This window comes from Salmo salar, chromosome 13, assembly GCF_965601325.2.
Source record: "Salmo salar chromosome 13, fSalSal1, whole genome shotgun sequence".
NCBI classification, from domain to species: domain Eukaryota; kingdom Metazoa; phylum Chordata; class Actinopteri; order Salmoniformes; family Salmonidae; genus Salmo; species Salmo salar.
In genome coordinates this window covers 50,626,620-50,770,798 of record NC_138303.1, presented here as the reverse complement: position 1 = coordinate 50,770,798, position 144,179 = coordinate 50,626,620, and the positions used below count along the sequence as shown (strand labels likewise).

The 144,179-nt window shown below is 43.0% G+C and overlaps 3 protein-coding genes and 1 long non-coding RNA gene across 10 annotated transcripts in view; 3 read left to right on the top strand and 1 right to left on the bottom strand.

The window, feature by feature from the left end:
• The window catches only part of plch2a (phospholipase C, eta 2a), a 178,856-nt gene extending 177,120 nt beyond the window's left edge, over positions 1 to 1,736 (top strand). For all 4 annotated transcript variants that reach the window (XM_045693350.2, XM_045693351.2, XM_045693352.2 and 1 more), the window contains one exon: positions 1 to 1,736. This exon is cut by the window's left edge and continues 1,315 nt beyond it. In XM_045693350.2, coding sequence (XP_045549306.1) covers positions 1 to 442 — 442 coding nt within the window. In that variant the 3' untranslated portion in view covers positions 443 to 1,736.
• A 4,888-nt stretch (positions 1,737 to 6,624) lies between these two features.
• si:ch211-251b21.1 (PBP2_iGluR_non_NMDA_like domain-containing protein) lies at positions 6,625 to 15,251 on the top strand. The gene is made up of 10 exons (XM_014136515.3): positions 6,625 to 6,896; positions 7,902 to 7,982; positions 9,421 to 9,452; positions 9,985 to 10,164; positions 10,443 to 10,669; positions 11,058 to 11,155; positions 12,734 to 12,951; positions 13,188 to 13,407; positions 13,692 to 13,939; positions 14,341 to 15,251. The coding sequence occupies exons 2-10, from the start codon at positions 7,919 to 7,921 to the stop codon at positions 14,437 to 14,439; spliced, it is 1,386 nt and encodes a 461-aa protein (XP_013991990.2). The 5' UTR covers positions 6,625 to 6,896; positions 7,902 to 7,918; the 3' UTR covers positions 14,440 to 15,251.
• A 21,316-nt stretch (positions 15,252 to 36,567) lies between these two features.
• On the top strand, positions 36,568 to 138,472 carry LOC106567360 (MORN repeat-containing protein 1). Of its 4 annotated transcripts, XM_014136510.3 has the most exons (15): positions 36,646 to 37,013; positions 37,153 to 37,224; positions 37,667 to 37,765; positions 39,138 to 39,248; positions 39,737 to 39,827; positions 40,119 to 40,206; positions 44,924 to 45,020; positions 62,319 to 62,429; positions 62,643 to 62,769; positions 63,515 to 63,726; positions 73,720 to 73,791; positions 92,703 to 92,845; positions 93,114 to 93,190; positions 127,767 to 127,837; positions 132,542 to 138,472. In XM_014136510.3, exons 1-15 carry the CDS (start codon positions 36,941 to 36,943, stop codon positions 132,682 to 132,684), a joined length of 1,587 nt encoding a protein of 528 aa, XP_013991985.2. In that variant the 5' UTR covers positions 36,646 to 36,940; the 3' UTR covers positions 132,685 to 138,472. The 4 variants fall into 4 exon arrangements, with proteins under 4 accessions (XP_013991989.2, XP_013991987.2, XP_013991985.2 ...); XM_014136514.3 differs by lacking the exon at positions 127,767 to 127,837 and having other exon boundaries at positions 36,568 to 37,013; positions 132,542 to 132,676; XM_014136512.3 differs by lacking the exon at positions 62,319 to 62,429 and having other exon boundaries at positions 36,570 to 37,013.
• Positions 97,905 to 118,093, bottom strand: LOC123726224 (uncharacterized). Its single transcript, XR_006758585.2, has 3 exons — positions 117,790 to 118,093; positions 106,772 to 106,896; positions 97,905 to 98,361 (listed from the first exon to the last, which is right to left on the bottom strand). It is a non-coding gene; the product is annotated as an uncharacterized LOC123726224 (long non-coding RNA).
• Positions 138,473 to 144,179: the final 5,707 nt, after the last annotated feature.

The window sequence follows — 144,179 nt, the reverse complement described above, 5'->3', positions numbered from 1 at the left end:
CCTTACAGAGCAGCTGCGGAGGCTGACGGATGTGGAGCCCCTGACGGCACGTGACTTCGCCACCCAGGCACAGCAGGAGTCCCCGGAGGAGGCTCTGGAGGAACCACCACTACGGAGAATGTCCTCTCGGAGTCAGAGCAGGGTGCGCTACATCGCCAACAGGGCCAAGGAGGCCCAGGAAAGGAAAAGGCTGCAAGGTCTCAACCAGCCCCACCTAGCTGCCGGCGCCGCTAGCATTAGCATTTTCGGAGGCGGTAGCCCTATTGAAGAGCGGGGTAACCCGGAAGGGGCGTGCTGCGTAGCCCAGAGCCCCTGCACTAGCTTGGACCTGTTAAGCCAGCTCAGCCCCCCGGGGCCGCCCCCCAACAGACAGTCCCAGACACAGTCCCAGACCTCCCCGAACTCTGACAACAATGAGGTCTTTTTCATGCTCAAGCTTTGAGAATCAGATTTGTTTTGGACCGGACCGTGAGAGACACTGAAGCAAAACTAATTTAGAATTCCATCCAGCTTTCTAGGAAGGGGAAATTGTCATTTATAAAGAAAGGGAATTCTGTATATCTTGACAGGATGCATTTTTAAATGTGTTTAATCAAGCACTGAATAATGCTACTTCTTCCAGAAACTTACAGATACAGTCACAAGCACAGTTTTACTCTGGTCAATGTTTTATTTTCACTGCTCAGTAACTCACCTATAAACTTTGAACAACTATACGCCAAGCTGGTCACAAAGGATGTGCAAGTAATTTTTCCAACAAAGTGACCACACATACACACAAATAATAGAAACAGCGGTGAGCTGTCTTTTGAAAGCATCCTTTACCAATACAGTCATTTGTTTGCACCAAATTAGGAATAGTTTTTATATGCTTGACTGTTCAGTGACTTCCACGTTTTGAGTATTCATTGTGAGTTGAGCTGATCCCAAAGTAGCAATAGACAACCATTAGTGGAGTTTTTTTTAATTCTTTTTTAATTTTTATTTAAACTTTATTTATCTAGGCATGTCAGTTAAGAACAAATTCTTATTTACAATGACGGCCTACAAGAGTCTGATTAGAAAACCTTTTTTAAACTTCAAATTGAATGATATATACTGTACTTTTAAACCTTAAGATTGAATAATAAACTGTTAACTCATTATATATCACCAGTAGCCCAGCCATGTGCAAGCAATATTTTAAAAACAGCTATTAGTGTATTATATTGCAGATAATGTAGGGATTTTCTTAAAGGTTGTTGTTTAGCCAAAGGCCCATGCAGAATCTTTACTAAAAAACAACAAAATAAGTAAAATGACAATAACAACAATATCCAAAACATGTCTTTTTAACCCAACTTTTTTTTAATTCTGTGCGTACAGTGAAGTGTGATTTGAGTGAGCTGCCCATGATTTGGCAAGTTTTTTTTTACCATGTTACCCATTTTTTATTTGACTGCATGTCTTTTAAGCACAGTATCATATGTCTCTTATTTTATTATACAAAAAAAAGTTAAATGGGACCTGATATTTTGACTTTTCTTTCTGTGTTCAGGCTGTTGAATGATGTGATTGGTCACACTCATTGTAGATACTCGACCAGATAGGAGTGACCCTGTTTCCACGCACGTTTGTACTGTACCGTTTGTACTGCCATGCCAGTTCCCTGCAACCTTTTAGGAACCATCATTTTTGAAGTAAAAACCAGATGTCATTATGAACTGAATAAATATCTCTACTGTATATTACACAAGCATATTTCTTTTTTTTCTTTTTTCAGTCGCATTGGACTCTTGTTCAGACATTGGACTCTTGTCTCAATGTTCGGACCAAAGATTTATCTTGGAACAAAATGGGCAGCCAGATGAAATTATCTTTACAGAAGTTGACATGTAAAAGCACTCGGTCTTGGCACGGCAGCTCCCCTAGCTGCCCTAATTATGGACTGCCTGGCTGGGCTGTATTGACCAACCATCACCTCTCCCAACCTCATTGGCGTAGTTCACAAGACTCCCTGATGGGGAGAAATGTTGCAGAACAATGTCTCTGGCCACAATACATGCCCAGCCAAGAAAAGAAAACAGAAGAACATCCTTTCCATTACATTTGCCACCCAAGATTTTGGAAGATAAAATGTTGTGGTCACACTTTTAGTGAACTACACATTTTAAGGCTTAAAGCCCTCATAAACACCTCATAAGGCCTAGATATAGTGGCTTCAAAAGTCTTCCAGGAACTTGCCATACTTGGCAAAGCACCAGATGTAAGGGTATTTTATATAACCCTTTATGTATGACATCGCTAATAACAAATTTTGGCAAGCAGTTGTGTAGTGCTTATGAACGCTTTATGACTGCTCTATAAAGCCTGCATCATTTTGGTTCATGTGACAAAAATGGGTAATGATGATTAAAACCGGTAAGACCGTTAAAGCCTTGTTTATATTTTCACTGTACTGACCTATCAATCAATGGACAACAGTCTGCCAACAGTGTTTTTGAGTCTGGGGTTGCCAAGATGATGGCCACCTCTGGTGAAGCTGTTGGCTATAGCCAGGCCTCTTATTCTGTACTGGGAGAGGGTTCTGAAGCGCGACATGCTCCTTTTAGCGCCACAGACTGTGCCCTGCTGTCACACATACAAAAGACAGCTTCATTAGGATTCCAAGAGCATTTCGACTCCCCTCTTCAAACCCTATTTATCCAGTCGATTGGCCATGGCTCAGCCCTCCAACCAAAACCTGGAGCTCTATTGAGCCACTACTGAACTGAGGGAATGATGTTGTCACAGGAGCTTGAATGATTTCTTACCCCATCAAACTCCAGCCCTACATGACTCCAAGCTCACAATTTCTCTGGAAGAAATTGAGATTTATGGAATTAAGTAAATAACGTTTTTAAGACTGAACTCTGTATGAATTAACATTATGTTGCAGAGTTCTAGGCATTCCTCCAAAGTATACAACATTGAAAAGATGAGTTAATTGCCATGTGTTAGTCTCTTTAGTTAATTTGAACAGGGGGTGTCTTTTGCTTGAGTAACCAAATAAATATTTCTCTGATTATTGAATAGTGGAGTCAAGTCCCTCTTCGATGGTATCATGGGGATTAACTTAAAGTAACACTGCAGCCAATACAAAAATAAACAGGTTGAACCTTCATGTGGCTCAATGAACTTCTAGGACAAAATCAACTAATTATTAATATCATAGTCCCCTGTTTTTAATTATTTTTTTCTGCCTCGTGCACTAACTCTGGCCACTTCCTCAAAAGGATTGTTCTATAAACAGTTCTCTCTCTAGCACTGTTCTTTTGCCAATAAGCTCCTTTAGAGTTAGCTTCAACAATAGGACACTTGTTTTCAGTGACCACATTATTTTCCCTCAGGTTCCAACTCTCCTCCTGATGATTCCCAAAGGATTCGTCAGGGTCAAAATTTGGCTCCTCATTTCATGACTCATCCCCCTGGCTCCCAGGAACTGTATCTGTTCCGTTGGTTAGCCACAAACTTCTTTTTACATTTTATTTCTATTTTTTTGAGAGGGAAGGGGGATGATTAGTTGGGGGCTCTCTTATGTAACCTGACAAAACAAGCCTTGCCATCTTGATGTGCATCACTGTAAGCTGCTAGTGTGTTAGTCATAACGTTACATTCCCTTTCAGTCAGTCAACTTCGGTACAACATACTATGGGGAAATAGAATCATAACCCAAGCTGACCCCAATGGATACTAAATTACGCTGCTCAGAGAGCACCCTGTCGCGAGCTGGAATAGCAAAACAGACAAAAGCTGGTCAGATAAATGCTTAACCCAGGTCCGTTCAATGTACGTGTGCAAAGCTCGCCACGGACACAGGGCATGTAACCTCTGTTGCTCTTCAGAAGCAAAAGGAGGAGGCAAAAAGGGAAATGGCTCAAACGCTGAGGACCTCTAGGACGTAGCCATGACATTCGGGGCAAAGGCCGCATTTGGACGCAACCTCACCTTCGAGTCGCCCGGGGCGAACTGAGAACAGGGTGTACGGATAACGCATAGATGTCCCCAACACGTTTAGTTGAGACCAAAGCCACTAGCAAGGAGGTTTAATAACGGAGGATCTTCAGATCCACAGACTCCAGTGGTTCAAAAGGGGGCCTCATTTTCAATACGCATTTTCTCGCGATGGGTAAAGATCTATGTCGGCCCTGACAAAATTCCTCTCCCCGTCTTTTGATGCACGCCACCACTGACATATTGTCGGTTCTGACCCGCACAAGCCAGCCCAACAAAAACTGGGGGAAGCGCCTGAGCGCCAGATACACCGTTAGGAGCTCTGGGTAATTGATATGGAGTGCGTTCCGCACCAGTGTCCATAACCCACCCAAATCGAGTTGCCTTCGTACAGTGCAATCCATCCTCTGGAGGATCACCTTGTGGGATACAACTTCTGGGAGCCCCCTGACCATAGCAGAGGGTCCCATCCCTGGGCCATGGCCGGTAGGCCAGACAGACATCTGAAGCGACTGGCTTAGGCTGCGAGATGCGTCCAGGTGAGTGGCTAGAACTCAGCGCTGGAAGGGCCGCATCAACAATACGACTTCCATCACAGAGGCCAACCAGTCGTAGGTACTGGCGACAAAGCGCCTTGTAACATCATGGAACGTGGGATACCAGATGGGCATTACACATGGACCAGTGTAACATTACTGCTTCCGTCCCTCTCCTCGCCCCTACCTGGGCTCGAACCAGGGATGCTCTGCACACATCAACTGCCGCCTCCCACGAAGCATCGTTACACATCGCTCCACAAAAGTCGCGGCCCTTGCAGAGCAAGAGAAACAACTACTTCAAGGTCTCAGAGCCAGAGACGTCACCGATTGAAACGCTATAAGCGCGCACCCCGCTAACTAGCTAGCCATTTCACACGGGTTACACAAGCTTCCAACACATGTTGTTCTTCCGTGAGACTGTATAGCCCGGCCCCTTAATAGGCACAGAGGGCTCCGGAAATGGTTGATGTAGTACCCTGTTTGCCATAATAAAACGTGAGGGCACTGTCGTCACAATAATTTGTTTGTGGAGCAGCTCAGACCCGTGCTAAGGCCCCTCACTCCGGGGGTGTGCACGGGGGCAGCTTCCTCATCGGAGGTGAATGCAAGTCCCGCTTTCTCCACTCCCTCCAACTCCGGGAATTGAAAATAGGAAAGGGGTTGCCATAACACCGGGGGAACGCTAGTAAGCTTCATTGACCGGAAGTTATGCATACTAGCCGACATTAGTCAGGAGGCTCTTTAGTCTAAGTTTAGTCTACGTCTTTAGTCTAAAATAACCAAGCGACTTAACGCTATGTATACGAAACAAGAGAGTTACCCAAGCAACTCCACCTTGGGGAGGCAAGAATAGCTAGTAGTAGCTAGCTCGCCTCAGTGAATTAGCTAACCTGACTAGCACGCTATGCAGCGCTTGTTAGCCAGCATGGTCTCAAAAGTCTACATAGGACCGTATCAACGAGGTGGTACCAGACCCTTCATCGACAAGTCTGGGAAGAGAGTCAAGCAGTGCTTGACTGAGACAGACACAGGCGGCGGGGGGGTACCTATTGAACCTGTCGGCCCTCTCTCTTCGAGTAGCATCCCATAACCAACGATAGAGTGCACAGGAGCCGGATTGAGCTTGGGCAGCCACTGCACACACCACACCCAGGCACACAAGGCATTTGATTCGACCAAAGATCCAATCCATCTCCGCTTCCCACAACTCCAATACAGCCGAGGTACGGCCACCCGGGAGAGGAAGTCACTATAGGAAACACCAAGCTACACGATTGTCAAGAGAACCTGCGTGTGGACTAGTATGGGCTCAGTGCCAGCCGTCCCCTAGTCCTGCACACAAACTGATTTGAACGAGGGCACGGCAGAGCATGCACCGAGACATACAAGACAACATTTGGGCATGGGCACGAACCCGAACCCGGCATAGCCTTCGTCATCTAGGTCGCATCTTTTGCCATCTTAATCATTACTAAAGCCAGGCCAAACAATCTGAAGAATAACTAATTGTTTGTGATTAAGAAACTATGAGAACCATACAAACTCCAGCACACAACGTCCAGAGGGGAAACTTTAGTCGGCACAACTTAAGACAGTCTCATGCTCCATTTGTTTGTTTTAGTAGCGTGAATCATTCCTGTTCACACTGAGGTAAAGAGCGGAATAATTGAAGGAATTCATCCGAGCCTCATGCTTATCACCTGAGGAAGGCAGGGATTCCAGCCGTGTGTGATTTCATTGGCCTTGTCAGGCGTGATTTTATATTCTTCAACCGAAGTCGCGAGTGCGACTCCCCATATTATGTTGTAAGGAAGTTGACTAACTGAAAGCGAACACATTGGGAGGGATCATAGACCATTCCTCCATATAGAATCCTTCCAGATCCTTGATATCCTTAGTCTACGCTTATGGACTGCACTCTTCAATTCAAACCACCAAAATCTCCTGCGTTGTATGGGTTTGCTACTGCACCCAACTACCCTTTTTCCATTGGCTACTAGGAACTTATTTTTTGTTCTCCTTTTTTTAGGTGGGGGGGATGAGAGGTTGGGGGCTCTCTTACTTGACAAAAACAAGCATTTTCCATCTTGTTGTGCATCACTCTATAGCTACTATTGTGCACCAAGGGAAGTGAACAAGTGCACACTTCGGGAGAAAGGAGATTAGATTAGAGAGATTATTGGGACGCAACCCACATGCTTTAGAGTCCTCCACATCTACTTACTTCCATGTCCAACCCCTTTATAATTTCGGGTTGCGTGTGGGTGTGATATCTGACCCTCTTGCACTGCACCCAACCATCCCTCCCTCTCCATTAACTACTTTGTTTGCGTCCTTCCACTCCACCAGAGTTGCTTCTTTACTACGTAGGACGGAATATCTAAGGTAAGGAAACTTTTATTGGTTATCTTTCAGACAGTGCTATTCACTTTTACACTGAATTTTGATAGCAGCATCTCATTGATGTTGTTCCTTTTTGTCTCTTCCATTTGTGATCTATTAATGAACGTATGCATGTGCCATGAGGCATTGTTTATTCTAGTTTCTTTGCATTACAACCTCCACATTTGTATTATAACCCCCACATTTGAATTCCAATGGGAAATTCTGGTTTAGGATTTCCAATGTTTTTATAAAGAAAAAAAGTTTAATTTAAACCTTGTGACTAACCGAATAGACTAAGCCACGCGTCGAGCTATAACCCAGTCTGTAGGCATGGTCCGTCAGTCTCAACCCACCATTTGGAAAGCATTGTCCTTGGTTAGCACATAGTGCTAAAAATGCATTTGTTAAAATTTTTTACATAAAATCTCATTGTTATACCCTGAGCCAATATATATATATATATATATATTTATTTTTAAGCGAAAGGTTAATATGCTTTTCTCGTTTTTTTTGTGCAGGGAAGTACTATAAGACTTTACCCTACAGTGCCCTTATTACTGTGTTCTCGTGTAATTAGGTTAACAAGTACTGTATTTTTAGTACACTGTACTTTAACATTAGCCCTAACCCTTACCTGGAGTAACCTTGAGTACAGTTTTAGAAACATGTAATAATGAGTCGTTATAATACATGTTACAGTGTAACAGGAATCATTTCACATTAATAAGAGCACTATAAGGTATAGTATAGCCAGACTTACTGCCCTCAAATGATAGAAAAATACCTCTGCATTTATATTATTATTATTTCTACAATAATTATCAGTTTGTAGTAATTTTGTTGAATTTGACCCATAGCTTACAATGTTGAAGTTCAAGTTTTCACTACACTCATATTGAGGTCAATATAAACTGAAATCCATGAGCATCTAATCATCAAAAATAAATACAAATGTAAGGTCACCTTGGTCATTGAAAATGAGTTGTCACCTCTTATAATTCTCAGGTTCAGAAGGTGACAACATGAAAGCGTTGATTGGATTGGTCGTGTGTGCCGTGGCACTGCTATCTGGGTGTTGCACTGCTGGTAAATATATACATATATATCATAAGGTTTCCAAGGAATGCTGCCACTGGTCCAGGTTCAAATAATTTTTATAATCCTCCTAATGGTACGGTTAGGATTTGGGGTTGGGTAATCTGATCACAGATCTGTGTTTGAGGGCAATTTCTACCTTAATCTCCCAGTATTACTTCCTGTCTGCTACTGTCGAGGGTACTCATTAACCATAACCTTTTATTACACTGACCCCTAGTGGTATAATGTATAAGTGGTCAAGACACCTCTGAAGTATTTTAGGTCATCTATAGGAATTTTGGGAATAAGGGTTGAAAATACATTTAGAAAACATACTGAGCCACTAAGCTGTGGGAGGCAATGGCTCTCTAGCGCTGCCTTAATAAAACCAGCCTGGAGGTCAGCCTTTGAAATTGCTCCAGCATCCCAGCATGCCCTAGCCTATGGGAGGGTACCCCAAAATGGTTAGTGTCTCGACATCTGACACTGCCCATTGACTGAGGCTGGACGGCTGGAGCCCTAACAAAGCCCGGGGCCTCATCATATCTGAGGCCTGACCATTTCTCACGAGCCGTCCGAGAGGATGCCTGCCACAGCCAACAAAAGAGTGTGATAAATCAATTGAGCTTGTAGACAATGGCTCGGGGCAGGCCCGTGAAATGACAGACATCTCAGTAGGCTTGTAGGTCGATGCCAAAGGTCTTTTACAAATTAATGTTGATGTGTGTCAGTATGCCACTGACACCATACGATACCGAGGGAGCACCCCCGACTGGGCCCACCACTGTATGTGGAGCGATTGCACCCCAGCACCTCCGCTTCCCCGCCTCCAACCCTGGCAGAGCTTGTTAGTTCTTGAGACGGACATGCTGAAATGGCATTGGTCACAGTCAGTCTACGGCAAGGAAAACTATTTTCAGTGTCATGCATAAGGGAGGGGGATTGGAAGGGGGGACTGTTAGCTTCTTCTGCTGGAGGGGTTTGATGGAGGGGTTGTTGGTTCCAGAACATGCCTTTAGGGAAGAGCGGGGTGGGTAGGAGCCCACTTTAGTCTCACCACAGGAGGTTCAAAACAGTCCTGTTGTACCCCATTAATGTCCCCCTACATTGCCCCCAAAATGGACTCCTTATCATTGGAGAGAAAAGTGTCTTGTTAGAAAGCTGCAGTACAATACAGCCATTCTTCTCTATCCTGGCTCTTGGGTCTTAACTCCTGAAGTTGGAAGAGAGGACAGAGCAGAACATGGTATGATGATAGGCTTACATTAGAAGCCCTCAAGAAGCAACTTCTACTAGTTTTCAACCAGACAAAGCAAATGAACCAATGCAAGGCCTGGGAGAAGGGATTAACTTTGAATCCTATTAATCCCTCATATTATATTTCATTACACAGACAGACTAAGGAGCAGTGTGCATACATTGACGTGTTTGGTTTTTGTTGTTCCAGGGCCTGCAGCGTTATCCATCACCACTATATTGGTAAGGTATTACACATCATACTAATACATATCGCAATCATATTATCATACTGTAAATTGTTTGTTATGCATACCATCAGACATACAGCAAACATTCATTTTTATATTTCAAATTCATATTTATCATAATGACTCTTCTGATCCAATACATTTATTTGGGCACACCTGTTTGAATGACACTGTGGCTTCTTTTACACATAGTGCCCAATTCTGATGTAATGAAATATCTGATGCTATCAGATTTCCCCCCAAATGTGTAAACAGGAAAAACAACATAAGGTGCCCAATTCTGATATTTTGCCCAATTATTGTTCTTTTGAACAATCAGATTAGATTCCATGGCTGTGCTCACACAGGCCACCCGATTTGGATCTGTCATGACATACACGGACTACCTATTGAGATGTGCCTTTTGTTAAGTCAATCAGAAGTTAAATGTGGTGAAAAGGAGACTGGAGTGCCACTTTAATGTAACTCTGTGATGGAATGCATGTTTTAACTTATGATCCACTTGTCGGATTCTCTCCCACCAGCAAGAGCCATGCACTATGACCCAAGGGTCTGAGCTGGAGGGGTATTGCATTGACCTGCTCGCGGAGATCGCCAAGAAGTTGGGCTTCAAGTACGAAGTGCACCTGGTGAAGGACGGCAAATACGGGCGACAGGACGAGAGCGGAAACTGGCTGGGGATGATCGGGGAGGTGGTCCGAGGGGTGAGTGACCTGAACAGAAAGTAGCAGGTGGTGGTATACGCTATGCTGGGAGATTGGTTAAGTCATTCAGACTTGTGTTCAGTAGGCTGTGCATGGCTATACTCACTCACACTTGTGTGTGTGGGTCCCTATTCCCGTTTGTTTGTCCCTGTTCCTGTGTCTGTGTCCCTAGTCCTGTGTGTGTTCCTGCTCATGTGTGTGTGTCACTGTGTGGTGTATGTGTGTGTTTGTGTGTATTTATGTGTGTGTGTCTGCTCTTGTCTGCTCCTATTTATCAGGAGGCCGACCTGGCGGTCGCCGCTCTGACCCTCACTGCAGCCAGGGAGCTGTCGGTGGAGATGAGTATTCCCTTCTTGCAGACCGGTGTTGGCTTCATCCTGAGCAGGGACCTGGGCTCCGAGGAGAGCCACTTCGTCAGCTTCCTCTTTCCCTTCTCCACAGAGATGTGGGTGGGTGTCCTCGTGGCCTTCCTGGTGACTGGCCTCTGCATTTATCTGGTGGCCAGGTGAGATATCATCATCAACTCGGGCCCCATTCCTAATCTAGCCCCTAGCTATAAACCCTAGTCATTTTGGGCTGAATCCTAACTTCCACTTAAGTCTGTCAGTCATCCATTAAAGTCAACGAGACTAAGTAAAAATACGTAGAAGTTAGAATCTTTGCATACAAAGATGTCAACATACAAATAATGCGTAATGCTATGAAACATATAGGCTACAGTACGTCCAGTATACAACTCTAGCGTGGGAGATAGGGGTGGTTGATAATAGAGTATGTCAATGGAAGTAGAAACTACACTGCTAATTCATTCTTCTAAGAATCTGGTTTGGCCACTGTCCAGAGAATGAAGTTCTGTAAAGAAAGACATCTCAATGCTCACTTTACCCCCTCAGGATAAGCCCCTGTGAGTGGGCTGACCCCGAGACAGACGAACACAGCTTCACCCTCCTGCACAGCTTCTGGTACATCACCGGAGCCCTGACACTGCAAGGTAATGCAGCTATGAACCAAATTGCCCAGATTAAATTATTTATTTTTTTAACATAGCCCTGCATCCCTCTCCTTTACACAATTACACAAAACGGTCCTTAATAAATCGCAATCTGGGTCAGGTGGGCATAATTTGAAAGCTTGTTCTATTGCAACATGACTAGCTAAATGATATAAAATACGAAGACTGACATTATATTATGAAATATTTAAAGGCGTTAACAGGAGATAAAATTAACATATTTTAAATGGATGGGTGTGGATGGACGGGTGAGTGTGTGTGTGTGTGTGTGTGTGTGTGTGTGTGGCCAGTGGATGTGTGTGAATGGGTACATGTATGTGAGTGTGCGTGTGTGTAATACACGCAAAGACGATGAAAACGCAAGGTAGGGATGCCAACAACATGCAAATGACATTTAACAAAAAACAAGTAAATAAATGAAAACAATAACACTTCAGATACATGCCCAAGCCAACACCAAACAAAGGATACCTTGCTTTAGCTTTTTTGTTTGTTGAATTTTTTTATTATTAGTATTATTTTTGTATGACTATTATTTATTAGGGTCAACAATTACTTGTACCATAGTACCAATTATTTTGTTTTATGAAATGCTGATTTCTGGCCTGTTTAGGTTAATTTATTTATTTTCAGTTTGAGGGGGGGGGGGGGGGCAAATGTATATATCTTTTGTTGTGATTCTTTTGCGATCAAAAACCAATATATAACAAGTATTTAAAAAAGAAACTGTATTTTACATGAGTTTTATGATATGGAAATGTGATGTGCACATTTGGACTCGGGTGTTTGGCTTGCTTTATGACTTCAAAGCGGTATTTATTATAATCCTCAACATCTCATCTTTCAAAATACATAGAGTCCTCGTAATGTACAGCATTTCCCTCACTCAGACAACAAACAAATTGCATAAGCTACCCAGTTAGCAGTTAGCTGGAGAGGTGGGGGCAACCACTTGTCGCGCCCGGTGCTCAAGTTCAGAACGGCTGTCAGACAAAACCCATTCAGAGCTTTTTTATATTTTTATTTATTTTTTATAAAAAATATAGATCAACAATTTACGTTGTTACATCATACAAAACCGAACGCAGGTATTAACGAGAAAATACTAAAACATACAAAAAAAAACATTCAGAGCTGTGAAGCGGAGACCCTGAGCTCTGACGTCATGCATAGCATGTTACTGTACAGCCAATGTGTTCTAATTTAGGCGCTTATCAGTGTCCAGATCTGCCATTTCCAACCTGTATACGGGTAGGAGTATAAAGGGCTACACGTATGAGCAATCTATATCCTCTGTTTTTTTTATGTTCTACATTGCTTGTCTTAAGAGAGAACTAGGACGGATAATATGGGAGTTTGCACACTTTATATTGTAGTCCAGAAGAAAGTGATGGAGTGACAGCAAAAATAAGTTTGAGTTTCTAAAATGAAAAGTATTTTTCAGTCTCCCCAACAGAAGTTCCAAATATGTTTTTAAGTGATCCGTCCCATTTCAAATTTCAATCATAGAATACAATTTTACATAATACAATGGATCTCAATGGTTTGCGTTCTCAGGTGCTGGCCCACACCCTAAAGGCCTGTCTGGTCGCATTATCAGCGCCATCTGGTGGGTGTTTGCGGTGGTGCTCCTGGCCTGCTACTTCAGCAACTTCAACACCATGCTACGCTCCGACACCAAACACGTCTCGGTGATGAACTTCGATGAGCTGGCCAGACAGGACGTCATTGACTATGGAACAGTGGAAGGCGGCACCACGTTCAATTTCTTCAAAGTACGTGTCGCTTTAAAAAGAAACCGCACAAATGTATTCCTTAGTAAACGTCAATCGATGTACACAAATGCTAAATTGTCTGTACCTGCACATATTTCTTTACATTTCCTTCCATAGTGCGTTTCGGATAAAAACATACACCTACAACTAGAACCGCTAATGTCTCAACAACTATGGCCTAAAATCATCTGACCAACTTTGCATTTCTAAGATTCCTTTTTCGCTCCCATTTCTAGAACTCCAACAACCCCACCTACCGACGCATCTTCCAGCACATGGAGAGGAAGAAGAGTTGTGTGCCTTCTGTGGAAGAGGGCAATCGACGTGCCCAGGAAGGCAACTACGCCTTCATTGGCGAAGCAGCGTCTCTGGACCTGGCTGTGGCTCGCTACTGCAACCTGATCCGCAGCAGTGAACTCATTGCCATGAGAGGGTACAGCATTGCAGCACCCCTAGGTGAGCCCCGAGCAGCTGGATCCACAGTACACCCCATAGATGGACCTGATATATGGAAAGCTGTGCTATCAATAGGCACCATTGGGAACATTGTCTATGTGTTTTTATGGGTGGTCTGCTGTGGTGATGAATATCTGAAGTATTCAAAATTCAGTTCATTACTTGATATGCACCATAACACATACACACTGACACCCTTCTCTCATAAGACAAAAATTAATTCCCCTTTCTCACTCGCTTTCCCTCCATCTCCCTCCTCCTCCTTCCCTCGCATTCCCTGCCAGGCTCCCCTATGATGAAGAACATAACGGTGGCCATACTGCAGCTGAGTGAGTCTGGGGAATTGGCGTACCTGCAGAGTAAGTGGTGGGCCAACAGCTGTATGCCAGACGGGGGCCAAGCCCCACAGGCCCTCCAGGCCCACCTCCTGAGGGGCCTCTTCATGCTGCTGGCCCTGGGGTGTGGCCTGGGCCTCCTCATTGCCCTCCTGGAGCTTGCCTCCAAGGCCCGCGACCAAGCCAAGGACCAGAAGGTAAGGGAACATGACGAGAGGATATTGAATGGACTTAAAATATATATACAGTTAAAGTCAGAAGTTTACATACACCTTAGCCAAATACATTTAAACTCAGTTTTTCACAATTCCTGACATTTAATCCCAGTAAAAATTCCCTGTTTTAGGTCAATTAGGATCACCACTTTATTTTAAGACTGTGAAATGTCAGAATAATAGTAGAGAGAATGATTTATTTCATATTTTATTTATTTCATCACATTCCCAGTGGGTCAGAAGTTTACATACACTCAATTAGTACTTGGTAGCATTGCATAGCATAATTGACTTCCTAAAATTCCCCTACTACTCACACTTCTTCCTCCTCTCCTCTCCTTCTCTCCTATCCTCTCTTCTGTCTCCCTTTTCTCTCCTCACAGAAATCCTGCTGCTCAGTATTGTCGGCAGAGCTGAGTCAACGTTTCAGATCGGGCAGGGCGAATGCAGGCACAGAGACGTCAGAGAAGAGCAAAGCGTAAAGGATCTGTTTTACTGATTGGCTCCGAAAAGCACCATATAGTTTGATACGCATATAAACCATGTGTAAGGGACCCTGGTCCTGTCCTTGGGAGCAGCAGTATCTTCCATATCCTAGTAGTGTATCACAGCAGTAACTTCTGTTTCATAGTGTACGACACAGTTACCGAGTTCCCCATGTGCACGTACAGTGGCTTGTTAGAATAGATTCCAATTAGAGTATATTCTACTATATATTCCACTCTGAAAATGTATTATTAAGCCACTATAGAAAAAAGCAACAATAACATTTCATGCTCTCAGAGGACATGGGCCTCCCACTGCAGAAATAGACTACTAACAGTTTGTTTTTTATATATATTAAGTTGATACAGGCTTTGCAACTAACCTCCAGATAAGTTCTTTTAGCAACTGTATTTTCAATAGTTTTTTTGTTGATATGTACTGCCAAAATATCTCATGTGCTACTAAATCTGGTGGCTTTTGAGTTGTTTCATTAACCGTTCTATATGTTTCACTTTAACCAAATTAAATCCCTAGACAACCCAAATGCATAGATTTTTGTTAGTTTTGTTAAGTTTCACACCTAAGCTCTCTCAAAAGTGTTTTGGATGGATAGAAATAAATAAATAAATAAAATAGATTTTTGATGGATTTGTAAAATGGTTGCTTTCCAGGAGTGTGGGGAATGAACAGGCACTGTGGGTTAGAGGTACAGTTATTGTGATAACTGATCAGTCAATTTTTTCTTCTATGAATATTGCTATTTGAGTTTTGTTGCATTGTGGGGTCAAATAAAATCTACCAAACTCCACGAATGGGCTCATTCTCCATCCCCCTTGGCATGTTGTCTCGCATAGCCAGATGGAAGTAAGATGTCGTTGCAATGCATACACTGTAAACCCCAATGTGCTGTCATTAGTCAAAACTTTTGAGGAAACCCATTGCACTTAATATATCTGAGTACAGTTACTTAAAGTAATTTTGTAGTCATTACTCAAACCGATAGATTCACTGTGACAATTTGTTTTCTGAGGTCTTGGCTGATTTCTTTTGATTTTCCCATGATGTCAAGCAAAGAGGCACTGAGTTTGAAGGTAGGCCTTGAAATACATCCACAGGTACACCTCCAATTGACTCAAATTATATCAATTAGCCTATCAGAAGCTTCTAAAGCCATGACATAATTCTCTGGAATTTTCCAAGCAGTTTAAAGGCACAATCAACTTAGTGGGTGTAAACTTCTGACCCACTGGAATTGTGATACAGTGAATTATAAGTGAAATAATCTGTCTGTGAAAAATTACTTGTGTCATGCACAAAGTAGATATCCTAACCGACTTGACAAAACTATAGTTTGTTGACAAGAAATTTGTGGAGTGGTTGAACAACAAGTTTTAATGACTCCAACCTAAGTGTATGTAAACTTCCAATTTCAACTGTATATCTACAAAGATTTTTAAAAGTGACCGGGATTACACAAAGTCAGGGATTTATTTCCATTGTGGTTCTTATTTTTTACATACATACATATACAATTACATAGATACAGACACATTACAGAGATGTGTATGAGGGAGTGTTTAAGTACAATTCTTACAAGCTTGTTTAGCTGATAGCTTATTCTTTAGATGTTTGGGGCTGCTGGTGAACCATGAGGTTCAGGCATAATCAAAGTGACACTGGACTAGCGCACTAGCTAGGTTTCCATACAATTGGTGACATATTTTCATGAGAATATTCTAAAATCTTCATTTATAAACCATATGTAATTTCAGAGTTTGTAAGTGTATGAAAACTTCCGACTTCAACTGTATATGCTAGAATCTCCTTTGGCAGCGATTTACAGCTGTGAGTCTTTCTGGGTAAGTCTCTAAGAGCTTTGCACAGATGGATTGTTCAATATTTGCACATTATTATTTAAAGACTTCTTCAAGCTGTCAAGTTGGTTGTTGATAATTACTAGACAAACATTGTCAAGTCTTGCCATAGATTCTCAAGCCAATTTAAGTCAAAACTGTAACTAGGCCACTCAGGAACATTCAATGTCATCTAGGTAAGCCTCTCCAGTGTATATTTGGCCTGTGTTTTAGGTTATTGTCCTGCTGAAATGTGAATTTCAAATCAAACTGTATTTGTCACATGCGAATAGTAGACCTTACCATGAAATGTTAAGTACAAGCCCTTAACCAACAATGCAATTAACCTCTATGGACAGTTCTTGGTCAATATTTGATAATGTGACTAGAATGACATTGTAAACAGCCTACTATCTGGGACATAGACATGTCTTATATGGGCAGAAAGCTTACATTCTTGTTTATCTAATCGCAGTGTCCAATTTACAGTAGCTATTACAGCAACAAAAAATACCATGCTATTATTTGAGGATAGTGCACAACAAAACACTTTTATTACAGCAACTGGTTTGATCCATTCACTTCTGAAGGTAAATAATGTACTTACATTCAGTAATCTTGCTCTAATTTGTCATCCTGAGGATCCCAGAGATAAAATGTAGCATAGTTTTGTTTGATAAAATCCATTTTTAGATTCAAATGTAGAAACTGGGTTCTACAGTTTGACCCCACTGCTGTCTCAGTGATGTTTTGTGTTGGATTTGCCCCAAACATAACACTTTGTATTCAGGACAAAAATGAATTGCTTTGCCACATTTCTTTCTGTATTACTTTAGTGCCTTGTTGCAAACAGGATGCATGTTTTGGAATATTTTTAAATCTGTACAAGCTTCCTTCTTTTCACTCTGTCATTTATTCACTCTGTCATGTATTGTGGAGTAACTGTAATGTTGTTGATCCATCATCATTTTTCTCCTATCACAGCTATTCAACTCTAACTGTTTTAAAGTCACACTTGGCCTCATGGTGAAATCCCTGAGCGGTTTCCTTCCTCTCCAGCAACTGAGTTAGATACAGGCATCTTTGAACTGACTTTTTGATACAAAGTTTTTTTATAATTGAAAAAAAATAATTGTACCCATTGGTGCCCTTCTTTGCGAGGCATTGGAAAACATCCACGTTCTTTGTGGTTCAATCCCTGTTTGACATTCACTGCTTGATTGAGGGACCTACCAGATAATTGTATGTGTGGGGTAAAGAGATGAGTTAGACATTCAAAAATCATGTTAAACACTCTTTTTGCAAACAGAATCCATGCAACTTATGTGACTTGTTAAGCACATTTTTATTCCTAAACTTACTTAGGCTTGCCACAACAAAGGGGTTGAATACTTATTGACTCAAGACATTTGAGCTTTTCAATTTGAATTAATTAGTAAAAATGTCTAATGAACATAATTCCACTTTGACATTATGGGTTATTGTGTGTAGGCAAGTGACACAAACTCTTAATTGAACGCATTTTAAATTCAGGCTGTAACACAACACAATGTGGAGAAAGTCAAGGGGTGTGAATACTTTCTAAAGGGACTAATTTCCTAGTGTGCCTTGCCTTTTTGAGTGAATTGTAGAATTGTACCTACCACCCATGACTATTTTTAGTGACAGAGACATGTTCATTTTCAGTCCTTGTGGGCTTCACCAAGTTGAGTTCCTAGGCAAATTTTGTCATTATAATGAACTCTTTATGACAATATAATGCATATTAGTGATGGGCATTCCGAGTCTTTTCGGTGAGCCGGCTCATTTGGCTCCCAAACAGCTCTTAGTTCAAAATTGACCTAGAACCATTAAAATATTGCAAATCTCCAATGTAGAGCCCAAAAAGTAGGCTACATTTATGTCAGATTGAGAAATGCGCATTCACATTTACTTGCAAAATAAAAGTAAAAATTAAAACGCACTGCAAAAATGAGAGTGGACTAAAATGACGCGCTCTCCCCACTATTTATTGTTTCTGCAGTGAGGATTCTATGCACCCTCTTTAGAAAATAATTGTGTAACTCATCTACAGATAATCGTTGTTTTGAGGTAAAAAAGCAGCAATAGCAGTATGCAAATCAGGGAGCCAAATATATATATTTTTAGGTTAGCTTTACCCTGATACAATGGCCTAAAGCTCATGGTTTACAGGCCACATCAGGCCTGCAAGTAGGGTTGCAAAATCCCGGTAACTTCCCCAAAATCCCCAGATTTAAAAAAAATCTTGGTTGAAGAATTTCCTGGAATCTTCCAACTGGGATTTCTGGGAAATTTGCCAGAATTTTGCAACCCTATCTGCAAGTCACATTATGCTGGCTTGCAAAGTGATGTTTAATTCCTATTGGAATCCAGGCAGAGTTAGGATATCCAACAGTTGTCATTTTTATTCAACCGTAACCTGCATTCATAATGACTGCCAGCGTTAGGAACAGTGTGAGGAGACTACCTACACCATTTAAACTGGAACAATAATTTCAGTAAGGGGTGCAAACATGTAACAATGATTGGATTAGTTTAAGAACTTCAAATTGACGCCGACAAATATGGAAGCTCTGCGTCTAGCTCCTAAGCAACTTTGCGTGTATTTTGTTTTTTTGTGTGTTATTTCTTACATTATTAGCCCAGAATGTTTTTTTGTGTTATTATTACATACAGCCGGAAATAACTTTTGGATATCAGAGCGGCGGTAACTCACTAGCATTACAACCAGGAATACAATTTTCCCAAATTGGATACTTTGTTCATACCTCCCTGGGCAATTTAACTTATCCCAGAGGCTGCTCCAAGACACCGCCGGCGGAGAAGAAGTATTTGGAGTGGACTTCTAGTCCGACTCAGGAGGCGTGCACACCAACCACCGCTTCCGAGTATATTACTTGCTAACGATCAGTCTCTGGACAATAAAGTAGATGAGTGCAGGGCAAGGATCTCATCCAGAGAAACATCAGGGACTGTAACATACTCTGTTTCACGGAATCAATGCTCTCTCCGGATATACTGTCCTCGTCCATACAGCCAGCTGGGTTCTCAGTACATCGCACAGACAAGGAATAAAAGAACTCTCCAGGAAGAAAAAAGGTGGGGGTGTATATTTCATGATTAACTACTCATGGTTTGATTGTGATAACGTACAGAAACTCAAGTCCTTGTGTTCACCCGACCTAGAATACCTCACAATCAAATGCCGACCGTAATACCTCCCAAGAGAATTCCCTTCGGTTTTCGTCACAGCCGTGTACATTCCCCCTGATCACGTGGACTGGGATATGTTCCGGGTAGGCTCTGAGAATAACTACAAACAGTGTAGTTATTCCCTCCGTAAGGCAATCAAACAGGCAAAATGTCAGAACAGAGACAAAGTGTCGCAATTTGGCTCAGACATGAGACGTATGTGGCAGGACCTACAGACAATCACAGACTACAAAGAGTAAACCAGCCACGTTGCGGACACTGACGTCTTGCTCCTGGACAAGCTAAACACCTTCTTTGCCTGCTTTGAGGAAAATACAGTGCCCTCGCCGTGGGCCACCGCTACTCCAGAGGACTGTGAGCTCGCGTGGCCAACATGAGTAAGACTTTTCAGTGCGTTAATCCTCGCAAAGCTGCTGGCCCAGATAGCATTGCTAGCTGTGTCCACATAGCATGCGCAGACCAGCTGGCTGGAGTGTTTTACGGACATATTTAATCTCTACCTATCCCAGTCTGTTGTCCCCACTTGCTTCAAGATGTCCACCATTGTTCCTGTACCAAAGAAAGCGAAGGTAACTGAACTGAATGACTATTGCCCCATAGCACTCACTTCTGTCATCATGAAGCGCTTTGAGAGGCTAGTTAACGATCATTTCAAGTCCACCTTACCCGACACCCAAGATCCACTGATATATGCATACCACCCCAATAGATCCACGGATGACGCAATTGCCATCGCACTGCACACTGCCCTATCCCATCTGGATAGCAGAATATCTATGTAAGAATGCTGTTCATTGACTACAGCTCAGCCTTCAACACCATCATACCCTCCAAGCTCATCATTAAGCGCAGGGCCTTGGGTCTGAACCTCACCCTGTTCAACTTGGTCCTGGACTACCTAACGGGCCGCCCCCAGGTGGGGAAGGTGTTGATGATTAGTTATTTGAGAAGGAGACAAGTCAAGACGCTGGACCGGGTGATTCAGTTTATAGTAAGGCAGTTTATTATGAGACAAAGATATTTGGCAAAGCGTGCACGGACTCCTTCGTTTAGCTCATAGGGAACTAGCAGAAGAGAGCCCCGAAACATAGTATACATCCAATTTATACAATGAAATAACAGTGTGTTGACGTTGAGTCTAGTAGGTCCGCTCTCCTGACTGGTCGATGAGTGGAGGGACGGTCCACTCTCCAGGTGGTGTCGACTTCCCATTGGCCCTTGGCAGTGTCCTTTGTCCTCGGAGTCCAACACACCTAAGTGTGTGTGTGTGTGTGTGTGTATTTCTGGTAATTCGTGTCTGGGTGCTTGCGATATTCATGGAATGTTGTTCTTTACACCAGTGGTCAGTTCGTGTGGCTAGGGTGCTTTCATGTCTTGACATTTTTGTGTGAGTGCTTAGTCCGCCATCAGTCTCTGGGTGTGGTCGTGATTGGTATCAGTTGGTTGCTCAATATGTCTCTGGAATTTTGTTGTGTGCTGTTGTGAAACATGTTGTGCAAATGCCCTCCTTATATATCATTAGGTAAAACGTTAGATTATCTTTATTACAAAGGTAGGCAACAACACCTCCACTAAACTGACACTCAACACAGGAGCCCCCTAAGGGTGCATGCTCATCCCCCTCCTGTACTGCCAGTTCACCCATGATTGCGTGGCCACGCACGCCTCCAACTCAATCATCAACTTTGCAAACGTCACAACAGTGGTAGGCCTGATTACCAACAATGACAAGACAGCCTACTGGGAGGAGATGAGTTCCCTGGTGGAGTTGTGCCAGAAAATGAACCTCTCACTCAACGTCAACAAAATGAAGGAGCTGATCGTGGTCTTCAGGAGACAGCAGAGGGAGAACGCCACCATCTACATCGATGGGGCCACAGTGGAGAAGGTGAAAAGCTTCAAGTTCCTCGGCGTACACATCACTAGCAACCTGAAATGGTCCATCCACACAGACATACCTTATTTACATAATAAGTATTCAGAGCCCTTGCTATGAGACTCAAAATTGAGCTCAGGTGCATCCTGTTTCCATTGATCATCCTTGATGTTTCTACAACTTGATTGAAGTCCATCTGTGTTAAATTCAATTGATTGGACATGATTTGGAAAGGCACACACTTGTCTATATAAGGTCCCACAGTTGACAGTGTATGTCAGAGCAAAAACCAAGCCATGAGGTCGAAGGAATTGTCCGTAGAGCTCAGAGACCGGATTGTGTCGAGGAACAGATCTGGGGAAGGGTACCAAAACATTTCTGCAGCATGAAGGTCCCCAAAAACACAGTGGCCTCCATCATTCTTAAATGGAAGAAGTTTGGAACCACCAAGACTCTTCCTAGAACTGTCCGCCCGGGCCAAACTGAGCAATCGGGGGAGAAGGGCCTTGGTCAGGTAGGTGACCAAGAACCCAATGGTCACTCTGACTGAGCGCTAGAGTTCCTCTGTGGAGATGGAAGAAACTTCCAGAAGAACAACCATCTCTGCAGCACTCCACCAATCAGGCCTTTATGGTTGAGTGGCCAGACGGAAGCCACTCCTCAGTAAAAGGCACATGACAGGCTGCTTGGAGTTTGCCAAAATGCACCTAAAGGCTCTCAGATCATGAGAAACAATATTCTCTGGTCTGATGAAACCAAGATTGAGCACTTTGGCCTGAATGCCAAGCGTCACGTCAGGAGGAAACCTGGCACCATCCCTACGGTGATGCACGGTGGTAGCAGAATCATGCTGTGGGGATTGGCCTGGGAGACTAGTCAGGATCGTGCAAAGATGAACGGAGCAAAGTACAGAGAGATCCTTGATGAATACCTACTCCAGTGCTCACAGGACATCAGACTGGGGTGAAGGTTCACCTTCCAACATGACAATGACCCTAAGCACAGAGCCAAGACAACGCAGGAGTGGCTTCGGGACAAGTCTCTGAATGTCCTGAGTGGCCCAGCCAGAGCCCGGACTTAAACCTGATGGAACTTCTCTGGAGAGACCTGAAAATAGCGGTGCAGCAATGCTCCCCATCCAACCTGACAGAGCTTGAGAGGATCTGCAGAGAAGAATGGGAGAAACTACTCCAAAAAAAAGTTTTTTTGCTTTGTCATTAAGGACTATTGTGTGTAGGTTGATGTGGGGAAAAAAACAATTTAATACATTTTAGAACTGTAACATAATAAAATATGTAAAAAGTCAAGGGGTCTGAATACTTTCCAAAGGCACTGTGTATATGTATTAAATTGTTGTTATATATATATATATATATATATATATATATATATATATATATATATATATATACAGCCTGGAATCGAATCAGGGTCTGTAGTGACGCCTCTAGCACTGAGATGGCTATATTTTGTTTATTTTGTATATTTTATATATATATATATATATATATATATATACACACACACACCCCGGACTCCGACATTGTGGCGCAGCGGTTTAAGGCACTGCATCTCAGTGCTAGAGGCGTCACTACAGACCCTGGTTCGATTCCAGGCTGTATCATAACCGGCCTTGATTGGGAGTCCCTGTAATGTCTACTCCCGCTCCCCCTCTCTGGCGCTCGTTGTTCTCATTATGACGCACACCTGTCACCATCGTTACACTCACCTGGACTCCATCACCTTCCTGATTACCTCCCCTATATCTGTCTCTCCCTTTGGTTCTTTCCTCAGGCGTTATTGTTTCTGTTTATATGTTTCATGTCTGTACGCTACTCGTGTTTTGTTTCATTTATTATTAAATTCACTCCCTGTACTTGCTTCCCGACTCCCAGCGTACACGTTACAGTCCCATAGGGCGGCGCACAATTGACCCAGCGTCGTCAGGGTTAGGGTTTGGCCGTCATTGTAAATAAGAATTTGTTCTTGATTGACTTGCCTAGTTAAATAAAGGTTAAATACATTTATTTTTAATTGCTCATCCTAATATTCTTAAATACATTATTTTACTTTTTAGATTTGTGTGTATTGTTGCACTTTTTGCGCTAAGTACCCAAGCATTTCACTACACCTGCAATAACATCTGCTAATTATGTGCATGTGACCAATAATATGTGATTTGATTTGTGATATGGACACCAAGGAACTTGAAGTTCTCGACCCGCTCCACAACAGCCCCGTCGATGTGGATGTGGCGTGATCTCCCCTCTTTCTCTAATAGTCCAATATCAGCTCCACGATTAGATACCCAATCAAGGGAATCTCGGATGAGGACGGAAGCTGATCAGGTTCACACAATGTGCTCCTCAGTGCACATAAACAGCCAGAGGCTGGCTTTCTTTATCAGTGCCGGTGCAGCAGATTTCTTACCCGACATGTTGGCTGCTCCGTCATTTGTCTGCCGTCGTCATCCTGACAGTGGTCGCTGGAGACTCCGGGCTGAGGAGCGTCGCTGGAGACTCCGGGCTGAGGAGCGTCGCTGGAGACTCCGGGCTGAGGATCGTCGCTGGAGACTCCGGGCTGAGGAGCGTCGCTGCAGGCCGAGTGCTCACAGCAGGCACTGGCTATACCGGGTTATGGAGGCGCACTGGAGGGTGAGTGCGGGGAGCAGGAACAGGACTTACTGGACTGGGCAGGCGCACTAGAGGCCTGATGCGTGGGGCTGGCTTTGGAGGCGCCAGACTAGTAACACGCACCTCAGGGCTAGAGCGGGGAGCAGGAACAGGACGTACTGGACTGGGCAGGCGCACTAGAGGCCTGATGCGTGGGGCTGGCTTTGGAGGCGCCAGACTAGTAACACGCACCTCAGGGCTAGTGCGGGGAGCAGGAACAGGACGTACTGGACTGGGCAGGCGCACTCGAGGCCTGATGCATGGGGCTGGCTTTGGAGGCGCCAGACTAGTAACACGCACCTCAGGGCTAGTGCGGGGAGCAGGAACAGGACGTACTGGACTGGGCAGGCGCACTAGAGGCCTGATGCATGGGGCTGGCTTTGGAGGCGCCAGACTAGTAACACGCACCTCAGGGCTAGTGCGGGGAGCAGGAACAGGATGTACTGGACTGGGCAGGCGCACTAGAGGGTGAGTGCGGGGAGCAGGAACAGGGTAAACTGGACCGAGGAGATGCACTGGTGGCCAGATACGCTGCGCCGGCGCACTTCTCCCTGGCTGCCGGCCAACTCTCGCCCGGCAATGCTGCGGAGCCCTTATTGACCGCACCAGACTGTGCGTGCGTATGGGCGACACAGTGCGTATCTCCGCATAACACGATGCTTGCTTGATCCCTCGCTCCCCATAATAAGCACGGGGAGTTGGCTCAAGTCTCCATCCTGACTCTGCCCAACTCCCCGTGTGCCCCCCCCAAAAATTTTTTTGGGGGGGATGCCTCTCGGCCTCACGTAGCTCCCTTAATTCCCCCTCCCAGAAATGTCGTTTTGCCTTTGCTGCCTCCAGTTCCTCCCTCGGTCGCCAGTACTCCCCAGCCTACCTCCAGGGTCCCTTTCCGTCTAAGATCTCCTCCCATGTCCACGACTCCAAATATTTCTCCTGCTGCTCCTTCTTCCGCTGCTTGTTCCTTTTTTGGTGGGTGGTTCTGTCATAGGCGTCGTAAGGATTGGACCAAGGCGCAGCGGGTATAGTGCTCATCTTCTTAATTTATTTAAAGATAACACTTAAACAAAATAAACTAAATGACGAAACAGTTCCGTAAGGCAACACAGGCTATACAGGAAAACAACCACCCACAAAACACAAGTGAAACAAACCCCAACTAAATATGGCCTCCAATTAGAGGCAACGACAACCAGCTGACTCTAATTGGAGGTCCTACCAAAACCCCAAAGTAGAAATACAAAACTAGATTTAAACATAGAAATAGAACCTAAACCAAAAACACCGAAACACACAAAACTGTAAGGCTCTGGGTGTAGTGGGTGCGAACTCAGGCACAGGAAGCAGAGAGTACAGAGTAGTGCTTTATTTGCACACACGGCGAACATAAGCCACCCCAAGAAAATACAGGGTGCACACAAAACAAAATGCCCCAAACACTGGGGACTGAAACAGTCCGGAGAAAACCCACGACCGAAAAGACATCAGACACAAGCGTGCACAGTAGCAACACACAAACAATCCCGCACACAGAGCAGGTGGGCCTACTGGCTAAAATAACCCGACTAATCAGCCTAACACAAAACAGGTGAAACCAATAAACAGAAAGGGGAAAAAAAGGGAACTGGTGGCAGCTAGTAGGCCGATGACGACGACAGGACGTGACAGTATTCCCTTTGTAAAACTGTAGTATTTATTATAGGCGTTAGTAGTATATTCAGACCCCTTTACTTTTTCCATATTTTGTTACGTTACAGCCTTATTCTAAAATTGATTAAATTGTTTTTTTTTCTCATCAATCTACACACATACCCCATAATGACAAAGCAAAAATTGGTTTTTATATTTTTTTAATATATATATAAAAAAAAAATATGTATTTACAAGGGTAATTCAGATCCGATTACAGATTCGAGTCTTCTTGGGTATGATGCTACACCCTTGGTACACCTGTATTTGGAGAGTTTCTCCCATTCTTCTCTGCAGATCCTCTCATTCTCAGTCAGGTTGGATGGGGAGTGTTGCTGCATAGCTATTTTCAGGTCTCTCCAGAGATGTTTGATATGGTTCAAGTACAGGCTCTGGCTGGGCCACACCTGCGTTGCCACACCTGCGTTGTCTTGGCTATGCTTCACCGTAGGGATGGTGCCAGGTTTCCTCCAGACATGACACTTGGCCTGAATGGTGGAGTGCTGCAGAGATGGGAGAACCTTCCAGAAGGACAACCATCTCTGCAGAGGAACTCTGGAGCTCTGTCAGAGTGACCATCGGGTTCTTGGTCACCTCCCTGAACAATGCCCTTCTCCCCCGATTGCTCAGTTTTTCCGGGCGGCTGGCTCTGGGAAGAATCTTTGTGGTTCGAAACTTCTTCCATGTAAGAATGATGGTGGCCTCTGTGTTCTTGGGGACCTTCAAAGCTGCAGAAATGTTTTGGTACCCCTCCCCAGATCTGTGCCTCGACACAATCCTGTCTCAGAGCTCTACAGACAATTCCTTCGACCTCATGGCTTGGTGTTTGCTCTGACATGCACTGTCAACTGTGGGACCTTATATAGACAGGTGTTTGCCTTTCCAAATCATGTCCAATCAATTGAATTTACCACAGGTGGACTCCAATCAAGTTGTCGAAACATCAAGGATGATCAATGAAAACAGGATGCACCTGAGCTAAATAGTCTGATAGCAAAGGGTCTGAATACTTATGTAAATAGGATATTTCTGTTTTTTACCTTTGCAAAATACATTAGCAAAAAATTCTAAAAACCAGTTTTCGCTTTGTCATTGTGGGGTATTGTGTGTAGATTTTTAATTGAACCTTTATTTAACTAGGCAAGTCAGTTAAGAACAAATTCTTATTTACAATGACGCCCTACCCCGGCCAACGCTGGGCCAATCGTGCGCCGTCCTATGGGACTCCCAATCACGGCCGGATGTGATACAGCCTGATTTCAAACCAGGGACTGTCGTGACGCCTCTTGCACTGAGATGCAGTGCCTTAGACCTATGCGCCACTCGGGAGCCCCATTGACGAGGGGGAGAAAATATTTAATCAATTTTAGAATAAGGCTGTAATGTAGGGGGCTTCCAGTGACGCAACTTAGGAAATGGCAAAATGGAAAAGGAGGAAAGGTCGCGGAGCTACAACAACAGCCCGTAACAAGACAGCAGAAGATTTAATCGTGATGAAACCGAGATGGCTAATGCTAGCGCAAATAAGCTAGCAGCAGCAAAAGAACCCTCATTTCGTGAGGTGATAAAGGAAGAATTGTGCGAGGCGCTCACAGGCTTACGAGAGGAACTTTGAGAAGATGCAAGAAAATAACTAAATGAGTTCAAGAAGGGCATTAACCAGAAACTCAAAGAAAACAAAGAAGAACTTCACAGCATATCTACAAGAATGGGGGACGCAGAGCGCATTGGGGAAACGGACACATGGAACTCCACAGTCTAGGAAATACTTGAACAGTCACTGAAAAGCCAACACGCACTACAGGCAAAAGTGACAGAACTTTCAGAAGGTTTCTCACATCGAAACAACATTAGACATTATAACGTAGCAGAGGCCGCAGAAAAAGACTCTATTCCGAAATTCGTGGAGGGTCTATTCAAAGAAATACTTGAAGACGACACTGACCTGGGAATCGAGAGAGCACACCGAGCTCTGGTCCCAAAACCCCACAGCGGCGCCCCACCAAGATCCATAGTAGTACGGTTCCTAAAATTCTCAGTCAAAGAGAAAATCTTACATGCAACCTGGAAAAACCCTGTTAACTTCCAAGGCCAACGAGTGTTCTTTGATCATGACTACGCGGGAGAGATGCTGAAAATAAGGAAAGAATACACCCCCATTAAGAAAGCACTTAAAGAGAAAGGTATTCGCTTCCAAACACCATTCCCGGCAAAAATGCGGGTATTTCTGGAAAATGGACCGGTTACATACAAGCATGCAGACAAGGTGGCTGAGGACCTGAAGTCGAGGGGCATCCCAGTGGAGTATACCACCAGCAGAAAGGCGACATCACCGGCGGAAAGACTCGAGCAGGCTCTCCCATAGATCGTTGTCGACAAGCAGAGTCATGGAGAAAGAGGGAAACCACATCGGCGAGAGGATGTTCACATCCGAGAGAGACTCAGGCATTTCCAACGGGAAGATGGAAGACACTGAATCAGATTTAACAGAATTAATAGTTACTGCGAGCTGTTAAGATGTATTGGGTTGTTACGGTTGACATCGTAATAGGTAAAATATCTCCCCTATTTTCCCCCAATGCTGAACAAGGGTGAGTAGCCAAAAGTATGTGTTCTTTATGAACACACTAAGTAGCGTCACGTAAATAACATATATATTAACTAAGGATTAATGACACATTGACAACGGGGTGACAGAAGGACATATCAAGGGGAGGATTCATGATATGCACGCATGACTGATATAGTTTTCACTTGTAATTAACCGATGTGTATAAGCGACGAAATAGGCGCCCTTATTATTTTCGGTTCCAACAGGTCTTGTGACATAGTCACAAACGCATTTTTATATCTGAGCGAGGGGCCCCTCCTGCGGACAGGCTCATCCCCTCAAACCCCAGAGGCAAGAGACAGTCCTCTGACATGGGAGTCCAAATACCAAAGTATTTTCCCAGTTTGGTTTACTTTATTATTGTTCTTGATTTTTCGTTCATTTTTAGGTTCATGATAAGCAGGCAGATATGGTGCACAAGTTTTTTTTATTGATATTGATGCATCATCGGGAATTTAAGGTCATAAGTCTCAATGTAAACAGACTGGGGAGTGCCATCAAGAGAAGTAAGGTAATAGCAAAGATGAAATGGGAGAGAGTTGACATACTATTCTGGCAGGAAACTCACTTATCCACACCTGAACACGAGAAACTCAAGAAAATGGGATATAGGAATACGTTTTTTTTCTTTCAAAATGGGTAGAAGGGGAGTTGCAATCTTGATCCCAGATTCAGAGTTTGTCAGAAATAAAAGACAAGGAGGGTAGATTTATACTTGTTAAATGTAAACTGGATAACAAGGAAGTTACATTATTTAATGTATACGCACCCCCAGGGAGTGACATGGTCTTCTACGGGAAGGTGTTTGATTTGCCACAGAAACCTCTGGCACTCTTATCTGTGGGGGGATTTTAACACTATTTTAAACTCAAAATTGGACAGCACAAATCAAAATAGGAAAATGAGTCTAGTTGCTAAAATGATCAATAGGATATTGCAGGATCTAGGACTGCTCGATGTATGGCGTGACATCCAGCCCGCCACACTGAATACTCGAGGTTAGACTACTTTTTCATGTACAATGCAGATAGACACAGGCTTAAGGATTGTAGGATCGGGCAGAACTACTTAATGGAGTTTACCTTACTCTACACCTTGATAGCAAACCAAGAATTACTATATGGAGACAATACAAGCATGCTGAATGATCCAGCATTCATGGAATCAATAAAGACAGAATTGAACATCTATCTGGAGAATAACGATAACGGGGAAGTATCCCCTGCTACATTGTGGGATGCAGCTAAGTCGGTTATTAGAGGAAAGATCATAGCCACATCATCTCTCAAGGAAATTATTAAAGCACAGAAACTGCTGAAATTACAGGAAACACTAAGAAACTTAGAACAATGTCATAGTCAATACAAAGATCCTCTTATATCACGAGAGATTCAAAAGGTAAAACAGGAAATTGACCAGATTTATAGAGAAGAAGTAGAGTTAAAGCTCAGGTTCCTGAAACAATGATATAATGAAGCAGGCTCAAAGGCAACCAAATTACTGGCATGGAGACTCAGGAAACAACAAGCACAGAATACCACTTTCAAAATAAAAGACCCCAAAACAAAGAAGATCACATGCAAATTAGATGAAATACAGAATGCATTTGAATCATATTACACAAATCTGTACAAGCAACCAGAGAAGGCAGATGCACAGACAATAGAGCATTTTTTGAACTCACTTGATCTCGCCTCAATTGGGACAGAGCAAAATGATAGATTTACTTTAGAAATAACCACCAAAGAAATTAATAAAGCAATATCTCAAACTAAAAGTAAACAAGTCTCCAGGCACTGATGGCTTCCCTTCAGAATGGTTCAAGACCTTCAGAGAACAACTAACACCTCTACTTAAGGCCTGTTTTAACTGGACTCTGCGGGAGGGGGGTCTCCCACCGTCATGGAGACAGGCCATCATATCTGTAATCCCAAAAGAGGGTAAAGGTAAGAAGGAATGCAGTTCATATAGACCTATCGCAATTCTTAACACAGAATTATAAACTATATATGCATCAATAATAACCAAAAGAATGGAGAACATAATCCCAGAATTGATTGATGGAGATCAAACTGGTTTCATCCAAAATAGGCAGACAGGACAATATAAGGAGAACACTACATGTCATGGACCACATTACTCAGAATAAGACAAGTGCAATATCAAGCAGTCTAGATGCAGAAAAAGCATTTGATTCGGTGGGATGGGATTACCTATTCCAAGTTATGGAAAGATTTGGTTTCAACAAAGAAGTGATACAGTGCATCAAATCACTGTATACATATCCAACTGTTAGAATAAAGATAAATGGACATTTGTCAACAATGATAAAATTCGAGTGAGGGGCACGCTCTTCTCTTTGTACCTCGAACCATTAGCACAGGCAATAAGACAGGACCCAACCTTAGAGGGAATAACAATAAGAGTCAGTGAACATAAGATATGCATGTATGCTGATGATGTTCTGTTATTCCTTAAAGACCCAGGCTCAAGTGTACCTAGATTGATGGATGTTTTACAAACATTTGGAACATATTCAGGGTATGTGCGTAACGCACACAAGACCCAAGCCCTAGTATATAATTATACCCCACAGAAAGAGCTGAAGAGTAGGTATAACTTCCACTGGACCTCTTCATCCATTAAATATCTTGGAGTATATCTACCAAAAGATACACCCAAACTTTACTGCATGAATTACGATCACATCAACAAGAAAAATATATGATGGCCTAGACAGGTGGAATTCACTTCCCTTAGATCTTAGTAGTAGAATTGAAACAATCAAAATGAACATCCTGCCGAGGTTACTGTATTTGTTCCAATCACTATAGAAATCCCACCTAAACAGTTTAGGGAATGGGATAAACGGATATCAAGGTTTATCTGGAACAGTAAGAGACCAAGAATTAGATATACAACATTACAATTACCAAACAACTGTGGGGGTATGGCCTTACCAAACCTAAAAGATTATTATGTGTCAGCCCAATGAGACCTCTGGTGTGTTGGTGCAATTCAGAATACGAATCCAAATGGAAAGACATTGAGACTACTTTGACAGAGATACCCATACAGTCAGTTTTGGGAAATAAGAAATATTTCAGCATTATCATGCTGAAACATGAGGTGATGACGGCGGATGAATGACATGACAATGAGCCCCAGGATCTCGTCACGGTATCTCTGTGCATTCAAATTGTCATCAATAAAATGCAATTGTGTTTGTTGTCCTTAGCTTATGCCTGCCCATACCATAACCCAACTACCGCCATGGGGCACTCTGTTCACAACGTTGACATCAGCAAACCGCTTGCCCACATGACACCATACATGCTGTCTGCCAAATTCTTTGGTTGTGCAAACCTACAGTTATATTATCTGTCCGGGTGGCCTCAGATGATCCCGCAGGTGAAGAAGCCAGATGTGGAGGTCCTGGGCTGGCATGGTCACAAGTGGTCTGCAGTTGTGAGGCCGGTTGGACGGTTGGCTTATGGTAGAGAAATAAATGAACATTAAATTCTCTGGCAACCGCTCTGGTGGACATTCATGCAGTTAGCATGCCAATTGCACGCTCCCTCTACATTTGAGACATCTATGGCATTGTGTTGTGTGACAAAACGGCACATTTTAGAGTGGCCTTTTATTGTCCCCAGCACAAGGTGCAACTGTGTAATGATGCTGTTTAATTAGCTTATTGATATGCCATACCTATCATGTGGATTGATTGTCTTGGCAAAGGTGAAATGCTCACTAACAGGGATATAAACACATTTCTGGGATCTTTTATTTCAGCTCATGAAACATGGGACCAACACTTTACATGTTGCATTTATATTTTTGTTCAGTGTAATAACTCTGCTTTTCTCCAATTTAGACTTCCAGCTTTGCATAAACAATCAACTAAGCCTCCATAATATAAAGAACTACAGTAGAATTTGTAGCCTACTTATAAACATACCAACTATGACAACAAAACACAAACCATGTTTATGTTGATACAGATTTCCACGTTCTTCCTCATGACTTCTTGTCTTGCTAAGTACATCACTGAACCAACAATATTCAGGAGACAATGTTTTGCTTCCTCTTGTTGTCTGGCTAAAGGAGTAGATAACTGTGAGTCCACAGGGTTTGATTATTGTGCACTCACTGTAACTGGGTGGCAATGGGAGTGGCTTTTCACATGAGCAAAAAACTTCTCAATGGCCTTCTTCCAATTTCTAAAGCCTGTGCTGAGTCAGGCATAGAGACACATTGGTTGGGAATTGTGGGGAGGTAGGTATTCGGGCTTTAAGTCCCTGCTGATGTTCTAAAGAGGTCAATCTAACTTGACCATAACAATGGAATTGGCATGGAAGCACGTGGGGGAAAGGGTCGAGGTGAAAGATCCAGAGTCTCCTCATTGCCCCCCCCCCAGCAAAATTTGCCTACATTTAGGCTATTGTTTTATATGTTTATTTCACACCATGTCGAGGTAAAAATCGAAGTATAATGCTTGCATGGATGTCAACCCCAACACATGTTCATCATGTCATCGTTACCAATCAACTGCATTACAGTTAAAAACTACTTTGAGTACCATCAACAATTTCTTTATGCTAGCTATGCTAACCAGTTATACTAATAGGAGTTAGCATTTAGCAGTCACTTCTTCTATGCAGTGAAAACAGACTTAAGTAAGCACATTCTGGGCCTGTTACATTACATACGGCTGCTAGAATCCTGACTAGAACCAAAAAATGTGATCATATTACTCCAGTGCTAGCCTCCCTACACTGGCTTCCTGTTAAGGCAAGGGCTGATTTCAAGGTTTTACTGCTAACCTACAAAGCATTACATGGGCTTGCTCCTACCTATCTTTCCGATTTGGTCCTGCCGTACATACCTACACATACGCTATGGTCACAAGACGCAGGCCTCCTAATTGTCCCTAGAATTTCTAAGCAAATGGCTGGAGGTAGGGCTTTCTCCTATAGAGCTCCATTTTTATGGAATGGTCTGCCTACCAATGTGAGAGACGCAGACTCAGTCTCAACCTTTATGTCTTTACTGAAGACTTATCTCTTCAGTAGGTCCTATGATTAAGTATAGTCTGGCCCAGGAGTGTGAAGGTGAACGGAAAGGCTGGAGCAATGAACCGCCCTTGCTGTCTCTGCCTTGCCGGTTCCCCTCTTTCCACTGGGATTCTCTGCCTCTAACCCTATTACAGGGGCTGAGTCACTGGCTTACTGGTGTTCTTCCATGCCGTCCATGGGAGGGGTGCGTCACTTGAGTGGGTTGAGTCACTGATGTGGTCTTCCTGTCTGGGTTGGCGCCCCCCCTTGGGTTGTGCCATGGCGGAGATCTTTGTGGGCTATACTCGGCCTTGTCTTAGGACGGTAAGTTGGTGGTTGGAGACATCCCTCTAGTGGTGTGGGGGCTGTGCTTTGGCAAAGTGGGTGGGGTTATATCCTGCCTGTTTGGCTCTGTCCGGGGGTATCATCGGATGGGGCCACAGTGTCTTCTGATCCCTCCTGTCTCAGCCTCCAGTATTTATGCTGCAGTAGTTTATGTGTCGGGGGGCTAGGGTCAGTCTGTTACATCTGGAGTATTTCTCTTGTCTTATCCGGTGTCCTGTGTGAATTTAAATATGCTCTCTCTAATTCTCTCTTTCTTTCTTTCTGTCTTTCTCTCGGAGGACCTGAACCCTAGGACCATGCCTCAGGACTACCTGGCATGATGACTCCTTGCTGTCCCCAGTCCACCTGGCCGTGCTGCTGCTCCAGTTTCAACTCTTCTGCCTGCGGCTATGGAACCCTGACCTGTTCACCAGACGTGCTTGTTGCACCCTCGACAACTACTATGATTATTATTATTTGACCATGCTGGTCATTTATGAACATTTTAACATCTTGACCATGTTCTGTTATAATATCCACCCTGCACAGCCAGAAGAGGACTGGCCACCCCTCATAGCCTGGTTCCTCTCTAGGTTTCTTCCTAGGTTTTTGGCCTTTCTAGGGAGTTTTTCCTAGCCACCGTGCTTCTTTCACATGCATTGCTTGCTGTTTGGGGTTTTAGGCTGGGTTTCTGTACAGCACTTTGAGATATCAGCTGATGTACGAAGGGCTATATAAATACATTTGATTTGATTACATAAATCATGACAGATTTGACAGATACCGCTTTGTTGAATCAGATTTGTTGATTGTGGGCCAATCTGGTCAATGGAACGTCTGCGTTCCTATGGGACACCAGGCTATCACCTCTCAAGCCTTCTGGCTCAAGCATTATTTTATATCTCAATGGACTCGAGTGACTGGGCACATTCCCCTGCCCAGGCGTTGCTGACGCCTGCCAGATATTACAACGCCTGGATAGCTATTTTACATATCAGCTAACCACATCATGGTCGCCTTCCCCTGCTCAGACGTTGCATGCATCAACCAATGATTGCGTGCCACGTCACCGACTGTGTCATTGACTGACAAATTGCGGTTATCTGAAATGTAAAAGATCTTATCCAGGCGTTTGTAAGATCTGGCAGGCGTCAGGAACCCCTGGGCAGAGGAACATGACCAAAATGTTATCGCAAACTGTCAGTTGATGACATGGCACGCAACCATTGGTTGAGGCATGTCCTTTCTGAAGCTTCTATCTTAGTCCAAAACATGTATGTGTATGCACAGCAGTGTTCTATACAGTGGTTCCCAAACTTTTTATAGTCCCGTACACCTTCAAACATTCAACCTCCAGCTGCGTACCCCCTCTAGCACCAGGGTCAGCGCACTCTCAAATGTTGTTTTTTGCCATCATTGTAAGCCTGCCACACTATACATTTATTAAACATAAGAATGAGTGTGAGTTTTTGTCACAACCCGGCTTGTGGGAAGTGACAAATAGCTGTTATAGGACCAGGGCACAAATAATAATATAATAATAATCAATCATTTTGCTCTTTATTTAGCCATCTTACATATAAAACTTTATTTGTTCATCGAAAAATGTGAATAACTCACCACAAGTTAATGAGAAGGGTGTGCTTGTAAGGATGAACATAATTCTGCAATGTTGGGTTGTGTTGGGGAGAGTCTCAGTCTTCAACCCTTTTCCACACACAATCTGTGCCTGTATTTAGTTTTCATGCTAGTGAGGGCTGAGAATCTACTCTCACATAGGTACGTGGTTGCAAAGGGCATCCGTGTTTTAACAGCGCGATTTGCCAAAGCAGGATACTCTGAGCTCAGCCCAATCCAGAAATCTGACAGTGGCTTCTGATTAAACTAAATGTTCCCATAACCGCTTGTTGCGATTTCGATGAGGCTCTCTTGTTCAGATATCGGTAAGTGGACTGGAGGCAGGGCATGAAAGGGATAAGGAATCCAGTTGTTTGTGTCATCCGTTTCGGGAAAGTACATGAGTAATTGCGCACCCAACTCACTCAGGTGCTTTGCAATATCACATTTGACATTGTCCATAAGCTTGAGTTCATTTGCACACAAAAAATCATACAATGATGGAAAGACTTGTGTGTTGTCCTTGTTAATGCAGACAGAGAAGAGCTACAACTTCTTAATCATAGCCTCAAATTTGTCCAGCACAGAGAGTCCCTGTAATCCTAGATCATTCAGGTGAGAAACAACATCACCCAGATAGGCCAGTCATGTCAGAAACTCGTCATCATGCAAGCGGTCAGACAAGTGAAAATGATGGTCAGTAAAGAAAACTTTAAGCTTGTCTCGCAATTTAAAAAAAACGGTCAATACTTTGCCCCTTGATCACCAGTGCACTTCTGTATGTTGTAAAAGCGTTACATGGTTGCTGCCCATATCATTGCATAGTGCAGAAAATACACCAAAGTTCAGGGGCCTTGCTTTAACAAAGTTAACCATTTTCACTGTAGTGTCCAAAACGTCTTTCAAGCTGTCAGGCATTCCCTTGGCAGCAAGAACCTATCGATGGATGCTGCAGTGTACCCAAGTGGCATTGGGAGCAAGCATTACCACTCCACTCTGTCTCCCTGTCACGGCTTTTGCGCCATCAGTACAGATACCAACATGAGCAGCAGCTACGTTTAGCTACTTACGAACTGTTAGTGGAATTCCCGTGAGAGAGTAATGGTTAATGTGATTGGATGTTAATTACTTGACTAGGCTACCTGTATTTGTGTTGTTATTTCGTGCTGGAGCCGCCTTATTGGGGAGATGCACGTTTGGTAGCTATGTCACAATATTGGAAGCTAGACTATCGCGTGTTAGCGTCTGTGGACTGTTGCTGCGTTCAAAACAACTGGGAAATCTGAAATCTCCGACTTCTGACTCCAGTGCGTCCAAGACAACTGGGAACTCAGAAACGAGCTCCAACTGGGAAACATCTTTAGAACGGTCATCCAACTTGGAATTCAAAGTCGGAAATTCTGCATCTTTCTAGAGCTCAACATTTCCGACCTGAAGAGCACTTATGTCATGATTTGATCTCGTTTTTTTCCCCGAAGCCCAGTTGTGTTGAAAGTGCCCTTTAATTTATGCTTGAGCCCTGCCCCGCCAGAGATGACTGTTGCTAAGGACGCATTTCCCAAGCAAGATGGCTGCTGTCAAAAAACAAATAAGAAACTCTCGCTACTATGTCGGAGAAGTAAACAATCTTACCCGGAACGGTAAGTTTAGACAGTATACGCTTAAAAGAACACTTATGATTTTCTTCACGATTTAAGTAATGACAACCCGTCAAATATTTGCTATAAAAAGCTTATTATCAGCAGGTGCGTGAATCTGTCTATCCCCACCACCATGCAGGGTTTGGCGTGTATGTGTATCCAAACAGCTTTTTTCGCTATGAGGGAGAGTGGACTAAGGGCGAAAAACATGGTGTGTATGCCCTATGCCTTTGGTAGTAACTAACTACGTTCTTTTGGTAATAGCAGAAGGTTACACTTGGCTATGTTGCTGACAATATGATTGCTGATGATATGAGAAACAACAATAAATGAAAAACATAGCTGAACCTTATGTCGCATAGTGTGACTTTGCTACCATGTTTGCTTGTTATATTATGATATGCAAACTATATGTTTAGGCTATGCTATCTAGCTAATCGCCGTTTGACATAGCTAATCAAACACAATTATATAATGTTGTATAAGGGAGGGAAAGCATCGGCATGTCAGGCTTAGCTTTGATGCAAACAAGATCGTTTTTACAGAGTTTTTACATTGTGATGGAGGTAAAAAAAGTATGTGTAAACTCTATTGGTTGCATTGAAGCTAGGCTAGGCTATGCATTTGAATGAAACTCCTACTTTTTTATCCAGGGCATGGAAAACTCTTGATGAAAGATGGAAGTTACTACGAGGGAGAGTTTGCTCGTGGGGAAATAGAGGGGAATGGGTCAAGGTTCTGGGCAAAAACAGGTACATGCACTCACCTAGCTTCGATAGAACCAAGAGAGTTTTCACATTGTGCTGGACTCTCTTGAACAGTAAAAACTCTCTTGGTTGCATCGAAGCTAGCACTCACCTAGGTTAGTCAGTTCCAGAGCCATATATACACTACATGGCCAAAAGTATATGGACACCCCTTCAAATTTGTGGGTTTGGCTATTTCAGCCACTCCCCTTGCTGACCAGTGTATAAAATTGAGCACACAGCCATGCAGTCTCCATAGACAAACATTGTCAGTAGAAGAGCTCAGTGACTTTCAATGTGGCACTGCCATTGGATGCCACCTTTCCAACAAGTCAGTCCGTCAAATTTCTTCCCTGCTAGATCTGCCCTGGTCAACTGTAAGTGCTGTTATTGTGAAATGGAAACATCTAGGAGCAACAACGGCTCAGCCGCGAAGTGGTAGGCCACACAAGCTCACAGAACGGGACTGCCGAGTGCTGAAGCCTGTAAAAAATTGTCTGTCCTCGGTTGCAACACTCACTGCCGATTTCCAAACTGCAGCTGCACACAAGCCTAAGATCACCATGCGCAAAGCTCGCTGCCATTGGACTCGGTGGAAACATGTTCTCTGGAGTGATGAATCACGCTGCCAGGATGCCACGATGCCAGGAGAACTCTACCTGCCCGAATGCATAGTGCCAACTGTAAAGTTTGGTGGAGGAGCAATAATGGTCTGGGGTTGTTTTTCATGGTTCGGGCTAGGCCCCTTAGTTCCAGTGAAGGGGAATCTTAATGCTTCAGCATACAATGACATTCTAGACCATTCTGTTCTTCCAACTTTGTGGCAACAGTTTGGGGAAAGCCCTTCCCTGTTTCAGCATGACAATGCCCAACTGCACAAAGCGAGGTCCATACAGAAATGGTTTGTCGTGATAGTTGTGGAAGAGCTTGACTGGCCTGCACTGACCTGAACCCCATCGATCATCTTTGGGATGAATTGGAACGCTGACTAAGAGCCAGGCCTAATCGCCCAACATCAGTGCCTGACCTCATTAATGCTCTTGTGGCTGAATGGAAGCAATTCCCCGCAGAAATGTTCCAACATCTAGTGGAAAGCCTTCCCAGAAGCGTGGAGGCTGTTATAGCAGCAAAGGGGGACCAACGCCATATTAATGCCCATGATTTTGGAATGAGATATTCGACAAGCAGGTGTCCACATACTTTTATCCATTTGTGTGTGTGTGTGTGTGTGTGTGTGGTACACACATACACTCTGGTCAGTCCACTTCCTACATTTTATAAGAATGCAGTGCTAGAAGACTGTATAAAGCATCAGAATTGTAGCCTAAAATGTAATATCAAGTAGTTTTAATGAACAAAGTATTTATGAATCTCTCAGGTGTATCCTATTCTGGCCAGTTCAGTGGAGGGGAGCTTCATGGCTATGGTGTGATGCAGAAAGGCAATGGAGAGAGATACGAGGGAGAGTTCTCCTACGGACTCCGAGATGGTGGGTAATACTAGACCTATATCCTAAAAATACATGTCCTGCACCGGAAGCAAAGTCTTTTTTTGCATATTTTGACATATTAGCCTATGTGCTAATATGCATCTACTACGCCGTAAAGGAAAATATCTATAGGACTTCTCTGGGTGTGTCTGCAATGGCACCTTTATGTAGTGCAGGAAAATGCCATTGTAACAGAGTGATGCTGAGACTCAGATTTTTCACTTTAAAATGTATGTCAAACAAAAACAAATGATTGCAAAGTTAAACAAACCATACAACTATGTGAACAAGAACGACTTAACAATTTCCACTGACAATTTTACAAAAACACGTTTACTTGAAGAACAGTGCAGTTGCTTCGTTTGGTAACAGAATGACAGCACCAACAGCACTGTACCATTTCAGATGTAGCCAACACTTCTGTCTGACCTTGATATGTGAAGTCAAATGTCAAGATTGTGTCATTCAATTATATTTATATCATCCAGGCAATGGGTTTCTGGTGGATAAGGATGGACAAACATATGAGGGATCATTTTATCAAAACAAGCGGCATGGTGAAGGACAAATGCATTACAGGTACAACGTTGTCCCTCTCTTGATTACGTTGCAAATGACCCGAGTTCTGAGTTAGATATTACTGTCTCAAGAATGTATTGCAAGTACTAAATGTTGTTCATACCAGTCAAGATTATTCATTAGATTATGCAATTTTCATCACACTGGAAATTTTAACCCTATAGGCTGGACAAAGTTGTTTCAAACTGTTCATGGACAGAAGTATGCCAAACCCAATGAGCCATCCTGTTGGAAACCAATGTCCGGTTGTTGTTCAAATGAACTCGAGATGAACTTTGCTTAATTTGACAGGAATGGGGATCAATATGAAGGAGGTTGGCTTCTGGACCAACAACAAGGCCACGGAGTGATGCGCTTTGGGGATGGATCAGTGTACGAGGTGGGTGTCCATTTTGATTTCAATTTCTTCACAATGCATGTATGTTCAGTCAAATCAAATGATTGATACATGCGTGGTTTATTTTTCTTTCTTCGATGTGATATAATGTCCAGATGACAGTTTTTATTGGGGTGTACTATTCTCGTCCTCAAACTTTTATTCCCAAAAATAAGATTTGATTTGTCCTCAAGCTGGCCACAAATAAACACGTTGCTGTTTTGAGCGCCTCATAATTACAACATATATTTAGCTGCTGTTCATCCAAATTGCCACTGCGGGTCACCATTGTATTTCTACTGAGGAGCAGATAGTATGTCAAGCATGCCGTAATTTGCACTACATCCTAGGACAGGAGTGTCAAACAAATTTTTCCCCGGGGGCCGCATTTGGTCATCAACGAGGTCCGGAGGGCCACACTGAAAATGTGCAAATGTGCAATCCTTTTGGAAAATATCGATGCTCCTTGACTGTCTAGCTTTCATTTCACTGATTATTTGCAAGCTGTATGATTGTAAGTCCAGTATCATTTCTACACAGTTTAAATTTGGTTTTAGTCATTTTAAAGTACATCAGCGTTTCAAAACACTTCTTAAATACGCTGACTGCACAAGCGGCAGGACTTCCGGTTTGTAATTTTGCCAAATAAAATATACACATTTCATTACGTTCAGACCACATAATAGGGCAACAGTATGTGATTATACAAATATACTAATCACGATATTTCACATTGTTCATCTGCATAATTTAAATCTAACATTCATTTGCAAGAGACAAAGCCCACTTGATCAGTAGTTATTGCTCTAATATCCTTAGCTCATTCATAGACACTAACTACTGCACCTCCAGCATCTATTCATTTAAGGATTCATTAAGGTTTCTTCTGGCAAGGGGAGTTTAAGAGCCCCGATGCTTGGTCTGAACGATAACACGCAGTTAAATTACAGCACAACTTTATAGGGTTAGGGTTCCTACACGGCCATATCTCCATGTTACCGTGCTTGTTTACGGAAGTCAGACAGAAGACAGAAGCGACCAACTGTGCTAATTAGCTATCTAGCGTGCTTGAACACCTGTGTGTAAGCGTAACTGGGAAGTGTAATGGAAGTGTAGTTAATCACTGGAGCCACACACAGCCGTATTGATCTGTGCAAACCTGCTACAGTAAGTGTATATTTTTTTATTTTAAAGATTCTTTCTCGCTGATAGGAAAGAGCTATCTATCTATAAAGGTAAAATGTTTCGAAAACCATATCGCAATCTATGATTATTGACATTTCTAAATGTTAAAACAGAGCGTCGGGATTGTAGTCCACACTGGTAAGCGGTGTTTATAGCTGAGAACCGTTGGCATAAGGCAGAATTCCTTGTTAATGCCTTGGGTTCTCGAGAGCAATTGTATCCTATAGTGCCACTGGTGCCAATGACATCTCTAGCCTATGTGCTAATATGCATCTACTGCAGCATTTCCCCAACTAGGTCCTCGGGACCCCAAGGGGTGCACATTTTAGTTTTTGCCCTAACACTACACAGCTGATTAAAATGATCAAACTTGATTAGTTGATTATTTGAATCAGCTGTGTAGTGCTAGGGCAAAAACCTAAATGTGTCCCGAGGACCGAGTTTGAAACCTTGATCTACTGGTATAGTGTGGCCATCTTTGAATGCATCAACGCTATTTTCTCAAACTCTTTAGGGACTATTGTGATGAGTCTAAAGACCAAATTTGAAGTGAATCTGACTTTCAGTCCTTGAGAAAAAAAAGTAGGATTATTTTCAGCATTAGTGTTACATAGTCAAAGTGAATTGTTAATAGTTTCCTTTTTTAAGAAATCAATGCCAAACTTAACATGGCTCATTATGGTAATGTCGCTGTTGACCCTAAAAAGTTGATAGGCCATTGTGAAGTGGATTTACAAAGGATTTAAATGCACACATAAAATCAGATTTTCTGATTTATCAATAACTCTTATCCAATCCCTTAGCTTTTTTTCAAAGTAAGTTACAATATGTACCATGAAGAGAAACAAAATGGTGCAGTTTCGGGCCGTGTGGCGGAAAGTGATGCGGGCGCTGGAGATGGGGGTGTGATGATGTTGTCGGTTGTATGTGTATATTTTGTATTGTTTATAAAATAAAATCTTATAAAAAAAATAATAAAAAAAAAGATATGTACCATGGGCATACATACCGAATTTGGACTTATGGCTCATGACAATTTGTTTTTGAAAGATTTTCAAAAATGGCCAAGATGGAGGAAAATCGAACCTGACGGACCTTATGGGTCCTTTCGGAAAATATGTTCAGCATGAGTAAAGACACCTACATACGAAGTTTCATGTCTCTAGGTCAAATAAGACAGCAGGTATGAGGGTTTAAAGGTAGACTTGGCGATATGACGTAGATTCAGAAAGTAAATAGCGTAGTGGCTCAATTTCCAGAACAACAACTAGCGTTGAAGCGCAAGGCCAACTGTGGAGATGGGAGAACCTTCCAGGAGGACAACCATCTCTACAGAACTCCACTAATCAGGCCTCTATGGTAAAGTGGCTAGATGGAAGGCACTCCTCAGTAAAAGGCACATGACAGCCTTCTTGGAGTTTGCTGGCCCCTAAAGGACTCTGACCATAAGAAACAAGATTCTCTGGTCTGATGAAACCAAGATTGTTCTCTTTGGTCTGAATGACAAGCGTTACATCTGGAGGAAACCTGGCACCATCCCTACAGTGAAGCATGATGGTGGCAGCATCATGCTGTGGGGATGTTTTTCAGCGGCAGGGACTGGGAGTCAGGATCGAGTGAAAGATGAACGGAGCAAAGTACAGAGAGATCCTTTATGAAGTCCTGAGCGCTCTGGAGCAGGTTTTCAGACTGGGGTGAAGGTTCACCTTCCAACAGGACTATGACCTTAAGCACACAGCCAAGGTAATGCAGGAGTGGCATCGGGACAGGTCTCAATGTCCTTGAGTGGCCCAGACTTGAACCCGATCGAACATCTCTGGAGAGACCTGAAAATAGCTGTGCAGCGAAGCTCCCCATCCAACCTGACAGAGCTTGAGAGGATCTGCAGAGAAGAATGTAGGTGTGCCAAGCTTGTAGCGTCTTACCCATGAAGACTTGAGGCTGTAATCGCTGCCAAAGGTGCAAAAAATGTGCTAAAAGTTCGAAAAACCTGTTTTTGCTTCGTCATTATGGGGTATTGTGTGTAAATTGATCAGGGGACAAAAAACAATTTCAACTATTTTAGAATAAGGCTGTAAGGTAGCAAAATGTGGAAAAAGTCAAGGGGTCTGAATACTTTCAGAAAGCACTGTATATACGTTTTATTGAAACAATTGAATAGTTTGTTTAAAATGTGTACAGTGAAAATAGCCCTGTACCCTACAGTAACTACCTACATTCACAGTAAACACAACTACAGTTGTTTGGATATTTACCCCCACCTAACCCTCGATCCAGTGTTTCTATTAAAATCTAAAGGAAACATATCTCTCCTCTGTGACCTGAACTTGAACTTTGTAATTAGTTGCAGGACTCATTGATTTAGAACTGGCAGCAGGCTGTGGCTATGGGGAGCCAGGGGGGGTAGAGACCCAGGAAAGACAAGTATTGACTATTCACCACACAGCTTCTTGACAGCTGCGCTAAGCCAGCACTAAACTTCCAACCAGAGAGAGAGAGAGAGAGAGGGAGAGACTGCCTAAGCAAGTGACGCCATAATCCAAGTCGATTTCACCTATGACATTAAAAGTCTGATTATTGATGATTATGAATGTGGAAATATTATGTGCTTTGAAATGATCTAGCCTATATGCTGTCAACTGAAAGCATAGGGGTGAAGATCATTTTTCATTTATAAAGATAACGAACAACGTAGTTCACCAACATGAACTCATTGATATATATGACGGTTGTCCAAAAGACACAAAGGTTGCAGTCAAACCTCTAGTTCTTCCCCTTGGTACTGTAGGTCATCAAAATTCCTACTGAACATGGTCCAGCAGCAATTAAAGCTTTATTTCTTTACTGTATCCTGTTGAACAACTTTCTATCTACACCACCTCTCAAGGCCTCAAGACATTCAAAGGTTATGATTGATGTAAATCGTGATTTATTTTCTTTAGGTTTATTAAAGGAAATGGTGCATACTGTAGAATACCCATGGTAGTCTCTCTGTCTCGCTCTCTCGCTGTCTCTCACTGAGCAGTGGCCTAGTTTTTCTCTGCACATTTATGCCTGTGCCATAGCCTTAGGCCTGTCGATGCGATCAGAATTAGAAATTCTAATGGACGTGTCACCACTTTGAAGTAGTGTTCGAGAGCTTTGAGTCTGGAGCTCCCTTGGATCTGCCAGGCAAAGTCTGTGCATTGATCCCCCTGAATTTGTTTGACTTTGACACTCTTTCTCTGTCTCCCTTTCCCCCACTCTCTCTCGCCCACTCTCTCTCGCTCTCTAACTTTCTTTCTCTCACTCACTCTCCCCCCTCTGTCTCTCACATGCGCATGCACACACACACACACACATACACACACGCACCTGCATGCACACACACACACACACACACACACACACACACACAACACACACTCCTCCAGAGGTATGGCTTTCAGCGTCTCCTGATGTACATGTCTTCCTTGTTTCTTAACGAGTTGTATACTAAGAATAGTACGTAGTATAAATATGATGCCTCAAACCTAAAATACAATCTCCTTAAAAGGGCCAATGGCGTAATAACCTCTTCAACGGCCAGGGGACCATGATCCACTGTTCTGGGATTATCTATGAGGGGGTGTGGACCAACGGCAGACCGCTAGGTAAGTAGGATCGCAATATACCTACAAACATATTCACACACACAGCCTGGGTGTCAGGCGGTTTTCCAAGTCCCAAATCAACCCCTAGACTCCACCCCTAAAGGGTGAGAGCTTATTGGCCTTTTAACAAGACTAGACTAATGGCTCTGGCCCAGTCCAAGAAGACAGTGGCTGTATCCCAGATTATTCCCTATTTAGTGCACTACTTTTGACAATAACACTATGGGCCCTGGTCAAAAGTATCAAATCAAATCAAATGTATTTTATATAGCCCTTCGTACATCAGCTGATATCTCAAAGTGCTGTACAGAAACTCAGCCTAAAACCCCAAACAGCAGGCAATGCATGTGAAAGAAGCACGGTGGCTAGGAAAAACTCCCTAGGAAAAACTCCCTAAAAAGGCCAAAAACCTAGGAAGAAACCTAGAGAGGAACCAGGCTATGAGGGGTGGCCAGTCCTCTTCTGGCTGTGCCGGGTGGATATTATAACAGAACATGGTCAAGATGTTAAAATGTTCATAAATGACCAGCATGGTCAAATAATAATAATCATAGTAGTTGTCGAGGGTGCAACAAGCACGTCCGGTGAACAGGTCAGGGTTCCATAGCCGCAGGCAGAACAGTTGAAACTGGAGCAGCAGCATGGCCAGGTGGACTGGGGACAGCAAGGAGTCATCATGCCAGGTAGTCCTGAGGCATGGTGCTAGGGCTCAGGTCCTCTGAGAGAAAGAAAGAAAGAGAATTAGAGAGAGCATATTTAAATTCACACAGGACACCGGATAAGACAAGAGAAATACTCCAGATGTAACAGACTGACCCTAGCCCCACGACACATAAACTACTGCAGCATAAATACTGGAGGCTGAGACAGGAGGGATCAGAAGACACTGTGGCCCCATCCGATGATACCCCCGGACAGGGCCAAACAGGCAGGATATAACCCCACCCACTTTGCCAAAGCACAGACCCACACCACTAGAGGGATGTCTCCAACCACCAACTTACCGTCCTAAGACAAGGCCGAGTATAGCCCACAACGATCTCCGCCATGGCACAACCCAAGGGGGGGGGGGCGCCAACCCAGACAGGAAGACCACATCAGTGACTCAACCCACTCAAGTGACGCACCCCTCCCATGGACGGCATGGAAGAACACCAGTAAGCCAGTGACTCAGCCCCTGTAATAGGGTTAGAGGCAGAGAATCCCAGTGGAGAGAGGGGAACCGGCAAGGCAGAGACAGCAAGGGCGGTTCGTTGCGCCAGCCTTTCCGTTCACCTTCACACTCCTGGGCCAGACTATACTTAATCATAGGACCTACTGAAGAGATAAGTCTTCAGTAAAGACTTAAAGGTTGAGACTGAGTCTGCGTCTCTCACATGGGTAGGCAGACCATTCCATAAAAATGGAGCTCTATAGGAGAAAGGCCTACCTCCAGCCATTTGCTTAGAAATTCTAGGGACAATTAGGAGGCCTGCGTCTTGTGACCGTAGCGTACGTGTAGGTATGTACGGCAGGACCAAATCGGAAAGATAGGTAGGAGCAAGCCCATGTAATGCTTTGTAGGTTAGCAGTAAAACCTTGAAATCAGCCCTTGCCTTAACAGGAAGCCAGTGTAGGGAGGCTAGCACTGGAGTAATATGATCAAATTTTTTGGTTCTAGTCAGGATTCTAGCAGCCGTATTTAGCACTAACTGAAGTTTGTTTAGTGCTTTATCCGGGTAGCCGGAAAGTAGAGCATTGCAGTAGTCCAGCCTAGAAGTAACAAAAGCATGGATTAATTCTTCTGCATCATTTTTGGACAGAAAGTTTCTGATTTTTGCAACGTTACGTAGATGGAAAAAAGCTGTCCTTGAAACAGTCTTGATATGTTCTTCAAAAGAGAGATCAGGGTCCAGAGTAACGCCGAGGTCCTTCACAGTTTTATTTGAGACGACTGCACAACCATCCAGATTAATTGTCAGATTCAACAGAAGATCTCTTTGTTTCTTGGGACCTAGAACAAGCATCTCTGTTTTGTCCGAGTTTAAAAGTAGAAAGTTTGCAGCCATCCACTTCTTTATGTTTTGGGGCTTCACCATGTTTCATTGAAATGTACAGCTGTGTGTCGTCCGCATAGCAGTGAAATTTAACATTATGTTTTCGAATGACATCCCCAAGAGGTAAAATATATAGTGAAAACAATAGTGGTCCTAAAACAGAACCTTGAGGAACACCGACATTTACAATTGATTTGTCAGAGGACAAACCATTCACAGAGACAAACTGATATCTTTCCGACAGATAAGATCTAAACCAGGCCAGAACTTGTCCATGTAGACCAATTTGGGTTTCCAATCTCTCCAAAAGAATGTGGTGATCGATGGTATCAAAAGCAGCACTAAGATCTAGGAGCACGAGGACAGATGCAGAGCCTTGGTCTGACGTCATTAAAAGGTCATTTACCACCTTCACAAGTGCAGTCTCAGTGCTATGATGGGGTCTAAAACCAGACTGAAGCATTTCGTATACATTGTTTGTCTTCAGGAAGGCATTGAGTTGCTGCGCAACAGCTTTTTCTAAAATTTTTGAGAGGAATGGAAGATTCGATATAGGCCGATTAGTTTTTTATAATTTCTGGGTCAAGATTCGGCTTTTTCAAGAGAGGCTTTATTACTGCCACTTTTAGTGAGCTTGGTACACATCCGGTGGATAGAGAGCCGTTTATTATGTTCAACATAGGAGGGCCAAGCACAGGAAGCAGCTCTTTCAGTAGTTTAGTTGGAATAGGGTCCAGTATGCAGCTTGAGGGTTTAGAGGCCATGATTATTTTCATCATTGTGTCAAGAGATATAGTACTAAAACACTTTAGTGTCTCGCTTGATCCTAGGTCCTGGCAGAGTTGTGCAGACTCAGGACAACTGAGCTTTGGAGGAATACACAGATTTGAAGAGGAGTCCGTAATTTGCTTTCTAATGATCATGATCTTTTCCTCAAAGAAGTTCATAAATGTATTACTGCTGAAGTGAAAGCCATCCTCCATTTGCGAATGCTGCTTTTTAGTTAGCTTTGCGACAGTATCAAAAATAAATTTCGGATTGTTCTTATTTTCCTCAATTAAGTTGGAAAAATAGGATGATCGAGCAGCAGTGAGGGCTCTTCGATACTGCACGGTACTGTCTTTCCAAGCTAGTCGGAAGACTTCCAGTTTGGTGTGGCGCCATTTCCGTTCCAATTTTCTGGAAGCTTGCTTCAGAGCTCGTGTATTTTCTGTATACCAGGGAGCTAGTTTCTTATGACAGATGTTTTTAGGGGTGCAACTGCATCTAGGGTATTGCGCAAGGTTAAATTGAGTTCCTCGGTTAGGTGGTTAACTGATTTTTGTCCTCTGACGTCCTTGGGTAGGCAGAGGGAGTCTGGAAGGGCATCAAGGAATCTTTGGGTTGTCTGAGAATTTATAGCACGACTTTTAATGCTCCTTGGTTGGGGTCTGAGCAGATTATTTGTTGCAAACGCAATAAAATGGTGGTCCGATAATCCAGGATTATGAGGAAAAACATTAAGATCCACAACATTTATTCCATGGGACAAAACTAGGTCCAGAGTATGACTGTGGCAGTGAGTAGGTCCAGAGACATGTTGGACAAAACCCACTGAGTCGATGATGGCTCCGGAAGCCTTTTGGAGTGGGTCTGTGGACTTTTCCAAGTGAATGTTAAAGTCACCAAAAATTAGAATATTATCTGCTATGACTACAAGATCCGATAGGAATTCAGGGAACTCAGTGAGGAACACTGCATATGGCCCAGGAGGCCTGTAAACAGTAGCTATAAAAAGTGATTGAGTAGGCTGCATAGATTTCATGACTAGAAGCTCAAAAGACGAAAACGTATTTTTTTTTTTGTAAATTGAAATTTGCTATCATAAATGTTAGCAACACCTCCGCCTTTGCCGGATGCACGGGGGGTATGGTCACTAGTGTAACCAGGGGGTGAGGCCTCATTTAACACAGTAAATTCATCAGGCTTAAGCCATGTTTCAGTCAGGCCAATCACATCAAGATTATGATCAGTGATTAGTTCATTGACTATAACTGCCTTGGAAGTGAGGGATCTAACATTAAGTAACCCAATTTTGAGATGTGAGGTATCACAATCTCTTTCAATAATGGCAGGAATGGAGGAGGTCTTTATACTAGTGAGATTGCTAAAGCGAACACCGCCATCTTTAATTTTGCCCAACCTAGATCGAGGCACAGACACGGTCTCAATGGGGAAAGCTGAGCTGACTACGCTGACTGTGCTAGTGGCAGACTCCACTAAACTAGCAGGCTGGCTAACAGCCTGCTGCCTGGCCTGCACTCTATTTCATTGTGGAGCTTGAGGAGTTAGAGCCCTGTCTATGTTCGTAGATAAGATGAGAGCACCCCTCCAGCTAGGATGGAGTCCGTCACTCCTCAACAGGCCAGGCTTGGTCCTGTTTGTGGGTGAGTCCCAGAAAGAGGGCCAATTATCTACAAATTGTATCTTTTGGGAGGGGCAGAACACAGTTTTCAACCAGCGATTGAGTTGTGAGACTCTGCTGTAGAGCTCATCACTCCCCCTAACTGGGTGGGGGCCAGAGACAATTAATCGATGCCGACACATCTTTCTAGCTACTAAAAGTAGTGCACTGAAAAGGGCATAGGGTGCCATTTGGGATGCAAATTTAACCTTTTACTGCAGTGGGCTAAATCAGGGTCACACAGTATTTCTTGGTTGTCTTAAACAAGTCTACTTTGAATCAAAAGTATATACCTCACACACATGGTTATGGGCTTTAAAAAAGAAGACATCTGTACCATGTCAGATATAGAGTGTATTCAATTTTGAGTTTGCATCCCAATATTACACTTAATATACACTGAACAAAAATATAAACGCAACAATTTCAAAGACTTACAGTTCATATAAGGAAATCAGTCAATTGAAATAAATTCATTTGCCCCTTATCTATGGATTTCATATGACTGAGAATACAGATATGCATCTGTTGGTCACGGATATCTAAATAAAAAAGTAGGGGCGTGGATCAGAAAACCAGTCAGTATCTGGTGTGACCACGATTTGCTTCATGCAGCGCAACACATCTCCTTCGCATAGAGTTGATGAGGCTGTTGATTGTGGCCTGTGGAATGTTGTCCCACTCCTCTTCAATGGCTGTGCGAAGTTGCTGAAAATTGGCGTAACCTTGAACACGCTGTCGTACACGTTGATCCAGAGCATCCCAAACATGCTCAATGGGTGTCCTGTCTGATGAGCATGCAGGCCATGGAAGAACTGGGACATTTTCAGCTTCCAGGAATTGTGTACAGATCCTTGCGACATGGGACTGTGCATTATCATGCTGAAACATGAGGTGAAGGCGCGGCAATTGGCTCAGGACCTCGTCACGGTATCGCTGCATTCAAATTGCCATTGATAAAATGCAATTGTGTTCGTTGTCCGTAGCCTATACCTGCCCATACCATAACCCTGACGCCACCATAGGGCAGGCACTCTGTTCACAACATTGACATCAGCAAACCGCTCGCCAACACGGCACCATACATGCTGTCTGCCATCTGCCCGGTACAGTTGAAACCGGGATTCATCCACGAAGAGCACACTTCTCCAGCGTACCAGTGATCATCGAAGGTGAGCACTTCCCCATTGAAGTCGGTTACGACACCGAACTGCAGTCAGGTCAAGACCCTGGTGAGGACGATGAGCACGCAGATGAGCTTCCCTGAGACGGTTTCTAGCAGTTTGTGCAGAAATTCTTCGGTTGTGCAAACCCACAGTTATATCAGCTGTCCGGGTGGCTGGTGTCAGATGGTCCCGCATGTGAAGAAGCTGGATGTGGAGGTCCTGGGCTGGGTTACATGTGCTTCTGCGGTTGTGAGGCCAGTTGGACGTAATTTTTAATTCTCTAAAATGACATTGGAGCGGCTTAGGGTGGAGAAATGAACATTACAATCTCTAGAAACAGCTCTGGTGGATATTCCTGCAGTCAGCATGCCAATTGCACGATCCATCAAAGCTTGAGACATCTTGCACATTTTAGTGGCCTTTTATTGTCCCCAGCACAAGGTTTAATCAGCTTCTTGATATGCCAAACCTGTCATGTGGATGGATTATCTTGGGAAAGGAGAAATGCTCACGAACAGTAATGTAAACAAATGTGTGCACAACATTTGAGAGAATAAGCTTTTTCTGGGATCTTTTATTTCAGCTCATGAAACATGGGACCAACACTTTACATGTTGCATTTATATTTTTGTTCACTGTACATCACAAAAGACTGAAATATAACAAAACCGTTTGAAATGGAAACACCAGATTTTCGGCTGTAGTTTTTAGTGCGGGCTCTGGTGAAAGGTAGTGCACTATATGGGGAATAGGGTGCCATTTGGGATAGCCAGCGACAAAGCAGGAACAGTATGTTACCTACCTAGGCTAACCTATCCCGTACATGACAGACACGAGCCTGTCTACCGTACACTGCACCTTGTACAGTAGACTGAGTAGGTCATTGATTTAGCTGGTTTTTGGCCTTGAATTATGATCAGTCTATTCCTTGCCATAACAAAATCCTGGGATGTGTGCTTGTTGTCATGGACATCGTCAGGCATGCACAGCAACATTTTTCCATCCAGAAAAATCTTAAGGAGCGTCCATGATGATGTGCGTCTCCTGATTGGTTTTTCGACGACAACTATAACTATACCATTGTTACATCTCGACGCTCTGCATCCTTCATATTCGTACTTCAATAAATAAAGCGTCCTCCTAATGGTTACTCTGTCCTCAGCCATTTCACAAACCACCATATTACACACCACTCAGACTGTAGAGTGGATCACATTGTCATTGTCACAGATCAAACCTGAGGCTTATTTAGGAAGGCGGAACGTTACAGAAAGTTTAGCTGTAAATACATAATGTAGAAAATACTTTTGCCTTCGTCACTATGAGCTACATCGAAGCGACCCTCCGGAAACACACCTAAGAATTTATACAGTAATACGTCTAGTTAGGCTCAGCCCTTTTTCTTTTTTCTCTGTGGCTGACTGGCTGAGTGGTTAACTGGCTGGCTGAGGGAGGAGGGAGGGATTCCTATTGAGTGTGCCTACTAGCAGCGGGTGGGGATGTCTACAGGTTGATCCCCCTCTGGTCGGTGTTGGGCTAGTTGCAAGACCCTGGACAGGTGTTGGACTGGGACTAGGAGAGGGGGGGTGGGGTGAGTGATGGGGGGAGCAGAGCATGTGAGCGGAGTTGAGCGGTAGGAAAAACCCACTCATCGTTTATGGAGCGGTCTTTGCACACCGCTACGGGGCACAACGGCCTTTCTCCTGCTCTGCTAAAAAATCAATCACCACTCACAGAAAAAAACTGCCACTTTAAATAAATGTAAAAAAAATAATTTAACAAACACTTTTGTGACTATCGTAAGAAGCTTCAACACTTCAACAACTACTTGCTTTTTCTCTAATCTATTAATGATCAGATACTTCAGTTTTCACTGTGGCTCTGTTGTGTTTACATTTGACAGTTTATAGAAAACTTTAGCACCGTTACAAACTTAGACTCCTCTTTTATACAGTTCTGGAGCTGCGGAATGCACTCATTCGTTGTCTTGCTATCAATTACATAGGCTGTGTGACCTATTTCTGGGTCGATTCATATCAACATCTCTGCGCATTCGTGGTGTGGTAGGCTAAATAAATACATCAGAACAGGCATAATTAAAAGAACAATGATGAAGGAAATAAAAAATGCAGGGCCAAGCATGACCAAAGCTGGTGGCTGAGCGGGACCGGAGCGAGAGAGAAGGCCAAAGCTTGAAGTTTGCAAAAGTGCACCTGCATGTTCCACAGCGCTACTGGCAAAATATTCTGTGGACAGATTAAACTACAGTTGAGTTGTTTGGAAGGAACACACAACACTAGGGGTGGAGAAAAAAAGGCCCAGCACACCAACATCAAAACCTCATCCCAACTGTAAAGTATGGTGGAGGGAGCATCAAGGTTTGGGGCTACTTTTCTGCCTCAGGGCCTGGACAGCTTGCTCTAATAGACAGAAAAAAGAATTCCCAAGTTTATCAAGACATTTTGCAGGAGAATGTTAGGCTATCTGTCCGCCAATTGAAGCTCAACAGAAGTTGGGTGACGCAACAGGACAACGACCCAAAACGCAGAAGTAAATCAACAACAGAATGGCTTCAACAGAAGAAAATACGCCTTCTGGAGTGGCCCAGTCAGAGTCCTGACCTCAACCCGATTGAGATGCTGTGGCATGACCTCAAGAGAATAGTTCACACCAGACATCCCAAGAATATTGCTGAACTGAAACAGGAGGAATGGTGCAAAGAGGAATGGTGCAAAATTCCTCCTTACCGTTGTGCAGGTCTGATCCGCATCTACAGAAAACGTTTGGTTGAGGTTATTGCTGCCAAAGGAGGGTCAACCAGTTATTAAATCCAAGGGTTCACATACTTTTCCCACCCTGCACTGTGAATGTTTACATGGTTTGTTCAATAAAGACATGAACACTTATAATTGTTTGTGCCTATTGTTGTGACCTAGATGAAGATCAGATCAAATTTAATGACCAATTTATGCAGAAATTCAGGTATTTCCAAAGGGTTCTCATACTTTTCTTGCCACTGTATGCAGTGGGTTAAACAGTATGTAAACATTATTAAAGTGACCAGTGTTCATGACTATGTAGGGCAGCAGTCTCTAAGGTGCAGGGTTGAGTGCCAGGTGATAGCTGCCTAGTAACAGTGACTAAAGTTCAGGGCAGGGTACTGGGCGGAGGCCAGCTAGTGGGGACTATTTATTATCAGACTGTTATAGCAGTAAAGAGGGGACCAACTCCATATTAATGGCCATGATTTTGGAATGAGATGTTCGACGTGCAGGTGTCCACATACATTTGGTCATCTAGTGTATATTGGTGTGTGCAATGTCTGACCCTAGCAGGATTAGGCTGAGTTGTTAGGTTTGAGAGTTTGTTTTGTCATGCTTTGCTTATAGCTAATGCTAGTGCTATTGTTTGTTCATGCATGCCTGTTGTATTTCCATATTATCATTTGCCTACTGCATTGCTACCTGTGTTGAGTGGCCATTAACTGTTATATTTGTAGTGTCTATATCACATGCATACCTCAGTGATTTCTATCGTTTTTTTTAATGGTACTGTTAGCAGGCTGCCGTTGCATAGTGTCTGTAGCTTTCCGACCCTATCCAGCCTGCTCTCGTGCTCTAGCACATGTGCAGTAGCCAAGCCATCAGATAAAATCTGTAGCCAGGCCTGAGAGAGAACCATAAATCTTAATAACCCTAGGCTCAGTTCTCTCCCCCTCACTGGCAATAAGTTTACATCGCTGATGTGTGAATGTTATACTATAGCAGTCCTTGTTAGAACATCATGCTTTCTGTTTGCACATATTGTTATTGCATTCTTAATTATGTAGAGTCCACCTTTTACTATTGCATGATGTATACTGCTCAAAAAAATAAAGGGAACACTTAAACAACACATCCTAGATCTGAATGAAAGAAATCATCTTATTAAATACTTTTTTCTTTACATAGTTGAATGTCCTTTTATTTATTTATTTTATTTCACCTTTATTTAACCAGGTAGGCAAGTTGAGAACAAGTTCTCATTTACAATTGCGACCTGGCCAAGATAAAGCAAAGCAGTTCGACAACATACAAAAACACAGAGTTACACATGGAGTAAAACAACATACAATCAATGATGCAGTAGAAAAAAAATAAATAAGACTATATACAATGTGAGCAAATGATGTGAGATAAGGGAGGTAAAGGCAAAAAAATGCCATGGTGGCAAAGTAAATAAAGTATAGCAAGAAAAACACTGGAATGGTAGATTTGTAGTTTGAAGAAAGTTCAAAGATAAAATATAAATAATATGGTGCAAAGGAGCAAAATAAATAAAATAAATAAATACAGTAGGGGAAGAGGTAGTAGTTTTGGCTAAATTATAGATGGGCTATGTACAGGTGCAGTGATCTGTGAGCTGCTCTGACAGCTGGTGCTTAAAGCTAGTGAGGGAGATAAGTGTTTCCAGTTTCAGAGATTTTTGTAGTTCGTTCCAGTCATTGGCAGCAGAGAACTGGAAGGAGAGACGACCAAAGGAGGAGTTGGCTTTAGGGGTGACCAGAGAGATATACCTGCTGGAGCGCGTGCTACAGGTGGGTGCTGCTATGGTGACCAGTGAGCGGAGATAAGGGGGGACTTTACCTAGCAGGGTCTTGTAGATGACCTGGAGCCAATGTGTTTGGCGACGATTATGAAGCGAAGGCCAGCCAACGAGAGCATACAGGTCGCAGTGGTGGGTAGTATATGGGGCTTTGGTGACAAAACGGATGGCACTGTGATAGACTGCATCCAGCTTGTTGAGTAGGGTATTGGAAGCTATTTTGTAAATGACATCGCCGAAGTCGAGGATTGGTAGGATGGTCAGTTTTACGAGGGTATGTTTGGCAGCATGAGTGAAGGATGCTTTGTTGCGAAATAGGAAGCCAATTCGAGATTTCACTTTGGATTGGAGATGATTGATGTGAGTCTGGAAGGAGAGTTTACAGTCTAACCAGACACCAAGGTATTTGTAGTTGTCCACAAATTCTAGATTAGAACCATCCAGAGAAGTGATGCTGGACAGGCGGGCAGGTGCAGGCAGCGATCGGTTGAAGAGCATGCATTTAGTTTTACTTGTGTTTAGGAGCAGTTGGAGACCACGGAAGAAGAGTTGAATGGCATTGAAGCTCGTCTGGAGGGTTGTTAACACAGTGTCCAAAGAAGGGCCAGAAGTGTACAGAATGGTGTCGTCTGCGTAGAGGTGGATCAGAGATTCACCAGCAGCAAGAGCGACATCATTTATGTATACAGAGAAAAGAGTTGGCCCAAGAATTGAACCCTGTGGTACCCCCATAGAGACTGCCAGAGGTCCAGACAGTAGGCCCTCCGATTTGACACACTGAACTCTGTCAGAGAAGTAGTTGGTGAACCAGGCGACGCAATCGTTTGAGAAACCAAGGCTACGGAGTCTGCCGACGAGGATGTGGTGATTAACAGAGTCAAAAGCTTTGGCCAGGTCAATGAATACGGCAGCACAGTATTGTTTCTTATCGATGGCGGTTACGATGTCGTTTAGGACCTTGAGCGTGGCTGAGGTGCACCCATGACCAGCTCTGAAACCAGATTGCATAGCGGAGAGGGTGCGGTGGGATTCGAAATGGTCGGTAATCTGTTTGTTGACATGGCTTTCGAAGACCTTAGAAAGGCAGGGTAGGATGGATATAGGTCTGTAGCAATTTGGGTCAAGAGTGTCACCTCCTTTGAAGAGGGGGATGACAGCAGCTGCTTTCCAATCTATGGGAATCTCAGACGACACGAAAGAGGTTGAACAGGCTAGTAATAGGGGTTGCAATAATTTCGGCAGATAATTTTAGAAAGAAAGGGTCCAGATTGTCAAGCCCAGCTGATTTGTAGGGGTCCAGATTTTGCAGCTCTTTCAGAACATCAGCTGAATGGATTTGGGAGAAGGAGAAATGGGGGAGGCTTGGGCGAGTAGCTGTGGGGGGTGCAGTGCTGTTGAATGCAGTAGGGGTAGTTAGGTGGAAAGCATGGCCAGCCGTAGAAAAATGCTTATTGAAATTCTCAATTATAGTGGGCTTATCGGTGGTGACAGAGTTTCCTATCCTCAGTGCGGTGGGCAGTTGGGAGGAGGTGTTCTTATTCTCCATGGACTTTACAATGTCCCAGAACTTTTTAGAGTTGGAGTTGCACGAAGCGAATTTCTGTTTGAAAAAGCTAGCCTTGGCATTTCTAACTGCCTGTGTGTATTGGTTTCTAACTTCCCTAAAAAGTTGCATATCGCGGGGGCAGTTCGATGCTAATGCAGAACGCCACAGGATATTTTTGTGTTGGTTAAGGGCAGTCAGGTCTGGGGAGAACCAAGGGCTATATCTGTTCCTGGTTCTAAATTTCTTGAAAGGGGCATGCTTATTTAAGATGGAGAGGAAGGCATTTAAAAAAAATAACCAGGCATCCTCTACTGACGGGATGAGGTCAATATCCTTCCAGGATACCAGGGCCAGGTCGATTAGAAAGGCTTGCTCGTTGAAATGTTTCAGGGAGCGTTTGACAGTGATGAGTGGAGGTCGTTTGACCGCTGACCCATTACGGGTGCAAGCAATGAGGCAGTGATCGCTGAGATCTTGGTTGAAAACAGCAGAGGTGTATTTAGAGGGCACGTTGGTTAGGATGATATCTATGAGGGTGCCAGTGTTTGCGGCTTTGGGGTTGTACCTGGTGGGTTCATTAATAATTAGTGTGAGATTGAGGGCATCAAGCTTGGATTGTAGGATGGCTGGGGTGTTAAGCATGTCCCCGTTTAGGTCACCTAGTAGCACGAGCTCTGAAGATAGATGGGGGGCAATCAGTTCACATATGGTGTCCAGAGCACAACTAGGGGCCGAGGGGGGTCTATAGCAGGCGGCAACGGTGAGAGACTTGTTTTTGGAGAGGTGGATTTTTAAAAGTAGAAGTTCAAATTGTTTGGGTACAGACCTGGATAGCAGGACAGAACTCTGCAGGCTATCTCTGCAGTAGATTGCAACACCGCCCCGTTTGGTCGTTCTATCTTGTCTGAAAACGTTGTAGTTAGGGATGAAGATTTCAGAGTTTTTGGTGGACTTCCTAAGCCAGGATTCAGACACAGCTAGGACATCTGGGTTGGCAGAGTGTGCTAAAGCAGTGAATAAAACAAACTTAGGGAGGAGGCTTCTAATGTTAACATGCATGAAACCAAGGTTATTACGGTTACAGAAGTCATCAAAAGAGAGCGCCTGGGGAGTAGGAGTGGAGCCAGGCACTGCAGGGCCTGGATTCACCTCTACATCCCCAGAGGAGCAGAGAAGAATAAGTATGAGGGTACGGCTAAAAGCTATAAGAATTGGTCGTCTGTGACGTCCAGAATAGAGAGAAAAAGGAGCAGGTTTCTGGGGGCGATAAAATAGCTTCAAGGTATAATGTACAGACAAAGGTATGGTGGGATGTGAGTACAGAGGAGGTAAACCTAGGCATTTAGTGATTATGAGAGAGATATTGTCTCTAGAAACATCATTGAAACCAGAAGATGTCATAGCATGTGTGGGTGGAGGAACTGAGAGGTTGGATAAGGTATAATGAGCAGGGCTAGAGGCTCTACAGTGAAATAAGCCAATAAACACTAACCAGAACAGCAATGGAGAAGGCATATTGACATTAAGGAGAGGCATGCTTAGCCGCGTGATCAAAGGGTCCAGTGAGATTCAGACAGCTAGCCGGGCCATAGGTAGCAAGCTGGTGGAAGATGGGAGGGAGGTCTGTTTTTAGCCACCTCGTGCGTTTCCGTCTGTGGGTTAGTGGGGTTCCGTGTGGAAGGGGGGACCTGTCCAAGTTGGCAAAATAGTTAGTTATAGTGGCCCAAGAAAAGTGTCCGATAGACCTATACAGATCGCAGCCGAAAAGACAGCTAACGATTAGCGGGCCGCAGATGGGCGATCAGGTTACGTCGCGACAGAGGGGCCAGTTGGATAACTCCCTCGGGCAGATAACGTCGGTGGTCCAGTCGTGAAGACCCGATGGGGCTCCGCATCGGCAGTAAAACGGGTCAGGATAGGTGAGTTGTAGCCCAGGAGACACTTCAGCTGGCTAGCTCAGGAATAGCCCAGGAGTGGCTGACGGAACTCTTCAGCTGGCTAGCTGGCTAGCTCCGTAATAATGTGTGTTAATTCCGTGACCGACGTTGCCAATAGTCACTCAGGTAGCAGCTAGTTAGCTGCAAGATCCAGGTGTAAATGTCCAGAGCCTGCTGTAGAAATCGGGGAAAGGAGAGAGAATAGGTCCGGTATGCTCTGGTCTGAGTCGCGCTGTACAAAAACTGGCGATAGCTTTTCGAGCTAATAGATAGCTGAGGACAGCTAACCGTGGCTAGCTGAACTTCAACGTTAGCCAGTGAAAATGGCTAACCTCTTGCTAGCTTCTGTTGTGGAATTCAGATGAGGTAAATAATACTTTCTTTTTTAAATTGGTGAGGCGGGTTGCAGGAGAGTGCTTTGAGGTTGAATTTTTTGAATTAAAAAATAAATAATATATATATAAAAAGATACGTGAAGAAAAAAATATGTAAGTAAATATATATATATATATATATATATATATATATATATATATATATACACGGGACACGACAAGAGGAGGGTAGAGGACGTCTGAACTGCTACGCCATCTTGGGAAAAAAAACGGTCCTGACAACAAAATAGCACAAAAATAATCAATGGAAATCCAATTTATCAACCCATGGAGGTCTGGATTTGGAGTCGCACTCAAAATTAAAGTGGAAAACCACACTACAGGCTGATCCAACTTTGATGTAATGTCCTTAAAACAAGTCAAAATGAGGCTCAGTAGTGTGTGTGGCCTCCACGTACCTGTATGACCTCCCTACAACGCCTGGGCATGCTCCTGATGAGGTGGGGGATGGTCTCCTGAGGGATCTCCTCCCAGACCTGGACTAAAGCATCCGCCAACTCCTGGACAGTCTGTGGTGCAACGTGGCGTTGGTGGATGGAGCGAGACATGATGTCCCAGATGTGCTCAATTGGATTCAGGTCTGGGGAACGGGCGGGCCAGTCCATAGCATCAATGCCTTCCTCTTGCAGGAACTGCTGACACACTCCAGCCACATGAGGTCTAGCATTGTCTTGCATTAGGAGGAACCCAGGGCCAACCGCACCAGCATATGGTCTCACAAGGGGTCTGAGGATCTCATCTCGGTACCTAATGGCAGTCAGGCTACCTCTGGCGAGCACACGGAGGGCTGTGCGGCCCCCCAAAGAAATGCCACCCCTCACCATGACTGATCCACCGCCAAACCGGTCATGCTGGAGGATGTTGCAGGCAGCAGAACGTTCTCCACGGTGTCTCCAGACTCTGTCACGTGCTCAGTGTGAACCTGCTTTCATCTGTGAAGAGCAGAGGGCGCCAGTGGCGAATTTGCCAATCTTGGTGTTCTCTGGCAAATGCCAAACGTCCTGCACAGTGTTGGGCTGTAAGCACAACCCCCATTCTGTGGATGTCGGGCCCTCATACCACCCTCATGGAGTCTTTCTGACCGTTTGAGCAGACACATGCACATTTTTGGCCTGCTGGAGGTCATTTAGCAGGGCTCCGGCAGTGCTCCTCCTGCTCCTCCTTGCACAAAGGCGGAGGTAGCGGTCCTGCTGCTGGGTTGTTGCCCTCCTACGGCCTCCTCCACGTCTCCTGATGTAGCGCCTGCATGCTCTGGACACTACGTTGACAGACACAGCAAACCTTCTTGCCACAGCTTGCATTGATGTGCCATCCTGGATGAGCTGCACTACCTGAGCCACTTGTGTGGGTTGTAGACTCCGTCTCATGCTACCACTAGAGTGAAAGCACCGCCAGCATTCAAAAGTGACCAAAACATCAGCCAGGAAGCATAGGAACTGAGAAGTGGTCTGTGGTCCCCACCTGCAGAACCACTCCTTTATTGGGGGTGTCTTGCTAATTGCCTATAATTTCCACCTGTTGTCTATTCCATTTGCACAACAATATGTGAAATGTATTGTCAATCAGTGTTGCTTCCCAAGTGGACAGTTTGATTTCACAGAAGTGTGATTGACTTGGAGTTACATTGTGTTGTTTAAGTGTTCCCTTTATTTTTTTGAGCAGTGTATATTTATCTCAGTGGTCTCTTAGAAATGGATCCTAATGATTGTTTTACTCTGCCTTTCCCTGTTAGAACGCAATGTTGAGGCCCATTACTGTAACTTGGTCACCACCACACACCATGCATATAAAACATCTTCAAATGGAAGCAGCAGTGTGTGTGTGTGGTGACCAAGTTGCAGTAATGGGCCTCAACACCCCGTTCTAACCGGACAGCACTATAGTGGGTAGAACCAATCAGCATTAAGGACTAGCGGGTGAGGGAATATCCAGCCAACTGCTCAGACCAGCTCTAGGTAGCTGTTTTTTTCAAGCAGGCTTGACGTCTCCTCTCCTTGGCAGGCTGCTGCTGCTCAGGGTGAGGCAGGTGTGGAGTGAAGGTGGGGGGATCACTCCCATCGGGGGATTTCCTGTGTGTGTGCGTGCATGTGTACATGCACATGTTGGAGGAGGCAGGTTACTTACGCCTGATTCATTTGAACCAGCACTGAGCTGACAAGGGTGTAAATTGCTCCGATTAGGATTCTGAAGATTGTGGCATCTGTTTACTCTTCTCAGTAATGCCTGCTGTCAACGAGGAGCCATCGCTTCCAACGTTATTGATCTACCACTCTTCTCTGCCCGTTGTTTTCACCAGGTGCCCAACACAGGGGTGATCATCTCCAATCATAAGACTACTATGCATCGTGTCCTGCATTGAATGCTAATGCCCATCGTGGATAGAACACATAGTGCTTCTTGGCACTAGGAGATGGCAGATTTATGATTTCTTAGTGCTGCCCACTACTGAATGCTAAGCCAGTGTACCGTCCTGCATGGCAATGCACCACACACAACTTCTTGGGCCCATATTAATAACGTCTCAGAGTGCTGATCTAGGATCAGGCCCATGTAATCGTGTTCATTATGATCACGACTGTGGCAAGGCAACGCTGTTCCTAGATAAGCACTCCTACTTCGAGATGCTTTCTGAATACAGGCCCAGCTCTTCGACTTTTGGCGTCTGTTTTTGTTCTTGGTAGATTTGAAGCGGCGGTACATGAGTGTACATGACGTGGCGTGATGACTTCCTTGACATGACATGACAAGGTTTGTTAATGGAGTCGTCTGATCTGCATGCCAACTAATGGGTGGGGATGAGATGTAGTTGGGGATCTATTCATGAGGTGGGACCTGGCAGGCGCTTCGAGACGACTCAGAACAGTGACATATGCTAATTACCTATCCTACTGAGGGCAGAGAGAGAGAGGAGAAGGGGAGAGAGAGAAACCAACAGAGGGAGAGAAAGAAAAATAGTTTACTCAAACTAGAGAGTGAGGGGAGAGAGCGAGAGAAAGAGCGAGAGAGCTAGTTTCCTTTTGTTATACACTAACACGTTGACCTGTCTCAGCGTAGCTCCGATCAAGGGGTTTTAATGAGAGTGTGGTTTTGGATGTCGAGTGGTATTGAAAAGAAGTCTCTTTGGTGATGTGGTGCATGGAAAACTGAATGGCCTTGATTATTCATTGAAGCCCATTTGTATACCACGGCAGGTGGCGCTTCGAAAGTTGTAATAGAGGGAGGAGATGTCTTGGAGGTCTTCCAAGAGACTCCATTTTGTGTGGAAGTGCAACTGCAGACAGAGGTGGGAGAGAAGGCAACGGGTGAGACACAAAATGGACGCCAGATAGGAATATCACAAGAGTATACTTTACGGTTACCAGGGTTGGGGATTGGGTCAATTCCATTTTAATTCAGTAAATTGAGGAAAATTCTAAACTGACTGTTACACAAAAATGCAGTTTTAAAAAATACAATGTGTACATCTGATTGAGAAGTGTGAACTGTAAACCATGTACAATCTCTTCTATTTCCAGGTGAAAATGGCAGAGTCTTACAAATATCCACTGCTATCAGACTCTGTGGTCTCTCCCTGTCAACAACTCCAGCGAGCCTGCTGAAGATGATGGAAGACATCAAGGAAACAGCCATCCCCACACCATTGTAGGATATGCCAATCAAATAATTAAATAGAAAATGTATCCCTGACCAAGATGGCTGCCTTTATCAGCACATAAGAGCAGGGATGGGCAACAGGTGGATGCGGCTGGCAAGCCCATTACATACAGCCGGCGGTCAATTTAGTAATAATAAATAAATTGGGGAAACAACACTTGAACTTCTAAAACCTGATTATAATTATTTTTTGAATGGACCGATGTATTTTGAAATAACTGTCCTTTTTTTCCATTCTGCAAATGCATTTTTACAAACAAATCGGTCCACATTTGTTTTTGCGTCACTGTTCAATTTCCAAGTCTCGATGTGGTCCTCGAGCCTTGATATTGCCTATCCCTGTTCTAGAGCTATGCAGGTCAATGACATTATCTGCTCCAGTGTAATTTCTATGACGCAACTTTATTCCAACGTAGTGCCATGTTTCCACTGCTTCCGCCATGCCCATGTTTGTTAATCTTTTTTTTGTCCCATGGTTGGCAGGATGTGCTGTGTTTGAATTGCATGGTCTCTAGTTCTCTTGGCATAGCCTAGAGATTGGGAGCTGTGTGGATTACACGGATGTGTCATCTCTCCGACTCTCTGTTTTCATTCTTTTTCATTCACTCGCTCTGTCACACTCTTTTTCTACCCCTTCTACGCCTTTCTCTCTACCTATTTCTTCTCGCTCCCTCTTTTTCTCACTCTCTCCCCCTCTTCCTATTTTATATCTATTTCTCTCCCCCCCACTCAGTGGCTTTCAGGTTGTCAGCTACCCTTTGATGGAGAGAGCCTTTGGAAGCCAGGTCTTCATAGACACTGCAGCCCCCCTAGCCGTGGCTGTGGTGGCGGCTAAATCAGGCTCAGCGCAGGCTGACTCGCCACTGCTTCTCGAGGGCGAGTGGGAGTCTGGAAGCGGATCAGACGGGCTGCCACTCATGGGGGGCACCCCCAGCTACCTGGATGGTAAGGGATAGCGAGATAGTCACGGAAAGTCATTCGCCACGCCGCCCTTTTATTCCTCTCTCGCACTGTTTACTGGGCCTTCTGTTATTTGTACACACACTCTCTCTCTCTCTCTCTCTCTCTCTCTTTATCTCTCTCACTCTGCCTCTATTTTTCTCTATTTCTCTTGCTTTCTCTTTCTCTCTTTAAAAAAAACATGGCTTCTTTATAGGAGATGCCTGGAGAGCAGAGTCTCTACCAGTATGTGTGCCTATAAAGATGTCTTTAATGTTTTGGCTGCTGTAATGTACTTTGCTTAGGATTTTCCTCAAGGAGGTCCCATTTTATGGAGCGTTTCAAGTCTTCACAGACATCTCAATCAGCTACAGAGGTCTTGGCAGTAAAATTTTGTGTTTGATGAATCAAAAAACAAAATGTCTTAATTTGTTTAATTAATCGCAAACACAGGATAGACTTTGTCTTTCTTATAGAAAAGCTTGTGAACAAACACGAATAATCATATTTGTCGTATCCACTCACTACCATACCATACCATGTGTCATTGATACTGTTTTAACCAATAGATTATTCAATTGTTCAAGCCATCGCGACATATCAGATCTAAGTTGCCCCCTTTTAAAAAAAGGCTCTCCGCAATTCAGATGCCGAATCAGGCGCTATTTTATCAACAGCATTAATCTCAGCTAAATGCCACTTTAACCTTAAGCTGCTGTTCCACCCCACTCACCATGCTACCAGCCCATCCCATCACCCTGACTCCGGGAGCTAGCGCGCCGCCCTTCGCTTACCGTTAGAATTCTTGAGACAATTACCTTGGCAGGCAGGATGTAGGGGTGATAAATATTTCATACGGGCGTCCATTAAAGACACAAGAGGCTCCTCTTCATCGAGATGAGAGGCCAGGCCTCCCGCTGTCTAGAATGTTAATGATTGTGTGTGTGTGTGTGTGTGTGTGTGTGTGTGTGTAGGAGGGTCGAAGGGAGAAGGCGGGGGATCAGTGATATTCCAAACAGATTGTTGTTGTGGTTTTTAAGTTAATTTGTGTTGTGCTGTTTGGTACACTCCATTGCTCTTGTCAGTGTTCTGGGTGCTTGGTAGATAAAAAAAAAAGAATTTAGGGGTTGGCTCAGCTTTAATATTGCAAATAGATTGTGGGTTCTATCAATGTAATTGTCTGCATAATTTCAAATCACCCATATATACATACAGTTGAAAGTAGGAAGTTTACATACACTTAGGTTGGAGTCATTAAAACTAGTTTTTCAACCACTCCACAAATTTATTTTATTAACAAACTATAGTTTTGGCGAGTCGGTTAGGACATCTACTTTGTGCATGACACACAAGTAATTTTTCCAATATTTGTTTACAGACAGATTATGACAGACAGAAAATGATGTCATGGCTTTAGAAGCTTCTGATAGGCTAATTGACATCATTTGAGTCAATTGGAGGTCAAATCAAATTTTGTCACATACACATGGTTAGCAGATGTTAATGCGAGTGTAGTGAAATGCGTGTGCTTCTAGTTCCGACCATGCAGTAATATATCTAACAAGTAATCTAACCTAACAATTTCACAACAACTACCTTATACACACAAGTGTAAAGGAATGAATATGAACATAAAAATATATGAATGAGTGATGGCCCAACGGCATAGGCAAGATGCAGTAGAATGGTATAGAGCACAGTATATACATATGAGATGAGTAATATAGGGTATGTAAACATTATATAAAGTGGCATTGTTTAAAGTGGCTAGTGATACATTTATTACATCAATTTTTCCATTATTGAAGTGGCTAGAGCTGAGTCAGTATGTTGGCAGCAGCCACTCAATGTTAGTGATGGCTGTTTAATAGTCTGATGGCCTTGAGATAGAAGCTGTTTTTCTGTCTCTCGGTCCCCGCTTTGATGCACCTGTACTGACCTCGCCTTCTGGATGTTAGCGGGATGAACAGGCAGTGGCTTCGGGTGGTTGTTGACCTTGATGATCTTTTTGGCCTTCCTGTGACATTGGGTGCTGTAGGTGTCCTGGTGGGCAGGTAGTTTGCACCCGGTGATGCGTTGTGCAGACCTCACAACCCTCTGGTGAGCCTTACGGTTATGGGCGGAGCAGCTGCCGTACCAGGCGGTGATACAGCCCGACAGGATGCTCTCGATTGTGCATCTGTAAAAGTTTGAGTGTTTTTGGTGACAAGCCGAATTTCTTCAGCCTCCTGAGGTTGAAGAGGCGCTGCTGCGCCTTCTTCACCATGCTGTCTGTGTGGGTGGACCATTTCAGTTTGTCCGTGATGTATACGCCGAGGAACTTAGCTTTCCACCCTCTCCACTACTGTCCCGTCAATGTAGATGGGGGGCTGCTCCCTCTGCTGTTTCCTGAAGTCCACGATCATCTCCTTTGTTTTGTTGACATTGAGCACTGAGTTTGAAGGCCTACCTTCAAACTCAGTGCCTCTTTTCTTGATATCATGGGAAAATCAGAAGAAATCAGCCAAGACCTCAGGAAAAAAATTGTAGACCTCCACAAGTCTGGTTCATCCTTGGGAGCAATTTCCAAATGCCTGAATGTACCACGTTTATCTGTACAAACAATAGTACGCAAGTATATACACAATGGGACCACACAGCCGTTATACCACTCTCCTTCCTGAGTGGTATGATGGCTGCGGGGTCCCATGGTGTTTATACTTTAAATTGTTTAAGTTGGGTTATACATTTTGGGTAACTTCCACAAGCTTCCCACAATAAGTTGGGTGAATTTTGGCCCATTCCTCCCGACAGAGCTGGTGTAACTGAGTCAGGTTTGTAGGCCTCCTTGCTCGCACACGCTTTTTCAGTTCTGCCCACAAATTTTCTATAGGATTGAGGCCAGGGCTTTGTGATGGCCACTCCAATACCTTGACTTTGTTGTCCTTAAGCCATTTTGCCACAACTTTGGAAGTATGCTTGGGGTCATTGTCCATTTGCAACAAAGCTTTAACTTCCTGACTGATGTCTTGAGATGTTGCTTCAATATATCCACATCATTTTCCTGCCTCATGATGCCATCTATTTTGTGAAGTGCACCAGTCCCTCCTGCAGCAAAGCACCCCCGCAACATGATGCTGCCACCGCTGTGCTTCACGGTTGGGATGGTGTTCTTTGGCTTGCAAGCCTCCCCCTTTTTCCTCCAAACATAACTATGGTCATTATGGCCAAACAGTTCTATTTTTGATTAATCAGACAAGAGGACATTTCTCCAAAAAGTACATTCTTTGTCCCCATGTGCAGTTACGAACCATAGTCTGGCTTTTTTATGGCTGTTTTGGAGCAGTGGCTTCTTCCTTGCTGAGCGGCCTTCCAGGTTATGTTGATATAGGACTCGTTTTACTGTGGATATACATACTTTTGTACCTGTTTCCTCCAGCATCTCCACAAGGTCCTTTGCTGTTGTTCTGAGATTGATTTGCACTTTTTGCAACCAAAGTACATTCATCTCTAGGAGACAGAGCGTGTCTCCTTCCTGAGTGGTATGATGGCTGCGTGGTCCCATGGTGTTTATACTTGCGTACTATTGTTTGATGAACGTGGTACCTTCAGGCCTTTGGAAATTGCTCGCAAGGATGAACCAGAATTATGGACGTCTACAATTTATTTTCTGAGGTCTTGGCTGATTTTCTTTTGATTTTCCCATGATGTCAAGCAAAGAGGCACTGAGTTTGAAGGTTGGTCTTGAAATACATCCACAGATACACTTCCAATTGAATCAAATGATGTCAATTAGCCTAGCAGAAGCTTCTAAAGCCATGACATTTTCTGAAATTTTCCAAGCTGTTTAAAAGGCACAGTCAACTTAGTGTATGTAAACTTCTGACCCACTGGAATTGTCATACAGTGAATTATAAGTGAAATAATCTGTCTGTAAACAATTGTTGGAAAAATGACTTGTGTCATGCACAAAGTAGATGTCCTAACCGACTTGCCAAAACTATTGTTTGTTAACAAGAACTTTCTTCTGAAACTCGTCAGTCTATTTCTTTCTTTCGGGATATGAATTCCGAGTATGTCCACTTCACCGTCAGACCATTTTTTGGGGTAAACTATACGGTAATGTAAAAGTTTTATTTTTTTGTTATGTAATATGTACACTTATCATTATTTGGTTGTAGTCCAGAGAGGTTAGAACAATTATCTAGATCCTCTATGAGGCTATGGAGCGATCCAAATTGTGGATTTAAAGGAAAACATGAATAATCAACATACAATGACACCTTTGTATTTAAGCCCTGGATTTCTAGCCCCTTGATATTATTGTTGCGTCTGATTTTAATAGCTAACATTTAGATATGCTGATAGTGGACAACCTTGTTTTACTCCTCTTTTCAGTGTAATACTTTCTGAGAAGTAGCCATTATTTACTATTTTACTCCTAGGGTTACTATACATAGCTTTAACCCATTGAATGAGATTCTCCTAAAATTAAATTTTCCATGCATTATATATAAATTCTAGTTATACTTTATCAAAAGCCTTTTCAAACTCAGCTATGAATACCAGGCCTGGTTTCCCAGATTTTTCATAGTGTTCTAATGTTTCCAATACTTGTCTTGTATTCTCAAACGTTCCTTTACAATTAGTGGAGATGGAGGAAACTAAAACGAAAACATATGCTGAACTGACTTTACTTCCTCTTTCAAAATATTATTTGGTGAATGATGGGTGACTGTCATTTGCAACAAGTTTCAGTAAATAATTTTTGGTAGCATTTCTATGTTGAATATAAAAAAATGATTTGGTGCATTTTCCCCCCATATTCCATTCTGTTCACTTTCTGTTCACTTTCTGTTCATTTTATTTTTTTTGCACACATTACATTTTACATTTTAGTCATTTAGCAGACGCTCTTATCCAGAGCGACTTACAGTAGTGAATGCATACATTTCATACATTTTTTTTCTGTACTGGTCCTCCGTGGGAATTGAACCCATAACCCTGGCGTTGCAAACACCATGCTCTACCTACCAACTGAGCCACACGGGACCACACTCTTGGCGTTCTCTCCAGCTTACCCTGGAATGCTTTTCCAACAGTCTTGAAGGAGTTCCCACATATGCTGAGCCCTTGTTGACTGCCTTTCCTTCACCCTGTTGTCCGACTCATCCCAAACCATCTCAGCTGGGTTAAGGTCGGGGGATTGTGGAGGCCAGGTCATCTGATACAGCACTCCATCACTCGCCTTCCTGTTTATAGTCCCACTAAGCCCAAACAAGATGGAATGGCGTATCACTACTGAATGCTGTAGTAGCCATGCTGGTCTGCCTTGACTTCTAAATAAAACACGGACAATGTCACCAGCAAAGCACCCCCACACCATAACACCTCCTCCATGCTTTACGGTGGGAATGCGGAGATCATCTGTTCACCCACACTGCATCTCATAAAGACACGGAGGTTGGAACAAAAGTTCTCCAATTTGGAGTCCAGACCAAAGGACAAATCTGCAACGGCCTAATGTCCATTGCTCGTGTTTCTTGGCACAAGCAAGTCTCTTCTTCTTATTGGTGTCCTTTAGTAGTGGTTTCTTTCCAGCAATTCAACTGCGAAGGCCTGATTCACACAGTCTCCTCTGAACAGTTGATGTTGATGTGTCTGTTACTTGAACTCTGTGAAGCATTTATTTGGGCTGCAATTTCTGAGGCTGATAACTCTAATGAACTTATCCTCTGCAGCAGAGGTAACTCTGGGTCTTCCATTCCTGTGGCGGTCCTCATGAGAGCTCAATGTTTTTTGCAACTGCACTTGAAGAAACTTTCAAAGTTCTTGAAATGTTCCCTATTGACTGACCTTCATGTCTTAAAGTAATGATGGACTGTTGTTTCTCTTTGCTTATTTGAGCTGTTCTTGTCATAATATGGACTTGGTCTTTTGCCAAATAGGGCTATTTGGCACAAAACACCTTGTCACAAAACAACTGATTGGCTCAAATTGTATTTACCAGGTAAGTTGACTGAGAACACATTCACAGCAACAACCTGGGGAATAGTTACAGGGGATGAATGAGCCAATTGTAAACTGTGGATTATTAGGTGAACATGATGGTTTGAGGGCCAGATTGGGAATTTAGCCAGGACACCAGGGTTAACAGCCCTACTCTTACAATAAGTGCCATGGGATCTTTAATGACCTCAGAGAGTCAGGACACCCGTTTTAACATCCCATCAGAAAGACCACACCCTACACAGGGCAGTGTCCCCAGTCACTGCCCTGGGGCATTGGGATATTTTTTAGACCAGAGTGCCTCCTACTGGCCCTCCAACACCACTTCCAGCAGCATCTGGCCTCCCATCCAGGGACTGACCAGGACCAACCCTGCTTAGCTTCAGAAGCAAGCCAGCAGTGGTATAGAGGGTGGTATGCTGCTGGTTTATGCATTAAGAAGGAAAAAAATTCCACAAATTAACTTTTAACAAGGCTCACCTGTTAATTGAAATGCATTCCAGGTGACTCCCTCATGAAGCTAGTTGAGAGAATGCCAAAAGGGTGGCTGTTTAAAGAATCTCAAATATATTTAACACTTTTTTTTGGTTACTACATGATTCCATATGTGTTATTTTATAATTTTGATGTCTTCACTATTATTCTACAATGTAGGAAATAGTAATAATTAAGAAAAAATGTTGAATGAGTATGTGTTTTAAAACGTTTGACCGGTAGTGTATTTAAAAGAATCCATCTACTTGCAGATCGGTTTGTGCAATTTGCACATTCGGATCAAAATGATTGTTAATTAAAATCATCACCCCTTTTGAGTTTCTTTGTCCATGGTAGAACTATATTTCACCCCCACAGTCCTTTTCCACACAACTTAAACAACTTTTCCAAACAACTCTAAAATTGTTGAATGCGTTTCCTATAAACAATAGATATTATATTCCTTCTCTTTTAGCCAGGTAAATACTGATCTGCTAAGCCATTACAATTATAACTGGCTATACTTATTTCACCGTTTACCATAATGATATACAAGTTTCAATTCTATTTATTATTATGTTTGTAAACTTACCATTTAAAATGTACCACAATGATTGAGTGTCCATATACTGTAGCTGTACCATGATATTTGCACAGCAACTGAGTCAACCTCCAATTGTTCTTCACTATTGCCATCCCAGTGACTGGCAGACCACCCCTGTCCACCTGCATCCTAGGGCCTTTGAGAGATTGAGAACCGTCCTTTAAAAAGAGCACACAGGTTGTCGTCCCAGTGACTGGCAGACCACCCCTGTCCATCTGTATCCTATGGCCTTTGAGAGATTGGGACTCATCCTTTTAAAAGAGCACACAGTGCCACCCACAGTACAGAAGCCGATTAACTGCCAAAAGCATTTCCAAAACACTCACCCCGATTGCATACTGTTATTTGAAAATATATACATGTAAAATAATCTTGCATATCTTAATTTATTTCCTCAATTAACAAATACTAATATGTAGGCATTTCATACGAAGGATTGTTATCTATAACCAGGACCGGCATTACGAAAATATATATTTTTTTGGCAAGCACTGATTATTTTGGGAAACAATTATTGTGATTCATCCTATACTGTCCCTGACATCATTACCCCTTAGCAACAAATGTGGGATACATACACACCCTTCCCCCACAAACAACCACAAGCTCAGATGTTCAACAGTTGGGCTCGGGGATGGAACAACTCAAGAGAAGACTTGATGTGCAAATGCATATACAGTTGTAGCTGTTTGAGAAGGCATGCAAAATTGAGCAAGAATGGGGAGATTTGCTTAACCAATGTCAAGTCCTAGCCGATGGAGCTCAGATACATCCCTTTCCCCTGAAACACAAACACACGCTGGTCCCCCGTTGTGACCATTTTCCCAAGTGTCTCTGAGTAGTCAGACCTTTGGATTATTTTTGTGCCGCAAGGGCCACATTAGTTTGCCCCCTCTCTGATTGTCTGAGTGTGACCCCCTCCCCATGGGTTACTGCAGCTAGTGTTGCCAGCCCTGCCACTACCTGCGTGGGGGTTTCCACCGAAATTCCCACCGGCTAGGTACAAGGTCGTCAAGGTTCTCATTAGCAGCTTTGAGAAATCCTTGTATATTATGCTTACCCACCCGGGGCTTTGGCTTTGTTGGACCAACACTGCCAGGCAGGCTCAGACTCTTGAGGATGCTGCTTTAGTGAGTCTCTGACCACGTTTATCTTTCTGTCTTGGCTGTGTATAGGCTACTTGCAGTAGGCCTATAAAACAGATAAGGACTTCTCCTTAGTGTGTCTGTTGTTCAGATGGGTGTCAAGGGTATAGGGTTCGGGACCGTTCGATCATGATAGGACAATAAATAAATAGACCTATATTTGTAATTTATTTTTAAATGTGTATCCCATATCTGCACAAAATGTAAAACTGTCACAACTCCTGCTCGGAGACGCACATGGGCTCTGGCATTTGCAACCATTTTCCTTTTTCAGTCACTTAACTCACCACACTTTTCCAATCACAAAAACACACACCCCATCTTCCATTACAACCACACTCCCCCACATATACACCCGCACATACCCACACTCTGCCTTCTATGTCCTCTGTTTGGTGTGTTTTTATCCCTACTATGTTGATTCCTACTTCATTTTGGGCTTTTGAGTACTTTTGTGTTCCAGTGCCTTATATTTGAAGATGATTATTATTATTTCAATAATGAGCCATTCTTCTAATGCGATCTTTTATCTGTTTATAAATACTCTAAATTATTTTACAACATTCCCTATCTTGAATGGTATAGTGTATTTGTAGTTTTATTTCTTCATCAATTTATGTATTTTATTATTTTCCTTTTTTTTTTATTACAATTCCTACCATGGATAGTATTACATGTTCCATTATTCGACTCCTCTATGGGAACTTGGTATTATTTAGAATAGCCATGGAGTAGTCTTGGTGTCTCAGAACAGCTGGTTATCAATGTACAGTTTATCTACTGCGAGAGCTACACGTTTCCCTTTTAGTCTATTCGCTTTGAAGAGTGGGTACAGAACTTTGCGCCGTTTTGCAATTTCCTTCGGGAACTGATCATTCATGCCTATCTTCGTGCCAGCGAGTCTTGCCCAGGTTTTTAACCATTATTTTATCCTTAAAGAATGCAAATTTGGCAACAATCGGGTGCTCGTTTCTCTGTCCGAAAAGATGTACATATTCGATTTTGATTTTGTCGACCGTATTGCCTGGGATCTGTAACACTCTCTGGATCTTCATCCCCATTCTCTTTAATACCGTTAGTAACGTATTTTCTCTCATAGATCTAGTCTGTATTTCAAGTAAGGCTTCTCTCAGAAACATGTTCTTTAACATCCGTTTCAATAGTATGGACTGTAGCGTTTAGATTTTTTGTTTCTTTCTCTATTGTCATAGATTTTTCGTCACTCATCTCGAGGCTCGACTTTAACTCCTTTATATCTTTACCAACTAGTTCAAGTATGCCCAACTTATCATTAATCGTCTTTAGCAAGACGGTCTCTACACATATACATTGTTTTGTGTTGTTATCCAGATTGAAGCTTATTGCCCACGGGTATGTGGAGTGAAGTGCTGATATTTAGTCAGATTTACAGATATTGAATATTACGTTTTTATCTTGAGGCATTCTGTTCCGCTGTCTTCAGTCTGCCATTGTTCCTCCCTACACTCTGTCCTGCTTGGTTGTTTTTTGTTTTGTGAGGGAAGTGTATTCTAATTCCATTACTACTATCCATAATATTATAGCCGGCCCTACACATTCCATTTCCCTAACCAAACTGAGACACTGTCACTATATGGCCTGCAGAGTTCTGATTCTGTGTTGTTCTGAATTAGGCAGATAATGACGAAATACTATCTGGACATGATGCATTATATCATATATACCAGAGCCTTATCGATATACTATCTAGTAGTGTATTATATTGTATGTCAGGACCATGATCGAGTTGAGTGTGCTTTCTCTGCTCAGGAAAGGAAGCGAGTGGGGAGCAGAATCAGTCAGGAGAAGGGGAATCGACCATCATCACCGAGTTTTTCTCAGGTAATCATGCCTCTCGTTAACTTCTTATGGGTAGGTGGGATGGTAGCGTCCCACCTGGCCAACATCTGGTGAAATTGCAGAGCGCGAAATTCAAACTACAGTATTCATAAATTCACAAGTGAAATACATCAAAATAAACCTTAACTTCTTGTTAATCCAGCCGCTGTGTCAGATTTCAAGAAGGCTTTATGGCGAAGGCATGCTATTGTATGCGGGGCGCTGTCCTCAGATAAACACATGAAAAACATATTTCAACCAGGCAGGTGCGACACGAAAGTCAGAAATAGTGATATCTTTGATGATCTTCTTCTGTTGGCACTCCAAAAGTGTCCCAGTTACATCACAAATGGTCCTTTTGTTCGATAATGTCCTTCTTTATATCCATAAAAACTCAGTTTAGCTGGCGCGCTTCAGTCAATAATCCACCCAGTTTCCCTCCATCAAAATGCATACAAAATGAATCCCAAACGTTACTAATAAACTTTTCCAAACAAGTCAAACAACGTTTATAATCAAACCTTAGGTACCCTAATACGTAAATAAACTATAAAATATAAGGCGGAGAATCGTTATTGTCTTTAACGGAGAAAAATACCGAAGAACGCGTTCTCTTCCACGCACTTGGAAACACTACAGCCAAAATGGAAGCCACATAGAAAAACTACAATTTCTGGCTCATTTTTCCAAAAACCAGCCTGAAACTCTTTCTAATGACTGCTGACATCTAGTGGAAGCCCTAGGAACTGCAATCTGGGAGGACTTGGCCTTATAATAAAAGTGATAGCCATTGAAAATAGGTGTAGGCTGATTTTGTTTAAAAAATGTGAGAATGCTGTTCATTGACTACAGCTCAGCGTTCAACATCATAGTGCAGTCAAAGCTCATTGCTAAGTTCAGGACTCTGGGACTAAATACCTCCCTCTGCAACTGGATCCTGGACTTCCTGACGGGCTGCCCCCAGGTAGTAAGGGTAGGTAACAACACATCCACCACGCTGATCCTTAACACGGGGGCCCCTCAGGTGTGAGTGCTCAGTCCCCTTCTGTACTCCCTGTTCACCCATGACTGCACGGCCAGGCACGACTCCACCACCATCATTAAGTTTTCCCGACGACACAACAGTGGTAGGCCTGATCACCAACAACGCTAAGACAGCCTGTAGGGAGGAGGTCAGCGACCTGGCAGTGTGGTGACAGGATAACAACCTCTCCCTCCACGTGATTAAGACAAAGGAGATGATCGTGGACTACAGAAAAAGGAGGGCTGACCACGCCCCCATTCTCATCGACGGGGCTGTAGTGGAGCAGGTTGAGAGCTTCAAGTTCCTTGGTGTCCACATCACCAACGAACTATCATGGTCCAAACACACTAAGACAGTCGTGAAGAGGGCACGACAACGCCTATTCCCCCTCAGGAGACTGAAATAGATGTGGCATGGGTCCTCAGATCCTCAAAAGGTTCTACTGCTGCACCATCAAGCGCATCCTGACTGGTTGCATGGTCAGGAGTCTTATGGCTTCGGGGTAGAAGCTGTGCGCAACAGGTGCCTTGCAGTCGGAGGCCGAGCAGTTGCCATACTGAATGAACACTTATTTTAACTTAATATAATACATCAATAAAATCAATTTAGCCTCAAATAAATAATGAAACATGCTCAATTTGGTGTAAATAATGCAAAAACAAAGTGTTGTAGAAGAAAGTAAAAGTGCAATAGGTGCCATGTAAGAAAGCTAACGTTTAAGTTCCTTGCTCAGAACATGAGAACATATGAAAGCTGGTGGTTCCTTTTAACATGAGTCTTCAATATTCCCAGATAAGATGTTGTAGTTATTATAGGAATTATAGGACTATTTCTCTCTCTATACAATTTGTATTTCATATACTTTTGACTATTGGATGTTCTTATAGGCACTTTAGTATTGCCAGTGTAACAGTATAGCTTCCGTCCCTCTCCTCGCTCCTACCTGGGCTTGAACCAGGAACACATCAACAAAAGCCACCCTTGAAAGCAGCGTTACCCATGCAGAGCAAGGGGAAACAACTACTCCAAGTCTCAGAGCGAGGTACGTTTGAAACGCTATTAGCGCGCACCCCGCTAACTAGCTAGCCATTTCACATCGGTTACACCAGCCTAATCTTGGGAGTTGATAGGCTTGAAGTCATAAACAGCGCAATGCATTGCGAAGGGCTGCTGGCAAAACGCACGAAAGTGCTATTTTGAATGAATGCTTACGAGCCTGCTGCTGCCTACCATCGCTCAGTCAGACTGCTCTATCAAATCATAGACTTAATTATAACAATAACACACAGAAATACGAGCCTTAGGTCATTAATATGGTCGAATCCGGAAACTATCATCTCGAAAACAAAACGTTATTCCTGTTACATTGCACAACCTTCAATGTTATGTCATAATTACGTAAAATTCAGGCAAATTAGTTCGCAACGAGCCAGGCGGCCCAAACTGTTGCATATACCCTGACTGCGTGCAATGAACGCAAAATGACACAATTTCACCTGGTTAATATTGCCTGCTAACCTGGATTTCTTTTAGCTAAATATGCAGGTTTAAAAATATATACTTCTGTGTATTGATTTTAAGAAAGGCATTGATGTTTATGGTTAGGTACAGTTGTACAACGATTGTGCTTTTTTCACAAATCGCAAATCATCCCCCGTTTGGCGAAGTCGGCTGTCTTTGTTAGGAAGAAATAGTCTTCACAGTTTGCAACGAGCCAGGCGGCCCAAACTGCTGCATATACCCTGACTCTGTTTGCAAGAGAAGTGACACATTTTCCCTAGTTAAAAGAAATTCATGTTAGCAGGCAATATTAACTAAATATGCAGGTTTAAAAATATATACTTCTGTATTCATTTTAAGAAAGGCATTGATGTTTATGATTGGAGCAACGTGTACCTAAGCGATTATATGCAACGCAGGACAGGCTAGATAAACTAGTAATATCATCAACCATGTGTAGTTAACTAGTGATTATGATTGATTGATTGTTTTTTATAAGATAAGATTAATGCTAGCTAGCAACTTACCTTGGCTTCTTACTGCATTCCCGTAACAGGCAGGCTCCTCGTGGAGTGCAATGTAAAGCAGGTGGTAAGAGCGTTGGACTAGTTAACCGTAAGGTTGCAAGATTGAATCCCTGAGCTGACAAGGTAAAAATCTGTCGTTCTGCCCCTGAACAAGGCAGTTAACCCACCGTTCCTAGGCCGTCATTGAAAGTAAGAATGTGTTCTTAACTGACTTGCCTAGTTAAATAAAGGTCTAAAAAAATATATATATATAAAAAAATTGCCAAATCTGCGTCCAAAAATACCGATTTCCGATTGTTATGAAAACTTGAAATCGGCCCTAATTAATCGTCCATTCCGATTAATCGGTTGACCTCTAGTAAGCAGTACAGGAGCGCCAAGTCTAGGTCCAAAAGGCTTCTTAACAGCTTCTACCCCCAATCCATAAGACTCCTGAACAGCCAATGAAATGGCTACTCAGACTATTTGCATTGACCACTCCCCCCCCATTTTTACGCTGCTGCTATTCTCTGTTTTTTATCTATGCATAGTCACTTTACCTCTAGCTACATGAACATATTACCTCGACTAACCTGTGCCCCCACACATTGAATCTGTACCGGTACCCACTGTATATAGCCTCACTACTGTTATTTTATTGTTGCTTATTAATTATTTGTTATTTTTCTATAGTTAAAAAAAAATGTTACATCAGTTTATTTTAGTAAATACTTTAACACTTATTTTTCTTAACTGCAACGTTGTCTAAGGGTTTGTAAGTAAGCATTTCACTGTAAGGTCTACACCTGTTGTATTTGGCACATGTGACGACTAATATTTGATTTGATTTTGAAATGGGGGACTAAATGTTTTTAAATGGTGAAAGCCTACATTGGCGCTCCCCATGTTAAGAGGCTTCGTGGCAAGTGTGCCCTTCCGGCCTGGAATTTCGTGATTTTAGGTGCAAGGCCAATTTGCCTTGAAATGGTACCCAATCTTCCAGGGCATCAAGGCCATCTGCTAGGCCAGCAAGGCCATTAACCGAAATATCCAATTAAATTGATTTGAAAATCGAAAAACGCGAGCTAAGAATCTATGTACATGTACATAAATAATTAGCCTACACGTCAAAGTGTAGGTGATAGCCTATGCATATTAGCTACAGCCTGTCATGTCCAGACCGATGCCGACATGAGGGAGGCGCTTGAAAATGTAGCCAAACTTTAATGGGACTTTTAAGGGCATATATACTGTATAGGCTAAACGCCTGTCAAGTTTAAGAAATATAACACATGATCATAAAGTGTACTTTTTTTGTCATAATTTTTCTGTGTTGCGACCATAAGAATGGTAAGAGGATTATTTTACAAACAATTCCCCATATGCCATTGAACCCAGAATTTCTGTCATGTTCTCTACTGTCTTTTGTTGTCCAGCAGCCAAAGACGCATTTGCAGTGTGCTTTTCAATCATTTAATTTTGGAACATTTGCGCTTATATACAACTACCGTGCGCGCATTGCTGCGTTCATAATGTGAAGAAAGCCTAATAGTTTATCAAAATTTTAAGTTAAACGTTCTGATCTGTAGCAGCAGCCTCATTAGCTTTTAAAAGTTGTATTTTATGTACAGTTGTATTAATTTGGGATTTATCATCCCACAACTGTCCCAGTTGAGTCTGTTATTTATTTCTCTCACAGAATGACAAGCTGACCAATAGAATAGGTAAATGTTGTACTATGGAGGATAGTAGCTTGACATACAGTAGGTTTGTGCTTTTGATGTTTGTTGCTCATTTTGTTGGCTGACGAAAAGTAAATGTGGACAGTTCTTCTAACATCTTCAATATGCACCTTGGAATTCGATAGGCACGTGTGCCATTGCATCCCCAATGTTTCCGTCTTCACTTGTAGCCTACTTCGGAGCTGCTAGGTCTTTGGAAAGGAACCGATCATGTGACGGCATTGGCTAATAAGAATTGAGATATCTGAGTGAGCCACCTGAGTGATGGGTGCTTTGGGGCACTGCGATTGGCAGCCGGGAGAAGGGAATTATAATTATTATATTCAGCCCAAGGGCACAATGGCCACTTTTTCCGCAAGGCATGGATTGTTTTTGGGGACATTACAACAACACAAGGGGGCATTGGCGGCCATAGCCGTCGTTGCCACCGGGTCCTTTCTCAACTTCACCACCAATGACCTTGAAATCAAATTTTTAGTCTGAACAATGTTCCTCCCTATGGTCACTTAGTCCTCTTGTTAAGTTGTTATTGACAGCATTAAGATGTTCTCTTGGAATTAAGTGAAAGTACACTATTAGTGTATTTTATTTTCCTCTTAAGGGACTCTTTTGCGGGTCTTGTTTTTTGACCGATTTACAGTTGTTTGTGTTCTCTGTTGTACAATAAACTCTGAGGATCAATGCTATTTGATCGAGCCTGAGCTCTACTTCGAGTCGAGAACTTGCTCTTATCTCTGTTCAAAGTGCCACTGATAGTGAAAATCCATCGAGGCTCTCTTCGGACAGCACGAGCAGCTCTTTTACTTTATCTCTCTCGCTCTCTCTTGCTCCCCAAGCACATCTCCCATTCATTTGCACTGAACAACAGTGGACTGCGCAGGGCTTCGCCCGCAAAGTTCAAAGGAAGCCCTCTCAGTTAAGTGGAAATGCACAGGGGATGATAATTCACTGCTCTCCATGCTGCGAGAGAGAAAGAGGGAGGGAGAAAGTAATGGAGTAACTGAGAAGGAGAGAAAGGAGTGAGTAAATGAGATGAAAAGGAGAGATGAAGGGCAGAGAAGTAGGAGCGAGAGAATAATTAAGAGTTTACAGAAGCAGCACAACTGAGTACATTTGTGACTACTAAAACAGAGCTTAAATTGTATTAACTTTGATAAAGTATCAGGACATAGAGATGGGATTGTGAGGAAAAGAGACCGAGATGAATTGCGAGGACGTGTGTTTGTGTGTATGCGCGGGTGTGTGCGTGAGTGTGTCAAAAGGGAGGAGAAGGTCAGAGTGCCGGCGAGGCTGCTTTCCGACTCGCCTCGTTAATTTCCTGACGACCTCGGCTCATTTCGCAGCAGTTAAGCTAGGTGAGAAAGCAACTGACCCCTAAGGCTAATCCTCCCCCCGCTGGCACCTTCTCTCTCTCTCTCTCTCTCTTTCTCTTTATCTCTTTATCTCTCTCTCTCATACCTCTTTATCTCTCTCCCCTCCCCCCTCTCTCTCCCCCCCCTCTTCCTCTCTACTGGTGTATATGGTTGCTGTGTTTTCACCATCAAGCCACTCCCATAGGAGCTGCAGCTTCATCAAGTCTAGGAGCATACGAAAGGGCATCATCATTAGGTTAGTCTCTGATCGCCCTCCCTAAGTAATTATCCCTCGCCTAGACTCTGGCAGCAGACATAATTGATTTAATGGAGTGTTCTCTCACTCCTGAGCGTCGTAAAAAGAAGTGGAGAATGTTTTCTCTTGTTAAAGATTGGGATACATTTTTGATTAATGGCGTACAACACCGCATAACACTTTTATTGAAATCTGAATGGGATTTAATGTGGAGTGTAAATGGTTAATGTCATAAATGGAGATCCTTTTGTAAGGGGTGTTCTGTATTTCATCTGCTTATTTATTTCTGTATCAAGGAGAGAATGTTTCTCTCACCATAGAAAAGACCCAGAGACATTAGAGGTGTCAATTTGAAACGATTATAACTTTTTTATCGGTACAGTACATCACACATAAAAGGCCCATAGCCATTTCAGAGAGATTTATTTACCGAAGGTGCCATTGACGGGCATTAAAACACAGAATTTACAGTTTTCCATCTGGTTTTATAATACTTCTGGTCAAATATGTGCGAAAAATCCAATTACGTTTTATTGATCATCAAAACTATCTGGAAGCTTTGGCCTTGAATTTATGAGAGTGGGGTGCAGACGTGATTCAGACCTGATAAATCAAGGTAATTTCAGTTGGCCTCCAGAGGTGGGGTGCTCGTAGAGGTGCGCCTCTACCTCCTTCATCCATCCATCCATTCCTCTCTCTTTCACCCTCTCTCTGATGATTTAATCATGGCGTTTGCTTAGGGACCATACCTTGAATGTGATGTATATCTTAAAGGGTGCCCCGTCGACTGGAACAGAAAACAGACATGCATTTAAATGTCCCCCCCAAATTCTTCAATCTTTTTATACCTTCATCGATAGATGTTGAACCTGGTTAGTGATGTTAAAGAAGCAACACTCTACTCTACCGTAATGGCTTTTTCCTGGCTGTGGCTTAAGACGAATGGTCCTTATTGTGGTTTAGAGTGATTCCATATGAAACCAGGACAAAAAAAGACAAGGATTTGGGGGATTTTCATGACATTTATATCTAAAAGCATAATTGAGAAATAATGTATCAAAGTTGGCATATTTCTGACATTTTGGCCTTACCTTAGCCTCCTTTAAGACGCCATAATATTTAATCTGTAGGTGCTAGAAAGCAACAGTTGGTGTCAAATGAAGCTTTACCACTTGCTCTGTAATATGAGTAGTATTTTGATTTCAGTAACATTTTGTTTTACATTAATTTATGAATATTGTCAAATATAAACATGAATATTGAAAAATACATTTGGGATTTGGCTAATATATGGTAAAGGCCTATCAAAGTTCCAGAGTGGGATCTCTGCTCCTTTAAGGGTTATGATCCAATTTGTAAGCATTACAACAGAGTGAATGTGAAAATGGATTCAAAATGGTCACCCTATGCTGGTAATTTGCAGGATGTGCAATGATACAAGTAAAAGAAGGGCTGTGATTGGTTACATTGCCTTCTATTCCAATTTCTCTGTATAAAAATGGGCCATAACTTTAAACCTAGCAGAGATCCCACTCTGAAACTTTGATATACCCATAGAATATGTTCAACAATATAGAACAATTAGCAACATCCAAAATGATGTTTTCAATATTCATTTTTATATTTTGATCAATGTAAAAAAACATTTTATTGAAATTAAAATACTACACATACTGTATTACAGAGCAAGCGGTAAAACTTTGACACCAATGTTTGCTTTGTACTCTGAACAAAAATATAAACGCAACATGCAACAATTTCAAAGATTTTACTGAGTTACAGTTCACAGAAAATCAGTCAATTTGAAATAAATTAATTAGGCTGTAGTCGATGGATTTCACATGACTGGGTGGCAGGTAGCCTAGTGGTTATAGCGTTGGGCCAGTAACCGAAAGGTTGCTGGATAGAATCCTCAAGCTGACAAGGTAAAAATCTGTCGTTCTGCCCGAGGAAGCCAGTTAACCCACTAAACCCACTATTCCCTGGGCGCCGAAGACGATTATGGCAGCCCCGCGCACCTGCTACTTCGGATAGACTTGATCAGGTTGATGATTGTGGCCTGTGGAATGTTGTCCCACTCCTCTGCAATGGCTGTGTGAAGTTGCTGGATATTGGCGGGAATTGGAACACGCTGTAGTACACGTCAATCCAGAGCATCCAAAACATGCTCATTGGGGTGACATGTCTGAGTATGCAGGCCATGGAAGAACTGGGACATTTTCAGCTTCCAGGAATTGTGTACAGATCCTTGCGATATGGGCCCGTGCATTATCATGCTGAAGCATGAGATGATGGCGGCGGATGAATGGCACGACAATGGGCCTCAGGATCTCATCATGGTATCTCTGGGCATTCAAACCGCTATCGATAAAATGCAATTGTGTTTGTTGTCCGTAGCTTATGACTGCCCATACCATAACCTCACCGCTACCATGGGGCACTCTGTTCACAACGTTGACTTCAGCAAACCGCTTGCCCACCCGACGCCATCTGCCCAGTACTGTTGAAACCTGGATTCATCCGTGAAGAGCACACTTCACCAGCGTTTCAGGGGCCATCGAAGGTGAGCATTTACCCACTGAAGTCGGTTACGACGCCAGTCAGGTCAAGACCCAGGTGAGGACAACAAGCACTCAAATGAGCTTCCCTGAGACTGTTTTTGACAGTTTGTGCAGAACTTCTTCAGTTGTGCAAACCCACAGTTTTGTGGCTGATCTCAGACGATCCCACAGGTGAAGAAGCCGGATATGGAGGTCCTGGGCTGGCGTGGTTACATGTGTTCTGCGGTTGTGAGGCCGTTTGGACGTACTGCCAAATTCTCTAAAACAACGTTGGAGGTGGCTTATGGTAGAGAAATAAAAATGTAATTATCTGGAAACAGCTCTGGAGGGCATTCCTGCAGTCAGGATGCCAAATGCACGCTCCCTCATAACTTGAGACATCAAATTTTATTAGTCAGTGAAATGCTTTCTTACAAGCCCCTAAGCAACAATGCAGTTTAAAAAACACAAATAAGAAATAAAAGTAACATGTAGTTAAAGAGCAGCAGTAAAATAACAATAGCGAGACTATATACAGGGTGTACCGGTACAGAGTCAATGTGCGGGGGCACCGGTTAGTCGAGGTAATTGAGGTAATATGTACATGTAGGTAGAGTTAAAGTGACTATGCATAGATAATAACAGAGTAGCAGCTGCGTAAAGGGGGGGGGGGGGGGGGGGAAGTCTTATGGCTTGGGGGTAGAAGCTGTTAAGAAGCCTCTTGGACCTAGACTTGGTGTTCTGGTACCACTTGCCGTGTGGTAGCAGAGAGAACAGTCTATGACTAGGGTGGCTGGAGTCTTTGACAATTTTTAGGGCCTTCCTCTGACACCAGCTGGTATAGAGGTCCTGGATGTCAGGAAGCTTGGCCCCAGTGATGTACTGGGCCGTACGCGCTACCCTCTGTAGTGCCTTGCAGTCAGAGGCAGAGTAGTTGCCATACCAGGCAGTGATGCAACCAGTCAGAATGCTCTCAATGGCGCACCTGTAAAACCTTTTGAGGATCTGAGGACCCATGCCAAATCTTTTCAGTCTCCTGAGGGGAAATAGGCTTTGTCGTGCCCTCTTCACGACTGTCTTAGTTTGTTTTTGATGTGGACACCAAGGAACTTGAAGCTCTCCTCCTGCACCACTACCGCCCCGTCAACAAGAATGGGGCCGTGTTCGGTTATCCTTTTCCGGTAGTTCACAATCATCTCCTTGGTCTTGATCATGTTGAAGGAGAAGTTGTTGTCCTAGCACCACACGGCCAGGTCTCTGAACTCTTCCCTATAGGCTGTCTCATAGTTGTCGGTGATCAGGCCTACCACTGTTGTGTCATCAGCAAACTTCATGGTAATCCTTCTGGCCTTGCGTCCTTGTGAATGTTGACATGTTTAAAGGTCTTTACATCGGCTGCGGAGAGCGCGATCACACAGTCATCCAGAACAGCTGATGCGCTCATGCATGTTTCAGTGTTATTTGCCTCAAAGCGAGCATAGAAGTAGTTTAGCTTGTCTGGTATGCTCGTGTCACTGGGCAACTCACGGCTGTGCTTCCCTTTGTAGTCTGTAATGGTTTGCAAGCCCTGCCACATCTGATGAGTGTCGGAGCCATTGTAGTACGATTCGATCTTAGTCCTGTATTGACACTGCCTGTTTTGATGGTTGTCGGAGGGCATAGCAGGATTTCTTATAAGCTTCCAGGTTAGAGTCCTGCTCCTTGGAAGCGGCAGCTCTACCCTTTAGCTCAGTGCGGCTGCTGCCTGTAATCCATGGCTTCCGGTTGGGGTATGTACGTACGGTCACTGTGGGGACGACGTCATCGATGCACTTATTGATGAAGCCAATGACGGATGTGGTGTACTCCGCAATGCCATCGGAAGAATCCCAGAACATATTCCAGCGCATGCTAGCAAAACAGTCCTATAGTATAGCATCTGCTTCATCTGACCACTTTCTTATTGACTGAGTCACTGCTGCTTCCTGCTTTAATTTTTGCTTGTGAGCAGGAATCAGGATGATAGAATTATGGTCAGATTTGCCTAAATGAAGGTGAGGGAGAGCTTTGTATGCTTCTCTGTGTGTGGAGTAAAGGTGGTCTAACATGCTGATAGAAATTTAGTGAAACAGATTTAAGTTTCCCTGCATTAAAGTCTCTGGCCACTAGGAGCGTGTTTTGGATGAGTGTTTTCCTGTTTGCTTATGGCGGAATACAGCTCATTGAGTTCCTTACATATATGCATAGCAGCAACATTATGTACAAAATAAGTAAAAAAATTACTTGCAAAAAATGAAAATAAAAACGCAATCGGTTAGGAGCACGTAAAACATCAGCCATCTTCCCCGGCGCCGTCTCTCACATCTGTGGCGTTGTGACAGAACTCCACATTTTAGAGTGGCCTTTTATTTTCCCCAGCACAAGTTGCACCTGTGTAATGATCATGCTGTTTAATCAGCTTCTTGATATGCCACACCTGTCAGGTGGATGGATTATCTTGGCAAAGGAGAAATGCTCACTAACAGGGAAGTAAACAAATTTGAGCACAACATTTGAGAGAAATAAGCTTTTTGTGCGTATGGAACATTTCTGGGATGTTATATTTCAGCTCATGCAACATGTGACCAACACTTTTATCAGGTATCAAGGTAAGACCCAGATGCAGACCGTGTCGAAGTAACAATGTTTATTATAGCAACAGAGGCAAAGATACAGGACGGCGGTCAGGCAAAGGCACAGGACGGCAGCCAGGGTCAGGGGCAGGCAGATTGGTCAGGCGGGCGGGTTCAGAGTCGGGACAGGCAAGGGTCAAAAACCAGGAGGGCGAGGAAAAAGAGAGGCTGGGAAAAAGACAGGTGCTGATAGGACAAACGCTGGTAAGCTTGACAAACAAGACTAACTGGCAACAGACAATCAGAAAACACAGGTATAAGTACACTGGATAATGGGGAAGATGGGCAACACCTGGAGGGGGGGTGAAGACAAGCACAAAGACAGGTGAAACTGATCAGGGCGTGATAACTTTACATGTTGCATTTATATTTGTGTTAAGTTTAGCACCTATATTATGGAGTCTTAAAGGAGACCTGGGTAAGGACAAACTGTCAAATTCCTAGTTTGATCAATTATTTATCAAATATGCTTTTTAGATACAGCCTTATTCTAAAAGGGATTAAATAAAACATTTTCCTCATCAATCTACAGTGAGGGATACAAGTATTTGATCCCCTGCTGATTTTGTACGTTTGCCCACTGACACAGAAATGATCAGTCTATAATTTTAATGGTAGGTTTATTTGAACAGTGAGAGAAAGAATAAAAATAAAAAAATCCAGAAAAACGCATGTCATGAATTGATTTGCATTTTAATGAGGGAAATAAGTATTTGACCCCCTCTCAATCAGAAAGATTTCTGGCTCCCAGGTGTTTTTATACAGGTAACGAGCTGAGATTAGGAGCACACTCTTAAAGGGTGTGCTCCTAATCTCAGTTTGTTACCTGTATAAAAGACACCTGTCCACAGAAGCAATCAATCAATCAGATTCCAAACTCTCCACCATGGCCAAGACCAAAGAGCTCTCCAAGGATGTCAGGGACAAGATTGTAGACCTACACAAGGCTGGAATGGGCTACAAGACCATCGCCAAGCAGCTTGGTGAGAAGGTGGTGCGATTATTCGCAAATGGAAGAAACACAAAAGAACTGTCAATCTCCCTCGGCCTGGGGCTCCATGCAAGATCTCACCTTGTGGAGTTGCAATGACCATGAGAATGGTGAGGAATCAGCCCAGAACTACACGGGAGGATCTTGTCAATGATCTCAAGGCAGCTGGGACCATAGTCACCAAGAAAACAATTGGTAACACACTACGCCATGAAGGACTGAAATCCTGCAGCGCCCGCAAGGTCCCCCTGCTCAAGAAAGCACATATACATGCCCGTCTGAAGTTTGCCAATGAACATCTGAATGATTCAGAGGACAACTGGGTGTCAGATGAGACCAAAATGGAGCTCTTTGGCATCAACTCAACTCGCTGTGTTTGAAGGAGGAATGCTGCCTATGACCCCAAGAGCACCATCCCCACCGTCAAACATGGAGGTGGAAACATTATGCTTTGGGGGTGTTTTTCTACTAAGGGGACAGGACAACTTCACCGCATCAAAGGGACGATGGATGGGGCCATGTACCATCAAATCTTGGGTGAGAACCTCCTTTCTTCAGCCAGGGCATTGAAAATGGGTCGTGGATGGGTATTCCAGCATGACAAGTTCACTTTTGGAAACACGAGTTTGGCCAGAGTCTGTGACTTCAGGCTCATGCGATGGTGCCTGGAGATCAGGCCAGCAACGGAGAATACCATCTCCACCTTGCTGAGACACTGAGGATGCTAAACACCCTTCAAGCGATTCTTGCCAGGCTGGGCAGAGTGGTTGGCCTAAAGGTTTTTAGGCAAATAACTTTCCAGATTCTAGAGTGATTCTTTAGTTGTGGACACTACATCACCGCACTCCCGCTCTTGCTTTTGGTCCTCATCTTTGTCACCTTGATTATGCACCTGTTTTATCAGTTTCTTTCTGAAAACTCCATGACAGTAGCTCAAGCAAGGGTCTATAGCAGCACACAAGTAGCCTACAAATGCATGCTGGGCTGGTCATGCCTTGAGCTCGCGAAGTGTGCGGTACTGGAGCGAGATTGAAGCGGGCGAGAAGGCCTCACTCCAGTCAAATTGGGCATGCTCCGGTCACGTACTCTGATCCATTGAAAGGGATGATCATCACCATTTGTGCTCCACTCATCATTCATTATGGTTACAAAGTAAATCCTCAAACTAAAATTGAAAACTAAAATTGTTCCGCGTGGCTCAGTTGTTAGAGCATGGCGCTTGCAACGCCAGGGTTGTGGGTTCAATTCACACGAGGGACCAGTAATAGAAATTATGACCATATATGCATTGACTACTGTAAGTCAGTGTCTGCTAAAATTTAAAATCCAAATGCCTAAAATGTAAAATCCAAATGCCTGTTTTATGCATGTCCCTGTCAAAACGCATCAAAAATGCATTTCTTAATCCACATGTAAGCAATCCATATTCCCCTCAATTATTAACAAAACTGGTTGCACTGTGTAAGCGAAAACATGCACACATGCTGAGCTGTCCTGCACCAACACTCTTATATACTTAAGTTAATGAGAGAGGCAGGCTCAGGCATATTCTGTGCTGTGAGGTGCAGCTTGCCACTCCAGCATGTTAATTGGCTGTAGCGCAGCACAGACACCCAGACACAGGCATTAAACCTGAGGGGAGTTGGTTAAACAAGGACAGGGACCATATGCTCCATGTCAATCCATTTACGACTAAGGACAAAACTGGTGCACGGCAGGGAATGCTTGATTTGAAAATGAATGGGCCGTGTTTCCCCCCCCTCTTCTGCCACTTCAAGTCCAGGTAGTAGATAACGGACCTTATCAGATATGTAGTTGGTGCTGTATATTAACTAATTTGAATGGGTTCTAACTTGAACAATTACTCTGTAAGTTTACAATTGTACAATTTATGCTCTCTGCATATAAAATCCACGAAGACTGCCGGAAAGTCCCGAATGCAAGATGGTAATTTCTATGACTCACACGGTGGAGGAACATATTGCCTGTAGCCTACTGTACATGGCAAGCTGGTGCTCACCTAGTGGCTGTGAGGATTTTTCTACAATATTCACAACATATTGACACAATTACTATATTTATAGAATAAAAATCTAATTTCATCAATTACATGTGTAAAAAGTTATGAGTGAACATTAGCAAGCCAGCAGCAGATGAAACAGAAAGTGAATTCTATCCTCCTCCTTTCCACGATTTTAGCTTGTCTATCACTGTCTAACTGGATAGGTTTAGGATATTTACTAGCCCATACCAGTGACAAACATAGCTATGTTATCGTCATATGGCAGTACACAAACAAAATCTAGCCGAATTACCGCAATGCACAGCCCCCACAAACACCTTGAAAACGACTCTTTCTATAGGCTTGTACTATCTATGACAGCATCAGAAGTTGGCTACCAACAGCTGGCAGACGTTTACATTTGGTTAGTTTTATCAGTGTTATTTAGATGGAAGACGTGAGCTAAATGTGGTAGCTCTATAGCTAGCTAACGTAAGAATAGAGGTAGCAAGCTAGCTCTTACATTTACCTGGTTTACTTCCATGCCAGTGACAATGCTCAGTCTATGCTGGTGCTATTGGCTGTTTGAGATGTTTTAGAAGCCACGTTAATGGTAGGGACAGCATCTACTTTGAGAAGCAACTTCTTGCTGAAGCCTTCCTTCCATTATTGATAGCTGTGGAAGTTCTCAGGAATTAAATTTGCCTCGCAGATTGACGAGGAGACATCCAATTCACCCACCTCATTCTCACAAATGTATCCCACTTTTTTACAACGTTTTTCATTCACCACGTGACACTGACCGCAGGGCATTGTGGGATTGTTTCCGAAGTTAGAGCTGATTTGAAGTAAACCTCAAAGTTTGTCATTTGGAAAGTTGTTTTTTTGGTGTGCTCTAAGTTACTATTATATGCATTTCTGGCATTGGGAAATAAGTGCTACACTGCCTTTGCAGCCACAACGTCACTCCACCCCCTTTTACTGCTGTTCCTCTGGCCGTGGATGAGGAGACCTTGCAGTTATAGTGCTGCTAATTGAATTAAATATTGGTGTGTCCTTGTTGCAAGTGCAGTGGGAGGTGCCCGGCAGATTTTGAGTCGTGCATGCAGACCAAACTGTTGGATTTTTAGGGTTCATGGTTTATGGGTTTGTCTGAATTTAAAAGTAAAACCCCAGCTGTGTATACCTCTGTATTTTGACCAATCAGGCATTCTCTAACCTTTAAAGGGGAAGGTATTGCATGAAAGTTTTGAGAACAAATACCTTTTAATGGATCGTTTTCCAACATGAGTTGTCAGTCTAGCTGAATAGATGTTTTATTATCACAGGCAGATCAGTTGAGGTTCTAGGTGACTTTGACTGTCTTGAAGGCTCTTCTCTGGCAAAACAGCTCGGTGCGATAGTCCTTCACCTGGCTTTCATCTTGGGTTTTAGTGTTATTAAAAGTGACACCTTGATTTTGAGGTCACGACCCTATTGCTTACATTTGAACTGAACCGTTACAGCCAGAGTACACAACCCCACTAAAAACAATGTTTTGAAAAGAGAGTTGAGTCGCAATAGCCTGTCAAGGACGGATGTTGGAGAATGGATTGTACTGGTTTTGGAGCTACTGACTGACTGTTGACTGAAGAAAAGGAAGAGGTTAGAGACAGCAGTTTGGTGACATAAGTGATGACAAGACCGTACAGCATAATTGGAGCAATAGAGGCCCCGTGCTCTGAGTGAACCTCGAGTTTCAAAGTTGATCATTTACTATGTGATAATTGGAATGTGTCTATTGAAAACAAAATTTATTTCACACTCACATCCATTACAGATGATACTTTACCTCCAATGTATTGTGCTTTTAATCACCCCTTTACATTTAATTTTCATGACTTATTCAACTTCAGTAACAGCAAGTAATGACAGTTCAGTACAAAAACTACTTATCAAGATGACATGGCAGTTCACCTGAAGTAAGCCTGCCTGTCCTTATATGCCTGTTTTGTTCTGACTTGACTTGATGTGGGAGGTACTTTTATGAAGCCCTTTCAACCCCCCTTGGACTCTATTGAAGTCATATTAAAGAACTTATGCTTTTCTTCTGCAGAAAACGTATGTGCTTCAAACATTTTCACCCATGTAGCTATTCTCCAAGTAGGCATTATATTTTTTGCTGTTCCTGGAAAAAGTAGGCTATGTGGAGGCTTGTGCAATTTTCTTTTATCAGAATGAACAACTTTTCGGTCACTTTTTTACTGGTCCGGTAAAAAGTAAGCGTAGGCATATGCAATTTTCTATTATCAAAATGAACAACTTTTTGGTCATGAATATTGTTCCGTGGTTGGAAAAAGAGTCCCTCATATGGTGAAATTATGGCCTTTTTCAATGCTTTGGATAAAGGAAGAGCAGTGTCGGAATCTGGATATGATTTTATCTTACAGTATATCAGTATATAACCTTTTGTGTAAAAGACATAAAATATCTTTAGTGACAAGTCAAATGGTTCACTTTCTCACTAAAAGGGCAACGTCCCATACTTTGAAGCAAACACTCTTCAAGGCATCTTCCACAGTATTTGTTGACGGAACGCTTGAATTGAGAGTGGTGAGGATTTGTTGTATTTCAGACATCAAAGAGCAATGAGCATGACAGCTGCAAATTGGTGTTGGGTGAGAATTTAGTATATATAAAAAAATGCAGCTAAATCTGTCTACTTGGGCTGGTTATATTCAGAGTGGCTGACACATAGACGTGAGCAATATTTAACTAAACCTCATTTCAAATGATTAAATCCAGCTTCCTAGGTCGATAATGCCAATCAATTTTCTCTGAGGAGAATGCCCACCTCTTATGTGATGACTAGCCCATGAAATGGGGTGTTTTTTTACAGGCACTAATGTACTCTATTGTGCTGCTTCTGTAAACTCTTAATTACTCCTTCTCTCCTACTTTTCTAGCCTTTATCTCTCATTTTCCTCTAGTTTACTTACTCCTTTCTCACCATCACTCAATTGTTCTCTCCGTACCTACTCTTTCATCCCCGATTCTTGGCAATAACCCTGTATTTACCCCCTTTCTCTCTCGACCTTCCATTATCCTCTCTCCTCCCTTTCCCCACACTATCTGCCTCTTCCTTCAGTGTCCTCTCTACCCCTCTCTCCTCCTCAACCCCTTTCTCTCTCCCTTCCATTATCCTCTCGTCTCTCTCTTTCCCCTCACTCATGCTCCCTTTCTCGCTCTGCCTCTTCCCTCAGTGTTCACTCTCCTGGGGTGCAGGAGAGTATGCTAATTAGCCGCTGGCTGCGCAGTGCCGGGAGGTCAAACGATCCTAGCCAGCAGCATACCACCCTGCATCCCACGGATGGCTTGCCTCTGTAGGGTTGGTCCTGGTCAGTCCCTGGATGGGAGACCAGATGCTGCTGGAAGTGGTGTTGAGGGACAGTAGGGGACACTCTTTCCTCTGGTCTAAGGAGATCCCAGGGCAGTGAAGTGGATATTGCGCTGCGTAGGGTGCTGTCTTTCGGATTGGACGTTAAACATGTGTCCTGACTCTCTGTGGTCATTAAAAATCCCATGGCACTTATCGTAAGAGTAGGGATGATAACTCTGGTGTCATGACGCTATATAAATCCAATCAGTAATAAACACAGGGGATGTGTTTGGCATCCATATTAGGATATCATCAGTTGTCGTACATGTGGGCTAGCATCATGTAACGATATTAATGTTGGCTCACTTGATGTTATTCGCTGAAGATACTTGTGGTCTTCTATATCTGGAGATGCAGCCCCTATTTTAGCGTCAACCCCATCAAGGTAAATCCTATTTTTCTCTGCGAAATGGTATCCTCTTCAGTTCTTTTCTTTTCTTAAAAACAACGCCAAATTGCACTAATGAGCTATTTCCCTCCCTTTGTGCTTTTGTGCCTTATTGTACAGTACCAATGGTTCCACTCCACCACTCTCAGTGAGCTAGCTAGCTGAAGTCATCGCTATTTCAGCGTCGGGTGCATTAAGTAAATGAGCCTCTCGACCAGAGAAAGCGCTGCCTGAGCACTGCCAGAAAAGGGCTCTCATCCACTTAACGCTTCCTTAAATGATGCCATACGGAGTCACTGTGCCCGTGGTTTCCAGGGAGACGCAGTACCAAAAAACGAAAGGAAAATAAATAACAGCCTGACTGAGACAAAGTATAAGGCAGACTTGTACTGTAGGGTTTCACTTAGCTGTTTAGCTACAATGAATTATAATATAATAGAAAAGGAACAGAAGGATTATAAAAATGATGTATGATGTCACAGTGTATTCAATTGGTTTATGCTATTTGTGTCTTACGGTTTCCATCTGCTTTCCCCAATCACAGGACTCTTTGCTGGACAAGAGGAGGACTCCACCCCTCCTCCAGCCAATCAGAGGGTGTTAGAAGGCCAAGCTAAATTCCAAAATCTACTGTTGGCCCCTCCTCCTCATGACTTCATCCCTTATCAGCTGATGGATGAGTTGAAGGTGAATGGTTTTACTATGACCTTTCTCACAAAGTATTGTCTAACTTTCAATCAAAGTCAGACAGCCACATATTAGGAATTAGTTGTAGATGATCCGTTGCATAATTATTTTTGAATAATCTGAGGTGTTCATTTTGGGGGTAGATAATCATTAACCACAGCTTGCACTGTTATTGCAGTTCTTTATGTGACCAAGTGTAGTTGTCTCTATACTTATGTAAAGTGTTAATGATCTAGATGGTTCATTTCTATGATATTTTTATTCACAGAGAAACATCAAGAAGCCGTCCAACAGAGCACCAACTGATAGACCGGGCCTCTCCCAGGACAAGAACTCAGAGCGCAGGTATGTACCACACATACACACACACAATGAATTTGCATTAGGACAATAAAATATCACACATGTGGACACTTGGAGAAAACACTGACTGTGCAATTTGCACTGACTGTGACTGAGTTTTCCCAATATCTCGCCACATGGAAGCTTTTCATTGAAGGCAACTGGGCTAGCCACCAATTTGGGGCCTTTTGAGAAGTATGACTTGGTCCCAAAGATTTAGAATTTTGTGATATTTTAACATTGTCATAAAGACCACATTCCTAACTTAAAAAACACGTTTTCCAATCTCAAGAGGTTAAATAACAAAATGACTACAGTAATTGCATATTAAATGGCAAATAAAGTAACAGGGTTGACCGTGACAGGGTTGATGATTTCTTCTTAAATATGCCTTGTGACAGGGGGAATGCAAGCTTCACCTCAAAAAATGTAATTAGTAAACTATTTGTAGCCTTTCTATCTATGGGTAACAGGGTTGATGTGTTATGCTCGACCCACTTAGTTTTCCACCACAAAACACCAGAAAATTGCTAAAAAGAATAGAAACAGTTCACCTGCTTTTACTTTATGGTTTGACTATATGTTAAATGTTTCTTTTGAAAAAAAAATATTTTAGAAGGAATAGTTTCACCATATTAAAACGAGAGTTCAGTTCACGTAACAGGGTTGACCATAAAATGAGGGACAGATGTAAATGAATCACTAATCAATATTAAATAAATAATAATCTTCAGAAATGACTGTCAAAGCAACAGAAAAACTAGGACTTTACAATGATGGTGAAACTTGGAGAAATTTGTGAATTAAGTGGTTTGATGGATGGGCATGTCAAAATGCATATTCATATTAAAAATACGATTTATTGAATTCTCTACTTAAAATATCAAAGGGACTAATTTCATGGAATGACCCACATCTCTACGCATGCAGGTGTTTTGAGATTGTTTGATGCTTTAGTCACATCAGCACCCAAAACAGACAAACAGTATTTATGTAGCATGTTATTTGGCGGCAAAGAGCCGTCTGATTTATCCTTTGTGCACTCAACATTTTGTGTAATGGAACAATTAGTTGTACACCATGACCAGTTTGTTTTTTCACCCACTCTGTAGCGCTAGCATTTCAAAATGGTGGATTTAAGGTAATTGCAGCACACTCACCTGCATCTACTTAATGGAATCATGTACTGTAGGGACAGATGGCTGGGGGTACTGGAATAGGGAACGTGCGTCATTAACTCAATTAGCCTGCCAATGGAGGTTGAGGAGGCCTTTGTGTGCTTTCTCCCGCAGATTTGACACTAATACACAATACATTTTCATTTCTCCAACTCCCCATCCCTTCATCCCGCCCACTTCTCTTTGTTGTCCCTCCTTCCTGTGTTCCACCATCTGCACATACTTTGAGAGCTGTGCAAGCCATTGGGGCACCAGCTCCTCTTTGACTGACAATAAAAACATGTTTTTTTATATAGATTTTTTGGAAGAGCAGAAAATCTATTGTTTTCAGCTGAAACACAATGCCTAGAGCTTGCCCATGATGTTGCACAATGATTGAAGTCAATAAGTCATCGTTTTATTCAAATTATGATATATTTGGGCGTGAAGTGGGAAATCCAAAAGGCTAATACTTTTCAGTTTCTTTTCAAGGCTGGGGGTTTATTTGAATGTTACCACCCACCAGCATGGTATTGTTTATTAATCAGAAACAGCTGCAAAGTTATTCTTCTTCGCGACTGAGTTTAGCCAAACAGTCTTGCGTCCACTTTGTCGCATGAGCTATGGAGCAAATAAAAATATGGGGTGCAAATGTATGTTTTTGCACCTCTATTTTTTTTACCAGAAAATGTTCATAATTTGTAAATTTTTACTTATGTTTGAGCTATTCTGTATTAAAAAAAAAGAAGTTTTTAATACAGAATAGCTCAAACATAAGTGAAAATGTACAAATGATGTACATTTTCTGGTAAAAAAAATAAAGGTGCAAAAACATACATTTGCACCCCATATTTTTATTTGCTCCATATACTGCTAAAAAAAATAAAGGGAACACTAAAATAACACATCCTAGATCTGAATGAATGAAATAATCTTATTAAATACTTTTTTCTTTACATAGTTGAATGTGCTGACAACAAAATCACACAAAAATAATCAATGGAAATCCAATTTATCAACCCATGGAGGTCTGGATTTGGAGTCACGCTCAAACTTAAAGTGGAAAACCACACTACAGGCTGATCCAACTTTGATGTAATGTCCTTAAAACAAGTCAAAATGAGGCTCAGTAGTGTGTGTGGCCTCCACGTGCCTGTATGACCTCCCTACAATGCCTGGGCATGCTCCTGATGAGGTGGCGGATGGTCTCCTGAGGGATCTCCTCCCAGACCTCGACTAAAGCATCCGCCAACTCCTGGACAGTCTGTGGTGCAACTTGCCGTTGGTGGATGGAGCGAGACATGATGTCCCAGATGTGCTCAATTGGATTCAGGTCTGGGGAACGGGCGGGCCAGTCCATAGCATCAATGCCTTCCTCTTGCAGGAACTGCTGACACACTCCAGCCACATGAGGTCTAGCATTGTCTTGCATTAGGAGGAACCCAGGGCCAACCGCACCAGCATATGGTCTCACAAGGGGTCTGAGGATCTCATCTCGGTACCTAATGGCAGTCAGGCTACCTCTGGCGAGCACATGGAGGGCTGTGCGGCCCCCCAAAGAAATGCCACCCCACACCATGACTGACCCACCGCCAAACCGGTCATGCTGGAGGATGTTGCAGGCAGCAGAACGTTCTCCACGGCGTCTCCAGACTCTGTCACGTCTGTCACATGTGCTCAGTGTGAACCTGCTTTCATCTGTGAAGAGCACAGGGCGCCAGTGGCGAATTTGCCAATCTTGGTGTTCTCTGGCAAATGCCAAACGTCCTGCACGGTGTTGGGCTGTAAGCACAACCCCCACCTGTGGACGTCGGGCCGTCATACCACCCTCATGGAGTCTGTTTCTGACCGTTTGAGCAGACACATGCACATTTGTGGCCTGCTGGAGGTCATTTTGCAGGGCTCTGGCAGTGCTCCTCCTGCTCCTCCTTGCACAAAGGCGGAGGTAGCGGTCCTGCTGCTGGGTTGTTGCCCTCCTACGGCCTCCTCCATGTCTCCTGATGTACTGGCCTGTCTCCTGGTAGCGCCTCCATGCTCTGGACACTATGCTGACAGACACAGCAAACCTTCTTGCCACAGCTTGCATTGATGTGCCATCCTGGATGAGCTGCACTACCTGAGCCACTTGTGTGGGTTGTAGACTCCGTCTCATGCTACCACTAGAGTGAAAGCACCGCCAGCATTCAAAAGTGACCAAAACATCAGCCAGGAAGCATAGGAACTGAGAAGTGGTCTGTGGTCACCACCTGCAGAACCACTCCTTTATTTCTGGTGTCTTGCTAATTGCCTATAATTTCCACCTGTTGTCTATTCCATTTGCACAACAGTATGTGAAATTTATTGTCAATCAGTGTTGCTTCCTAAGTGGACAGTTTGATTTCACAGAAGTGTGATTGACTTGGAGTTACATTGTGTTGTTTAAGTGATCCCTTTATTTTTTTGAGCAGTGTATATGACCATTTTACAAATGGTATAATTGCATAATATGTTTGCATTTTGCAACCCTGCTCCCCCCGTCACTCCAAGATGACTGGTTTTGACCACTAAAGTCTTGCTTCATTACACACTTTACTACTTTGATTGGTGCAGCTAGAAACCAGTGTCTTATCTTATAATGAACAGGCACACGAAGAAGAAAATTCATGGAACTTGTTTATCTATTTTGTTGTGCTGTTATATTTGTATTGATGTTTCATGTCCAATGCGCTCATGGTGTTACATGTTATTTGCAAAGTCATTGTAGTCTATCATTTCACTTCCCTTTGAGAGCCATGAGCAAGGACTGACTTGGCTTTGCTGTACCGCAGCCGAAGCCTGCCAGCAGCCTACCTACCAAAGGTTGCACCGTGTCCATAGCAATGTAGAAAAACGTATGTGTTTCGTACAAGTTACCCAAGGTAACAATAGATGACGAAGACAACGATACTGGTTTCCATCTGTGGTGAAGTCTTCACTAAATGCTTATGACAAATCCAGCTCCAGAAGCAGCATTGCCTAGCCAGCTAGCTAATCTTTTAATTACGGTGTAGTTAAAAAAAAAAAAACATCAACAACCGATAACATTAGCTAGCTAGATAAGGTTAGGAAGCTAGCTAATTTCACTGACAGCTGTCAGTTCCCTATTTGTTTATGTTTCTGGACTCCATGTGGAAATCACCATCATCAGAGGTGGAACCTAAACAAGCATTTCCGCTCTAGGGCATGAATTGCGTTGAAATAGGGATGCCTTTTAAGTTTTAATGTCACATGCACAATTACAGTGAAATGCCTTTCCTGCAAAGTCAAAACCCAACAATGGAATAATCAATAACAATGTGTTTCTAGAAAGAAAGAAAAACACACAAGAAATAAGAATATTAAATATTAAATACACAAAGTATTAGGTATGCATACTGTATACAGAAAATATTTTAAAAGTCAGATCCAATTCCATATTTACATGTGCAGGGATAGTGGAGGGTTAGAGGTAGATATGAATAGGGGTAAGGGGACTAGGTAACAGGCTATAAGATAAACAGAGTAGCAACAGTTTTCATGTGAGTGGGTGTGCGGGTGTGTAGAGTCTGTATAAATGTATGTGCATGTTATGTGTGAGTGAGCAAATTATGGCGTGAGTGTTTGTGTGTGTGTTGGAGTGACAGTGTGTGCGAGTGTATAGGGCCCTGTGAGTGTGCAGAGATAAAAGGTCAATACAAATACAAGGTAAACTCAGTCTGTGTAGCTATTTTGTTAGCAATTTATTAGTTGTATTGATAGGAGGTAGAAAACGTTCAAGAGCCTGTTGGTGTCAGACTTGATTCACCTGTACCGGCAGCAGAGAAAATAGTCTTTGGCTTGGGTGGTTGGGGTCTTTGACGATTTTCCGGGCCTTCTTTTCACACCACCTGATATAGAGGTCCTGGATTGCAGGGTGCTCTGCCCAAGTGATGTACTGGGCTGTCCGCACAACCCTCTGTAGTGCAATGCGGTCGAAGGCGGTACTGTTGCCATACCAACAGATGCTTGGTTTGACATTTCCTAACGGGGTTGAGAATTTAGAATGATTTATTGATATTTTAGAAGAATTGCGAGAGATGCCCCTTACTGGTTTGTTTTGGTCTAATCATATATTCTTCCCTAGTGGAATGCACACAATTAGCTAGCTCGATGAAATAGTGACTAGTATCAAGGAAATACACATTCCCACCGATTTATGAACATGTGATTTGAAACCAGAAATTTTCTTAGAATTTTTTTCTCCCTTTTTTTGCTAAATTATCTTTGTGTCTAAGCTAGTCAACTCAAATACAATTACGAGTGGTTCTTTTGACAGAGAAAAAAAATCACTTATGCTTTCCCCCAAAGGAATGCGGTGTGAAATTTCTTCATTCATCATGTTGTTATGAAGTCCATTAATGTAGTCATTTAGAAACCCGGCAGTGAGTGCCCTCTTTGTATACCTTCATTTTTCTAGGTAGGTTGACTGAAAGTGCATTCTCTCAACAGCAAGAGGACGCAGGAGCTGGTAGTGATTTAGTGGCTATGGTAGTACGAGTTGCCAGATTGCGAACTTTAAAGATAACGTTCTTCATTGAGAAACACAAAACTTCCATGCACTTTATCCATTGACATAACTGCAAATATCGACAACCTTAGATCTCAAGCATACAGTTACATTTGGTTTGCAGAGATTGCCTTCTCATTTAATGCTAGATGTTTTTCTGATAGTACATCTGTAGGCCTGATGTCAGACCATGTTCATTCGGGACAAATCACTGAATGTAAATACCATGTTTTAAACAACAGAAAACCCATGCATTTCAAACAAATGCCATTTGTAACAAGACTTGACCAGGTTGAGCAGTAGAAGTACTGGGAAAGAGTATTTGTATGAGGGGAAAAACACATTTACTGAGATTGTCCTACATTCATCTCTTCCCCAAATCAATATCCCAAGAGGTTCAAGTCTCTCATGTCAACAACAATGTGTGAGCAAAGGCGAAGGACCTCCATGTAGACCCCACACAGATAGGCATTCACTGCTTTATCCTGCCTATTCTTCCTTATGTAATTCAAGTGTAAATTTACCACTGGCTCCTATGTAGAGTATTTTTTGCGCCTATTGTCTAAGCCTAGTCAAGTGAGATGGCTCCCTCTTAATCATTGATCCAATTAATTTGGACAACCTTGTCCCTCTCTCCCCAGAAGAAAGGACCGCACTGAAAGAACACTGTTACAAAAGGAGTGACTTCATACCGACCAACTTTTTTGATTGACACCGGTGCCAAAACGGCTCCAGGTCACTATTATAGAGGATGAAGTTATAGAACTTTGGAATGAGAGAGTGGAATCACTGAAAGAGCTAAACATGTCTCTATGCCAAATAAATGTTCTCAATTATTCAACTAACTGAAACAACCCCAATGGCCTTTTTTTACTGCATACTTTCCTACAATGTATTGGAGGGCAGAGCTTAGAATCCTGTCATATTAGCCACGTTTTTTTTCTTCCTGTGGACACCTGGCATTTCTATGCACCATTCTTAACTCCCTCCACAAGGGAAACATTGAGTTTCTCTACAGTAGGTCCAGAAGTGTATGAATCTGTTTGTTCCATTAACCAACAGACCCAGAGAGAATGATGTTCAAGGTTTTTTACTCTATTCAACCTAAATCATGCAGCCAAATTATAAGACTTCTCAGCAGTTTGGGAAAAAAGTACTGAACCAATGCTTTAATGGTCATAGATTTGTTGTTTGTGTGTAAGTTAAGTTCTGACTCAATTCATGTCAGATGATTCTGGTTCCTAATGTGTTTCTTAAAATATTACATACATTATCTAAGGAACAAATACGCATGATATTCTTGTATTTGAAGAAACACAGAATGATCCATTTCTGGGACTCCGCCGATAGCATCGATGAGCTAAGCACTTCCTTCATTGGCTTCATTAGGAAATGCATAGCCAACATTGTCCCCACAGTGAAGGTTTGCTGCTGCCCCAATCAAAAGCCAAAATGTATGGGCCTCCTGATTGGCGCAGCTGTCTAAGGCACTGCAGTGCTTGAGGCGTCACTACAGATCCAGGTTCGATCCCGGGCTGTGTCACAGCCAGCCGCGACCGGGAGACCCATGAGATGACGCACCCTTTGGCCCAGCGTCGTCCGGGTTAGGGGATGTTCTTGTCCTATCGCGCTCTAGTGACTCCTGTGGCGGGCCTGGCGCATGCATGCTGACACGGTCGCCAGTTGTACGGTGTTTCCTCCGACACATTGGTGCGGCTGGCTTCCCGGGTTAAATGAGCAGTGTGTCAAGAAGCAGTGCAAGGGAGTGTGCACATGCCACTATTCTGTGTTGAGCGTTTAACAAAGTGATCATTTGAAACAGGTCCTCATATATGCTTAGTATAGTTACTTATGCAACTTTAGTTGTGATACAAACCTTAGAATGTATTAGAACTCCAAACATATTGCCTAAGGCTGCATGATGCAACTCTTTTGGGGTGGCAGGTAGCCTAGTGGTTAGAGCGTTGAGCCAGTAACTGAAAGGTTGCTAGCTCGAATCCCCGAGCTAAAAATCTGTCGTTCTGCCTCTGAGCAAGGCAGTTAACCCAGTGTTCCTAGGCCGTCATTGTAAATAAGAATTTGTTCTTAACTGACGTGCCTAGTTAAATAGAGGTTAAAAAAATAAATGTTATAAAAATGTACGATGATTTGAAAAAGTTGCATCTCATTCACAATTTGACAAGCATTTGATAATATTCTCAACCAGCAGACTATTCTCAATTTAATCTGGTCTTTACATATATCCTACTAATATATATGTGAAATTATTTTCAGCCACAAAATAACATGTCATCCCGTAGCCTGCACTCGAAAAGCGAATGGAGGAAGCTCTTCCTACATTTACGTTTCTTTTTAATATGCCAGCCAAGTAGGCTACGCTGGTTCTAAAGCGAAACAATGTGCTTAACCTCTCTGGGGTAGGTGGGACGCTAGCGTCCCACCTGCGGGACACACTATTCAACAGCCAGTGAAATAGCAGGGCGGCAAATTCAAAACAACAAAAATCTCATAATTCAAATTTCTCAAACATACAACTATTATATCCCATTTTAAAGATACACTTCTCGTTAATCCAACTGCATTGTCCGATTTCAAAAAGGCTTTACGGCAAAAGCATAACATTAGATTATGTTAGGACAGCACCTAAACAAGAAAAACCACACAGCCATTTTCCAAGCAAGGAGAGGCGTCACAAAAAACAGAAATACAGCTAGAATTAATCACTAACCTTTGATCTTCATCAGATGGCACTCATAGGACTTCATGTTACACAATACATGTATGTTTTGCTCGATAAAGTTCATATTTATATTCAAAAACCCCATTTTACATTGGCGTGTAATGTTCAGAAATGTTTTGCCTCCCAAAACTTCCGGTGAATGAGCACATCAATTTACAGAAATACTCATCATAAACGTTGATAAAATATTCAACAGTTATTTAAAGAATTATAGATACACTTCTCCTTAATCCAACCGCTGTGTCAGATTTCAAAAAAGCTTTACGGCAAAAGCAAATTTTGCAGTAATCTGAGTATAGCGTTCAGACACTAAACCAAACCCGCCATTTTGTGGAGTCAACAAAACTCAGAAATAATATTATAAATATTCACTTACCTTTGATCTTCATCAGAATGCACTCCCAGGAATCCCAGGTCCACAATAAATGTTTGTTTTGTTCGATAAAGTCCACCATTTATGTCCAAATACTGCCTTTTGTTCGTGCGTTCAGTCCACTACTCCAAATGCAGGAAACGCGCGCAAATGTCACGACGAAAAGTCAAAAAAAGTTATATTTACGTTTGTAGAAATATGTCAAACGATGTATAGCATCAATCTTTAAGACGTTTTTAACATAAATCTTCAGTAATATTCCAACCGGACAATTCCAATGTCTTCAGAAATGAAAAGGAACACAGCTAACGCTCATGTGAGTGCGCGCCTCTGAGCTCATGTCATTTTCTCACTCATCAACTTCCAGGCTCTCTTGTTCGCTCCATATTCACAGTAGAAGCATGAAACAACGTTCTAAAGACTGTTGACATCTAGTGGAAGCTTTAGGAAGTGCAACAGGACCCCGTTAACACTACAAATTGGATAGGGATTCACTTGAAAAACTACAAGCCTCAGATTTCCCACTTCCTGGTTGTATTTTTCTCAGGTTTTTGCCTGTCATATGAGTTCTGTTATACTCACAGACATCATTCAAACAGTTCTAGAAACTTCAGAGTGTTTCCTATCCAAATCTACTAATAATATGCATATCCTACCTTCTGAGCCTGAGTAGCAGGCAGTTTAATTTGGGCACGCCTTTCATCCGGACGTCAAAATACTGCCCATACCCTAGAGAAGTTAATATTAGGAAAGTTAAGAAATAAATATATTAGGCCTTATCAAGGCTCAGGCTAAGACCCAGATGCAAACACAGGAGGCAGATAGTACGAGTCTGAGTTTATTGTAGTTCAAGGGGCAGGCAAAAGGTAAGTCAAGGCAGGGTCGTAATCCAAATTAGAGTCAGGCAGGTACAGGACGTCAGGCAGGATCAGGACAGGCAGAAAGGTCAGAACTGGGAAGACTAGGAAAAACTAGCGCACAGGGAACATGGGAACACGCTGGTAGGACTTGACAAGACGAACTGGTAACAGAAAACCAGGTATAAATACACAGGGGATAAAGAGGGGAGATGGGAGACACCTGGTGGGGGTTGGAGATGAGCACAAAGATGGGTGAAACAGATCTGGGTGTGACAGGCCTAGCCTATAGAAAGCTGATGGGACACCGGTTGTAAAGCAGATTAATGTGCTTAATTTTAAGAATTGAGCAATAAATATAGCAGCACCAGAAAGCTGGGATCCTCTTTTAAATAGTGTCCAGTTAAAACTCTGTTTTCACACGTAAATGTGCAATTACTGGGCTGATAGGAACACATTTTCACTACTAGGTTATGTAGGCTATGGGCTCTGCAACCCCTTCAGTTGTGATACAAACCTTATCAGAACATATAGGCCTATGGGCTAGGCTACATGCGACTCTGATTTGAAAAACTCGCAAAAAAATGCATATGCTGTTTCTCGCCTTAGACTGCACACACTGGGCATCATTCACAAGTACTAATATTCTCACCCGTCAGACTATTCTCAATTTAATCTTGTCTTTACATATACTAAATAATATACAGTATCAGTCAAAAGTTTGGACAAACCTACTCATTCAATGGTTTTTCTCTATTTTTACTATTTTCTACATTGTAGAATAATAGTGAAGACATCAAAACTATGAAATGACCCATATGGAATCATGTAGTAACAAAAACAGTGTTTGTCACACTCGTTGTTGGAATGAGACCAAGGTGCAGCGTGAATGGCGTACATTTTACTTTTAATAAAAATGACACCGGAAAAAACAACAAAATACAAAAACGAACGTAAAGCTACATGCAGTGCAGAAAGCAACTACACACAAACAAGATCCCACAATCACAGGTGGGAAAAAGGGCTGCCTAAGTATGATCCCCAATCAGAGATAACGATAAACAGCTGCCTCTGATTGGGAACCATATTAGGCCAACAAAGAAATAGAAATACAGATATGCCCACCCAAGTCACACTCTGACCTAACAAAATAGAGAATAAAAAAGTCTCTCTAAGGTCAGGGCGTGACAGTGTTAAACAAATCAACATATATTTGAGATTCTTCAAAGTAGCTACCCTTTGCCTTGATGACAGCTTTGCACATGCTTGGCATTCTCTCAACCAGCTTCATGAGGTAGTCACCTGGAATGCATTTCAATTAACAGGTATGCCTTGTTAAACGTTCATTTGTGGAATTTCTTTCCTTCTTAATGTGTTTGTGACAAGGTAGGGGTGATATACAGAAGATAGCCCTATTTGGTAAAAGACCAAGTCCATATTATGGCAAGAACAGCTCAAATAAGCAAAGAGAAATGACAGTCCATCATTACTTTAAGACATAGTCAGTCAATCTGGAACATTTCAAGAACTTTAAAAGTTTCTTCAAGTGCAGTGGCAAAAACCATCAAGCGCTATGATGAAACTGTCGCTCATGAGGACCGCCACAGGAATGGAAGGCCCAGAGTTACCTCTGCTGCAGAGGATAAGTTCATTAGCGTTATCAGCCTCAGAAATTGCATCCCAAATAAATGCTTCACAGAGTTCAAGTAACAGACACATCTCAACATCAACTGTTCAGAGGAGACTGTGTGAATCAGGCCTTCATGGTCGAATTGCTGCAAAGAAACCACTACTAAAGGACACCAATAAGAAGAGATTTGCTTGGGCTAAGAAACACAAGCAATGGACATTAGACCGTTGGAAATCTGTTCTATGTTCTGATGAGTCCAAATTTTAGATTTTTGGTTCAAACCGCCATGTATTTGTGAGACGTAGAGTAGGTGAACGGACGATCTCCGAGGCACACTTAACCAGCATGGCTACCACAGCGATACGCCATCCCATCTGGTTTGCGCTTAGTGGGACTATCATTTGTTTTTCAGCAGGACAATGACACAACACACCTCCAGGCTGTGTAAGGGCTATTTGACCAAGAAGGAGAGTGATGGGAGTGCTGCATCAGATGACCTGGCCTCCACAATCACCCAACCTCAACCCAATTGAGATGGTTTGGGATGAGTTGGACTGCAGAGTGAAGGAAAAGCAGCCAGCAAATGCTCAGCATATGTGGGAACTCCTTCAAGACTGTTGGAAAAACATTCCAGGTGAAGCTTTTTGAGAGAATGCCAAGAGTGTCCAAAGCTGTCATCAAGGCAAAGGGTGGCTACTTTGAATAATCTCAAATATAAAATATATTTTGATTTGTTTAACACTTTGGTTACTACATGATTCCAAAAGGGTTATTTCATAGTTTTGATGTCTTCACTATTATTCTACAATGTTGAAAATAGTAAAAAATTAAGAAAATCCCTTGAATGAGTAAGTGTGTCCAAACTTTTGTCTGGTACAGTATGTGTGAAATTTGGTTTTGATTTAGAATGGGCCATTATCATGCACCTGTCGTAACAAGGGCAGGGGAAAAATGACATGTCATGCATATGCACTTGAATAGCGAATGGAAGACACTTTTCCCGTGGTTAATTTTCATGCCAGGCAAGTAGGATACTCCAGTTGTAAAGCGAAGCAATGTGCATAATATTAGGAAAGTTGATCAATAAATATCTTAGGCCTAGCCTATAGAAAGCTGATGGGCTCCTCTTCTTTTTAATAGAGGCCATCAAAACTATTTTCTCACACAATTGTATAGTATAGCCTAAAGAAATGTTGTGCAACATGGGCTTATATGAACACTTATTTCATTCCATGCATCAACCAGCTATGAGGAGCTGGCTCTCGCTGCGCATCAGGTGAACCTATTCTGCTCAAACTCTGAATGTCAGGGCTCTCATGAAGTGTTTGATTTGATTTTTGATTGCATTTGAATTGATGTCAGAGTGATTAGAGGGACAATAGAGCGTTGAGTCCTTGGCCATTAGCAACTGGCTGTTAGCAAAAAAAAAACAAAAAAACAAAAGCAACTGGCTGTTAGCAAGTTTGGTAGGCTACTAATAGCCATCAGCGGCATCAGAGCACAGTTTTGGAGAAGCCTAGTTACCGTGACTCAACGGTCACGTGGAATTTGACTGCAGTCACGACTCGTGAGTGCCGGTGTGGCCTTAATACGGTCACCATAACAGCCCTAGACATGAGTAAGGTATTTAATCAGGTCAACACTAGTAAGGCCGCGGGGCTGGGCGGTATTCCAGGGCACGTTATTAGAGCATGCGCAAAACAGCTGGCAGGCATAGTCATGGTCATTTTCAATTTCTCCTTGTCAGAGTCTGTAATTCCCATGTCTCAAGCAGACCACCGTCGTTCCTGTTCCCAAGAACTCTAAGGCTAACTGCCACAATGACTACCACCCTGTAAATCAAATCAAATGTTATTTGTCACATACACATGGTTAGCAGATGTTAATGCGAGTGTAGCGAAATGCTTGTGCTTCTAGTTCCAACAGTGCAGTAATATCTAACAAGTAATGTAACCATTCCCCAACAACTACCTAATACACACAAATCTAAAGGGGTGAATGAGAATATGTATATGGATGAGCGATGGCCGAGCGGCATAGGCAAGGTGCAATAGATGGTATAAAATACAGTATATATGTACATGTGATGTAAGTTATGTAAACATTATTAAAGTAGCATTGTATAAAGTGACTAGTGATCCATTTATTCAAGTGGCCAGTGATTGGGTCTCAATGTTGGCAGCAGCCTCTCTGAGTTAGTGATTGCTGTTTAGCAGTCTGATGGCCTTGAGATAGAAGCTGTTTTTCAGTCTCTCGGTCCCAGCTTTGATGCACCTGTACTGACCTCGCATTATGGATGGTAGTGGTGTGAACAGGCAGTGGCTTGGGTGGTTGATGTCCTTGATGATCTTTTTGGCCTTCCCTTGACATCGGGTGTTGTTGGTCAATTTCTTCAACAGATGATCAGGTCTATATAATTATCAAACATATATTAGTAATGGAAAGGAAACCCAGACTCTTTGTTTAAGTATTAAAATGATCCTTTAGTAATACAATTGTAGGCAGAAGTTGGTACAGAGTACAGCATATGATAGCTCTCCCCAGGTTCTGCAAAGTGTCTAAGACATCCTGTAACTTATAGCATCCCCAGTTCCCTTTGCGTGACTTTCCCTGGAAACAACATTTTAATAAATCTAACCTCCCCCTGACAGCAGCAACCATCTTGTCAGCAGTTAAAAGCTCAGAAGTGGGTTTGACCGAAACTTGACCTTTCATCACAAGTATAGGGTCATAACAAGGTGAACGAGTCTAAGCATACTCTGACAGGTGGCTGTTTTCATCAGGCCTGCGGCAGCCTTGTGTTCTCAGAAAACCAGTCGTATTCTCAGAACCTCAGATAGCCACGGTGGGGCCCAAACAGGAGGAGTATGAGCGTAGTATGAGCGTCTGATGGTGTCTGAAGGGCACAACACTCAAAACAGGTGTTAACACACACACAGAGGTCTCCTGAGAGGGGACATAACAGTTTATCATAACACAATTTATTAACCCTTTAAAAGATATAAGGCCTTGGTTTAATCCCTTCAGTATCATGGAGGGTAGGTAGTTTGACCCGGTGATGCGTTGTGGAGACCGGACCACCCTCTGGAGAGCGGTTGAGGGCGGTGCAGTTGCCGTACCAGGCTGTGATACAGCCCGACAGGATGGTCTCGATTGTGCATCTGTAAAAGTTTGTAAGGGGTTTTTGATGACAAAACAAATTTCTTCAGCCTCCTAAGGTTGAAGAGGCGCTGTTGCGCATTCTTCACCACACTCTCTGTGTGGGTGGACCATTTCAGTTTGTCTGTGATATGTACGCTGAGGAACTTAAAACTTTCTACCTTCTCCACTGCTGTCCCTTCGATGTGGATAGGGGGTGCTCCCTCTGCTGTTTCCTGAAGTCCACGGTCATCTCCTTTGTTTTGTTGACGTTGAGTGAGAGGTTGTTTTCCTGACACCATACTTCGAGTGCCCTCACCTCCTCCCTGTCGGCTGTCTCGTCGTTGTTGGTAATCAAGTCCACTACTGTTGTGTCTGCAAACTTGATGATTGAGTTGGAGGCGTGCATGGCCATGCGGTCATGGGGGAACAGGGAGTACAGGAGGGGGCTGAGCACGTACCCTTGTGGGGTCCCAGTGTTGAGGGTCAGCAAAGTGATGATGTTGTTTCCTACCTTCAGCACCTGGGGGCGGCCCGTCAGAAAGTCCAGGACCCATAGTTATTCCTTTTGTCCAGATGGGATAGGGCAGTGTGATGGCGATTGCGTCATCTGTGGACCTGTTGGGGCGTTATGCAAACTGATGGCGGTCTAGGGTGGCCGGTAAGGTGGAGGTGATATGATCCTTGACTAGTTTCTCAAAGCACTTCATGATGACAGAAGTGAGTGCTATGGGGCGGTAGTCATTTAGTTCAGTTATCTTTGCCTTCTTGGGTACAGCAACAATGGTAGCCATCTTGAAGCATGTGGGGACAACAGACTGTGATAGGGAGTGATTGAATATGTCCGTAAACACACCAGCCAGCTGGTCTGTGCATGCTCCGAGGACGCGGATGCCATCTGGGCCAGCAGCCCTGTGAGGGATAACACGTTTAAATGTTTTACTCACATCAGCCATGGAGAAGGGGTGGGGGGGGGGGGGGGTTGCAGTTTGTTAGCGGGCCGCAACGGTGGCACTTTATTATCCTGTGTTTAGTTTGTCTGGAAGCGTGACGTCAGTGTCCGGGACATAGCTGGTTTTCTTTTTGTAGTCCCTGATTTCCTGTAGACCCCGCCATCCATCCACGGTTTCTGGTTAGGGTAAGTTTTAATAGTCACAGTGGGTACAACATCTCCAATGCACTTCTTTATAAACACACTCACCGAGGCAGCATATAGGTCGATGTTGTTCTCTTGAGGCTTCCTGGAACATTTCCCAGTCTGTGTGATCAAAATAATCTTGAAGCTTGGCTTCCGATTGGTCGGACCAGCGTTGAATGGTTCTCGTCACTGATACATCCTGTTTGAGTCTCTGCCTCTAAAGATGGTAGGAGCAAGATGGCGTTGTGGTTGGATTTGCCGAAGGGAGGGTGGGGGAGGGCTTTGTATCCATTGCGGAAGTTAGAGTAGCAGTGGTCGAGGGTATTGCCATTGTGCATAGCGCAATCAATATGCTGGTAGAATTTAGGTAGCCTTGTTCTCAAATTTGTTTTGCTAAAATCCCCAGCTACAATAAATGCAGCCTCAGGATGTATGCTTTCCAGTTTGCATATAGTCCAGTGAAGTTCCTTGATGGCTGTCTTGGTGTCTGCTTGAGGGGGAATGTATACAGCTGTGACTATAACAGACGAGAATTCTCTTGGTTTGATTGTAATCTAGGTGGGGTGAGCAGAAGGACTTGAGTTCCTGTATGTTGTTATGATTACACCATGAGTCGTTAATTATGAAGCATACACCCCCTCCCTTCCCAGAGAGGTGTTTATCTCTGTCGGCGCGTTGCATGGAGAAGCCCGGTGGCTGAACCGATTCCGACAACATATCCCATGAGAGCCATGTTTCCATGAAACAGAGAATGTTACAATCTCTGTCTCTCTGGAAGGCAACCCTTGCTCGAATTTTGTCTACCTTGTTGTCAAGAGACTGGACATTGGCTAGTAGTATACTCGGTAGCGGTGGGCGATGTGCACGTCTACGGAGCCTGACCAGGTGGCCGCTTCATCTGCCCCTTCTGTGGCGCTGTTGTTTTGGGTCGACTACTGGAATTAGATCCATTGTCCTGGGACGTGGTCCGAACACAGGATCCGCTTCAGGAAGGTCTTATTCCTGCTCGTAATGTTGGTTAGTTAACGTTGCTCTTATATCCAATAGTTCTTCCCGGCTGTATGTAATAAGACTTAAGATGTCCTGGGGTTACAATGTAAGGAATAATACATTAAAAAAACTAAATGCTGCATAGTTTCCTAAGAACTCGAAGCGAGGCGACCATCTCTGTCGGTGATATCTTGGGCTTCGCCATCTAGCACTCACATTTGTAATCATGAAATGCTTTGAAAGGCTGGTTATGGCACTCCATCATCCCAGACAATCTAGACCCACTCAAATTTGCATACCGCCCCAACAGATCCATAGACGATGCAATCTCAATTGCACTCCACACTGCCCTCACCCACCAAGATTAGAGGAATACGTATGTGAGTACACCATAGTCCCCTCCAAGCTCGTCACCAAGCTTGAGATCCTGGGACTGAACACCTCCCTCTGCAACTGGATCCTGGACTTCCTGATGGGCTGACACCAGGTGGTGAGGGTAGGCAACATTACCTCCACCACGCTGACCCTCAACATGGGGGGCCCCAGAGGGGTGTGTGCTTAGTCCCCTCCTGTACTCCCTGTTCATCCTCGATTTTTGTGGCCACGCACGACTCCAATGGCCATCATCGAGTTTGCTGACAACACAACAGTGGTAGGCCTGATAACCTGCGATGATGAGACTACAGAGAGGTCGTCAGTGACACTGCCAGGACAACATACTCTCCCTCAATGTCAGTAAGACCAAGGAGCTGATTGTGGGGGGTGCGGACAGCCCAGTACATCACTAGGGCAAAGCTCCCTTCTATCCAGGGCATATATCAGGCGACGTGAAAGGAAGGCCCGGAAAATTGTTAGACTCCAGCCACCCAAGCCTTGCTTCCGCATGGCAAGCGGTACCAGCGCATCAAGTATGACACCAACAGGCTGCTGAACAGTTTTTCTATCCCCGAGCCATAACATGCTGACTAGACGCGCATGCGTGCGTCCACATGCGCCATTGCATTACCACCACAGACTGGACTGGAGTGTGGACCCCAGTTCATCTTTCAATCACCCACGTGGGTATATTACACGTTTCTAACCCTAACCCTAGCTAACGTTATGTGTATGACATTATTATTCGTATCCCAGAACCGTTTGCTTTGCTAGTTAGAGCTTAATGTTAGCTAGCAAACATTGAACTTGGTTGGTTGGCTCCCAGCAGATTCATGCAGGGTAGTAATGACATGATTTGGCACTATGTTCATTGTTGTTTAACTAGCTAACATTAGCTGGCTGGCGTGTTTGCTAACGTGACGTTGTTTACCTAGCTAGGTTCATTGTTTACCTAGCTAACTAGCTACATGTCTTAAGCTAAGTGTACAACACCTGTTGAATATGGACGGTGTCAGTAAACATTGGCAGAAAAGCGTAATGAAATTGTTGCCAGCAGAGCTGGTTAGGTTGTTTTCATGTTATCCAGAGGTAAACAAATCATCGGCCAGAGCGTCAAGTGTGCGCTCTGAACACTCCAAGAGCGAAACAAGATGGGTGAGGCTAAAGCTTAAGAGGGTGTGAACGATGTTGAATGGGTGTAGACAAAGGATAGCTCTTCAGTAGATAACAAAACATTCAAAGGCCATTTTCTCAAGTGAGTTTACAAGTTTATCAACTTTCAAAGCAGAATTACTTTCCAATTGTTCCTCAAAAATACAGTGTATGATATACAATTTTGTACCTCTGAGTCTCTACTTTTCTGCAATGTAAAGAACACAATTTCAAATTTTGCTACATAAGTCCGATTCCAGGTGGTGAGTCACATATGCTCCTATAAACCAATGAGGATATAGGAGAAGCAGGACTTGCAGCGCGTTAAGCATCAAAAATAGAACCAAGTTCTACTTTAGTGCCTGGCTACGAAGATGCTTGCAAGCAGTTTGGATGAAATGATTGAATAACATCTTTGTGTAAATTGGCTACATGGACTATCTGCATTGACCCTTCTATTTTATTCTCTATGCACACTCACTCTATGCACATTCTACTCACTCACTCACTCACTCACTCACTCACTCACTCACTCACTCACTCACTCACTCACTCACTCACTCACTCACTCACTCACCACCACTCCTCACTCACTCCCCCCCCCCCGACTCTATACACACGCATACCTAGTTACCTTACCCTACCACAAATATGGTATTGGCACTGACCCTGCATATAGCTCACTTACTTTCCCGAGTTGTTCTTATTTCTATTTCTTGTGTTTTTGTTCCACTTGACTTGTTTATAAATGTTTTATAGTACTACTGCATTGTTGGGAAAGAGCAAGATCCTCATGGATCCTTGCAGAGAGGAAAAGTTACAGCATAAAGGGAAAGGTGACACCTAGTCAGTTGCACAACTGAATGCATTCAACCGAAATGTGTCTTCCGCATTAAACCCAACCCCTCTAGGTTACGTTGGATAGATTTTACTCATTCTGTATATTGAAAACGTTAAGGTGTCTTTGCTCACAGCGTGTGTGCCATTGCGAGAGGAACATGTCACCCTTAACGATATGGTTACATCAGCAACCGTTTTCCCAAAAATATTCTTGAAAAAACTCTGACTTTAACAAGAGAACTAAAGCAAACAATAACAATCAGAGTGTAGTCTGGAACTCAGGTAATGGAGCCCCCGGGCACTGGCGACATGATCAACACGAAATAAATAATGTGTAACCATGGGGGGGCTAACCGCCCGCCCGGCCTCCACGCTGCCACTACTGGGAGTATTCATGTTTTACTGTACAGCTGCTGCACTGTTTTAATGAACTACACAATGAGAGCTGGGCTGCCACTCCATCAAATACTACATTCCCTCTCTCACTGCGGTCTGCAGCACTGTCTCGTAATTACTCCAATTGTAAATTCCATTCCATAGAATACAGCTGCATGTATTACCGTTCAGAGTTGTTGGCAGCTGAGATTTCACTTGTTTTCTTGAACTAAAGCAAGGGTGTTGAAGAAATTTTACATTTAAGAGATGTTGCAATGTATTGGATTAGCATTTTTTAAGTATCAGAAATTATGGAGTAAATCAGCAAATTGTCATTTTCAAGGGTCATTTTGCTCTAACTATAAATGTTTGTGCTGTATGTACAGTGGGGTCTGAAATGATTGACATCCTTGATAAAAATGAGCAAAAATGAATGATACATACTGCAATAAAACATTTGGAAAGTATGTCTTTTTAAACTACAAACGTAACATGTAACGTTTTGTTCCCATGTTTCATGAGCTGAAATAAAAGATCCTCAAAATGTTCCATATGCACAAAAAGCGTATTTCTTTCAAATTTTGTGCACAAATTTGTTTACATGCCTGTTAGTGAGCATTTCTCCTTTGCCAAGATAATTAATCCACCCGACAGGTGTGGCATATCAAGAAGCTGATTAAACAGCATGATCATTACACAGGTGCACCTTGTGCTGGAGACAGTAAAAGGCCACTAAAATGTGCAGTTTTGTCACACAACACAATGCCACAGATGTCTCAAGTTTTGATGGTGTGTGCAATTGGCATGCTGACTGCAGGAAGGTCTAATGATCAATTAGCCTTTTAAAATTATAAACTTGGATTAGCTAACACAACGTGCCATTGGAACACTGGAGGGATGGTTGCTGATAATGGGCCTCTGTACGCTTATGTAGATATACTGTCACGCCCTGATCGTAGAGAGACTTTTTATTTCTCTATTTGGTTAGGTCAGGGTGTGATTTGGGTGGGTATTCTAGATTATGTATATCTATGTTTTTTTTATTTCTATGTTGGCCAGATATGGTTCCGAATCAGAGGCAGCTGTCTTTCGTTGTCTCTGATTGGGGATCATATTTAGGCAGCCTTTTCCCACTGGGTTTTTGTGGGATCTTGTTTTTGTTTGTTACTGTGTAGCCTGCAGAACTTTACGTTCGTTCTTGTATTTCATGTTTTGACGGTGTTCATTTTTAATAAAGGAAAAATGTTCGCCTGCCACGCTGCACCTTCTTACGACGGACGTAACAGAATATCCCACCAAAAACGGACTAAGCAACGTGGCCAGGATAGTTGGACATGGGAGGAGATCCTGGACGGCAAAGGGCCCTGGATGCAGATTGGAGAATATTGCCTTCCAAGGGAGGAGATAGAGGCAGTAAAGGAGGAACGGCGACGCTATGAGGAATTAGCACGGCAACAACGGAAGCCCGAGACGCAGCTCCCCCAAAACATTTTTTGGGGGGCACACGGGAAGATTGGCGGAGTCAGGATTGAAACCTGAGCCAACTCCCCGTGCTTACCGTGGGGAGCGTGTGACCAGTCAGGCACCATGTTATGCGGTGATGCGCACTGTATCTCCAGTGCACATTCATAGCCCGGTGCGCTCTGTGCCTGCGCCCCGCATTTGCCGTGCTAGAGTGGGCATTCAGCCAGGACTGATTGTGCCGGCTCTGCGCTCCTGGTCTCCAGTACGCCTCCTCGGTCCAGGATATCCTGTGCCAGCTCTACGCACTGTGTCGCCAGTGCGCCTTCACAGCCCAGTTCGTCCCGTGCCAGCGCCCCACACTTGCCGGGCTAAAGTGAGCATCCAGCCAGGACAGGTTGTGCCAGCCCTACGCTCCAGGCCTCCACGGCCCAGTATATCCTGTGCCAGCTCCGCGCACCCGGTCTCCAGTGCGTCTCTCCAGCCTGGTACGCCCTGTGCCTGCTCCACGCACCCGGCCTCAATTGCGTCTCCCCAGTCCGGTGAGACCTGTTCCGGCTCCACATATGAAGCCTCCAGTGATGCTCCATAGCACGAAGCCTCCAGTGATGATCCATGACCCGGAGCCTCCAGTGTTGATCCATGGCCCGGAGCCTCCAGTGTTGATCCATGGCCCGGAGCCTCCAGTGATGATCCATGGCCCGGAGCCTCCAGTGATGATCCATGGCCCGGAGCCTCCAGTGATGATCCAAGGCCCGGAGCCTCCAGTGATGATCCATGGCCCGGAGCCTGTAGCGATGATCCATGGCCCGGAGCCTGTAGCGATGATCCATGGCCCGGAGCCTGTAGCGATGATCCATGGCCCGGAGCCTGTAGCGATGATCCATGGCCCGGAGCCTGTAGCGATGATCCATGGCCCGGAGCCTGTAGCGATGATCCATGGCCCGGAGCCTGTAGCGATGATCCATGGCCCGGAGCCTGCAGCGACAGTTCCCAGTCCGGAGCCTCCGGCGGCGGTCGGCAGTCCCGAAAGAGAGTCGCCACCGAGGATGGTGGATCCGCGAGCAGAGCGGGGTCTACGTCCCGCACCGGAGCCGCCACCGAGGCTAGATGCCCACCCGGACCCTCCCCTATTGAGTCAGGTTTTGCTTCCGGAGTCCGCACCTTTGGGGGGGTACTGTCACGCCCTGACCGTAGAGAGACTTTTTATTTCTCTATTTGGTTAGGTCAGGGTGTGATTTGGGTGGGTATTCTAGATGATGTATATCTATGTTTTTTTATTTCTGTATTGATATGGTTCCCAGTCAGAGGCAGCTGTCTTTCGTTGTCTCTGATTGGGGATCATATTTAGGCAGCCTTTTCCCACTGGGTTTTTGTGGGATGTTGTTTTTGTTTGTTACCGTGTAGCCTGCAGAACTTTACGATTGTTCTTGTATTTCGTTGTTTTGACGGTGTTCATTTTTAATAAAGGAAAAATGTTCGCCTGCCACGCTGCACCTTGGTCTCATCCTTCTTACGACGGACGTAACATATACCATAAAAAATCAGCTGTTTCCAGCTACAATAGTCATTTACAACATTAACAATGTCTACACTGTATTTCGGATCAATTTGATGTTATTTTAATGGACAACAAAATGTGTTTTTCTTTCAAAAACAAGGACATTTCTAAGTGACCCCAAACTTTTGAACGGTAGTGTAATTGGCAAAAGTGGGCATGTAAGTAAGCCATCCATACCCGTCGTGACACACTCACTTCCAAATCTTGTTTTGGACACGACTGACGTTATGACCAAAATTATCCTATTTACACTTTGTAGTAAATCTTGACACTAGAATTAATGTTTCTGATTCATACTGATGGCACATAGGCCATTTGTAACCAAGAAGTTGATCCTAGGAGGCAGTGAGGCAGTTCCACTTTAAGGTCAACGGCATCATGTACTTTACCCAGTACCAGGACATTTTACCCAAAAACCTGGTTGCCTCTGCCAGCAGGCTAAAACAAGACAATAACCCCAAGCACATATCAAAATCCACAAAAATGGTTAATTAGCCACAACATCAAAATTGTTCTATGCCCATCTCAGTTTCTCTGGATTTGAAACCCATTAAATATCTGTGGTTTGAATGGAAGAGAGCAGTCCATAAGCGCAGACGAAGGATATCAAGGAGTTGGAAGGGTTCTGTATGGATGAATGGTCTAAGATCCCTCCCACTGTTCTCTAACTCATAAAACATTTTAGAAAAAGGCTCAGTGCTGTTATCCTCGCACGGTGAGGAATTGGAAGGTATTACAAAGAATTTTGACTCCTTCCATATTTTGAATGTTTTATCATTTGTTAAACAAATTCCCTTTCTCTGAGCAATTGTAGTAGTATAAAATAATATAATTTCCCAATGCTTTTGAGTGTACAATACAGTTCATTATTTCAATTATTTATTTTATACAGTTATTTTTGCAAGGGTGTCAATCATTTCAGACCCCACTGTACACTGAGTGTACAAAACATTAGGAAAACCTGCTCTTTCCATGATAGAGACTGACTAGGTGAATCCAGGTGAAAGCTATAATCCCTTTTTGATCCACTTCAATAAGTGTAGATGAAGGGGAGGAGACAGGTTAAAAACATATTTTTATGCCTTGAGACAATTGAGACATGGATTGTGTATGTGTGCCATTCAGAGGGTGAATGGGCAAGACAAAATATTTAAGTGCCTTTGAACGGTGTATGGTAGTAGGTGCCAAGTGCACTGGTTTGAGTGTGTCAAGAACTGCAATGCTGCTGGGTTTTTCACGCTCAACGTGTATCAAGAATGGTCCACCACCCAAAGGACATCCAGCCAACTTGACACAACTGTGGGAAGCATTGGAGTCAACATGGACCAGCATCCCTGTGGAACGCTTTCGACACCTTGTAGAGTTGAGACTGGTCTGAGGGAAAAAGGTGCAACTTAGTATTAGGAAAGTGTTCTTAAAGTTTTGAACACTCAGTGTATGTTTGTGCTGTATGCTCTGTCAACTACCAGAAACACAAGTCTATTTACTTAATCTGTCATCAATATTGATACTTTACACTTTTCCCCCATATTTCTGTGTAGCTCAGAAGGGCCTATTGCTTCTGCAGTTGGTCCATCTCTAAGCACAGTCTTTCACTGACGTGATTTACAGTAGCAGGAGGTAAACCAGCGGGCACGACAACCACACATGCACACATACACACATCCTCCAAAGACTGCACACAAAGGTTGAATCATAAGAAAACACACAATGGCACAAGCGAGACAGCTCCCACCACTCTCTATGCACCAGCCAGGAGAATACATTGTACATTAACAATACAGGAGAAGAAAAAATGGCTTTTTATACACCTACTGAATAGGTCTGAAAAGCTAGGCTCTGTTCCCATTGGCGGTGGGGGATAATAACTAAAAGTATGTGCGCTGGGGGGGAGCTTCGGTTTACTCTGGGGTTTTACTGTCTTCACTCCCTAATCCCCCCAGCTCTGCTGGAATAGCTCTTCTGTGACGTAATGCAGGGAGGGAGCTGAAGAAAAAAAACTCATAGCCAAACATATTGAGGGGGGATTGTATAGTATTGCAAGGGGACCTAGCTAACCCCCTCTGAATAAAAAAAGCCTCTTGTATGGAGTGTGCATGTTTGGTACGTGCATGCGTGCCTGAGACATACCCAGGGTAGAACACAGTAAACCATTAGGCAAAGGCAAGAGAAGTGTTGAAGAAAAGTTCCCCCAACTCTGACATAAATATAAATCTGGACTCTGTAGAAAAGGTAAACGCTGCTGGTGGAACCGTGAAAAGTTACATCCTACCTAGATGGTGGAACCCGAAGTGTGCATCTTTGATTTGTTGCGTCAGGTGAATTGAGTAAAGGCGATTTACAGGGATCATTGGTCGCCCCTTGAGTGACGTCCCCCTCTGAAAAGGCAGCTCCATATCCTGTTTACAATAAACCCCTGCACTCCATGGGTTCTCGCTCTTTCACTCTCCCGCTTCTCCGTCTCTTTCGTCTTCTGCCGCTGTCTCGACAAGACGTATAGTAAAGGAAAGGGATCCTCTCTCTTTCCCCCCCGAGGGGCAGTTTCAGACAGAGAAGCACACTCTCAAAGACATACTCATCACCTTGTGTATTCATTGAAAAGGAACAGCCGGGGGGGGGGGGGGGAGAGACTTTGTCTCCCGGGGGTCCTTTGTAACCTTGATTTTCTTTTCCCCTCTGTCTTTTTTCGTAAAGATCTTTGGAATGTGCTCTCCAGCTGTAGGAACCCTAGGTGGCTGACGGGGGGCGTTAACAATTCCTCTCACCCCCCCTCCTTCTTACACCCCCAGCTCCATCTCCATGTTCTTATTCACAGAAGTTGGTCTAGGGCTAGTTTCCTCAGAATGGCACCACTGCGTATTTTGAAGGCCCCATGTCTGAAACCACAGGTTTGAACCCTCCCTCCCTTTAGTCCCGCAGCATTCTCATCTTTTGAATGCTTTTCAACCACAATAGTGAAATCTCTTGCATTGGTACCCCAGCATAATGCCATAGACGGAGCCTCAGAGAATGTTGCGGAAAAAGCTAATTAAAGGCAACAGACAGCCTTGTGACAGGAAAGCCATTATGTGACGGCTTCATAATGCGACAGAGTCTCGGATTCCAAAGCAAAACAGCCCCAAAATAATCGCTGTACTCCCTAGGAAAACCAGACCACTCTCATGCACGACTACTGCTAACCAATGTAATTCCATCATTAGAACCCAGTCCCTAAAATCCTTGCCAAGTTTTTTGAATTTTACAATGCTAAAACCTAAATGAGCGAAAATAATTATTCACACACCGACAGTTCCCTCCAAAATGTCACATTGGTTGTTTATGGACAATATGAATTATAGTATGAAAAATCGGTGACCTTTGGGGGGGTGTTCTATATCTTGGTTCAGTTTCTGTGGCTCTTTCTTCAACCTACAGCAATGCCTTGACTTCCCCCATAACTTCCTCTCCAAAGTATAGGCTTGCATAGCCTTTCAGTCAATCTCAGGTTACAGAAAATACAAAAATGTAAGCTTGGAGCCGAAGTAAAAAGGCTTTGTTTGAAATGAGGGACCTTGAGTAACCTATTACGTACAGTATTTGAATCCTGTTAATTATTTCCTATTGAATTGAGTGGGTTATATAACTTAGCTTGGATCTGTCTTCTGACACGTTTTTCCACTGCTGGAAGGAAATAGCTCGAAGTCCACCATATTAATGAACCCCATGTGGACAGTGGGCGTTAATGTATGTAGAGTTCTTGAAATTAAGAGTTTTGCCTGTCTATTTCATTACATATAGTATGTATGTTGGCTACTTTAGTGTGTCTGTACTTTTCAAAAGTTTAGTTTGATTTAATATTACTGTTCTGTTTTTCTATTCAGCTGGTATTGATTATAGAGGCATTAAATACCAAAAGAAAGGTTCTGAATAAACCATTTTTTTTTTAGAAGATGTCAGCCCTGGGATTGTTATGTACTTGCCCAAAGATGCTGTGGGAGCAGGAACAGAATGTTAAATCACAAGTCACTATTAGACTTCATAATGCGACCCCCAACCTAGTTAATAGTGATATTTCAGCCCAAATCAACATTTCTGTCATTTCCATATCATTAAATCAGCATGATTTCCAAGGCATGTATTGCATATTCGCCCTAAACCTCAACAGTCTTCATTTCCAAAAGGAATGGAAAGAATGTAACCTCACCTTATTACAACTCAATGTCCTTAAATGCATCTTGAAATTGGTAAAATAAGTTAAATGTGTAACATAGGTGCCGGCCGACTTCAAGACACTTAAAGGGGAACTTGGCTTCATTTTTTGGCTTGCTCCTCAAGAAATGGTGGTTGCCATGACAGAAGCCAAACTTCAGTTGGCTTGGTGGTGTGGTTTGATGTGGGTGTTTCTTGGCTGTGTCCTTGCCACCTCTAAGACACACCCATCTGTCAGAAACTTGCCTGCAGCTGTTTCCCCCAACTCAATCACAACAAACAAACCTCCTGCAGGTTAAGTTCAATAACTACAGGTGAGATGCTGGAGGAAGCTTTGAACAGGTCAGTAGCCTTCAGAGTAATATGAGAATGCAATTGCTGAATTTACATAGATAGAAATGTAGTAAGACGTCCATGTATAGAATAAACAACACTTTACATAATACCATAGAAGCAGTGTTCTGCTAAGGTAACAATGTGCACATTTCATCGTTCATTGTCATTTCCAGCCAATACAGATACTATGCCTATGTGGATTTTGTCTGGTGGTAATGGGGTTACCTTGGCAAACATGTCAGAGTGGTCATACCTCCCTGTGTTGTGTCTTGTATACAACAGGAGTTCCCTGATCCTAGTGCAGAAGACAATACAAGTAAAAGTTGTGTCTAGAAAATGTTTTATGCAGAGTTCCAGGTCTCTCTCCAATCAGAGACATCAGTATCAAGCCTGTCAGTCTGGACTTCACAGCATCTTGCAAGTCTCCATGAACAAAATTGCATTTTGTTCTAAAGAAAGGACAAAGCTTTTTGCTAATGCACTTCACAACCAAAATGAGTCTACTAATTGTATCTGCTTGGCTGGGGAATTAGCCTCCTAATTTGTCAAGCCGTGTATACAACTCTTCAGATTTCACATAACATACATTACCTGTCGTTGTTGATGAAGCCGTCTGTGTTATCTGGGCAGTAACTCTGAGCACTATCGGAGGCCTCATGATGGCGTATCCTTTTCATAGGAGTCGAGGGAGACTCTGGCAACAATGGAGGAGGTGTCGTAAGGGTACTTATGTCACATGACACACGTTTATTCTGAGGTCTTGCCTGACAAGCTGTGAAAATAGCAAGGGATCAGTTAATGAAATTATTTTTTGAGGTGGTTAAACGATTCCAATCATATTGCTGGGCATGATTTGATACCCACCTTTGCTCTTTTTGGTAGGTCCCGGCATGACCAAGGGATCAATCATGCCTCAATTATAAGCATAGCTCGAGAAAATAATGGAATCTGGTTTGGAAGCTAATTCTATGCGTTACATACACTACTGTTCAAAAGTTTGGGGTCACTTAGAAATGTCCTTCTTTTTGAAAGAAAGGAAAAAACAAATTCCATTAAAATAACATCAAATTGATCAGAAATACAGTGTAGGCATTGTTAATGTTGTAAATAACTATTGTAGCTGGAAACGGCAGATTTTTTTATGGAACATCTACATAGGCGTACATAGGCCCATTATCAGCAACCATCACTCCTGTGTTCCAATGGCACGATGTGTTAGCTAATCCAAGTTTATCATTTTAAAAGGCTAATTGATCATTAGAAAACCCTTTTGCAATTATGTTAGCCTCACCAGGATTTTGACTTGACTGCAGTTCGGCGCCTTTACCAACTTCAGTGGGCAAATGCTCACCTTCGATGACCACTGGCATGCTGGAGAAGTGTGATCTTCATGGATGAATCCTGCTTTCAACTGTACCGGGCAGATGGCAGACGTATGGCGTTGTGTGGGCGAGCAGTTTGCTGATGTCAACGTTGTGAACAGAGTGCCCCGTAGTGGCGGTGGGGTTATGATATTGGTAGGCATAAGCTTCGGACAACTAAAACAATTGCATTTTATCGATGGCAATTTGAATACACAGAGATACCGTGACGAGATCCTGAGGCCCAGTATCGTGCCATTCATCTGCTGCCATCACCTCATGATTTAGCATGATAAATCACGGCCCCATGTCGCAAGGATCTGTCTACAATTCCTGCAAGCTGAAAATGTCTCAGTTCTTTCATGGCCTGCATACTCACCAGACATGTCACCCATTGAGCATTTTTGGGATGCTCTGGATCGACCTGTACGACAGCGTGTTCCAGTTCCCGCCAGTATCCAGCAACTTCTCACAGCCATTGAAGAGGAGTGGGACAACATTCCACAGGCCACAATCAACAGACTGATTAACTCTATGCGAAGGAGATGTGTCGCGCTGCATGAGGCAAATGGTGGTCACACCAGATACTGACTGGTTTTCGGATCCACGCCCCTACTTTTATTTTATAAGGTACAGTATCTTTGACCAACAGATGCATATCTGTATTTCCAGTGAAATCCACAGATTAGGGCCTAATGAATTTATTTCAATTAACTGATTTTCTTATATGAACTGGAACTCAGTAAGATTTTGAAATTGTTGCATGTCGCGTTTATATTTTTGTTCGGTGTAATTATAATCTCAAAATGGTATGTACCCTATATCAGTCAACAGAATCCAAGCAGTCTTATCAGTCTACTCTTGGCCTACTTGAAGTAGGCTACACATTGAGAGCGTGCGTAATTGTGCATGCTGAATGGCTTTCAATATCTGGGAAAAGATTCACATCAGGCAGCACTGTCGTAGAATGCGGTGATGATGCTTGTGGAACCTTACATTGGCAAGGAGAGAAATGTCACCATGGACAATTTCTTCACTTCACTGTCATTGGTGAACAAGTTGCTTGCAAAGAAAACAAGCCACAAAGTGAGACGGGAGCTCCCACCCTCTGCTCAAAATAAGGCACCTGCACAGCCGTTGTATTCCACAACAGTGCTGAAGAATGACAAGACAACAGGAACACAATAGAGAGAAAACCGGAAACTATTACACACTACAACCAAAAAAAGGTATGTCACAGTGTGTCAAGCAAGTGAAAGTTACGAAGATTTATGTCAACAAGGGATAACAGCTAAATTAAATCCAACTAATGTCATTGCGTGAAGATGCACACAATGTACGCATGAGCTGACAATAGTTGATTATTTTTGACTGCTGTCATAGCTACACTTACAGTGCATTTGGAAAGTATTCAGACCCCTTTTTTGAGAAATGTTTGTAAATGTATTAAAAATAAACAGAAATACCTTATTTACATATATATTCAGACCCGTTGCTATGAGAGTCCAAATCATCCTTGAAATGTTTCTACAACTTGATTGATTGGACATGATTTGGAAAGGTACCCACCTGTCTATATAAGGTCCCACAGTTGACAGTGCATGACAGAGCAAAAACCAAGCCATGAGGTCGAAGGAATTGTCCGTAGAGCTCAGAGACAGGATTGTGTTGAGGCACAGATCTGGGGTACTAAAACATTTCTGCAGCATTGAAGGTCCCCAAGAACACAGTGGCCTCATCATCTTAAATGGAAGAAGTTTGGAACCACCTAGAGCTGGCCGCACGGCCAAACTGAGTAATCAGGGGAGATGGACCTTGGTCAGGGAGGTGACCAAGAACTTGATGGTCACTCTGACAGAGCTCCAGAGTTCCTCTGTGAAGATGGGAGAACCTTCCAGAAGGACAACCATCTCTACAGCACTCCACCAATCAGGTCTTTATGGTAGAGTGGCCAGACGGAAGCCACAGTAAAAGGCACATGACAGCCCGCTTGGAGTTTGCCAAAAGGCACCTAAAGGACTCTCAGACCATGAGAAACAAGATCTTCTGGTCTGAGGAAACCAAGATTAAACTATTTGGCCTGAATGCCAAGTCACGTCTGGCGGAAACCTGGCACCATTCCTACGGTGAAGTATGGTGGTGGCAGCATGCTATGGGGTTTGTTTTTCAGCGGCAGGGACTGGGAGGATAGTCAGGATTGAGGGAAAGATGAACGGAGCAAAGTACAGAGAGATCCTTGATGAAAACCTGCTCCAGATCGCTCAGGACCTCAGACTGGGGCAAAGGTTCACCTTCCAACAGGAAACGACCCTAAGCACACAGCCAAGACAACGCAGGCGTGGCTTCAGGACAAGTCTCTGAATGTGCTTGAGGGGCCCAGCCAGAGCCCGGACTTGATGCCGATCGAACATCTCTAGAAAAACCTGAAAATAGCTGTGCAGCGACGCTCCCCATCCAACCTGACAGAGCTTGAGAGGATCTGCAGAGAAGAATGGGAGAAACTCCCTAAATTTAATTGTGCCAAGCTTGTAGCATCATAACCAAGAAGACTCGAGGTTGATGCCAAAGGTGTTTCAACAAAGTACTGAGTAAAGGGTCTGAATATTTATGTAAATGTGATATTTCAGTTTAAACATTTTTTATATATATATTTGCAAACATATCTAAAAACCTATTTTTACATTTTCATTATGGGGTATTGTGTGGAACTTTGTATCCATTCACTGATTGTTATAATATACAGCAAATTTCAACTGAGTTCCGTAGACTGGTCCTCCCTGGCTGTATGACCCTGCTGGGACACCTGTCACCATCTGATCCTGCTAAGACATGATGAGCATAGTGTTGTGTACTGACTGTGCACCATGACAGTGTAGAGCTGTTTATACCGTGTCATTGTGAAAAGATAGGGAAATAGCTAGGGAAATTGACAGATCAATAACGTTACATTGCTATACTGACTAATAAAACCTCACATTGATTTTCTGACGTCTTCAATTGTTTGGCTTCTGGTTTCATCGTTTGATTCAGGTCTAGTGTGATTGAGACAAAAATAATAGCTAAAGTTAGCTAATGGTACATAAAAAAATAAAAAAGTCTCCAAAACTTTTCCATACACACAACAGCTGTTAGATACTGCTGCCTAACAGAGCTGAACTGCCTGTAATAGCTACCGTAATAGCTAGCTAGCTAGTTCATTCCCTTCAGACAGAACTTCAGTTGAGAGGGAATGAAACATTAGCTAACGGTACATGTCAGTTACAATACTCAGCCCTGGGAATAAATACTTTTTAACATTTTGTCAAACAGCAGTTACAGTATCTCACAAAAGTGAGTACACCCCTCACATTTTTGTAAATATTTGAGTATATATTTTCATGTGACAACACTGAAGAAATGACACTTTGCTACAATGTAAAGTAGTGAGTGTACAGCTTGTATAACAGTGTAAATTTGCTGTCCCCTCAAAATAACTCAACACACAGCCATTAATGTCTAAACCGCTGGCAACAAAAGTGAGTATACGCCTAAGAGAAAATGTCCAAATTGGGCCCAATTAGCCATTTTCCCTCCCCGGTGTCATGTGACTTGTTAGTGTTACAAGGTCTCAGGTGTGAATGGGGAGCAGGTGTGTTAAATTTGGTGTCATCGCTCTCACACTCCTCATACTGACTGGTCACTGGAAGTTCAACATGGCACCTCATGGCAAAGGACTCTCTGAGGATCTGAAAAAAATAATTGTTGCTCTACATAAAGATGGCCTGGGCTATAAGAAGATTGCCAAGACCCTGAAACTGAGCTGCAGCACGGTGGCCAAGACCATACAGCGGTTTAACAGGACAGGTTCCGCTCAGAACAGGCCTCGCCATGGTCGACCAAAGAAGTTGAGTGCACGTGCTCAGCGTCGTATCCAGAGGTTGTCTTTGGGAAATAGACGTATGAGTGCTGCCAGCATTGCTGCAGAGGTTGAAGGGGTGGGGGGTCAGCCTGTCAGTGCTCAGACCATACGCCGCACACTGCATCAAATTGGTCTGCATGGCTGTCGTCCCAGAAGGAAGCCTCTTCTAAAGATGATGCACAAGAAAGCCCGCAAACAGTTTGCTGAAGACAAGCAGTCTAAGGACATGGATTACTGGAACCATGTCCTATGGTCTGATGAGACCAAGATAAACGTATTTGGTTCAGATGGTGTCAAGCGTGTGTGGTGGCAACCAGGTGAGGAGTACAAAGACAAGTGTGTCTTGCCTACAGTCAAGCATGGTGGTGGGAGTGTCATGGTCTGGGGCTGCATGAGTGCTGCTGGCACTGGGGAGCTACAGTTCATTGAGGGAACCATGAATGCCAACATGTACTGTGACATACTGAAACAGAGCATGATCCCCTCCCTTCGGAGACTGGGCCGCAGGGCAGTATTCCAACATGATAACGACCCCAAACACACCTCCAAGACGACCACTGCCTTGCTAAAGAAGCTGAGGGTAAAGGTGATGGACTGGCCAAGCATGTCTCCAGACCTAAACCCTATTGAGCATCTGTGGGGCATCCTCAAAAGGTGGAGGAGTGCAAAGTCTCTAACATCCACCAGCTCCGTGATGTCGTCATGGAGGAGTGGAAGAGGACTCCAGTGGCAACCTGTGAAACTCTGGTGAACTCCATGCCCAAGAGGGTTAAGGCAGTGCTGGAAAATGATGGTGGCCACACAAAATATCGACACTTTGGGCCCAATTTGGATATTTTCACTTAGGGGTGTACTCACTTTTGTTGCCAGCGGTTTAGACATTAATGGCTGTGTGTTGTGTTATGTTGAGGGGACAGCAAATTTACACTGTTATACAAGCTGTACACCCACTACTTTACATTGTAGCAAAGTGTCATTTCTTCAGTGTTGTCACATGAAAAGATATACTCAAATATTTACAAAAATGTGAGGGGTATACTCACTTTTGCGAGATACTGTACCTTGCCGTACATCAATCAAATAAAGAGTAGCCAGTTTCTGCTCTGTTTGCTTTTACAACTTGGAGAAAAGGCGTTATATCCAGAGACAGCAGCTGCAGACAGCAGCACCGTGCTGGTCTTATAAGCCAGCCTTTCAGAAGCTTTGCACGCCAAACAGCCTACCCAACTACTGTGAGGTGCTTTTTGTATCACTGTGCAATGATAAAGCAATTTTAGAATGTGGGGGGATCATGTCGTCATCGTCGTCGTCGTCCCCCCCGTCCCCAGTGAAAGTTGCCCACCTCGGTTTTTGGATGAACTCAGAAAATAAGGTCTGTAGTTAACGTAGGCTTAGGAGATCTTATACGTTTTGTTCTATGAGATCATCTTCATCAGTAAACCTAACATTTTCAAGCATTTATGTAATCTAAAAAAGCACATAAAGGCTTCATAACGGTCATGTTAACTGACGGATATTATTTCATAGAACAAAACCTATAAGATCTCCTAAGCGTGTGTTAACCTCAGACCTTATTTTCAGTGTTTACCCAAAAACCTATTCTTTCCCCATTCGTTTTCGCCATAGGAATGGCTGAACGAACAGAGGTAACTAATTTCCGGGTTTTAGGACTACAAGCTGGTGAGATCTATAATCCTCTCTTATGGCCCTCTCAATATCTTTTTGATCTTATGCAGCATTCATATGCATGTATGTATGGATGCAGTCGCGATAGCAGACCCTTACTACACTGTAAGATCGCTTTCCGCTCTTCCGTACTCCGCCAAAAACATAGTATGTACTGTTTGATTCTATCTTTCCCATGCTAAAATATTTGTGAAGGTACACTATGTTTTTTTTGTGGCAATAGATAACAGTGGATAGAATGGACTCCGTGCCCAGTTTAATCAATTGATTTGTAGGCCCCGATTCCGTGATGTTCTTTAAATGAATTGATCAAGCTTCTCTCTCTCTCTCTCTCTCTCTCTCTCTACCCCTCTCTCTCTCTCTACCCCTCTACCCCTCTCTCTCTCTCTCTACCCCTCTCTCTCTCTCTCTCTACCCCTCTCTCTCTACCCCTCTCTCTCTCTCTCTACCCCTCTCTCTCTCTCTCTCTCTCTCTCTCTCTCTCTACCCCTCTCTCTCTCTCTCTCTACCCCTCTCTCTCTCTCTCTCTCTCTCTCTACCCCTCTCTCTCTCTCTACCCCTCCCCCTCTCTCTCTCTCTCTCTCTACCCCCTCTCTCTCTCTCTCTCTCTACCCCTCTCTCTCTCTCTACCCCTCTCTCTCTCTACCTCTCTGCCTCTCTCTCTCTCTCTCTCTCACTCTCTGCCTCTCTCTCTCTCACTCTCTCACTTTCTGCCTCTCTCTCTCTCTCACTCTCTGCCTCTCTGCCTCTCTGCCTCTCTCTCTCTCTCTCTCTCTGCAGGTCAAGCACGGGGTCTTGTTTTACCAGCAACATAAAGAAAAGCTCCATTGACAGCAGGAGTGTGAGGCCAGGTGACACAGGCGTCTTGCACCCATTATTTTAGAGGGTGCACGAAGTACGTGAGGATGGGGTGGGGCCTCCGGAAGTCTGACACTTCAACTGTATCTAGCTGGCTAGCTAAAGCCAACTTCATAAAATTGCTAGGTGGCTAGTATTACAAAGAAACAACAAAACCTTTTTGTTTTATTTATTCATCAAGAAGGAATCAATAGCTTGATCAAATTAATTTATAAACATACCTCCTGTTAGTCCTGCCCATCATCAGCAGCGAAAATCAAACATTGTGTGTGTCATTCAAAACTCTTTCTCCTCCTCCACTACCATAGCATATCTTTTGCTCTGTGGTGCACCTTGGAGTGAACCGCTTGCTAGGGAGAATGGGGGGTACTCTTTGCGTGGTCCAGTCAGTGTGCCCCCTCCACAAAGTACAGATGACAGATCTTTTTATAAATAACTATGATAAAACGTGAGCTTGAAAATGAAGTTTAGTAATTAATTTAAAGGATAATTCCGCCACTTTTCAACCTCAAATTCATTATTTCCAGCTCCATACCAGTGTCTAGATATGTGAAAATGGTCTGTTTCTATGATCTCTGGTTAAAAAGATAAGAATAAAGGGCTTAAAAAATGCTTCTCTGTGACTCACAGGGTAGGATTAAAAAGTAGGAAAACAAGTTTCTATCCAGAGGGAGGACATTTTATTGCTCCCCAAGCCACCGCAAATCTTATAGTGTTTGAAAAATCACTGTTTTGATTTTAGATTTTTTACTTTTGATGATGTCATCGGGTAGAACTTTTTAACTTTATATATCTATTTTTTGAAATGCACCATTTTCACATACTATGTGATGTAAATCAAATCAAATTGTATTCGTCACATGCGGCGAATACAACAGGTGTAGACCTTACAGTGAAATGCTTACTTACAAGCCCTTAAGTATTTGACCCCTCTGCAAAACATGACTTAGTACTTGGTGGCAAAACCCTTGTTGACAATCACAGAGGTCAGACGTTTCTTGTAGTTGGCCACCAGGTTTGCACACATCTCAGGAGGGATTTTGTCCCACTCCTCTTTGCAGATCTTCTCCAAGTCATTAAGGTTTCGAGGCTGACGTTTGGCAACTCGAACCTTCAGCTCCCTCCACAGATTTTCTATGAGATTAAGGTCTGGAGACTGGCTAGGCCACTCCAGGACCTTAATGTGCTTCTTCTTGAGCCACTCCTTTGTTGCCTTGGCCGTGTGTTTTGGGTCATTGTCATGCTGGAATACCCATCCACGACCCATTTTCAATGCCCTGGCTGAGGGAAGGAGGTTCTCACCCAAGATTTGACGGTGCATGGCCCCGTCCATCGTCCCTTTGATGCGGTGAAGTTGTCCTGTCCCCTTAGCAGAAAAACACCCCCAAAGCATAATGTTTCCACCTCCATGTTTGATGGTGGAGATGGTGTTCTTGGGGTCATAGGCAGCATTCCTCCTCCAAACACGGCAAGTTGAGTTGACGTCAAAGAGCTCCATTTTGGTCTCATCTGACCACAACACTTTCACCAGTCTGAATCATTCAGATGTTCATTGGCAAACTTCAGACGGGCATGTATGTGTATTCTTGAGGAGGGGGACCTTGCGGGCGCTGCAGGATTTCAGTCCTTCACGGCGTAGTGTGTTACCAATTGTTTTCTTGGTGACTATGGTCCCAGCTGCCTTGAGATCATTGACAAGATCCTCCCGTGTAGTTCTGGGCTGATTCCTCACCGTTCTCATGATCATTGCAACTCCACGAGGTGAGATCTTGCATGGAGCCCCAGGCCGAGGGATATTGACAGTTCTTTTGTGTTTCTTCCATTTGCGAATAATCGCACCAACTGTTGTCACCTTCTCACCAAGCTGCTTGGCGATGGTCTTGTAGCCCATTCCAGCCTTGTGTAGGTCTACAATCTTGTCCCTGACATCCTTGGAGAGCTCTTTGGTCTTGGCCATGGTGGAGAGTTTGGAATCTGATTGATTGATTGCTTCTGTGGACAGGTTTCTTTTATACGGGTAGCAAGCTGCGGTTAGGAGCACTCCCTTTAAGAGTGTGCTCCTAATCTCAGCTCGTTACCTGTATAAAAGACACCTTGGAGCCAGAAATCTTTCTGATTGAGAGGGGGTCAAATACTTATTTCCCTCATTAAAATGCAAATCAATTTATAACATTTCTGACATGTGTTTTTCTGGGTATTTTTGTTGTTATTCTGTCTCTCACTGTTCAAATACACCTACCATTAAAATGATAGACTGATCCTTTCTTTGTTAGTGGGCAAACGGACAAAATCAGCAGGGGATCAAATACTTTTTTCCACCACTGTACATGTAGGTAGAGTTAAAGTGACTATGCATAGATTATAAACAGAGAGTAGCAGCAGCGTAAAAGAGGGATTTGGGTAGCCCTTTGATTAGCTGTTCAGGAGTCTTATGGCTTGGAGGTAGAAGCTGTTAAGAAGCCTTTTGGACCTTGACTTGACTGGTATTGTGCTGGAGATAATGAAGTTGAAAAGTGGTGGAATTGCCCTTTAACATCTGAAAAATGTGAGGGGGCACGTGCCCTATGGGCATGACTCTTCTGCCAACTGAGATTGAGTCAGACCTGCCCTATGGTCAAGGTAAGCCTTTTGCTCATTTTCAAGAATTGAAACTTTCTTTAAGACCCCTGGCAACAAAGTGGAAAGCAAATCAAAAAACAAAAATGAAACGAAAGTTAAAAACACTTGTTTTAATCAGATAATAACAGAGAGGAGCTTCCTACAGCAATTCCATTACCCTCTCCTTTCACAGTGTTTCGTGTATAAAAATACTCATTATATAAATATATGGGGGGATATGAAATTAGATTGTGCCTGGTGACGACCATGCAGAAACTGAGCACCTGTCCGCCCATATCCCTTCCCCTCTGAAGTAACCTGCATGCTGGAGTTTTATTTCCAGTGCTGTAGACCTCTGTGGATGTTTTTCTTGGTCTTCTCCCTTCAATGAGTGCTCTGGGAGCATTGCGGCGAAGAGCAGGGAACAGGCAGCAGCTCTGTAATTTTGCGTTCCTCCTGCTTTTGGAACTAAAGATGCTCTCTTTTCAGTTTTTTGTAGATTTATTTTTCCTTAATGATATTTCCAGCCTTGCCTAAGGACACATTATCTAAGATGGAGGATCAAACACAATACGAAATGTGAGAAATCTCACTCTGCATTATGTTTAACTAGCATACTGTCTGCTTGCAAACACATGCACACATTTGCACATTCAACCAATTGTGAACAAAAAAAGTGAAATTTAGATGTTCCCCTAGTTACTTATACATGGAATATGAGTTGTACATAGTTTATCTATACGAAATATACAATGCAAAATAATTTGACTTGCACTTTATGTTAAGAATATTCTCCGAACTGTTTTAGATTTTGCCTTTTATACCCTCTTACTCGCACACACAACACACACAAAACTCTCCTTCAGCAAGTCATTCCGCCCTCGACGGTGGTATTTCATTCATCAGGGGACATGTGTGGCGGGCCCATAACTCAGGAAGTGTGGCTTATGTTCGGGGAAGCCTACTCGCTATAGATACTATACCCCCTAAGCTTACAGACCGAATTCCTCCATCCCATAACACTACCTTTGCCTCTGTGTGGAGGCATGGTATACGTCCCAAATTGCACCTTTTTCACTAGTGCACCATTTTTTTACCAGAGCCCTATGGGGGCTATATAGTGCCCTGGTCAAAAGTAATACACTACATAGGGAATAGGGTGCTATTTGGGATGCAACCATGATGAAGTGATAGCCCGGAGGAAGAATGCCTGCCCCACGGTAAAACGATCGCCTGGCTGCCACTGCTACTGAGCTCTCTGTGGACTCGAGCAGTTGGCCAGAGGACAACAGCTGAGGAACCTATCGGCCTAGAGGGCCAGGGCTCTGATGTCTTTGTGCCATGTTAACCCAGCGGATTTACAGGACACAGTGTGATGTCATGGGATATGCCCTGTCAGCTTTTCTCTCTCTCTCTCTCTCTCTCTCTCTCTCTCTTTCTGGTGAGTATATACGCAAGGCGGATTGACCATTTTTTAAAAATGTTTATTTAACTAGGCTAGTCAGTTAAGAACAAATTCTTATTTACAATGACGGCCTACCCCTGCCAAACCTGGACGACGCTGGGCCAATTGTGCGCCGCCCTATTACCAGAGGACAAAGGAAGAAAGTGAACTCAGATGTGATCTTTCTGCACATGTGGCGAACCATTTGCTTCTGAACAGCCTTTCTATCTGTGCAATCGCTGTGGTACTGCATTGCCTATGTGCTGTCATTCATGGTTTGATTTCATTCATGCTGCTATGTACCAGGAATCTAACCAATTGAACTCAACCAGCTACAGTTAGCATTAGCTCCATCATTTTCTTCAGGGACTAAAGGATATTTAATCCAGATCAAAATGATTGTGTTGATAGTGTTAAACATTATGGAAATGTAACTGTCCCCTCGTCTCAGACAAGGTCATATCACTGCAGCAGCCAACGCCAACCTTCTGTATTAAACAAAGTCCCTTTGACCCCAGGGAGCACTGAGTCTGAAGCCACCAGCCAACCTGTTAACCCATTGATGACTAGATCCATATTTCCTCAACCTTTGTGAGTTGGGAGTACAATGTCACTTAATATTTACATTTGAATTGCTTTTTTCTCTCTGCCATAGGTGAATATGTGATTATGGTGAAAGATGTAACCAACCCACCATTTCAAGGCCAGACCTTACCCCCAGCATTTGCCCTGCTGCGCTTGTTTCCTGCCAAGACCAAAAGTAAAAACAGCCAGACGGACAAAACCCAGAGTAAGTGACGTCCTTCTCAACACGTCAGAGACTTTCATAGAAGACTTTAGAAGAGAAGCATGACACGACCTTCAGCACTCAGAATCTCACAAACTCTTCAATGGGACATAAACATGTTTGTTCTAGCATCAACTGTCACATCAACTTTGGCATTTATTACTTCTTAGTGTTTATACATGGTCATGTTTTCAGTATGGAAGAATCCAGACATGGTTTTAGTGACAGTTGTGATGGAAGGGGTTTATACTTTACTGGAAATGCCCTAAATTATTCTAATAAGGTTCTATATGATTGGAAGCAGCCTCATTTAACCTCAAATAAAAATTAGTGAAATAAAAATGACTGGTGAATGACAATTACTCAACGACCAGCATGGCCTCAAAGAATAGACATAACATAGTAAATGTAAATCTCTGACCCGCCAATTAGTATGATATGTTACATTTGGTATGACAGAAGGTTACTTAAGCCAAAAGGGTCAGTCCGGAAAATGAGTGCCTTTTGATATTTTAAAGGTCGACTTTGGGCACGAAAAACTGACCAACTCCACCCCTTTCTCAATATTCAAACAGAAATAGGGTGTGCCTTTGGTGGTTTGTCTGTGTCATTCTGGTCATGCGCGCCACAACCGACGTAGCTAGTTCGTTAGCTAAGCTAGCCAGTAACTCCCCCAGTATGTGTTGACGTCATTTCACAGGATTCGTTTTTGGACTGAAGCTGTAGAGATTGGTACGAAAGGGCACTTCTGTAGCCAAATATCTTATTCATATTTTTTGTTTGTTTTTAAGCATTAACCTCTCTGGGCTAGGCGGGACGAATTCGTCCCACCTACTCAACAGCCAGTTGAATCCTGTGGCGCGTTATTCAAATACCTTAGAAATGCTATTACTTCAATTTCTCAAACATATAAACAAGACTCTCGTTAATCTAACCACACTGTCCAATTTCAAAAAGGCTTTACAACGAAAGCAAAACATTAGATTATGTCAGCAGAGTACCCAGCCAGAAATAATCAGACACCCATTTTTCAAGCTAGCATATAATGTCACATAAACCCAGAAGACAGCTAAATGCAGCACTAACCTTTGATGATCTTCATCAGATGACAACCCTAGGACATTATGCTATACAATACATGCATGTTTTGTTCAATCAAGTTCATATTTATATCAAAAACCAGCTTTTTACATTAGCATGTGACGTTCAGAACTAGCATACCCCCCGCAAACCTCCGGTGAATTTACTAAATTACTCACGATAAACGTTCACAAAAAACATAACAATTATTTTAAGAATTATAGATACAGAACTCCTTTGTGCAATCGAGGTGTCCGATTTTAAAATAGCTTTTCGGTGAAAGCACATTTTGCAATATTCTCAGTAGATAGCCCAGCCATCACGGCTAGCCATTTAGACACCGACCAAGTTTAGCCCTGACCAAACTCCGATTTACTATTACAAAAGTTTGATTACCTTTGTTGTCTTCGTCAGAACGCACTCCCAGGACTGCTACTTCAATAACAAATGTTGGTTTGGTCCAAAATAATCCATCGTTATATCCAAATAGCGGCGTTTTGTTCGTGCGTTCCAAGACACTATCCGAAGTGTAAATAACGGTCACGAGCATGGCGCAATTCGTGACAAAAAAATTCTAAATATTCCATTACCGTATTTCGAAGCATGTCAACCGCTGTTTAAAATCCATTTTTATGCAATTTTTCTCGTAAAAAAGCGATAATATTCCGACTGGGAATCTGCGTTTAGGTAAACAGAGGAAAGAAAACAAAGCATTCGGTCGACGCGGGCACGCACCTGAGTCTCACAGTACTGTAACCAGCCACTACCCAAACGCGCTACTTTTTTTTCAGCCAGAGCCTGCAAAGCCACGATTCAGATTTTTGCCGCCTTCTGAGAGCCCATTGGAGCCGTAGGAAGTGTCACGTAACAGCAGAAATCCTTTGTTTTGGATAGAGATGACAAAGAAGGCCAAGAAATGGTCAGACAGGGTACTTCCTGTACAGAATCTTCTCAGGTTTTGACCTGCCATTTGAGTTCTGTTATACTCACAGATACCATTCAAACAGTTTTAGAAACTTTGGAGTGTTTTCTATCCAAAGCCAATAATTATATGCATATTCTAGTTACTGGGCAGGAGTAGTAACCAGATTAAATCGGGCCGTGTCAATCCAGCCGTGTCAATACTGCCCCCTAGCCCTAACAGGTTAAATGACCTGGTATGATGGTGCATTGATTAGTTATACAGTTTAAAGGCCTGTGACACATACGAACACACAGGTGATCATTCTACAGTGGTCGCTGCAGCGTACACTCAAACCGGTGTGATTAGAACACTTATTTAGAATGTCCCCTTACGATTGATACAACAGTCAGCATTTGAGCTGGTTACACTGTTTTTTCACAGAATTGTTTTGGCACAAACACAGTCTTTACAATGTTATGTCCTCAAATGTTCAGACATTCACAGAAGTAGAGACAGCATAACACAATTCTCTTCCAAACTGGAAAATGTAGGCTACATTAGTCGTAGCACTAACTGAGGTAAGAGTGACCTAACTCAAGCGGTCATATTTAGCTAACTCTCGGCTGACAGAAACCATAATATGAATTAACTAATAGCAATTACTATGTACAATTTATCACATCACGGATGACCTCACCATTGATCAAAATAATTGAGTAAAACACTTTCTAAAAATCAAACGTAATCTGATGATGGGTAGTTTATGCATGCCACCATGTTTGTTTTTTAGCATCAAAGATAAGATAAGAGGTTACAAGATTAGTTGGGTTTGTTTGCAGTATGCGTGTTGAAGGGGGTGTGTTGTCTACCATCATTTATTTACATCATTCACTTCTGGAAGTTTACTCGAAAGATGAGTGAACCATCCCTTCACCTCATTTTGTTATAACATCTTTGGACTGACAGACGTTTACGTGACAATCAGAATGCATTGTATGATGTCAACAAACATGGGGCCACAAATAGCTGGCAATTAGCTTGGCATTAGCTCATCATAATCAGTACAACTTTCATACGTGTCCATTACAATCTATGGCGTAATTGGAATGCATGACTTGTCACCAGTACTTGAAAACATGTGGATAAAACAGTAAATACATTATCCTCCATATATACATACGGTGTGCTACAGTGGAAACGACAACACGATATACAGAAACTATAATGATAACCTAATAAGGCACTTACTTTGATAGGAACGCACACATGTCCAAAGTTATTATTAGTAAGGAAAACAACAATTAAGGAAATGCGGGTGCCAGACGGAAAAGTTCATGCAAATTATGTTCTGACTGGAGATGGGCAAATGTCTGCATAGTTGATCTGGGGAAGTGCTTGGGCTCTTCTTGAAGAGAGAAGTTTATCTGACTCAGTAATGCCTCAAATGTAAATTGTCCGTGAAATGGGCTACTTTTGAAGTGGAATGGGCTACTTCTATGTGAATTAATGAGGTGGCGGAACACACCTCAATTCAAACTGTTAGAAAATAAAACTTGTTAGAAAATAATTTGAAATCGACAGGTTGAAACATAGGCTATGAATAATTAGCAGGCAGTGTGCCTTGGTTTGAGGGCAGCCTGGGTTAACTGTCCTGTTCCGTAACAATCACATTTTAGAACAGTGAGTGCATTCTGACATCACGTGCATAACAAAACTCACACTGGGGTGACCGTTAGAGATATTTGGAACTCAGGCATGAAGCCTTTTATATTAAAATAAAATAAAAGCCTGTTATGTTAAAATAAAATAAAAGCCTGTTATGTTAAAATAAAATAAAAGCCTGTTATGTTAAATGAAGTGCCATTTAATATAGACCACATGGGGATTTCTTTAATATAAATAAAGACTTGCTAAAGTGCTCAAATTCAGCATTTTGACATGTCCCTCCGTGCACCCTCTGTGACGTCTAGGAAGATTTTAACCCACTCATCCCCAAGAATTCCGTTTTTTTCCACCGTCATTGCAAAGCCCTCGTTATTTTGTTACTTTAATTATTATTTATTTCATGTGGTTAGTGATTCACGTCTGTCCCTCATTTTAAAGTCAACCCTGTTACGTAAACCAAACTCATTTTAATATGGTGAAAATATTCCTTTTGAAAAAAAAATCTAAAGAAATGTTGAACATCTAATAGTTAAATCATAGTGCAAAGCATGTGAGCTAGTTCTACTCTTTTTGTAACTTTTCTGATGTTTATGCTGAAAAACTGGGTGGGTCAAGCATAACACTTCAACCTCTGTTACCCAAAGATAGACAGGTTAGCAATAAAAAAAATCTGAAGCTTGCATTCAATTGCCACACCTTGTTGCACACAACAAGCTTCCATTCCCTCTGTCACATGGGGATTTATGGCTGATTTAAGATGAAATCGTCAACCCTGTTCTAGGCTACCCTGTTACGTCTACCCTGTTACGGTCTACCCTGTTACTTTATTTGGCAGTTAATAATATGCAATTACTATAGTCATTTTTTTATTTAACCTCTTGATATGTGAAAATATGTTTTGTCTGAAGTTGAATATGTGCTCTTTATGCCAGAATGTTTTTTTTAAATGACCCGAAAACAAAAGGAGGGAGGTTAGTCGGGGAGGATAGGTGGACATATAACGCAAATGTCTTGGAACCCAAAAGTTGCGTGTTCGAATCACAAAACAACTTTGCAACTGCTTACTATATACTTTTTAGCTATTTTGCAACTTAGCATGTTAGCTAACCCTAACTACCAACTTAACCTTAACCCCTAACTCTAACCTTAACCCAAACCCTAGCCTAGCTTACATTACCACAACAAATTCGGGAATTCGTAACATATCATACGTATTGCAATTTCGTAACATATTGTACAAATTGCAATTCGTAACATATATGAATTGTAGTTTGTAACATATCATACGAAATGGATGATTGAAATTCACATTAATACATACCATACGAAACGTGATATGTCATACTAAATGGAGGGAGACAGGTTTACGTTTGTGTACCTGAGTTAAGATTGCAACGACGGCAACTCTGCGAAGGATTGAGGTTATTCCAGGGCTGTGTGTGTTTATTTTCACTCGTTATACATGTGCTGAACGGTGTCATTCCTGAGAAATGTTCATTTTAGTATGTTTGAAAGACCAGGATGTCAGACTACTACAGTCAATGAAAAATGAAGTATATGATAATAATTGGCATGAGAGGAAGGGGGAGAACACCATAAGTACTTAAAAATGTCTTTCACTCAGTATAGTAATTTAACCTTGTACCAGCTATTTACAAGCTAATGGGAGGAAACAGGCTCTCATGGGGAGGTATCATTTATGGAAGTGTTACCCAATTCTGTTCTCAAGGTATTCCTGTATATTGTTGTTCCATTCCTGGACTGTGTCATGTGCAGCTCATTAACGTTGGATCGGGTCGAGCTGAGAACCTAAATCACGGCTGACATTAACCTTGTGCTGGAATTCCCCCCTGTGTTTCTCTCCAAAGGAATAGCAATAGCTTATAACAGACTGCGTTTTAACCCCTGCCTCGGTTCAAGCGTTCGGCTCTAACGAAAGTAATTGGACTCAATTAGATTTAAAAGTTTAATTATGCACCGTAATGAAACACAAGGAAAACTAACATGTGCACCTCACTGCTTAGAAAACAACAACATGTTTAGTAATTAAGTTTTTAGTGTTCCCACATGACTGGTGCCCCCAAGCTACAACAGCAGAAGTTATGCTGGCTCAGTTATTGCAATACTTAAATAAAATGTATTCATCCTTCCCTCTTATCTATTCATTTATTTATACATGCATTCAGATAAATAATTGAGGATAAGCCATGACAAACCATAATTGTGAAATTAAATGTTAAACTCCTACGTAGATATCATGTATTATTGTATAAAAAGGGTGTTGAGTTATCTAAATTCAATTAAACATCTGACAATAGTTAGATAATTATATTGGCACGGCATCAGAGACAAACGTTTCAATTTAATTTCAGTCAAGACATGTTACAGATTGCCTCAAATCCAGAAGTGGATCAATCATGTGATTATTGAGTAGCCAATCAGACTGCACATTGATTGATTAGCCCAAAGAGGGCTAGAAAAGCCATATTTTGGCACCAGCTGATCATCATACTTTATTAGCTTTCCAATCAGGTATTATGTTCTTGTCATGTCTTTGTGAGAGTAGGCTTAGTGTACAAAACATTAGGAACACCTGGCCAGGTGAATCCAGGTGAAAGCTATGATCCCTTATTGATGTCACTTGTAAAATCCACTTTAATCAGTATAGAAGAAGGGGAGGAGACAAGTTAAAGAAGGATTTGTAAGACTTGACATAATTGATACATGGATTGTGTATGTGTGCCATTTAGCTGTGAATGGGCAAGAAACATGTAAGTGCCTTTGAACGGGGTATGGTAGTAGGTGCAAGGCGCACCGCTTTGAGTGTGTCAAGAACTGCTACGCTGCTGGGTTTTTTACCCTCATCAGTTTCCCGTGTGTATGAAGGTCCACCACCCAAAGGACATCCAGCCGACTTGACACAACTATGGGAAGCATTGGAGTCAACATGGGCCAGCATCTTTCGACAGCTTGTAGAATCCGTGCCCCGACGAATTGAGGCTGTTCTGATGACAAAAGTGGGTGGACAAAAGGTGTTCCTAATGTTTTGTACACTCAGTGTATATTGTCCTCCATCCATCCACAACTTAACATTAAAGATAACCATGCCTGGTTCAATGTAATGGAAGTGGATGCTCTTCATGGTTCCATGGTCCAAGCTAAATGTGACTCAAACAATTGCACGCTCTTACTTCAATGAAAGATCCCTACATGAAGAACCTGCCTGAGACTTGTAAGTTGGAGCCGCTTGAACAATGATTCCAATTATGTGCATCACTTGCCTGCTTTTGCATCATCCTACTGCAGTGTCCAGAGGGGTATACTCAGGGTGCGTATTGTGGGGGAGGCAGGGCTCAGCTTCCCTGAATGAGGCATTAGCTACCCTAAATGCAACAAAAGTAAGTAGCGGTGTGGGTAAAAACAGGGAAGCCAGTAAAAAAGCCATATTACAACCTATGTTGTGATATTTGCGTTGTTTGCTCTATAACCCATTCGTTCATACGCCAGCGTGACATAGGCCTACAATAAGGCCCTAACAACAAAAAGACAAGTCACACAGTGGCGGAATAAATTGAACTACACATTTGTTTCATCATAAAACCGGAGAGCAACATCTGTCTAGTGAAATCCACAAAGCAAATATCGCATGTAACAAACAGTTATATGACCTGCAGCATGGTGAAGCAAGTTAATGTTTTCCACAGTTTACTAAACAACAACAGAGTAACCGCAAGTCAGCACAAAGACAGGAGCACTGCCTCCACTATTTCAGCAGCATTTCAAGTTAAACATTTAAACATCGTCAAATCAACAAGGCTATACAGTGGGGCAAAAAAGTATTTAATCAGCCACCAATTGTGCAAGTTCTCCCACTTAAAAAGATGAGAGGTCAGAAAATCAAATTTTTCATGAATTTATTTGCAAATTATGGTGGAAAATAAGTATTTGGTCACCTACAAACAAGCAAGATTTCTGGCTCTCACAGACCTGTAACTTCTTCTTTAAGAGGCGCCTCTGTCCTCCACTCGTTACCTGTATTAATGGCACCTGTTTGAACTTATCAGTATAAAATACACCTGTCCACAACCTCAAACAGTCACACTCCAAACTCCACTATGGCCAAGACCAAAAAGCTGTCAAAGGACACCAAAAACAAAATTGTAGACCTGCACCAGGCTGGGAAGACTGAATCTGCAATAGGTAAGCAGCTTGGTTTGAAGAAATCAACTGTGGGAGCAATTATTAGGAAATGGAAGACATACAAGACCACTGATAATCTCCCTCGATCTGGGGCTCCGCAAGATCTCACCCGTGGGGTCAAAATGATCACAAGAACGGTGAGCAAAAATCCCAGAAGCACACGGGGGGACCTAGTGAATGACCTGCAGAGCGCTGGGACCAAAGTAACAAAGCCTACCATCAGTAACACACTACGCCGCCAGGGACTCAAATCCTGCAGTGCCAGACATGTCCCCCTGCTTAAGCCAGTACATGTCCAGGCCCGTCTGAAGTTTGCTAGAGAGCATTTGGATGATCCAGAAGAGGATTGGGAGAATGTCATATGGTCAGATGAAACCAAAATATAACTTTTTGGTAAAAACTCAACTCGTCGTGTTTGGAGGACAAAGAATGCTGAGTTGCATCCAAAGAACACCATACCTACTGTGAAGCATGGGGGTGGAAACATCATGCTTTGGGGCTGTTTTTCTGCAAAGGGACCAGGACGACTGATCCGTGTAAAGGAAAGAATGAATGGGGCCATGTATCGTGACATTTTTAGTGAAAACCTTCCATCAGCAAGGGCATTGAAGATGAAACGTGGCTGGGTCTTTCAGCATGACAATGATCCCAAACACACCGCCCGGGCAACGAAGGAGTGGCTTCGTAAGAAGCATTTCAAGGTCCTGGAGTGGCCTAGCCAGTCTCCAGATCTCAACCCCATAGAAAATCTTTGGAGGGAGTTGAAAGTCTGTGTTGCCCAGCGACAGCCCCAAAACATCACTGCTCTAGAGGAGATCTGCATGGAGGAATGGGCCAAAATACCAGCAACAGTGTGTGAAAACCTTGTGAAGACTTACAGAAAACGTTTGACCTGTGTCATTGCCAACAAATGGTATATAACAAAGTATTGAGATAAACTTTTGTTATTGACCAAATACTTATTTTCCACCATCATTTGCAAATAAATTCATTAAAAATCCTACAATGTGATTTTCTGGATTTTTTTTCTCATTTTGTCTGTTATAGTTGAAGTGTACCTATGATGAAAATTACAGGCCTCTCATCTTTTTAAGTGGGAGAACTTGCACAATTGGTGGCTGACTAAATACTTTTTTGCCCCACTGTATATGCTTAGTTTATTACACTGAAAAAACAAACTTAAAGATACCAAAAACCATTTAGTCCATCAATATTGCTAAATACCATGGCACTGATTTCTCTCTGTGTGTGTGTGTGTGTGTGTGTGTGTGTGTGTGTGTGTGTGTGTGTGTGTGTGTGTGTGTGTGTGTGTGTGTGTGTGTGTGTGTGTGTGTGTGTGTGTGTGTGTGTGTGTGTGTGTGTGTGTGTGTGCTTCTACACCTGCATTGCTTGCTGTTTGGGGTTTTAGGCTGGGTTTCTGTACAGCACTTTGATATATCAGCTGATGTAAGAAGGGCTATATAAATAGATTGTATGTATGTATGTATGTATGTATGTATGTGTGCAAGTAAAAAAAAAAAAGTTGACTCACGCTACTTGTAGACTAGTTGAATGCCAATGCCATCCTCCCTTTCATGTTGTCAAAACAGTTTATGGCTCTGTCATACAGTACGCTTTTAGTTTTTGTTGTCATAGGCTAGGAAGCATTTTAGCTAAGTAGCCTAACTTCCTCGCATGGGCAACAATGAACCAGCTAAGTTAGAGAGCTAGCTAGTTAATATGAGCCTACTAGGCTACATATTGAACTTCAATCGTCTCAGGCCAGTGGCACAATAAATTAATTTATTGTTAGATCAAAATTGCCGTCATAATCATGGGCCTGTACAGAGAATTATACAGAGAAGTTCAAATCCCCATCTCCATCCATGACTTAGGAAAGGGCCAATTTAGCAAGCTAGCTACTACAGGATATCAACACAAGTTCCAGCATCAGATACGTGTGCTACACACTGAGACAGAGGGGCGCTGTTTCCCTGCACAAACCGTCTCCCTGTCCAAGGCGCTGTCCACTCAGTAGGGCTGAATTTCAGCCTCAACTGAGCTCCTTTATCGCCCAGATTTTTCTTTGTACTTGGTCAGTTTTGCCAATTGTTTGCCATGTGCCCTTGATAACAATAACCTATGCCTTTATTCCAATGCATTAAATGTATCCGTTGTTTTATCGTTGTTTGATTTTTGTCAGTCAGCTGTTTAGGGCACAGCTGTTTAGGGTTTTTCATTGCTTTATTGATGTTCTCTGTGCTGTCCGTGGCCAGAAGAAGTAGACCATTTATTTAGCTTGATTCTTTTCTATCAATATCTGTTTTCTTTCCTGGATCAGCTGATGACTGTCTCCAATATCACTAGACAACAGCTAAACACCAATGCACATCCAATCCATCCAACATTAATGACAGTAGGCCTGTAGTTGACTCTTTCGGTTAGAAGCATTTGATTTTGCATTGGCATAGGCCTACATTATTTTGGATTTGTGTGCCCATGAGAACTGTTTTCACGGCGAAACATAATGACATTTTACATACAGGGCATTTTCCGAGATCTCCAAGATCCAGGAATCATACAGGGTTTAAGTTCAATCTTCTAATTCAATTGTTAAATACTTAGTAATTACAAATAATACTGTGAAATGTAATTAATGTAAGGAAGGAAAGAAAGATAGTGGTTTGTCACACGATCTGTGAAGTGGGGTGGGCCTAGTGGAGGGTAAATGCAACAAAACGCAGTTTAGCCACCTTTTTCAGAAAAATGCATCGGAAGTATAGGGAGCTTTACTTTTCACCGCAACCGGCAATGAGTTTGCCCACCTATTTTTTTCACCGCTACATCACTGGCTACCGGGCTATTTGGGCTATTTGAAGTTCATGTTATTAGGGCTACACATTGTAGCCTAGTCTAGTAAATTGACTATGTGTTAAGGTCAGCCCCATTTCAGGTGTCCTGACTTTTCAAGCTACAAGAAAGATACATTTATTAACAAGACGCATCAATTAATGGATGCCTAATCAATGGCAATCGCCAAATGTCATTAGGCACACTCTGGTTTTGTAAACAGATGTCTATTTCCATCCATCAAATGGCACGAGTGGGACATGCATTGCACTGTTTGGATTATTTTGGAGTGGACTAACATGCACAGGTACTTTTTGAAGTGATTTGTTTGACAGTCAGATGAAAGCATCATGACTGGTTGTGTTCATGCCAAGTTAAAAGGTCATTCATTTTTACTGTTAAATTACCCAATAGAGACCCACCGAATATCATGGTGTAATTCGCACTCTGGGTATACTACGTACGTAGCTAGCTAGTACCCATGCTTTTCTGAAATTAGCTATCCTTCTGTGCTCCTCTGCATTTGACTTGGTTTCACAGAACAGGCATGTGTGAAATACCCAGCCCCAGGGTTTGTCCTCGTGTGTACTGTAATAACAGTAAATACCAGTATGGTTCACCAAACCCATGGTTAGGTACATATTGCGGTTTTGGGGTCACGGTTACAGCGGGAAAATGAAATGCCATCAGTTACTGTAGTTAATTTTTGTTTATTTAAGAAATTACAATGTATTGCTTTTCCTGATTCCATATATAATCATGAGTCATATAATGCCTGGTGAGAGGACGATTTCTTAAATGAAAACACGATTACAAATTTTCTTAGAT

What these genes read in the sequence shown, in the direction of transcription:
- si:ch211-251b21.1 (XM_014136515.3), top strand. Translation starts at nt 7,919, where the DNA reads ATGAAAGCGTTGATTGGATTGGTCGTGTGTGCCGTGGCACTGCTATCT. An exon ending in TGCATTTATCTGGTGGCCAG is followed by an intron (nt 10,670 to 11,057) that starts GTGAGATATCAT and finishes TTACCCCCTCAG; the next exon opens with GATAAGCCCCTGTGAGTGGG. An exon ending in CAGCATTGCAGCACCCCTAG is followed by an intron (nt 13,408 to 13,691) that starts GTGAGCCCCGAG and finishes ATTCCCTGCCAG; the next exon opens with GCTCCCCTATGATGAAGAAC.
- LOC106567360 (XM_014136510.3), top strand. Translation starts at nt 36,941, where the DNA reads ATGGCTGCTGTCAAAAAACAAATAAGAAACTCTCGCTACTATGTCGGA. An exon ending in CACCCCCAGCTACCTGGATG is followed by an intron (nt 63,727 to 73,719) that starts GTAAGGGATAGC and finishes TTCTCTGCTCAG; the next exon opens with GAAAGGAAGCGAGTGGGGAG. An exon ending in CATCACCGAGTTTTTCTCAG is followed by an intron (nt 73,792 to 92,702) that starts GTAATCATGCCT and finishes CCCCAATCACAG; the next exon opens with GACTCTTTGCTGGACAAGAG.